This window comes from Electrona antarctica (assembly GCF_951216825.1).
Source record: "Electrona antarctica genome assembly, chromosome: 1".
In the NCBI taxonomy this organism is placed as follows: domain Eukaryota; kingdom Metazoa; phylum Chordata; class Actinopteri; order Myctophiformes; family Myctophidae; genus Electrona; species Electrona antarctica.
Genome location: NC_136806.1, coordinates 36,261,540 through 36,377,506, shown reverse-complemented (window position 1 = coordinate 36,377,506; position 115,967 = coordinate 36,261,540). Strand labels below are relative to the sequence as shown.

General features: G+C 42.0%; 9 protein-coding genes across 17 annotated transcripts; 4 read left to right on the top strand and 5 right to left on the bottom strand.

Annotated features, from left to right (window-relative positions):
- The first annotated feature begins 4,466 nt into the window (after positions 1-4,466).
- LOC306920963 (transmembrane protein 179) lies at positions 4,467-9,320 on the top strand. The gene is made up of 4 exons (XM_079497982.1): positions 4,467-4,946; positions 5,972-6,109; positions 7,380-7,458; positions 7,708-9,320. The coding sequence occupies exons 1-4, from the start codon at positions 4,624-4,626 to the stop codon at positions 7,900-7,902; spliced, it is 735 nt and encodes a 244-aa protein (XP_079354108.1). The 5' UTR covers positions 4,467-4,623; the 3' UTR covers positions 7,903-9,320.
- A 1,544-nt stretch (positions 9,321-10,864) lies between these two features.
- LOC306930005 (heterogeneous nuclear ribonucleoprotein U-like protein 2) lies at positions 10,865-16,149 on the top strand. The gene is made up of 11 exons (XM_079510742.1): positions 10,865-11,724; positions 12,168-12,238; positions 12,695-12,946; positions 13,064-13,176; positions 13,329-13,595; positions 13,750-13,872; positions 13,980-14,081; positions 14,305-14,473; positions 14,770-14,997; positions 15,858-15,907; positions 16,004-16,149. Exons 1-11 carry the CDS (start codon positions 11,033-11,035, stop codon positions 16,100-16,102), a joined length of 2,166 nt encoding a protein of 721 aa, XP_079366868.1. The 5' UTR covers positions 10,865-11,032; the 3' UTR covers positions 16,103-16,149.
- Positions 16,150-17,061: 912 nt separating this feature from the next.
- Positions 17,062-22,875, bottom strand: nudt22 (nudix (nucleoside diphosphate linked moiety X)-type motif 22). 3 transcript variants are annotated; one of them, XM_079510755.1, is made up of 8 exons: positions 22,634-22,875; positions 22,217-22,239; positions 21,996-22,121; positions 20,772-21,462; positions 20,380-20,505; positions 19,959-20,056; positions 17,902-17,995; positions 17,062-17,238 (listed from the first exon to the last, which is right to left on the bottom strand). In XM_079510755.1, the coding sequence occupies exons 3-8, from the start codon at positions 22,079-22,081 to the stop codon at positions 17,095-17,097; spliced, it is 1,239 nt and encodes a 412-aa protein (XP_079366881.1). In that variant the 5' UTR covers positions 22,082-22,121; positions 22,217-22,239; positions 22,634-22,875; the 3' UTR covers positions 17,062-17,094. The 3 variants fall into 3 exon arrangements, with proteins under 3 accessions (XP_079366881.1, XP_079366880.1, XP_079366879.1); XM_079510754.1 differs by lacking the exon at positions 22,217-22,239 and having other exon boundaries at positions 21,996-22,126; XM_079510753.1 differs by lacking the exon at positions 22,217-22,239 and having other exon boundaries at positions 21,996-22,087; positions 22,634-22,874.
- A 358-nt stretch (positions 22,876-23,233) lies between these two features.
- Positions 23,234-25,907, bottom strand: LOC306928930 (F-box/LRR-repeat protein 12). The gene is made up of 3 exons (XM_079509243.1): positions 25,487-25,907; positions 25,247-25,322; positions 23,234-24,961 (listed from the first exon to the last, which is right to left on the bottom strand). The coding sequence occupies exons 1-3, from the start codon at positions 25,585-25,587 to the stop codon at positions 23,930-23,932; spliced, it is 1,209 nt and encodes a 402-aa protein (XP_079365369.1). The 5' UTR covers positions 25,588-25,907; the 3' UTR covers positions 23,234-23,929.
- Positions 25,908-26,220: 313 nt separating this feature from the next.
- cops6 (COP9 signalosome subunit 6) lies at positions 26,221-32,241 on the top strand. The gene is made up of 10 exons (XM_079509257.1): positions 26,221-26,378; positions 27,189-27,314; positions 28,147-28,278; positions 29,237-29,325; positions 29,422-29,484; positions 29,602-29,649; positions 29,735-29,849; positions 30,439-30,531; positions 31,346-31,446; positions 31,811-32,241. Exons 1-10 carry the CDS (start codon positions 26,336-26,338, stop codon positions 31,949-31,951), a joined length of 951 nt encoding a protein of 316 aa, XP_079365383.1. The 5' UTR covers positions 26,221-26,335; the 3' UTR covers positions 31,952-32,241.
- A 1,420-nt stretch (positions 32,242-33,661) lies between these two features.
- and4 (actinodin4) lies at positions 33,662-35,147 on the bottom strand (the record flags this gene model as incomplete). Its single annotated transcript, XM_079496843.1, has 2 exons — positions 33,662-34,414; positions 34,989-35,147. 2 exons carry the CDS (start codon positions 35,145-35,147, stop codon positions 33,662-33,664), a joined length of 912 nt encoding a protein of 303 aa, XP_079352969.1.
- A 2,201-nt stretch (positions 35,148-37,348) lies between these two features.
- mcm7 (minichromosome maintenance complex component 7) lies at positions 37,349-50,697 on the bottom strand. Its single transcript, XM_079505649.1, has 15 exons — positions 50,494-50,697; positions 48,381-48,460; positions 46,677-46,841; positions 45,389-45,513; positions 44,921-45,101; positions 44,663-44,800; positions 44,208-44,357; positions 43,659-43,773; positions 43,351-43,482; positions 42,974-43,057; positions 42,311-42,522; positions 41,509-41,774; positions 40,898-41,066; positions 39,150-39,259; positions 37,349-38,098 (listed from the first exon to the last, which is right to left on the bottom strand). The coding sequence occupies exons 1-15, from the start codon at positions 50,522-50,524 to the stop codon at positions 37,876-37,878; spliced, it is 2,181 nt and encodes a 726-aa protein (XP_079361775.1). The 5' UTR covers positions 50,525-50,697; the 3' UTR covers positions 37,349-37,875.
- A 12,319-nt stretch (positions 50,698-63,016) lies between these two features.
- On the top strand, positions 63,017-78,497 carry gpc2 (glypican 2). Of its 7 annotated transcripts, none has more exons than XR_013790154.1 (13): positions 63,017-63,511; positions 66,048-66,206; positions 66,957-67,091; positions 68,288-68,463; positions 68,716-68,796; positions 69,885-70,050; positions 72,088-72,218; positions 73,010-73,156; positions 73,283-73,419; positions 74,090-74,262; positions 75,021-75,334; positions 76,796-76,870; positions 78,243-78,497. XR_013790154.1 is itself a non-coding variant. In XM_079502915.1 (12 exons), the coding sequence occupies exons 1-11, from the start codon at positions 63,340-63,342 to the stop codon at positions 75,296-75,298; spliced, it is 1,755 nt and encodes a 584-aa protein (XP_079359041.1). In that variant the 5' UTR covers positions 63,017-63,339; the 3' UTR covers positions 75,299-75,334; positions 78,229-78,497. The 7 variants fall into 7 exon arrangements, 3 of the variants coding, with proteins under 3 accessions (XP_079359041.1, XP_079359040.1, XP_079359039.1); XR_013790155.1 differs by having other exon boundaries at positions 78,229-78,497; XR_013790156.1 differs by having other exon boundaries at positions 75,021-76,870.
- A 24-nt stretch (positions 78,498-78,521) lies between these two features.
- On the bottom strand, positions 78,522-96,594 carry LOC306920170 (integrin alpha-6-like; the record flags this gene model as incomplete). Its single annotated transcript, XM_079496828.1, has 25 exons — positions 78,522-79,134; positions 79,366-79,491; positions 79,777-79,881; positions 80,073-80,183; positions 80,409-80,510; positions 80,635-80,811; positions 82,370-82,472; positions 84,138-84,212; positions 84,305-84,384; positions 84,482-84,565; positions 85,162-85,318; positions 85,926-86,047; positions 86,286-86,432; positions 86,941-87,086; positions 87,517-87,581; positions 89,994-90,077; positions 90,631-90,764; positions 91,834-91,922; positions 92,467-92,663; positions 93,536-93,749; positions 94,444-94,563; positions 95,004-95,274; positions 95,614-95,693; positions 95,831-95,952; positions 96,407-96,594. 25 exons carry the CDS (start codon positions 96,592-96,594, stop codon positions 79,066-79,068), a joined length of 3,168 nt encoding a protein of 1,055 aa, XP_079352954.1. The 3' UTR covers positions 78,522-79,065.
- Between the last annotated feature and the right edge of the window lie 19,373 nt (positions 96,595-115,967).

Sequence of the window (115,967 nt, the reverse complement as noted above, 5' to 3'; positions counted from 1 at the left end):
CACCAGCGTCTCTATTTTCTGCGGCAGCTTAAGAAGTTTAAAGTCAGCCAAACAGCCATGACTCACTTCTATAGGGCCACTATTGAAAGTGTTCTTACCTTCTCCATGCTTGTCTGGTTTGGTCACACAACCTCTCAAGACAAATCGAAGCTGGAAAGAGTAGTACGTCAAAAACCATTGGATGTAGCCTCCCTACACTTTCCTCACTCTATTCCACCAGAATAATTAGGAAGGCAAAACAAATCATTGCAGACAACTCTCACCCTGCACATTACCTCTTCAATCTCCTCCCATCAGGCAGGAGATATAGAAGCATCAAGAGCTCAACATCTCGCTTCAGAGATAGCACTTACCTCGTAGCCATTAGACATCTGAACTAGATGTATGTATATGTAGCAATATGCATAGTGCACTTTAAAAACAATGTAATTCCCTATGCTGCTGGTTTTTGTATTGTATTGTCTTTTTTGTTTTTGTATCTATGGTTGTCTGTATATGTTGAGTATGAACCAAGACAAATTCCTATCAACTTGTTGACATGGCAAATAAATTCTTGAATCTTGAATCATAAGAGGTGATGCTTGTTAATACCTAGCCATGCAGTTTGTCATGGAGGGAGCTCAAAGGACTGGATTTGTCGTACAAAATGACTGTCTGTCTTTCAAGCTCCTGGTCCGGAAGTGCTGGCAGTCAACATCTAGTTGCTGGAAGGGATGCTTTGCCAGATTGACAAATGTTTCTGTTGCAATGTGAAACATGGGCAGGACTCGAGATTTGGGCATTACTTTTCATGTAAAATTACTTAATTTCTGTGCAACAACTGTAAACATGCTTTCATGTTTAAACCTAGCTCGAGTTAACATTTGTTCTTTTCTTTGATGGCATCTTAGGATAGATGTAGACCTATTTGACAGTGCAGAAACATAATTCCCTTCCTTGATGTATTAATGAGCATCAATAACGACCATCACCTGTGTCACAGACACATACAGCTCCCCTCTGCAGGCCTCTACTACTACTGAAAGTGACTGCATGGAGTCTGTCTCATTTCTCTCCAAAAGCACGTGAATATGATGGAATATGATTACAGCTCACATTTCATATCACACACTAGCCCCCCTAAAAAAAACATTTGAAAATCGATATTAATTTTTAATAAATCGATACATATCGTCGGGATATAATATCGATATACGATATATCGTTACATGCCTATACAGTAGGCCTACTGTATCTACAGTACCGCACCCAAATAGTCTGACTGAGCAAGTGGGCACCCTGCACAAGTGGCCACCCGGACAACTGGCCACCTGGATGGCGTTCTAGTTCATTTGTATTCTTCATTGCAATAAAGGTGTTATTGATGATATTTCATGTTCTGTGACTTTAATAATGTCAAAATAAGTCAACTTTATCACATTTGGAAATCTGTCTTGCAATTTGATATAAATTTGATAAAAAAAAAAAAAAGATATAAATTGCAAGACTAGGCTAAAATTAAAACTAAGCCACCGGACTATAGGCTTTGTCCCATGTACCTTAGTTTCTATAATGATCTCTCTTTTTTCCCCTCTGTCTCTCTTCGACTGCTTTTCTAGGCATGTTGGAGAGGCTCGAGCCTCGAACCCAAGTCCATGGTCTATACACTATACTGTACTGAGTGTAGCCTACTTTGTCTATTCGTTGTCATGCGTAAAAAATACATGACAACCAGGGGTTCTGCACTCAAAGGCAGTGGTGGAAATACTATTGTAAGTACAATTCCTGCTATTAACTAAAGAGCAGAGTGGCGCAGCGGAAGCGTGCTGGGCCCATAACCCAGAGGTCGATGGATCGAAACCATCCTCTGCTATTTTAACATTTCCTCATCAACCTGCTGACTTGGCACTGTGTCGATTTGATGATGCAGCTCGACTACTGGCAAATCCCACCTAATGTATTTTTTTGCCGGGTGTTAAACCTGGCCTACAGTCACTAGAGTGGTCCTAGTTTGTAGTCTATAATGTGGTCCACAATCTAAAAGCCATGTAATTTCTGCTGAGTAGTCAGTTAAAACACTATCCTTTGTCAAACAGACATGACCATTAAAGGACACAAAAGAGGAATTTGTGGGTAGTGTGGCCGAGTGGTCTAAGGCGCTGGATTTAGGCTCCAGTCTCTATGGAGGCGTGGGTTCAAATCCCACCACTGCCATCAATTTCTTTTAATTCCATTCCTCCATCCTATTTAATGAGCAAATACAAACTTGTCAAGTGTCCATGGTAATCCACTGGCTGTCAAACAAAACATAAAAAGTCAGAAAATATACATTACATAGTCAACACTGAGACTGTTACAGTGTAGTTAGTTACACTGTGACTGTCACCCAAAATGTTTCTCAAAAACGGGCAAGGCTATATGAAAAATATTTACTGATATATTATGCCATTGGTGAGCACCTTTGCCGATGTAGCCTGGTCTACTTTCATTTATGAGGAAATACCAAAATAACAGAAGATGCATGCAGTCCATGTGTAGGCTATAAAATGTTCTGAATGCCTTAAGACAAATGGACACATGACATAGAAATATCCTATGTATTCAATTCAAATGAGAGAAAACATGTTTATTTATTTACATTGACAATGTTTTCTTTGGCAATGTAAACATGTCAAATTAATTAGGGAAAGTATTGTGTTGATATTAACAGATTGGAGAATTACAGTACATTTCAAGCACAACTCAATACAAAACTGTTAACTGTGGATGACACCATAAAGCATGCACTTGTTTACAATATGGTGTAAATTGTAAACAGAGCTTGGAAACTTTAGTTAATAATATCCATATCATCCAATACTAGCCTACTATCTATCATTCAAACATTCTTTAAATGCTGATGTAATGTAGATTGGCTAGTAGCCTAGTGGCTGTTTCTCCTCCCGTGGGGGTGGGGCGCCGGGGCGGCAACTGGCCCTTGAAACTACACGGCCAAGTCCAACCCCGCCCAGCATTCCTCCACTCAGCAGCAGTGATGTGCTGCGCTGATGTGCTTGCAGATAATTTGGGAAAGGGGCAAAGGGCAGTAGGGCACCCCACCATTCCCTTAAAGCGGCACTACACTACTATAATGTAACTTTTTCTTTTCATGAATAAAATATAAATGTATCCAGTCTGTATGGTAGAGTATTTTAATACAATATAACTTATACCGTTGGGGACTTGGGGTGGTTGTATTTTGTCTCCCTGGTGTTCAGACAGTCAGACAGGATTTGACACAAATTATTATAGGCCTATGTATCCCCCCCTGCCCCCTTTGACACGAATTATTATAGGCCTATGTATCCCCTGCCCAAGCAGGCCAGGCAGGTGTTATTATAGGCCTATGTATCCCCTGCCCAAGCAGGCCAGGCAGGTGTTATTATAGGCCTATGTATCCCCTGCCCAAGCAGGCCAGGCAGGTGTTATTATAGGCCTATGTATCCCCTGCCCAAGCAGGGGATTATTATAGGCCTATGTATCCCCTGCCCAAGCAGGCCAGGCAGGTGTTAAAAGTTCAGCACTTGCGCAGGAAACTGGTTTCAAATGGGTAGAAGAGGAGGTTACATAGTGCAGCTTTACAACTCACGATGGTGGTGGGCCTACTACATCTAGGGCTAGGAGTGAAAGGCTTTAAATTAAAACAACAAATTTGAACCATGGTTAAGGGTTGTTTATATAAATTAATCCCTAACCCAAACGAAAAAGAGCCCTACAAAATAGACCTAAATCATAGGCCAATGTGAAAAGGGTGCCATTTGTTTTTTGTTCCAAAAATGTGTTTTTGCAAAAATCCACCTGTTGGTGGCGCTATAACAGGCCAATGTGAAAAGGGTTGGATATATTCCTCAGCCTATAGTAGGAAAGTCTGTGAAAGATTTCACATAAATTGCACGCTGTGTTCATGATTTGAGGCTTTTTGTTTCAAAAGGGCCAATCCTGCAAACTTTGAAAGCCAATGTTAGCCAATTAGGATGGAATAGTGTGAATAGGGGAATAGGATGTGAATTAGCTGTTCACAGATGGACGGACGGACACACGGACGGACGGAGTGCAAAACATACTCTTCCCATGCCTTCGGCCTGGTGGAGACAATTACTGTGTTGGGAATGGGATACTTTTTCTTGTAAAAAAATATATCACTGAATTTGCTGCTGTTTTTTCCAAGAAGTCCAAATAGGCCAAAAATATTAAACTAAATTTTAGATGAAACATTAACATTAGGTATGTATATATAGCTGCTATTACACTTAAGTTATAAAACCCACATGGACAATAAGCATTCCCAGCTTGAAATAATTTGCACGCACTGTCTGCAACGAGCATAATGCACAGAATGGATCGTCTGTCTCACCAAGGCAAAACAGACATGCGTGTGGCGAGTGCGTCATCGCTGGCAAGTTTTGTAGTATATGAGGGGCGTTGTATAACAGAAACAGATCCATGCCTGCCTTGTGCTGTAAATAGACCGCTACCTAACCCCGCCCGGGTGCCGTTGGGTTGGCCTGGAAATAACAAGGGAATTTGATAATGCCAATTATTTTTTTAACAACCTAAACTGTATTCAGAGTCCAGTTTCTTGTTTAATGCTATTGAACTTCAGACATGGAGCTCGATCGACGACTGTTGCTGGCCCACTGCGCAGCCCACACCCTGTCGGTCCTGGCGGGGCTACTGGTGGTCGTTCCGCTGGCTCTCAACGGATCCGCGTTCAAGGGGCGATGTGCGCTCTTTTCCACGGGTTTCTGGAGGACTGAGAACCGCACGGAGCTGACGGGCCAGCCGGGGGACATCTCTCATCTGGTGGTCCAGCAGTGGGGTCCGCCAGCAGCGTGCCAGTTCGCTACGTTTGTCGGAATTTTCACAGTGCTGTATGGTGCCGCGCAAGGCTGGAGGAGTCTCTTCTATCTCCATGGACGACATGACGAGTAAATAAACACACAGCTAACAATTTGACACAACATAAGACAAACCCATGATGTGTTTTAGTGTACAAAGAGTAGTAGATTCAATTTAAATCATTCAAGACTGAGAACTTACAGTATCAGAAAGAATAATATTTGGGCTGGGGGCACTTCAGGAGGACATACATACTACCCAAATAAAACACTGGAGCACGTGACTCGACTGGTCTGCACTCTGCGCGTATTGCGTTTTGACTAGGAGTGGACGCGAGTCGCGAGTTGATACGTCATGCAGTCACCCCTGCAAAATAATAAATAGGAGTAGGAGTCGTAGGACCTACTGTACGTGCACTGCAGACTGAGACAGTGAATATAGTAGGCCTATTGTATGTCTCTGCTGAAGTGCCCACCCTGCCACAGGTAGTATTCTTTCCGATTTAGTGTGTAGGCCAGGCCTACATATTTCGCAAATGTTCAACAAATGAGGTTTAAGTACCGTACATGAATAAACAAAAGTAAAATGTGAATTTTAAAAAGCAAAGATGTAGCCTTAAACTAAACCAGCCATAATCTATCCATGTGAGTACTGTTGTTTAGATTTGAGCCAGCCATAATCTGAGTCCTCTATTAAAACATTGACATTGTAGGCCTACTCTAGTTTTCTCCAGGTGAGAGTTCCAGAATTTAGCCACCTTTACAGAAAAGACCAAATGAGGTATTTTAGCCTATATTGTTGGGACTATTATGTTGATACTTGATATCATCATAGTTAGTCTCCGTGAGTGCTATGGTCATAATAAAGAGCCAATAACGTCTATAAACATGGCCTGATAAAATAATCTCATCAGGTACACATGGGACAGTTAGCATCTGAGATGGAGTGTGGGCAATAATCACAGTAGGTGAAGTGCTTCTTAGCATTGGATAGAGTGAAAATATTCAAAGGCTTTCTGTAAGATAATGTCATTTATAAATACATTGCTTATTGTCTTATATATTGGGAGGTAATGTGTTTATCTAATTGTCTATCATGTGTGTTTGTTCATTAGCACCCTGTTCTCCTCCTTCCTGACGGTGTTACTGAGTCTGTGTGTGCTCTTCTTGTCTGGAGGAGCCAGCATGACATTGTCACTGGGCTTGGCCTCCTGGTGTGACACGGTCACCGATGACAACACACGCCCTTACAGGTAATAACATATAAATAATATATTATAAATAATACTAATTCTTTTTTTTAAATTATATTAGTTTTTATTAGGTTTTTTATGGACATGAGAAACAAGACATACATAACAATAACACATACACCAGACTATATAATGTATAATAAACGAGTGACAGGCCTATCATAATGACTAATGAGGTATATGAATACAACAGTTTTGAAACAATAACAACAGAGCATACACAGTAGCAGGGCATGCAGATCAGCAGTTATACAGTGGAGTCGAGGTGAGCCGTAATAGGGCCCCATATATATTCAAATGTTGCTAGACTGTCCTGGCCGTTGCAACGCAGCCTCTCAGTGATACAAATTCGTTAAGCCATTTAGTGATTGTGAAACAAGTTACAGTGGGTGTCTTCCACTCAGTTTAAATAATTATTTTGGCTACTAGTGTACCGAGGCGAGCATGAGTGTCTGCTGTATAGTATATGGCAGCGGCCGCAGCGCGAGGGAGGCGTCGGAGCAGCCGAACAGGGTAGCTAGAGCATCAGGAACAATATTAATAATACGGTATACTCTGCTGTACCATGCAAAAATATTTTGCCAAAGCGAAACAATCTTTGGGCCAATACTAAATCTTGTCTCGAATCGATGTAGATACAACATTAGTATACTGTACACACAGTATGCTGCTCACTGGCTACACCAGTGTTTTATGGGCTGCTGCAAATAAGCATCTGCTGAGGTTAGCATTACCGTGGCTCGCCTGTCTCTTGGGCAAAAAGTCAAACTTTTCATTGAATCTAACAAATTCAATAGCACTATGTCATCATTACTGCATGATTAAATTGTAATCAAGCGGTAATGACGACAGTGCTATTCTCCTTGTCATTTGTCACAATAAGTATAATTGTGTATGTTGTGTGTTGTACAGTGCACCTCGCTGTGTTTATAGCAGCTTAGACTCATACAAAATAAAGCCTGGGTATCGAGGCTACTCATGGAACAACATTCTTTATTTTTCACAAGCATCTATCATCATCAGAATGATAGATGCTTGTGACTAGGATGCAGGCACAGTAATGTTAAGCCTGATTTATACTTAGTTGCAACGCACGCCAGGTCACCGGAAATAGTTGATCTACAAGCTCAGGACTCATGTTGCATTGCGACACTTGTGAGATTGCTATTTTGCGTATTTGACACCAACGCAGAACTAATTATAAATCAGGCTTTATTCATCTTGGTGCTCAATTTGTAGTCTATTTCAGTTATGTTTTGTTTGTGTGCAGTTGTGCAGAGTCCGAGTCTGTCCCCCTTTACCTGGACGTGGACACTTCCTCCTTCTACACAGAGCTAAATCTTGCACAGGTAGGGGTGATTATTTGAAAGTCGGTCTATGCATATTACTGTATTTTCTGATTCTGATATATGAAATAGTTTGTCCAGGTTGCTTGAATCATAAAATATCAATATGGCTCATATTTTTTTCCCACCGTATGCACATAGCCTACCCTACACAGTATGTTTTCTAAGGGTAATTGATTAGTGTTCTTGACTGACTGTGTTTATGTGCATGCATTTGATCTGGTCTGCCTGTCTGTCTCCCTCTGTCCTCAGGCATCATTGTGGTTCGTCACAGCTCTGTGGCTCACCCAATCAATCATAGCCTTCCTGCGTCTCTACCACTCCCACAGCCAACACATGACTGGGCCGTGCATGCCCAGAGAGAAGGAAATGCTCTTAGGACACACTCCCTCCGATGGCTCCCCCTCCCCTCCCCTCCATCCCTCAACGCCCACCATTTTTGTCTAAATGTTGATATTTCTTAGCCGAATAACCACAGAATAATAAACTCAACCCAACAATCCTAGGCCTAAGTACATTTACACCAACCAATTGGATTGCCCCTAAACATTCAAAGTCTACCCATTGTTTACTACAGGCACATTCAAGTTAAATATTAATATAAATGAAAGCATTTAACGGATAGGGAATCAAGTCTGCCTGCATTCTGTGCTTGAAAGCACAGAATGCCCATGTAATAATCACCATTCCTATAGAATATGGACACATAAGCTATGGACCAGGCCATGATATCTTATTATATAATAGTTACATTAATATAACACAATTATGATGACACAAAATATGAATGGTGCCAAAACTCACAAAATGTGCATGGTACTGCTACCCTAGTTTTGCTTCAGTCTAAATCCTCTGGTACCCATACCTGGAGTCTTATACGGGTTAAAAGTAATGTAACAGAACATCAACAATAACAAAACAAAATCTAGAAAAAAAAATGCATTTAGTGATCTAGTCTAGTCACGACAGTGTTATTTCCACAAGCCAAAGCGTATCCTAGTCATTTTGATCGTTACAGTGACATTGATGTCTGTGCATCATATTCACAAAATTGATTGCAACCACAACAGTAACCTCCTGTTGCTGCACAGACGGTGACATCATTGTCAGTGTCAGCGTTATTTAATATGCATGGGTTATGTTGTTATGCTAGGTAGTTGTGGTGTTTTGCAAGTTTGTACACTGCAAGCCTGTCAGGGAAAATACACATACAGTATTGTTTACTCTTCCACTATGTTGAGATACTGCACTGAGGCGATGTGGCCGAGAGCCACTGTAATGTTGAAACAGGCTCACTGTGTGAGTATGATGTGAATTATCTATTCTCTATACTGTGTAACGGAAACCACTGTCCTCTCTTCACTCTTCTTATAAACTTTTATGAATGATGCCATATGTGTGGATGCAGCCTGAAGGGTGAAGGCACTACAATATGAAGCAGTCAGTCCTGCACATTAATTAATGACGGCTTGATCCAGTTCTTTAGGAGTTAACCCACACTCTGTGGGTAATTTTGGTGACAGAATTAATGAAAAAAGCTTTCATTGTGAGAAGGATTCCTGCTGAGCCAAAAAGGTCTATAGTAGGTTTTGGTGAAATCTAAAGAGCCTAATTTAGATATCCTACCCTGAGCAGCTGTAATGACACACAGATGGCGGAGCAGTAAAGTTAAAAAAAAATAAGTGAACCAAGATGAGACAGTAATGTCTTTGTTTTAATTGAACACGTTAACTGTTTTGTAATATGTTTGACATTGTTGTTTCTTTTTGTTACCATTTATGCCTGTTTGGTGAATATTTATATATCCCTGTGTTTTTGTTGTTTTTGCATTTGCTCGTTTGTCCAATAAAAACATTTGTGAATTCAAAATGGATTAGAAAATGTTTAGATTTTGTGTTTATTGTTGTACTTATTATTGGATCAATTGTCCTGTTTTATTGCAACAAACTTATATTATATTTAGGCTAGTAGACTATTGATCAGAAGAATGTTTCTGCAATTCTGAGTAAAGATATTCATTCAAATTGCAGTATAGCAGATCAGCATTAAACTATCGTCTTATGTATCTAATTAATAACGCAAAACTAGTTATTGGTGTCCAATAACTATTAGTATTTATTCAGAATGTACCCAGAATCAGTCTCTGCCTTAATGGCAGTGTGGGCTTATTGTTGGGGGATCAAGTACAAAGTGGTGTTGACGGTTACTGTACTAGTGGAAAGAAATATCTTAAATTGGTTGATAAGAATTTTGTTTTGACTTTCATGTTAAGTTTGAAACGAAAATAAGTAAATATAACCTACATCTTTTTCAAAATGCACGCCCACTAGTCCGAATGCTGATATGTACCAGTAGATGGCAGATGCGTGCTGTAGGCGTAATCTGCTCAAAACAATCGCAAAACTAGAAAAAGTGCCCTTCTGGGCACAGGTCTCCACCAGGAGGATAGGAGTTTGTGTGTGATGTTTGGCAAAATGTTTAGGAGCAATATAAACGTGTGTGTGTGTGTGTGTGTGTGTGTCAAACAAACCCGTCTTGATCACATGACTATGAAGAGCATGTGTACCGATTTGCGTGAAATTTGGATAAAATCTGAAGGAGTAATATTAGAAAATGTGTTTTACATATGTCGGCCTCCTGGTGGCGCTATAAAGAGCAGATGTGAAAAATTCCAGGCAAAGGTTTTTCCTTGGCCTCTAGGGAGTTGGCATACAAAGTTATCCACAGATCCGTGCAGTTAGAGGTAAAAACACTTTTCGGCCAGTTATAGCGCCACCATGAGGCTGAGTTGAAAATGTTCATTTGGCATTTCTTCCTCGGCCTAGTGGGAATGTGCGTGCACAATTTCACGGAAATCACACGATGTGTTCATGATTTGCAGCATTTTGTTTGAAACTGAGCACTCCTGCGAACTTTGGAAGCCAATCTTAGCCAATCAGGATGGAGTCTGAGAAATCTGAAAGACCCGTTTCGTTGAATGGCTCTAGAGAGACTGTGTACCAATTTACGTGATGTTTGGACAAAATCTGTAGGTGTACTGTCCAAAAACTTGTTTTGCACAAAGCGGCCTCCTGGTGGCGCTATAACAGGCCGTTCTGGACATTTTGGGGCAGAGGTTCATCGTTGGCATCCAGGGAGTGTGAGTGCAAAATTTGGCATCGACCGGGTTAACAGTGCCGGAGATTAGCTGTTCACAGACGGAAGGACGGAGTGCAAAATATACTCTCTCCCCATGCCTTCGGCCTGGTGGAGACAATGAAGACGACGAAAGATTAATGGGATGTAAGCAAGAGAGTTACTCTCAACCTGTGGAGGGCAGCAATGTGCCGATAAGGCACCCAGTCTGCCGGAAACCTACAAGAAGAAGAAGAAGACGACGAAAGAGAGTTTAACCTTAACCAATCACAAGACAAGGCACCATATTGAATTGTGTTTGTTGTTTTGGTGTTGTGGACTTGTGGTATTTCGCCCGTGTCTTCTTACCGTGTGTTTGACCGTCTTTTACCGGCGTTATCTACTCTAGACTGGTACGGTATATATTGCAATTAGGAACAACGATAGCGATAAGTTACGAAAAATGAAGTTAACGGAAATAAAAAAGCTCAAAGTATCGGAACTGCGAGTCAAACTTAAAGAATTCGGACTGGACACCAAGGGACTCAAAGCTGAACTCGTGGGTCGATTGTGGTCTGCGGTTGAAGCCGGGTTGCATACGCAATCGGGAGAATGCGACACCGACAGCGAAACTGTTGTTAACAGCAGTACAGATGGACAAAACAACTGCCCACCAACAACAACGGCGATGGACGTCGTCGCCACATCGCCCGATCTCCAGGAACCCTATGCCATTGTCTCATCGAAGTCGAACGTTACTTCTGATCCAGAACAAGATGAATGCAAACGTCTGTTTACAAGACATTTCACAGACACTGCCACTCAGACCAGTCCTCGGTCCGGGTCAAGGCAACTGCTTGGTGAGTCGACAATGACTTGTATGACACAAACGGAGCTGCCCGCCGCGTGTCAGACGGTCTCAATCCAACAAGTAGTTCGAGAACACACGGAACACCGGACAACCCTTGTGTCTAGCTCCGTAAGAGCTGATTCAAGCCACGACCCACTGTCCCAGCCGGAGGAGGGACGAGAGTTGGAGGAAGGAAGGATAAATCATCATGATACAGAAGAAGAGGGAGGCATACCTCTCTTTGTGGGGGAGGTCTGCAAAGGCAGGGCTTTCTATGAGTTCAAAGAGGAGATTCGGTATAAAAGGTAAGACAAAGAGGCCATTGACAGGCTTTGCGTTTGTGCTGGAATACCTTGAATATGTATGAATTTGACTGGAAAATGTTTACAATTTTAAATGCGTGTTACTTACAGTCGGTAATAAATGTAGTCACTCTGTGACAAGTTCTCACAAAACTTTGACATTTATAGCATGGCAACAATATCTGAAGGGTGGTGTGGTTTTGGAATTGAGTGGTTCTCAAAGTGGTTTCCGGGGACCCCCTTGGGTCCTCAAAAATAGCAGATAAGCTCACAGTGTTACACTTTGGGCCGAGCTGCAAACATCTGCTTTTGAAGGTTTCTATTTTAATAGGTTTAAATTTAATTTTGGATAACTTACTCCTGGACAAACTATTACTGGAAAACTTTTCTACTAGGATGAGCTAACTTCACCCTCATGCACCTGTTTCTTTCTCCACTACAACCAGGGCCAAATCACCACAGCCTCCACCAGAGAGAGAGGATGTGGACGTGGAAGAGAAAGTCAAACTGGATCGATGTGAGTCTCTCAAAATGACTACATAATGTACAGGCCATAATACAAGTATCTCAAAAGGTGTTATTTAAATTCGTTACATTAATTTAGTGCCATAAATTAAATTCTAGAGCAAATATACTGTAGGCTAGGTCTCAAAAATAATACAAATGGGACAAAGGCCTGGCTGTTGCTTAACGTTGAATTTCAGAGCTGTGTCACTACCGAAAATTGTCCTATATTCTGCACAAATAATGACCATAATATGGTCATTATTTGTGCAGAATATAGGAATTATCTGGAATTATAGTTATATTATAACTATAATTCCAGACCAACGTTATGCCAGGTGATTTCAGTAATAATTACATCCCCAGTTTCTGGTTAAAGGTGTTTGGAATTGAATGAAAATGTAATTGATTACACATTATTGGTCTGCATTGGACATTGATGGTATCATATATGTCGCTCTTCCCACAGATACTTGTGACCTTCACTTTGAAGTGGGTCCTGATGGTTCCTGTGGTCAGCCACGGTTCTGGGATCGTTTCCCACTACTGTGGTCAGGCTGCAGGCTGAGCCATGGAGCTTGGCGAGGCCAGGTGGGATTTGAGGTGAGGCTGGACAGGAAGCTCCTGGTTGCAGGTCCAGAAGAGCAGACGTCCTGTCGAGGCCCGCAGCCTTTCGGCCTGAGAGTGGGATGGTCAGTGGCTGAAAGCCCTCTACTGCTGGGTTAGTACCAGGAACTAGTAGAAAGGACAAGCATTCATTTTAGATTATTTGTTTTGTTTTTTGCATTAAACCTTTCAATCCCATTTTTTTCCCCCACTCTGGCCTTTCAACTCGCAGGTGAAGAGGACTTATCTTATGCTTACGATAGTCAGGGCAATAAAGTCTCTGATGGAAAGGAGGTGGTGTTTGGGGAACCCTTCTCGGAAGGTGATGTCATTGGATGTTACGCTGTGAGTAAAACTTTCACCTACTGTACATCACCTACTGTACATGTATGTCTATTTTGTACTGTGTGTGGACTTGTCATATGTAGAATAGTTAAGCATTAGAGAGATCATGACATCTGATGTGCGCATGTTGTTTTGTTTGTGTTCGCCTGTAGTTTTTCGACAAGGAGAGCTGCATTCAACTTTCCTACCATAAGAACGGACGTGCCATGGGGATTGCATTTCAACTGGAATCCAAGGTGCTCCTGGGGCGTGCCCTGTTCCCACATGTCCTCTGTAAGGGCTGCTCCGTCAGCTTTCACCTGGATTCCACAATGCCTCCCTGGTACCCCGGCCCTCCAGGCTGCACCTCACTTGCATCCCTGCCTACAGAAGACATGCTCTGTTCCCCACGGCCCCCTTCCCCCATAGGACAGTGTGAGGTGAGGTTTGGCTGTGGTATTTTGATGGCAAATATGTTGCCTTACATTGAGGCTCTATCTATATCTGGTTACTGGCTTTTGTAACATATCCTCCCAGAGAACATTTTCAGATCTCTCATCGTTTCTTAAAATCTCTTTCTCTGTCCCTCTCCAGGTGATAATGTTGGTGGGTCTCCCTGGTTCTGGGAAGACTCACTGGGCCAAAGATTACATTAAACAGCAGCCAGGGAAACACTTCAAACTGTTGGGTACCGAGGCGGTAGTCGCCTGTATGATTGTAAGTCTTACTTCTGACCTAGGCAAGCTGCAGTTTAAGCTCCCTAATACTTGACCATTTTGTTATATAAATCAAATGTGATTGATCATCTGTATGTTTGTGTACAGAGTGGAGGCAACAGGGAGAGCCAGCTACAGCAGGCCTCTCAGTGTGTGACTGAGTTGATCAAGATGGCTGCTCACACTCCAGGAAACTATATCCTTGACCAGGTAATTAAAATATCTAACACACAGACTACAGTGAACTCTAAAATGTGAATCATAGTCATATGCAGGTAAATACATTTCATGAGTTTTGGTTTAGTTGTATGATAGAATCACGGATATAAATATTAAAGTCCAATTTACAATGTCCTATATGTCTGTATTTTACTAAAGTGCTGTAAAACACTTGCATGTGAACTTAAATAACAACTATACACTATGTCCTCAGTCCAACGTGCTCTTCTCTGCACGGCGCCACAAGTTGCAGCTGTTCAGTGGCTACAGGCGAAGGGTGGTGGTGGTCTTCCCCACAGCAGAGGAGTGGCAGAGACGGTTGGAACAGCACCAGAGACGGGAAGGGGAGGAGATCCCAGACACTGCCCTTCTCAAACTACAAGGTCTGACACATTGTGATAGTATTTGATATTGATACAATCCTGGCCTGAGAAGTATTACAGATCAGTTTGCCCCGTAAAACAGCACAATGTAACCTAAACCATGTCCATGTTTCATGAACTGCTATTGGGGATAATGGTTGCAAGGAGTTGCATGACCAAACATTAGTGTGGTTTCGGCTTCAGATAATGTCACTGACACAGAAGGCAGTACACAAAGTATGATCAACATCAGACAGAGTATGAAAGATCTTGCTACTATTCCCCAATGACGTGTCATTGTCTCTCCTTCTCTCCAGCAAGTTGCAGTCTGCCAGAGCAGCAGGGGGAGCTCTTGGAGGAGTTGCAGTATGTTGAGCTGCCCAATGAACAGGCACAAGTCCTCCTTCAGAAATATAAAGAGGGGGCACGCGGCATGCTTCCCCCCATTGCCAGACGAGAAAAGAAGAAACCCCGCCTCAGACAGAACAGGCCAATCCCATATTGCCCTCCCCCGACTCATAAGAGCCAATGGAATGGGATGCATGGTCAGTATGCACTATACAGGATGATGACAATTCGGGGGTTGTGCCATTTATATCAGAACAACAGTGCGTCAAAAGTATTAAGCCAACAATGTTACGAGCAAGTGTGTACAGTGTAAAACATAACTATGGTAAAACACAGCGCGTTAAACACGTGCGATGGCAATGTTTACAACTTACTGGACGAGTGGAGTTGTGCACGCGGACATATCCTTAAGGGAGAGGGGAAATAAAGTAAGTAAATAAATAGCGCTTTACTGTTGCAGGCAGCAGGCTAGTTTGTTGTTAGCCACCTATAGGCGAGCTTAACTCTGCATTCGGTCGGAGATATTAAATAACCACGTGGTTGTCAGACAGATGGAGCAGCAGCAGCCAGGTAGGAAACAGGTCGCCCATCTACTGCAGTATGAATCGGCCTGTAAACGCGAACGTATAACAGCGTGTGTGAGATGAGAGAGAGAGAGGAGAGAGAGAAAAGTCACTCAGAGGCGGCAGTGAGAGGAATGCGGTGAAATGTTACGTTAGTCCATTATCTATTTTAACCCCTTTATTCTAAGTACTCAAGTAGGCTTAATAAATCCCATTTTGGCAAACTGAAAGAGCTCTAGCACTGCACTAAACACTACAAACACCAACTTTATATACTTGAAGCAGATCTTGGCGCCCGTAGGCATGGCAGCCTACCATGACGTCAGCCTTGCATGCCCTATTTAGCTCGGTCACTCCACGTAAACATCAGATGATGATCAGTGTTGCAAGAAGAGTGTGGTGCTGACAGACGGGTTTCCCGGCTAATTCAAGGAAAGTTGAGCACCTTTGTTTTCAAGCCCTTATTTGAAGTGTTATTATTCTGATTTTTGTAGGGTGGGATGCCACAAGGTTGAACCAGCAATCGGTACTGCAGCCAAGATATGTGAGTAGCATATTTTATGTGTGGAGTGCTTAATACATAGCAGCAGCATGAATATACAGCTTCTCATCCTCATGTTTCACAACATTTACATTGCAGAGTAACTTGGGTTATCCAGACCGGGGCTGCTACTACATCGGTGCGAACTACAACAGCAGCGGTGGAAACTTTGGCTACAACACTTACCAGGGTTACTAGTGAACATGTACAATTCTAAAAGATGAAACTGAAGAGATGAGCTCTCATTTTAAAAATGGATATCTATCATTTTTAACAAATTAGAGAATTTTTAGTATGAACATCAGGTTAAAGGACAACTTTGTTTTGTTTTTTCAACCAAGATTCATGTTTTAGGTTGTTAGAGAAAGTAAAAGATGATGCGACCAGTTACGACAGTCGACTCCAGGGTTGCCAAGTCTGCACGGCCGCGAAGCGTGATATTGTGACACACAAACATACATGTTACTACAATAATAATAATCATATACTAATCTGGTATGACAGGGGGCAGGGGCATTCGAACAAGTGGCTAATGTGTATTTTTTTTTAAACTTTTTTTGGAGCGATTTATTTATTATTATTTACTATAGTCCTACTAGACCCCAGGGAATTACATCTGGCCACAGTAGTTGTTTTCCATGTGTCCGAGCGAACTGACTACTAGGGGCCTGCCATACTATGTGTCATAGGCACTATGTCAGTTTGTCACCTCCCCCTTCACATTCAATAGATCCCATGATCAGATGTAATTTCCTGGGGTCTAGTAGGACTATAGTATAAATAATGACAAAGAAAACAGTGCAAAATTTGGTAAAAGACATATTTAGCCACTTCGAATGCCCCCGCCCCCCTGTCAAAAATAGCTAAAATCGTTAAAACTAAAGAAAGCAGCAAATGAAAAGAAATTAACTCATCTTTTACTTTCTGCAATAATAACCTAAAACATGAACCTTGGTTGGTCCTTTAAGAAAACTGCACCAACAAGGAACATTCTATGCTATAGGAATACTAACAGGACAAATCAGTGTTTTGTTATGGTACTGCGTTTGATGCTGAAAGTAATCAAAGTATTGAGCAAAAGGTGATCTATTTGCACTCACTGCTTTCAGCAATCAACTTTAATCTGCCTTGTAGTTTGTAAATATTAGACACACAAATATGTTTAATATAAATTTTATTATATTTTAAATTCACAATGTGATAGGAGTCTGAGATGGACTGCAGCTGTCTTGTTCTTCATCAGGCATCACAAGTTGATAGAGCAATACTGCCCCCTTGGCTGAAGGACACAGCTCTGACCATAGAGGGCGGTCTCTATCCAACTGTAAAATGTCCTTCAAAACCAAAACATACAAAATACAATTTGTAATTTAAAACATTTGATAATACACTAACAATGTTTTGAATCGATCTATTTTAAGAGTTGCATTTTTTATTACAGGCCATTTGGTTATTCTTTATAACTGCTGTCTTGCTATACCTACACACATCTATAGAGAAATCTTGTGTTTTAATGTTACTTTGCGCTATTACAGAACCTTTGCATAGAGCTTCACATGAAATTAAATAGGTGGTCTGGTTTACTGGATACCTGTATACTTTGAAAACAACTAGTAGCCTACTTTGGTTCTGCTTGGCATCTGTTAGCAACAATGTGACAGGTATTAAAAACCTTTTAAAATATTGACCAGTAACCTAAGTTTCTTTCAAGCACTAAATTGGTTTCTTTGCATTCACATTGTCCTGGGTTCATGCCATTTCACTTTTAAGTCACTGGGTGATAGGCTGCTAAATGCCTAAATTATAAATTGCATAGCTGATGTGTGACACAGCTCTGATTGAGTCTTCATTAGACCAATGTGTTAAACATACTGGCTGGCTGAATCACCATGCCTTTAGTAGTACCATAAAGTAATGCTACATTACAATGACGTGTGTGTGTGTCACAGAGGGATAGTTACTTGTGGGTAGTAATGAATAATGATGACATTACTCACCATTCTGCTGATGAATACAATATCTGTAGACTCATGGGCCTCCAGTCCTCCTCTCCAGTACAACTCCTTGACCTCATCTGATGTTAGTGAACAGCTGAGGAGACACACACACACCCCTTATGGAAGCTGCAGTATGTCATAATACATGGTATTGTTTGTCCTATTGTTTAAATGGCAAAATTAACTTGCAGTAACAGCTTTTGATTCAGGCTCAAATCTCTGACACCATTTCAGATACAGAACTGTGTTTGTTAAATTTTAATGCCACATCAATTTCATAGGGACAATAGTCCCTAACACTGGAAAGAAAACTATGCTTAAGTGGGGAAAAAACACCCACGATTAATTGCAACAACAAAAAAATACTCTGTGTACTAATTTGATTACAATTGCTAAATTAGTTGTACTAGCAGAGTGAATGAACAAATGATTCTATTTAATCATGATATTCATTTCTCATTCCACTTTTTTTCTTCATTCAGTCATTTTTTGGGTCCAGCACCGTATTCTGAAACTGGGATGTGCATATAGTTTTCCTGCTTTACATATTCATTTCTCAAAACATTATCTTGTTCGTTTGTATACATCTTGAAGCACCAAAATATTGGGGAAATACAGTTTATAATAGAGGTATTTTGTCAATATTGCCCAGTCCTGGGTAAATGTTAACGGAACTTGGGACATGACAAGAGACTATAGCACACACAGGACAATAGAATAGAAACGACAAATCAAAGACAATAAGCAAGATGGCAGCAGAGAGGAAAGCTTGTATCCTAAATGTGTACATGTCTATCAATAATTGCAGCTGACCTGTGAATGAATAGTACTGTTAAATATCAAATTCTCTGATGTACTGATGCCTTGAAACTTGAAAGAGAACACTTTCTTCTCCTTGCATTGTACCTCAGGGAAGATCTTTTATGCAAGATTTTATAAATGTATTTTTTCCCAATAAAATGTTCACAGAGACATTTCACACGAATCACCAGTACTATGAATGTGCAAATGAATGCAACTCTAGTTCTATGGGCAAGATGGCAGCGGTGGCCGAACGGATAGCGAAGCGACCGGAAGGTCGCCAGTTCGAATCAGCGGTCCGACACGTTAAAATTACCACCGCTGAAGTGCCCTTGAACAAGGCATTGAACCACTACGATGAAATGTGTTCTATGAGCAGGGCCTGGCTGGAAACAAGTTCTTGAGCTTAGCCCAGATACCCTGGGTAAATATAGTAATCATTTCATTTCATGGAAAAGTCATTAAAAAACTGGGTTAGTATGGATTTATTAGCATGTGATGTGACTAACATGCATCTTCATGCTCCGAAGGATGACTACTGACATTGCTGATCCGTTGGCCCCTCCTCTAGCTTCCTCCTGCACTAGCTGTGCACCTTCCTGCTTATAGTCCCAGACAGTGGCCAGTTTCTCTGTACTTGTCTTTAACCCATTAAGAAGACCTGAGGCCAATTCTACGAATGCCTTCTAAATCAGTATCACACTTTCAAGAACATTTCAAAAATAGCAGATGTGAAGTGACTCGCAAAAATCTAAAATGACAGATAATTCCAGGGCATACTTCTCAAAAATTTCTGAGAGATTTTATATTTTATTATTCAAAAGTCTGCATGCAAAAGGGCATGGGCCAGGGCAGCAAAGGTTTTAATATTGGAGATATTGTCCATAGCCTGAATACCGTATATTTCCTTCATGCCATCTACTGATATTCCAATCAGCTTGGTGAATGAAGGTAGTTCAATTTTGTATCATTGTTAAGACTAAATCTACAGGGTAACCCAATAAAAATAGTTTTTTTGCACCGTGACTACGAGCTGTGCGACCTGTCCTTATTTCAAGACTACATGTATATACATAGGCTTCCAGAGTACTACCACGGTATTACCTTCCTATTCAACCAGATAGGTAATTATTAATTAGTAATCCTCCAAAGTTTAACATTTTCCTTGATTAGACAGAATGGAAACCCCAGGACTGGAGTTGAGAACCACTGGTAGGTTTGGGGGAACTAGTCCAACTCCAAGCACATGCAAGTACCTGATATAGAACTCTGCACTTGGTCTGCCTGCACTGGTGTGGTTCAGAGCAATGCCCATCAAGACAGGCTCGCCCAGGGAACTCAGTGGAACATTCACCTTGAGATGGAAAAAGGGAGAGAGAAAGCGAGAAGGAAGAAAATGACAATGACAAGGCTTGGATCCACAGTTTGATCAATTCATGAACACCAGTGCTTTATTAATACACTAAATTGTTATTAGTTTATAGTTCACATCATCACATATTTTCATTAACACGTTCAGGCTCAACAAAGTGAGTCATCTCAGGCCTGAGTCTTGGCTCAGTCCTTTTAAGCTACCCCCAAATTGCATACTATCCTCCTGTCCAACACACTAAGATTTTTTTTCCACAAATATTTCAAATGCATTTTACTCCTTAGGTCATGCATAGAAAAGCACACCTCATCTCTGATCTCAGCACACACAGAAGAGAAAAGCTCGGAGGTCACTGCCCCCTGCCTCTGCTGTAGCATGGCAATGTTGATCTGGTCTTCAGACGCACCCTGGTCCAGACCCTCACACACTGCCTGAAGAAAGCAGAGAACACAGTGATGGTATGAATAAAAGCTCAGATGTGGTGAAAATGGTGAAACAGTCAGTTGGACTGTAACATGATGGTGTGACTTACTAAGAGGATTTTAAAATAAAGTTGAAAGAATATCAGAGATGCGTTGAAGGGAGAGATGCTACAAATATGAATCAATGATAGAAATACTTTAACAGTAAAAGAAGCATCTTCTAAAAGTCCTTAAAATGTCCAAATGAAATGAAACCACATGGCCCTTCTCTTCACCTTAGGTTCGGGGTGTCCCCCAGGGATGTCCAGCAGCCCCCCTGCCTCAGCCACCTTCTGGCTCCTCCTGATCAGCACCACCTGTCCATCGCGCGTACACAGAACCCCTCCTACACCAAGAGGCTGGGCCAACAGCGCCAGAGGATCCCCAAACTCTGCCTCCCCGCGACAACGTAGTCCCCCTGCTTGGCGGGACCAATTTGTCCCCAAGAAGTCTTTGTAGCATGTAAGGCCTAGTCTCAGAGTGAGGACAGAACCTGCATTTCTAAGGTCCATGTTTCTGTGAGGACATGGAGACGTGTTGGTCGTGACACCTTCAGATGCGCTGCAGTCGGAGGTGGGGTAAGGCTCGACAGGTGCTTTCTCTTTCTTCTCATTGCACCTTTGAAATACACCTACAGGTCCATGTCCTTTTTCTAAATTCTGTGTGGTTGACTTGGACAAAAACACATCCCGTCTTTGATCACAGTGTGGTCTCAGACAGTTGTCACCTGCATAGTCTAAAGATGGTGACTGGGCATCTTTGGGAGAAGAGAACAAAGACAGTGACGGAAGAGGTTCTGGCAGGGCCATACTGAAGGAGTGAAGTCTAAATTTGGCTCCATTGAAAAGCCACGGCTCCCTGGATACCCGCTGTATCCAAACTTCCTCTATATGCCGTTCTAGACCCTCATCTGTCTGTCTGTTAAACCTTGCAGAGGTTTGGAATAAAGACAAGAAAATAAATTAATGCGATTGGTAGAAGTAGTAGGTCTCTAAAGCAGCAATCTGGAATTTATTTCAATGAATATACTTCAACACAATATAACTTCCCTACTCTTCCACTGAGAAATGTATAGCTAAAATAATTGACAAAGTGGTATACTATAACTATAACTCTTGAGCCAAGAAATCTATTATTTGACAGAAACTTAAAAGTCAAGCCTTTTATGTTTGTACAATGTCTGATCATAGTTTAACTGTCCATTTGCAACATGCCACCATTCAATGCACATGTCATATAATAAATATAGTGTCAGTGGCACCTATGAACAAATTTGCACTAGAGAACTGAGTGCAAATTTGTTCATAGGTGTAGTCTATTTTTCAAAGCCAAATTCCTTGTGATTCTGTCTGTCTGTGTATGTTGCATGTGGTGTGGGAGAAACCACAGTAAACCCAGCAAATATGGTGTGCAGGAGAGTACACGAGAAGATGACAAATGTAACATTTTTTGTGTCTTACCTGTCAGAGAGTTCCACCTGCACTTGGGATTCCCTCAGCCCACGCCAGGCTGCACAGTGCAGTAGTAAAGAAATCTCGGGGTCCATCGGACACTGTAGATTAGGTTGATAGGTTCTTGCTCATCACTAGCCCTAGAATGGCTCTGTTGTTACATACATTGCAAAGTGACATTCTATGTGAAGTTAAATGAATGATCAGACATTCTAGGTCTAGCTCATCACAAACTCAGCGTGCTTAATATTTTCTGATAAATTGAAAATGCTGGACCCTGTTGTAAATAAGATAAGTGTATATGGATCGTCCACAACAGTTTTTGTATTGACTTGTGCTTTCGTTTGAAATGTACCCATTCGGCATACTGTGAAATAAAAACTTAAATCAATAATGTTTGTCATGACTTCAGTATCGTTAGTAGTTAGTGTGTCATTTTCACAGTATGATAAAAGTACTGAAACAGAGGTGTATAGTTTCCTTTAGAAAATCACTATGCAAACGTCTGTGACGGATATTTCTGATAACAAAAACTTAAACATTGTAGCGTATTACATAGATACCATATAGCCTACGGTATAATAATCATAAGTTAACTAAGTTACAACGTTAGAAATGTCAGACGACTGGGAAACGTAAACACTGACCTGCGGAGTATGACGGTGTTTCTGTTAGACCGAGAGCTCGTAAACTCGTTACCTACTTGTGCACATATTGGCCTTAGCCACAGCATACGTGTCATTTATATAAATCTAATCTGACATTTAAATCTGTGTCCGACTAGTTTGGTAGGATAATGGCACTTCCTGGTCTTGTGCTAGGTCTTGTGTTTTTGAGTTGTCCTTTAGCGCCACCGCGTGACTGGCCTGGATTGGTCCTGTTCCACACAGAAGAGCTTCATTGGTCCATTGGACTTCGCGTCAACAGTTTTTTACTATTCTGTGCTCACATCCGTTCTAGAGCTTGTATCCGGTAACACACGCACACGCGCCCATGCACGCGCCCATCTAATCTAGTATACAAAAAAAATATTCCTCATTCCTGGCTGTCTAATGTCTATGACTGGTGTTTTTCTTGGTCATGAATGTTTTACAAACCTGTTATAACTGGATTGAGAATCTGAAGACAGGGTCAGGGTTTATTAGATATTTGTTGGCTGGGCAGTGCAGATTCCAATATTTTATTCAGAATGATCTTAATTCTTCATCGAGATTTAGGCTAAGTATTCAAGAGATCTCAACAAGATGAACATGACAGGATACTTTAGCTTTATTTATTCAAAATAAAGTTAGAATGAAAGTCAGGTTAAAATGAAACAGTTCAATTCATGAATACAGATCTCATAAACATAATTTCTTTCACGCTAATTGGCCACAGATGGTTGGCCATATTATTTCAGTTAAAATAGACTAATACAGATCTCACATACATAATTTCATTTGAGTAAAATAACCACCGATGGCCATATAATTTCAGTTAAAATATAGACAACCAAAAGAAACTTCAACAGTTTGACAGCTTACATTGGTCTCTTATCTAAAATGAATTTAGGCACAAAGAGTTAATAAGGTGAGGTTACTTAAAAGGGTTGGCCTACAATGCAGGTTAACCTACATGACATCATCATATGCTGTGCTTCTTTAAAACCAATAAGAACAATCAAACACCTGCTTATAACAGATTATTTTGTGAGCGTGGAGAGGGAATCAGGAAACAGCAGAATCATTGTAAGATTCAGTGGTGTCACTGGTGTGCAGTTCAGACTCACACCTGCTTCTGTGATGATAGTAATGGTGAAAGTATTTACTCTTTAGTTTTATGCAACAACTGAGTTCAAGTGGGTATTCTCATGGAAAAGAGTATTATTGTGTGCATGAATTATGGCTAAAGAAACATTGGAACTTTAACAAACAGTGTGATTTGAAGCTGTGCCTTAAATTAATCTATTCTGAATTAAACTGAAGAACAGAGCAATTGGTGAACGCTAGTGTGCAGCGAGGCAGCACAGCAGCCAGTGAACGACGGAGACTTGGAATGGGATCGTTCTCATCCAGCTTCTTGTTGTCATCACCTTCATCAGATCCACCTGCAGCTTCTCCACTGTTCCGCTCCTCCTCACCTTCACCCTCACCCACTGACGGACACTGACGAGGCTGGAAGAAGACACCAGAAAACTCCAGTGCACACAGGCCGCGCAGCATCCTGCAACTCCGTACTACTTGCATTTCACTTAGTGTGCAGTCCCAGAGGCACAGGCGACGGAGGTCTTTCAGGCGGCTAGCACATAGCAGGCCTGGCCCTACCTCCTTCCCACCCAGGCTCAGCTCCGCCAGCCCAAGCCATCCTGTGCCTAGGCCCAGGGATGCCATCTGTAACTGGTAACCCACCTGTCCAGTGATGCCTAATTCCAGGAACTTGAGGCTGGTCAGCCCTTCTACACCGGAGTTATTCTCCTTGGCAGCACAGTTCCTAAGGCCATTAGCAGTCACACGAAAGGTGTCACGCAGCTCCAACCGTTCGAGTCTCTCCCATGAGGTCAGACTCTGCAGGTGTTGGTCCGTGAATGAGGGAACACCGTGAAGCATTAGTCTCTCAATGCCAATCCCTGATGGGGAGACATGCTTTTTTCCTGCCTGGCTCCGTCCTTGTTGCTGAGGACCAGCACTTGGTTTAGATCCCTCAGTAGTTCCACTTGGGAGGCTCTGGGCAAAAAAGCCAGGTGGAAGCTCACAGCCACGCAACTCCAGCACCTTCAAAGTGGGAGGCAAGAGCTGACAATTGGGCAGGCCTCTCAAGTCTGCATACAGCAGATATACTTTGCTCAGACGTGGACACTTGGTGGACAAGGCTTTGAGCCATGGCTCTGATAACAAGATGCCCTTTCGAGCAGAGAGCAGTAACCCTCGCAACCGCAGACATCTTAGTCCACAGCCCAAATACTGCCGCAGGAGGACCCAAAGTATGCGAGATGTCACCTGACCCACAATGATCACCAGGGCAGGGAAGTCCAGTTGAAGAATGAACACAGCAGTGGAGGAAGCAGAGGACAAATACAATAATACAATCAGTGTTTCATCTGAATTTATCAGCATAGATTTAAACATAGATGAGTTGTGATTGCACATGGCATGATGTAGTTATTAAATTACAGATTCAAGTCTACGGGATTTTTTTTAAAGTAAAAACTAATGGTCAGTTTGAGGTTCTTTACTTGGTATGAAAAGGCTTTAATAGAATCAAAACATTGAAAAATACGTTACCCCTTTCCATGCTGTGAGATCAACAAGTCTCCAAAGTCTTTGGTCTTTTACAAGACGTCTCCATCTCTTACACACCCTAACATAACATAATAAGGCAAAAGCATAATGACATGTGTTACAGTCTCGACCATGAAGGATTGGCCCCGAGTCTCTCGACACGCGACCCTATGCACGCGACAAAGGATTCTGGCTTTAATGTCTAAAGGAAAAATGAAAAGGCAAGCTTAAACTCTTCATTACCTTCCAGCTCGGACCAGCTCTCGTACACTAAGGTGTGATAAGATATCAATCAAAATGTTCTCAGGGAAGTAGTCCAGGGTGCAGATTTTGAAATCATCCATTTTGTAAACAAAATTCTTGTACACGGACTAAATTTCCAGACGCACAGCACGTTGCATTTGAATCAGGAATCCCTAAGAAACGATCGCTAATGGGAAAACAGTACCTAGATAACAGATTCAGGGAAAAAAAACGTAGCCCCGTCGCGTATGCTCAGTAAAAGTACATGTTTGTCGATATCCAGTGCTGGTGTGTATTCCACTGTTGCTAAATTTAACATTTAGCATTACTAGGTAGGCCTACTTGTTGTAAACACACACAGAAATGCACCAGCATTGCCACCTTGCGTTCGCGCTGTGAAAAAGATCACCCTTTCTTCCCCATAGCCCGGAGGGATGCGCTGTGATTCGTTAGTTAGTTGTCATGTCAACGGAGTTCTTATGCGTGAGTGGGGGGAATACGATACGATAATAAAGCAAACGGCAGATGGAACGAAAATAATTTAAATGATGTTAACGAAATGAACGAATACGACTTCGAGGTGACAGACAGCATTGTCTAAATTTGAAACAAACTGTGGACAAACTGGACACCCGACATTCAGCAACTACAATGACGTGACGTAACGTAAAATTAAGAGTTCTAGTTCTATTTATATTAAATCATGTTACGTTATAAGTGCAACCAGACTCCAGAGTGCAACCAACTGAATAACCAATCACAGGGCGGCCGGTCGTCCCTCCCAGCCCTGCGATCTGAACTCTACCATTTTCATTGAACACTTGCGCTTGCGTGTTTACTTGTGTCAAGATGGCGACGAGCAACGGTGGAGGGATGGAGGTGGATGGGGCAGGTGAGTTTCTCCCAAACAACTACGTTTTCGACCGATAGTAGGTTGAACCTGAATGGAAACGGCCCCGTATGCGTGATCCTTGGGCATCCGTTCGTGTAGGTGCACGTTCTGTGATCTTTGACAGGAGTGGCGGGTGTGCTAATACCCTGCTAAGAGCAATGCTGGCTAACGCAAGCTAACTAAAAACTGTCAACAAATGTATGGCTCTACTAACCGAGCGCCTCCTCTGCATGGAAACGCCCGCATGGACAGCTGTGCTTGTCATGATGGCAGATGTGTTTTTCTAGACTCACTGTCTTTAACGTTAACACTAGTCCTGTTGGCGTGATTTGCCCAACACACTACTTCTGCTAATGATGTGGTTCTCAGTGGGGTCCGTCCGGGTACCCCTAAAGGTCCTTGAGGGGGTTCCCATTCCCAACCAAATGTGTTAATATAGGCCTACCGGTAGCATAAAATCTGTTTGACCACTTTAACCCTATATATTAATATCCATCGGTTATTGAAAATGTAAATAACAACACATCTTTCAAAGGGGTCCCTGGCTCAGACAAGAGGGTCCGTGTGGTCAAATACATTTTGATTTTGGGGTCTTTGACATCATGTAATCTGAGGAGTTTGCAAACCACTGTACTAAACCAATAAATGCATGGCTATTAAGAAATAGCAGACGTACACGCTCACAGCACAGCTCACAGTTTTTTTGTTTTGTTTTAAGTGTGTCTTGAAAGTGTGAGAACTACTGATTTAGAAGGCATTGTAGACTCTTATCTGCCTCAGGTCTTAATGGATTTAATGTGTGTCTTACAGCCAGCCCCAGTGTTATGGCCTCAGGGGTCACCGGGAGTGTTTCTGTGGCCCTGCACCCTCTCGTCATCCTCAACATATCAGACCACTGGATACGCATCCGCTCCCAGGAGGGTCGGCCGATGCAGGGTACAATGTTTACCCGTGTGAAAATACCAGTGCATAGAGAGAAACAGCATTATTATATACATTAGCCCTGGTCCAGTGCGTCAGCGAGTCTCTCACTGACGCCCTGTGGGGCATGCCTCCGATGCTCTCTAGCAAAATTTCCCACTGTCGTGGAGGGTTAGAATTCCCCGAAAATGAACACAACCAGGTAGCTACTCACTGAAACAAAGCTTGCTAGACCCTAGGAAAAAGTCTATTCGCCAAGCTGGGAAGCGTCTCAGTTCCCCAGCTTCTCTCTAAAAATGCACTATTTCTGTCGTGAAATATAATGCGGTGAAGTGGATAGGCACGGGAACAACCGGAAATGCCGTAGTGGAAGAAGTTACTCTGTCTGGTACATTGCTTTATTAAAATGGCACAAAGTGCATTTTAGAGAAGCTGGGGACCTGAGGCGCTTCCCAGCTTTGAGAATAGACTTTGACCAAGTCTAGCAGGCTTTGTTTCGGTGAGTAGTTACGTTGTTTTGTTTATTTTTGGGGAATTCTAAACCCTCGCACGGCAGTGGGAAAATTGCTAGAGAGGTGTGGAGGCGTGCCCCACAGGGCGTCGGTGAGAGACTCGCTGACGCACTTGACCAGGGCTATATATACATCTGAATATACAATCTGAAGAACGGTTTACTATTATGTTTGCATGTTCCTGATGCTTTCCTTCAAGACCTCCAATACTGATCTCATGACACTGGAGTATTGCTGTGCTAGGGTGTGTGTACAGCCTGGATCTAGTGCACCTTAAGTTCAGGAAACTGACAAAACTATTTGCCACACTTAACAGTGTTTCTCTTTGTGCCCAGTGATTGGAGCCCTTATTGGTAAGCAGGAGGGGAGAAACATTGAGGTGATGAACTCCTTTGAGTTACTGTCCCACATTGTGGATGACCGAGCACATATTGACAAAGAGTATTACTACACCAAGGAAGAACAATGTAAGTGTTTTGGATGTGGTGTGAACATGTGTGTTGTTTAAAAAAAAAAAAAAAAAGAAAAACGTCAAACTTTACTTATGCTTTAAGTAGCATGTGACATGTCAAACTAGGGGGTTTTCATTAATCTGAATCCATTCCAAGCATTAGTTTTGCACAAACAACACTCCTTGGGCTAAAAACAGCAATAGCCACTTGCACAAATGTGTCCAAAATGTGCTGACCTCATCACATTTGTGCTGACGACCTCACATTTGTCATGTGGCTATGGCCGTTTTTAGCCCAAGGAGTGTTTAGTGTACAGTCTGTACACTCAAGACACTGCCCCTGCTGCCACTCTTAGATCTCCTTATATGGAGCTGACCCATTCTGACATTCCATATGTTGAACTGACCATCAAACCCTGTACACTCAAGACACGCTCCATATATGGCCAGTACAGAATTCATTCCATATGTTGATCTGACCCCCCCATGCCAAAGCGCCAGAGTTCGCCCAGCAGTCTGCCGTCACCCAGGCGGATGCGTGCGCACGACCTCGCCCTTTAGGCAGCTCGGCATCAGGGACTCTTTACTGGTAATGATAATATAGAACTAATTACATCAACTCCTGTACATGATATTAGCTGAAAAACGATGTGTCCTTGGGTGGTATATTTCAAATTTCAATGCTAAGAAAGTAAGGTCGGTGAGGCTTATTTGTTCATATCAGGGAGTCTATCCCTGATATGATTGAACCATGGGAGTCTATCCCTGTTTCAATGCCCTAGAGTCCTAGACCCATGGGAGATGGATTGCTACAGTGGAGGCCCTCCACATCAGTTCCCACTTCCCAGTACTTGCAGAACCCAAGCCGTACTATTCCTACGCTGTGTCTTCGGTGCCTGGGATCGAACCCTTGACCTTGTGGTCCATAGGCGAGTGCTTGCTAATATTTGCTAATATTTCTGCTTGCATCTCAGTCAAACAGGTCTTTAAAGAAATGGAGTTCCTGGGCTGGTATACCACTGGAGGGCCCCCAGACCAGTCAGACATACACATTCACAAGCAGGTATGGAATTTAATTCAAGTCAAGTTAACATTGTGGTTTTCTGTGTCCGTGAGCTGGTCAATTTGAATCCATTTGCATATGTTTCTTCTGCTGCAGGTGTGTGAGATCATTGAGAGCCCTCTATTTCTCAAGCTCAACCCAATGACCAAACACACAGATGTGAGTCCCTCAGCTTTTTCTATTGCAAAGATGCACATGTAGCGAATAGCGATGCTGTATATTTGCTGAATTTGCCCACACTTGATTCAAACTAAAATTCCCCTTCTCTGCTTTCAGCTTCCCGTTAGTGTATTTGAGTCTGTGATCGACATAATCAATGGCGAGGTACAGTTTTTATTGAACAGGCACACATATCGGTGAACTTCTTCATGCTCAGTCCTTCCTCTGACACTTTGTCTTTTGATGGCAGGCCACCATGTTGTTTGCTGAGCTCACCTACACTCTCGCCACAGAGGAGGCAGAAAGAATTGGTGTCGACCATGTTGCTCGCATGACAGCCACTGGCACAGGGGAAAACTCAACAGGTAAGTTCTGCTTAGCCTGCTATGCTCATGGCATCTACATGCCTCCCAGTGTCCCAGAATCAGCTACATTCATTGCCATAGAATACCGAAGCCAGTACTCTCGCAATATCTAGCAACTGTAATCATATAGCCTTTTAAAATCATATAATATAAGAACTGTTCCAAAATTATGCAACCGTACCCAGAAGTAGCGTTGGAAAACTACATTGGAGATCATGTGATTCACTCCATCAGAAACATTTCCAAGATTCCTTAGATTTCATGACATTTCCCTGTCCAATGTTTAACTATAAATATTAAGTTAAAATCTGTGTAGTTAGTGAATGAAGCTACACAAATCACATTAGTGGTGAATCTAGTAATCTACACTGTACAGGCTGGGCTATGTGTGTGTGTGTGTGTGTGCTTGTCCTAGTCTGGTGACAGTCTGCGGCTCCTTTAGCCAATTAGACATTTCTATTTTTATAAACATTTAACCAATAAGAACAAAATATCTTCACAAGAACAATTACTAACTTGCCGTAATAGTTAAATGATTTCAGATGGACTTGGTATGTGATGCCTTCCTCCCCCTTTCCATATCTGTTAGTGGCTGAACACCTCATAGCCCAACATAGTGCAATCAAGATGCTTCACAGCAGGGTGAGGATCATTCTGGAATACGTCAAAGCAGTGGAAGCAGGTGAGATATGGTGTGATGACATGAACTTCAGGGAAGTATGTTGAAATATTCCTGAAAAACGGGTGTTCTGGCAAAAGGAGTTGTCCTCACTTTGATGCCATTATTAACACCCTCCGCGCCATTGCCAGATTTAATACTACGCTTAACGCCATTGCCGTAGATCAATGGCAATTGCGCTTTTATAGCACTTTCGATCGATCAAGCCATAATGCTACTTGTGTTAGCATCTGGTAGCTACCTATTGTTGTCATGACAATGGATCGCTAATCTTAGATCGTTCTCGCCATAATAATCCGTTCTGTTTCTTTCAATCGCCTTTATCTCCTATTCCTTGTCCCAGATGGCATTTTTGGTCAAAACAAAGTTTCTTTGATGGCACAGAGCCGGTGATGAGGAGCCCTCCAGTGCCCCGGCATAGACCCATCTTGTAAACAGTTGAACGAGACCCATTAAACTTACTAGGATATGTCTACTTCCGGAAGTCTGGAAATGTGGCTTTTCAAAATGAGAGCTCAACTGGGAAAAATGCTGGCTAAGTGTTGATTCTACAAATGCCTTCTAAATCTGTAGTTCTCAAACCTTTTTCGTGCCATGGACCCCCAAATTGATATGCATTTGGCCGCGGACCCCCCATCTGAAATGTTTTGTGACGGATAATGTGGCCATGAGTGTTGACTCGGCCAACCAAAGTATTTTATTGCACCTTTTCCTGACTGGATTCTACGATTGTTAACTGGAAATGAAATTGCCATGTCATATTTGTTCATGACTTATTTAGTCATTTTGCTTTCTCATCCCGCTCTGTGCAAAACAGGTGAGGTGCCATATAATCATGAGATCCTGCGAGAAGCCAATGCCCTGTGCCATAGACTGCCTGTTCTCAGCACTCTCAAATTCAAGACTGACTTCTATGATGTAAGTTCTCTCCATCTTACACACACACACACACACACACACACACAAGAAAATCCACACTGAATAGATCATAGCGCTAAATCACAATGCATTTTACAGTCTGACCATATTTCAGGCCAGTTTATTCAGATCAGAGTAATATAGTAAGAGAGTGGCGACACTAGCGTTGACTCCCATTGTAACAATGGAATGTGGAAGTGCTCATTTTATCTCAATGGGATAGTTCCAGCCATATGAGCAATGTTTGGAACTATAGCCCATAGGGACCCGCTTTGTGGCGAGATCAAAGCGTGTCGCTACTCTCCTACTCTACACTCTGAGACAGAGAGGTTGCTGTGTAACATTTGCATCCTCTCCCCCATAGCAATGCAATGACGTGGGCCTCATGGCCTACCTGGGCACCATCACCAAGACCTGCAACAGTATGAACCAGTTCATCAACAAGTTCAACGTCCTGTACGACAGACAGGGCATTGGTCGAAGGATGAGAGGACTTTTCTTTTGAGTTAAAGGGGAATTAAAGGGGGGATGAGATAGAAGAAGACAAAAAGAGGTCACAAACACTGCAAATGTTTTATTTGCTTAGGATATTCTTTTCTCTCTGTTTTGTTTTTTGTTTTTTTGGGGATGGGGGGGTATTTTTTTATTGACTCAAAAAATCTTTGGAGTTTCTCGGAGAGCACTTGATTTATACCCCTCAGTCAGGAAGGATACAATGTACATGAACCAGAATGTTATTTTATCCCCTTTGCTTTATTTCATGTTTACTATGTAATAAATGATCTGCTGATTTTTTTTCCTTTGTTCTTGTGGCACTTGAGATCTCCGATTTCTCACTTTTATAAATGAATGTCGAGTTGATAAAGTTCAAACATTCAACTGGACACCACAAGATGAAGACTATACTTTAAAGCAAATCTTTCTTTTGAATGTAATTTTGCACACACACAAAAGCTGGTTACTAGATTTTGTTTTTGAAGGGAAAGAATTCTTCCTCTACAAAGCAAAAACAATAAAAATGCACTCCCACGCCTCTCAGTGAGCATAATAGGAACACCTGCCGTGTGGACGGAACAGAGCTGCAGGTTTATTGGCCAAGGCTGTGTTTACAGTTCGCTTACCTTTTGAAGTTGTGGTCCTGCTGTTCATTGCCTTTGGAGGTATAGGTAGGCATACTGTAGGTGGCTGTGTGTGAGACAAAGTTACAGCTTTGGAGTCTCAAGTCTTACAGGACTCAGCATTTTTAATACAGCTTTAAAGTATACAGCGGAAGTAGACATAATGAACCCCTAGTCTGTACATTGGCACTTTTTTTTTTGCTTTTACTTGCCATGTGGCGCTGGGCAGAGATGCCCTTTCCCTTGCATTGGCTTATAGCTCTTGGTAAAATATTTGAAACTTGAATGGTTTCCCTTACAAGAAGAGAACATTTTTTATTGTCCCATCAGTCCCAACTGTAGTGTTACACGTGTTGCAGAATACAGCTTTTTTTCATATGCAGATTGAACATAATGCACTGTGGATAGACGATTTAATGAAAAGCTATATAAAACCCTCTCAGACAATGTAATGAAAAACAATGGCAGCAGATAAAATCTTTAGTGCAGCACACAACATGTCATACCTGCTGTCACAATATTAAGGGCACGTTTTGTTCTACAAAGATACATATTAAAATCCTAAAGGTACAGCTTAGACAGTTTTCGATCTGTAGTTCAGAAATGCCAGGCTTTCACTCCTACCAGTCCACTGACACTAGGTTATTTCACTATTAACTACTTATGCCCTATATACTTTATTGTACAATGAATAGCGGCGGTACGGTGTGGGCTTGTAGATCGGCTATTTTCACCTATGACATGGCCAAAGTATTATAGGGACACCAGGTCTAAAGATGTTAACAAACCTTTAACTAAGGCGACAGACCACAGAGTGAAATCAACTAGTGTCAGTAGTGGGAATGAAAGCCTGCATGCACTCTCAGTCCTCCACGGTTCATGTTGGAGCTTGTTGCTTTAGCGATGCAAATAACCGTTAGTTCTGGTTGCCCAGGTGATGCAGGAAAGGCACATCCAAACCGCACCAATGACTCACAATGCACTACTTGCAACCATTATCCCCAATGGCAGTTGCAAGGAGTTGCTTTGGTGCGTTTGACCTTAAAAGTGTTTTGTTGCAAGCACTGGCGACTAGTTGCATTGGTGCGGTTTGGGCTTTACTCGCTGCTTTCAGCCGGTTCATCAGCAGCGTCCGCCAGCTGGGGGTACTTGAAGCGGGCTTGGTCATAAAGCTCATCCCTGGGGTCATATGGGTAAGGGTGGTAGTAATAACCGTAGGGGTAGAGACCCACTTTCTTCACAAAGGGAGCGGGTGGCGCCGGCTCATCCACGGAGGCTTCTTTCTCCTCCTCTACCTCCTCCACGGGCGGAGGTGGTGGCGGGGGCACAATAATCTTGCCCTTGATTGGCCTGGGTGGGTTGTCGACCAGGCAGTCGGGGTCCCAGTAAGGGTCACAGTCATACTCCATGCCCTTGAAGCTACGGATGGCGACTGGGGGTGGGGGGGATTTTTTCATGACAAGCATTGGCGGTGGAAGTGGAATATACTTCTTGGGTGGAGGTGGTGGGGGCTGGGGCACAACGATCGGCACAGGGACTTTATGGAGCTTGCAGTGTGGATGGTGGCGAGGGTCACACAACACGGGCACAGCACCGCTGGGGAGATAGACAATGTGGGGCTTACAGAGTGGGTCCTTGGGGTTACACAAGTAGAGCACATCAGCCTGAGCGAGGGCTGGAGAGGAAATAGCCGGGGGTGGGGGCTCTGTTGGCTTCGGGGCCCCTTTCATCGGTGCCGGCGGCAGTGGCACTCCCAGTTTGTTCTGGAAATAGGGGGCATCAGGGCCATAGGTGTGCTCCAATGCTCTCATCTGTTGGTACTGCATTCTCAGCTTGTCGATCTCATACAGCTGTGAGTTAGAATGAACAAAATCACAATCACATTTTCTTTTTTGAGTATACAGCTTTTTGTCCTGAACTCTTGTCACATTTGTCATTGACAATGAAAGGAGAATTTATGTCATGTTTCTGAACAAATCGGCATTTTTTTTTTAAATAGTTTTTATTAGGCTTTTTGTATTATGACAACTTCAGAATATCATTGACAGATAATGAGTAATTAAGTGACATACAATACATAATAAAAAAGGTACATAAATGTGATAAACAAATCGGCATTTTGAGGAAACACAAATTCAGTTGTCATCTTACATGATGGTGAAAAGATTAGTTTTTTTTAATGTATGACAGTTAAAGGTTATAATAACATAAGTTGACAAATTAATTACAAATTAACTATATTCATTTTTTATTGGATGATGTACGACAGCAAGAGCGCCCCTCACTTCACACGGGTGTGATTAAAAAAAAATCAAAGTAGGTTTGCACATACAAGGAGTAGAACTCAGGTAATTTAATCACATCCACATGTGGATGTGGTGTCTTGTTATAACATGAACAATATGTCTATTTTTCTTCACTCACCCCTTCGGTGTGTCCTATGCTGCTGTAGTAGCGGTAGTAGGATTGGAAGTCTGGGTTTCCCATGTACCACCGGGGTTCCACATTGCGCTTTGGTCTGGAGTGACTCAGAAAGTAATTTGCTTTCATGGAGTTAATGTTCACACTGCCGGCAGGAACCATCTCTGTTAAAATAAGGCTTAAGATGGTAAGAAAAACGACTTCAAAACAAAACAAAAAATAACATTCAAATAGAATTAATATATTTATCAAATACAAATAGCACACCTACATCTATCCACCTTACAAATTGCAACAGAGAAAAGGATGCAATACCTACAGTAAGAGTAGTCAGTGTCACTTAACATCTATAATAAATACGTATGCGTAAAACGTCTTGATCCTTACCTTCCATCTTGATAGCATTCAGCAAAGATTTCGCTTCAGGCAGACCTGCAGGATTCAAATCATTTGATCGATTTATTCTTCTCATCATCAACTTTTTCTCTTTTCTATATTTTATCACAAAGAATACACTTAGGCCTAATTGTCAACTTTTAAGCATATGAAGCACTTTGGAACTTTTCCGAAAAGTTAACAAATTAAATGTATAAATTAGAACTAACCTGGGAGCCACACCATGCAGCACAGAGCCCCTGCCAGCCACAATTGAGACATGTTGATCACCACCTGAAATCCAGATAGTACCATTTGTATTGCAAGTTATCCATCAGTTATTCAAGTTATCCATCAGCCATCAGAAACAGTTTAGTAGCATTTTACATGCATATATGCTCATCTACATTAAATAAAGTTAAATTGAATCTACTCTAAAGTAATATAAATATATATATTTTTTAATATATTTGCAGGTCTCAAAGTCTATAGGCCCAATCCAACTAATGCTAATGGAAAAATGGCCTGGTTTATTTAATCTAGTAACATGATTTGCCTGAGTACCGGTAACACATCTCTCACCTGGTCATAGGATGCTGTCCTCAGCAGCAGCAGCAGCAGGAGGTGCTTTAAATACAGGCCCCAGTTGGGGTCAACGTGACTCACACCCTCCTATCCAATAGCACTGCTCAATCTCCTAAAACTGTAACATCTGCCCCGCCTCGCTTTTTAATACCATTTAATATGAGGCTTCTGGCGCCAATTAAGAATAAAACGTCCTGGATATGAGCAGCAAGACCATAAAGAGACCAGACTTCAAATGGAAACTCCCCATTAAGTCTGAGAAGGAAAGCATCACCTGCTGGGGGGAGGAAAAGAATTGCATCCCAGGGGAAAATGCTGCAGACGCAGGCAGGATCTATGCCAGAAAAAAAGAGGGGGGGAGAGGACTCTCAAATAACCTCAACGGCCTAAACTTCCATGTCTTGTGTGTATTATATGTACTGTATACACATTTATTTTTGAGTGGTGTAAACCACTCCTACGACTGGCTTTGTTAGTTTACGTGTCTGTCTGTCTGTTCGTAAAAAATGAGCATGGTTACTATGGTCACCCAGTTCACACGGGTGTGATTTCATTAAGTCAGACATTACGTCAGACCTATCTGATCAGTCTATATAAGACCTTACACCACTCAGTTCACACGGGTGTGATTCTTGTATTACATAGTAATTTCTTTACGCACTGAACACCTGCTTTATTGCTCATTCTCGTCTACGCAGGGCAGCCTTATAAATATTATACAGCAACCCACAGGAATAGCATATATGCCATGGCATGTTTGCTATAAAATTCTGGAACGCAAAAAATGAGTATATAATACTATCCATTCACCTGGACAAGGTTCTCATTTTATATCCATATTAAATGGACTTTCATGACCCAGCTTTTTAAAGGTGTGTAATTTTGTTGAAGTGTCAAAGGATAAGTACAAGGCTTCACGGCGTTGTGTTCAATACTGTCAATTGTCAAAGTATTAAAAGTTTCATTCTACCATGTTTGAGGTCTTGAAAACTACAATTTATCCACTAGTTTTGCCCAAACGTCAGCATGGTTTACGAGGAAGACATAAAGATGCTACTTAAAGCAGCAATTACTGTCTGCACAGCCAGGCCGTTAACAAACCAGGTGTTAACGTGATAGCATCCAGCTTCCTATACAAGACACCAACACCAGTCTGAACTAGAGTTATGGGATTACATTTTTATACAGAACTTTCTACATGTAGTGGTGTAGCAGAAGTAGTTTATATACCACATTTCTCATTAACAACCATTAAATCAACAGCAAATTCAGCTAGATGCATGTCACATTATCAACCATTAAATCAACAGCAAATACAGCTAGATGCATGTCATTGACAGGTTTACCTATTGGCAAATATTGTTGAGAGACACATCACTACACAGGAAATGCATTTTGGGAAGTAAGGTTTAGGTTTTTTTATTGGAATTTTGTCATAACATGTTTCCATGGCAGTATGGGGATACATCAATTTGACAATTTCTGACAAATTAAGTCATCCCAATACCAATCTCCATACATACAAAATATAGTGATAAGCCATACATTAGACTAAAAGAGTACATACAGAAACACTCGATTTCAACTCGGTAATGCAGATGGATCCCCATACATATGCCGAATCGCCAAATACTGCTTTATAAAAATACATATTTACAATAGTCATTTGTGTGAACTTGGCCTAAAACACATAATTAGGCATCCTCCAAATTGGGCAACATTGCAAAAATGGGCAAAAAGAGAAAAAAAAACACAGAGCCCATATTCTGCTGACAAGTTCTACTTGCATTTCTGTCCCAACTGAACTGGATGATGAAAAACATCACAACAGTTCCATTCATTTCTGTGAAAACAATGTGGCAGTTAGCCGCTACATAGCATTCGTAAGGGAGAGTTTTGCTGGATGTGCAGTGCACGGTGTCGCCAGTCTTCAGACAAAGGTGATGCGGGATCGGCCCTGGTTGATCTGCCACACATTGAGCTCCTCATATTCCTCCAGCGCCTCCTGGAACTGGGCGGGGGTGAAGCCACGGGTCACACACCTCTGTTCTGCATCAGCCATGCGCACGATTCCTCCGGCCTTGGCACCGCCACGGCCCTCGGAGGCCAGTTCTCGCAGCAGAGAGAAGATCACGTCAGCTGGGCGTTGAGCTCTGGGGTGGGGTGTAGAGAGCAAGGTAATTATAGTTTTGCATTGCATGCTTTTTTATTTTAAATATTTTTACAGAATTTGGGTTTGGTTGTGATTTGTTCTTAATGTGGATTTTCTACTTTAGTTTATTCATTTTAGTGTTAATTATTGTAATATGGATCAACAATGTCAGAAAAATTGCAGGTCTACAAGGTTGTCCATTTAGACATTTTGTACATTTTAAGTGGCATTTAGAAATAGTTGAAGCGTTAGTGTGGTTGACATGCCATATAACACGGCAATAACACGGTCCCTGACTCCCTGGCGCCTGTTTCAATGAGCACGCTACTGCCGTGTGAAAATGGCACCATTAAAACAGAGGACCTTTATAGCTTCCTCCAAGGAATGCACACACACACACACACTTCTATTACGGAGCCCTGAGACACTCATAAAAAAGGACCCTGAATCAGACCCTCACACCTCTTCATAGTATAAACCCCTAATATACACATGGATCCGGTCAACAATGTTATTTAGAGTCTGACAACAACATAACACATTAACTTCGGATCACGCTATTCCCGACTTTAGTTTTATCGATTGTTTGAGATAACTTTTAAGACATACAGGGTTTCCGTCGGATATCCGTGACACGTCAGGATCACGTGAAAACTCGATGCTCGATTCCTAGGGCTTTGGGGAAATTGAGGCACAATGCATTGCTTACGGTGCGTAATTGCTGCATCCATCTCGCTCCATTCTGTGTTGTTTCGGATCGCCGCGGTGGTGGACTTTTCAACTATTTTCAGGCGGATTTTCATGAAATGGAGGTACAATTGCGACGCCGTGATTCTTCAAAATGTTAGTGAAAACACCGGCAGGGAACGGGAGTTAGAGATTTATAACGCAGTCAATGTGTTAATAAAGACATTAAATGGTGGTACGCTTGTCGGCTGTAACAGAATCTCCTCCCCATGTCCCCACTGGGACGGACATGTCAACTTCACGGCACAAGGGTGCCTTGTAGCTGCAAATAAGTGTCCATTTTGAGTGCTACCGTCTGCACTGACCTGGTGTTGTTTGACTTGTCTGCTTGTAGCGAATCCTTGGACATCTCCATCAGTCTCATGGCCTCGTTCACATCTTCCTTCTCCACGGTCTCCTGCATGCGAAGACGAGCCTGCAGAGGGGATAAAGAGGTTGGATGTAGAGGAAATGGAAGGTTAAGGTCCACCTCAGATCAGATGAAGATTTAAAAAAAAAAAAGTAGTCATTCACTCAAACACATCTACGGCTGTGTAGGCCAACACTGTAGGCTGCGTTGTGCCGGCACTGTCAGACCGAGACAAGTGCAATGCCTTCTGGGAAGGTCGGCAATTGCCCAGGTCTCCGCCTCCCAACACCAGCTAGTCTCTCCATTACTCGATAAAAAGAAATTACACCTGGACATGTAAACATGGACTACTTGCAGACATGTAATACTAAACATTTCAGCAGAAATGGGCACGCTGGCACAGGGTGGACAGTTTTGTTCTACGTTCCCACACAGAACATGGTGATTGATCCAGACATGGTCAGTTTTGCATGGGTTTGCACAGCTGCTCCTACGCACACAGGCTGACTGCCAACCCTGCAAAGCTGGCCAGGACCAGAAAAGGCCTTCGCAGATATAACATTAGGATACATAGTCTCCATAACATTAGGATACATATATTGTACATAGTCTCCCAGTTATTGTGGAAAAGCAGAGTAGTGACCAGTTTCAAGTTGAAAACACAATTGGGCAGGCTTTGACCATTCTAATATTATTGACAGTTTAAATAGCAGAGATTTGTTACAATTTCAGAACATCTTGCTATCCACATTTGGCAGGCCCACTGCCAACTCACTGGTCAAGAAATACCACACATCGCATTTCAAAACTTAAGAAGAATTCTCTAAATGTCTAGAGAATTTTCAAAGATAGTGAGAAATAATTCAAAAGTTGTGACCTACAGATCTTCCATTTTTTAATTTGCGGCTTAAATGTGATTAAAATACATAACATAATGTGTAAACCAAGTCTCTTTTGGGCCTTGAGGCGATTTATTTGCGAACCCCTCATCAGGATCAATTATTAGACTCCAATAGCTCTCAGGCAACAGTTTAAATTCAAACAACCTTGATCTAGCTTCATGTGGCACTAAAAACAATACAGACATAACAGTCTTCCATCCCCTAGTGGTCGATTCTTGTAGCACACCGCCTGCCTGTGTGGCTCAAGTGCTGGCTTTGCAGTAGGTCTTATGACTGCTACCTGCACAAACAGCACTTTTAGCACCCAGGGGCTAGGAAGAGGGGGTCCTGACCACTCACATGAGAAATTATGGCTCACCATGTAATTCAGAATTTTTACCAAAAGTTTAAGCACATAAACCATACTTCATTGATTGGATATAGTAGGCCCCTTACTCGTTTCCTCTTAGCTGAAAACTGCCATCTACATGAGCTTGTAGATGCCATTTCCACCCCCCAGAATAGGTATGCTGTGATAGTTTAGATCATGGATACATTTCATGAAAACTGGCAATCACACTAAGGTGTACCGAGGGCTTGTGTCAGGCGTGTGAGAGAAGTGCTCACACTGCGGGTAGGCTAGGCATTGTCACTACCTGCACTGTAAGCACTTTAACACACACTCGACAACTGTAGACACAGGCGCACACAAAACGCATAACCAAGATGTTGGTCTAAGAATTAGATTTTGATGGCTGAATACCAATATAAGACCATTATTCTCATCCCCAGGAGGAGCATATAGTCTTGATGCAACTCTCACCAGGGCTGTGGAGAGGCGCAGAATGGAGAGCAGGGTTCGGGCCGAGGTGAAGGTGGTGTCCTTGCTGACACGCGCTTCCTTCCTCATCTCTACGTAGGCAGCTGTGATATAGTCCGCCAGCTCCTCCGGTACCGCTGGGTGCTTCTTCTTACACAGGCCGATGTAACGCCTGCAGGGCCACGGGGTTACAATTACATTAGATAATGTAAGACAAATAAGAGGCCGATTCGTAAATCACGAGTTTTTTGAAGAAAAAGAAAACTACGTCTCCATATCAGTGGCTCAAACTATTTCATGTCAAGGAGCCCCAGAATGATATTTGTATTTGGCCGCCGACCCCCATCTGAAAATATGTTGTTCCAGGGACCCCCCAGAAGCAAAGATTTGAGTTAAAAACATTCGCTCTGAAAGTATATTCAAAGATTTGTGCCACATTTTCACGATTTTTCTAAAAACAATAGCAGATCTACAAGCTCATAGCACGGCACTCGGTGCCGCACTACGAGCTTGTAGATCTATTTTTCAACAGCTAAAGTATAACCAAAAAAGGGGTTCCCGTTCAGAATGGGATAACAAAAAAAACACGAATACCCTACAAATGCCCTACTGACCTCATCACTTTCATGTCTATGGGGGTGAAGTGCATGGGCGGCTGACGGCAGTGCTGGTGGACGTAGGTGATGTGCTGCGCCAACCGAAGGTCTGCCTCGGCGTCTGGCTTGTCCTGGATCAGCCACAGCAGGTCGAAACGGGACAGCAGGGCCGCCGGCAGCTGGATGTTCTGCTCCAGACTCTTGCGGGGGTTGTAGCGGCCGTAGGCGGGGTTGGCTGCCGCCAGGATGGAGCAGCGGGCGTTGAGGGACGTCATGATGCCAGCCTGGGGAGGAGAGACATGGGGGTGGTGGATGTTAAGACCCGAGGACGATTCTACAAAATCCTGACAGTTTTCTGAAAAACCTATGTTTCTATGTCAGTATTTTCATGTCAAGGACCGCCAAAATGATATGCAATTGGCTGCCAACCCCCATCTCAAAATATGTTGTTCCAGGGAGCACGAAGCAAAGTTTTGAGTAAAAAATATTCGCTCAGAAAAAAAAAAATATATATATATATATATATATATATATATATATATATATATATATATATATATTCCAAATTTGCACCACATTTTCAAAAATAGCAGATCTACAAGCTCGTAGCGCGGCACTCTGTGCATAATGCTTAACCTATAACATGCCATGCCGGTTTGGGGTCAGGACATGTTGAGAAGCTATGTAAAAAAAGAAAAGTAGGCATTGGCATGTGAGACCAACGTCTATATATTGGGTTAGACCAGTGGTTCTCAAAGTGGGGTCCAAATGCACCCTTACAGGTTCACAAGTCAGTGCTCCCATTTCTGCAGCCCCAAACCTTGGCAATGGAGATAGTCTGCTGCTCCATGACTTCATGGATGGCTGTGCGGTCGGTGTCCGCCATCTTGTCAAACTCATCAATGCAGCACACCCCCAGGTCGGCCAGCACCAGGGCGCCACCCTCCAGGGTCATCTCTCCGGTCACAGGGTCGCGCATCACCGCTGCCGTCAGACCGACACCGGAAGAGCCACGGCCCGTTGTGTACTGGCCTGAGGGAAACACAGGACATGAACATTTGGAATGGAGAGCTTACGTGTTGAAATAAAATAAAAAGTCATTTGCCAAATTGTGATTATGACTTTATTGAAACATGCATTACACTGAGGAGATGATGAAAGTAGGTACTATGAGGGCCTCAAAAGCAAAAGTGGGCTCTTCTTACATCAGTGCGAAGCTAGTCAGTGCACAGATCCACCTTTTTCCATGAACTCTCAGGAATTAATAAGGGGAGCCGCTACAGGATATCTTACAATTTGCTTTAGAGCCATTACATCTGTCTGAAACATTTACATCTGTCTGAAACATTTACAATTCATTAACCACTTAAGATTGATTCGCTGTGCGACACCATCATATGGCAATGTACACGCTCAACAACACTGCTTGTAGGTCTGCCATTTGAAAGAGTATTATTTATTTTTTTCACAGCATGTCACTTACTTCGGGGAGCCAGGCGGTCAATGTAGGACAGCAGCTGAGACTTTGCTACTCCTGGATCACCCATCAGACAGATGTTGATGGTTCCTAAAGAGAGAACACAACATTTTGTCAACCACTAACACATTGCGGTGTACATACAACCTGTGGATTACATACTATATGGAATAGAATCACTGACAGCTCTGTTGGTATGCTTCCAATAAATACAGTGTAGATTTACGCACACAAAAAAAGTACACTCTGCCCCACATTTTGAGAGGGTAAAGGTATGGGGGAAGCACAAGAATGAGGATGGTGGAGGGATATTATGAACCAAGGGTGGCAGGGGTGCATAACCACTACACCCTGGATAGTTGGAAGGGGTATTTAGCACCCACCTCTAATCTTCATTCCTTTAGGGGTCTGCTTTACTCCTCCCACCAACAGCAACAGTAGTGCCTTCTTCACATCCTCATGGCCAAAGATCTCTGGAGCAATGGACCCCGCAAGCTTATCATAAAAGTTATCCTCTGTGTTGAGAGGGGACATAAAGACAAACGTGGTTAGAAGCAGATAAGTTGTGCAGCCTTAGTTTCAAAATGTTGGCGCTTTTGCGGCAATAGTCGAGTCCCCCCCCCCCCCCCAAAGGTCGGTGCCCTGCTGCTAAGCCAGCTCTGCGCACGCCTCAGCATCAGCAGACACTTGCCTTTGATCTCACTCAGCTCTTCCTCTGTGAGGTCTTCGGTTCCCAATTCGTCATCCTCAGTCTTGTTCATGAGGGTTATGCTGTGGGCCTCCAGGTATGTCTCTGAAAGAAGACCCTGGAGAGGATACAAACGGACACCATTAGAACCTCATGCAGTGTGCTTTTGTATGTCATGACTGTTACGAATTGAAAATAGTTCTCCTTCGCTCCCAAATTGACATCTGAATACATACTGTGAGCAGCTAAGGACTGAATCAGCATCTCAAGCTATGGCTCCATCATTAAACATGACCATACATCATCTTTTGCTAGTCATCACAATTGTTAAATCTAAATTATATCTAAATTATACCAACAATAAAAAGCAAAGCAATTATTTTCTTAACTCCATAAGATACATGTGCTTCCTGGGATTCAAACACAGGCCTCCCACTACGAATTGTCTACCACTGAGCTAAGACCACTTGGTATGGGCCGGGGAGATGCTGAGCTTTTAGCTACACAATACCAGACCACCTCCAACCACTGCAGGTGCGTTACATATTTTACCTGGGTGGCCTGCTTGAAGCCTGTACGTAGCAGAGGGAGGAAAACTCCTGCGATGCCGACATGGTCACCTGGTTGGGTATGCCTTGTGTTCTCACCCCGCACGTATATCGTCATGCTCCTTGGAATGTTCCCAACGGGCACCTGGTCACTCTGCACACAGAAATAGGGTGTGGGGGGGGGGGGGGGGGGGGGGGGGGGTGTTTGGGATGTAAGCAAACGGTGTTCCAACTGTGACATGACTCAATTTCATTTTTTGTCAATGGTTTTGGGGCAATGGCATTACAAGATCTCCTCTTGTCATCACTCCAACATGGTGCATAATTATTGATAAATCACATTCCTGAATGACAGGACTGCTATAAATGTTTTCACCACAAGAATGTGATTTACCAATAGTTATGCACCATGTTAAAAGCAGATATGTGCCCTACATAAAGCCCCCTTAATTTCCTTACATGCTCTTGTATGCGAACTTCCTGGAACTTGACGAACTTTGAGCCGCGGGTCTGGATGTAGAGGCGACCTCCTGACTTGTTGGTGGTACACTCCTGGCTGGGACACATGATCAGCGGCATGAAGGTAGGAGACTGGATCTGGGACAGGAGGGTATTATTAACCAGTGGTCAAGCAGTGAGGACAGTGGTTCTCAAACTGTTATGAAAATGTACGACTTGTATGACAGTGAAGAAAATAAGTAAATTAACCAAACTTACTGGCTGGTAAGTCTCTGCACCACACTGATCACAGGTGTATGTTGCAACGGCCATCATGGGTTTGACATCGGAGGCTCTGGTCACAATTCCCCTCACCGTCACCAGATGACCGATGCTGTCAGCACGAACGTCACGCACCACCTTGGGCTTGGCCGTGCTGGGGGGTTTGAAGTACAGCTCGCTGTGGAGGTTGGAGACAGTCTCCATATGAAAACCATTCTGGATTTGGATAGGTGAGCCATTCCATCAGTAAAGACCACAGTGGCCAAAAAGTACAATTTTAAACAATAGCATGGTTTTTATATTGCCGGTTGTGATCACTACTGTGTCCTTGCTGGAGTGTGACAGACTAGTGTTCAGATACAATGGCGTCCCATTTTGACTTGAATTCTGCCCCATTTGGACTTGCAATTTAATTTGCATCTTCAGGCAATGTCTCAACACTGAAATGATTCTGATCCAACTTACAATCTCCTCATGAGCTCAGGTGGGTACTGGTTGCGAGGATCGCGCGTGTCTGCAGGGTCACGACCTCTCTGCTCCATCATGAGCCGATGTTCAATGTACACATCCAGCGAATCCTTTGCCACCACCTGGAGCAGAGGATAGAAGTGTTCATCTCAGACAACAAATATATTTCAGAAAGGACCCTTTGTCTCATATAATGATCACAAAGTAAGAAAATAAGGATCACACTGCAGTGCCAAATGTCCTCGAGTAAGACACCCAAACCGCTACCTGCTCACTCCGTGTTAAGTGCAGTATTGTTTGTCGACTATGACAAACAATGTTTGTCGACTAACTTTTTACTGACTAAAACTAAGCTACGATGACTAAATATACTGACAATAATTGTCAACAAATAAAAACTAGACTAAAATGTCATGGAGGGACTAGGGGAGAAGAGATCCAGTAGAACTAAAAGACAAGTCATTTATTACGTTTCTAAATTACTTCTAAATGATCTAAAAGCTCAACGCATCATACTGCAACACGTTATGCAATTATGCAATTTTGTACGCACAGTGTTTAGTAATGTTAGGCTGTACTGGGTTCAGTGTGGTTGAACTGGATATGGTTATATAACCAGCTGTTGTCTTGTTAGGGTGTAGGCTACTAGCCTGGTAAACCAACCCCCCTGGAAGTAGGCTACTGTACTGGGATCCGTTGGTTGAACTGGATATTGGTTCTATAACCTTGTTAGGCTTTACTGGGTTCAGTTGTTTCAACTGGTTCAATCATTTGATGTTGTCTTGTTGTACTGTACTGGCTTCAGTTTGTTGAATAGTTTTATTTTTATGCAAGCATCGATGTGTGCAGATTCAATCAAAACATGTTCCATTCCTGGATGTATTCCTTACTTATTAACTAATTGTTCAATTTTCATCAAAAGGATGAGAAAATGATATGTGAAATATGTTTTAGATTAGATGGAAACATATCGGCTGACAAAAAAGTAAATGGCTAAAATAATTGTCAGACTAAAATGTCAACAGTTTTCGTTGACTAAAAGTAGACAAATGTACGGTTTCTTGGACTAAGATAAAGACTAAAATGCTCGACTTTTAGTCGACTAAAACGACAAAAAAAAGGATGAGTTCCACGAAATGATAAAAACTAACGGTGATTGAAAGTTGAAACTGGACTAAGACTAAATTGAAAAATAACCATTGTTTTTGTTATTGCTGTGTACTGGAGAAGAGCTCAAGCCATGGTTAAAATGTACTCAAAATGCAAGATGTATACCATGGCTTACATCTTTTTCACGGTATTCAGGCAGCAGTTCGTGGATGGCGTCTGCGAAAATGCCCACATAGCGCGTGGCATTCTCACAGATGCTCATCACCAGCTCTGGGTCCTCCACATCCACATCATCAAGGTCCACCTGCACAGACACTTGCTCCCTGTGGGCCAAAGCCACCTGCACACAGATAAACACATGGGACAATAGACCATTACGTACTTACACGTTGTAAACCCTCGAGCATGATGCCTTTGCATAGCACACAAAAAAAGCTTGTGCATAGAATTAACTTAAACATATTTGTTCAAATAAATGTTTACAGCTGAAGCATCACCGCTAAAGGACACTTTGTTCTGATGCCACAGAAGAATCCATGGTGTTAATTATTCTATCCTACCATCCACTTTCCTCAATGAGGACTTCTGGCCAAAGTGGCCATCTAGTTCCAGTACACGAGTGAGTGTGCGCACACACACACACACACACACACACACTAGCAGTCACACAGGTGTTCTCAACGTGGTGAAAGACGATCACTTCAGAATGGATTGGAAACAGTTACAGCGACAAAGCAGTGTATGCAGCGGCTGGGCCATCATCGGGTTCATGTACAGTTCTAGGTACTCAAATTTCTCTTCTGATACATGCCAGTGCCACCGATTGCCTCTTTATGTTACTAAAAATAGTGTTGTTCTGATTGTACCAGTAATATGGAGGGGGGGGGGGGGGGGAATGGCATCTCAACATATCTTAACAGCTTCCCTGCGTAACCCACTATACACACGTTTTATTCCATCGTCTTTCCCTGCGTAACACAAAGCAACCAAAGGTATGGCACAAACCCTCCCGTGTGCTCAGATCAGCAAACGTAGGGAAGCTGGAAGTACATTCACTAAAAAAAACCCGGGGACATTGGGGACAACGCTCCACACATCCAAAGCACTTCTCCCTTCTGGCTCCAAAACTATGGAATGCACTGACCATTGCAATCAGAACAGCAGACTCACACAATCATCCGTCCTAGTCTGAAAACCCACCTCTTCAGACTCCATCTTAAGCCCGTAGCACTAGCGACCTTATAGGCGTATGCAAACGCTCAACTTAATATGTAATTTAAATAGCATTTTATGTAGACCTAGAACTCTTAACCCTATAGTGTATACGCATAGTTTCATTATAGATATTCCACCGTTAGACAGATGTTAGGTTCTTAGCTTACGTATGATTCTTGATGACTTTTTATGCATTACCTTGTGTTGTTCTTGCTTACTGTAACGCTCTGAATTAAGAGCGTCTGCTAAATGCCTAAATTGTAACATTAGCCTACCAACAGCCACATTAAATACACTACAGCCACACAGCTCACCCCAGTAAACTCAACCAAGATCTGTATAAATAAGTACAGGCCAGAGTCAGACTCTTATGTTACATTTAAAATATAAATTTAATTTCACAGTTGGCAGCAGAAAGCAAAGATTCCAGACAGAGCATTCCAAATATAGGTATGTGCTTTTGAATCCTAGACATTTATAATGTATCTAGGCTAACATTGTACCAAGTACATAAAGTAGACTACACAGTATGTAAAAGTGAAACTAGAAACTTTCCAGTTCCATTCTGCTACCCGTACAGTGGCTGTATCAGCAGGTGTATTTCATAATTAATCTTAATTTAGTGTTTATATAGTCCTAGATAAAGTCCCACAATTATACCCACCAGCTGAGCTCCATATTTGAACACTTTCTTCCCATTGTCATCCTCGGAATAAAACTCCTGCAGGAACTGCTTGCACTTTTCTGAAAGAAAGAAAAGAGGGGAAGTCAGCATTACAGGAGCAAAAAAGTGCCCAGATAGTGGATACAGACTTTCTGGACTGATAATTACAAAGATTAATATTTGTTTATCCATTGCACATTCCATGTTCTGAACTATAAATCGATAGTCAGTGTATTATAATTATTAATTAAGTTTTTCACCAGCCACCATACCCGGTTGTAGCCCATTTATTATTATTTCTGACTATCATTTAATATTTTAGATGGCAACGTCAAAACGCCCCCCTCAGTTTGAAAGTATTCAAGTCAACAGATTCAAGAAAAACAACCACCGCTCGAGTCGTGGGCCTACACACTGGGAGCTCATTTGTTGTCCTACGACGACCCCCTTTGTTAAGTAACATGGCATCCTGTAATCTCGATGAGTCACTATTCCGTACGCAGTAAAACTACATGCAAGCGGACACATTGGGCGCACCAAGATTTTATCTGTGCACATATTTGATTTACTACCGAAAATATGGAAAATATGGACAAATGCTAATCAACAGATGTGTGGTTTGTAGCCATAGGGCAACACAAATGTAAACATCACAACAGGCGCGCTCAGTGTCCATTTTTAGGGGAAAAAAATATCCCCCCCACTTCTCGGAAGAACCACCACCAAACTACCACTAATAATTAATTCAAACGTACCAGAAACTAAGCGAACCATGCGTACAACGAGGAACGCACGCAACTTACTTGGAAACGACGGTAAAAAACGTCCATCTGCGGTAGATTATTTCTATGATCTAGGATGTTTTTGTAAACAAAGCAGCACATGGCTTTTGTGCCTCGTCACTCCGTGAAACCCTCCGCGATGGCTGCGCTCGTAAAAATAGTCCCGATTGTTATCTCCACACACCACGAACCAGACAGATGCAGTTAAACCAAACACACATTACAATGCAACCCCGCGGCAACTAAATACGTATATAGTGCTACCGAATACCCAGAGTGTATGCATGTAACATTTGCAAGGATTCACAAAGTAACAATATTGTGTTGTTCAGCGAGTTCATGCTATAAACAAAAATAAATAAAATAATGATGGAATGCCTGGGCAACACCCTGCAGGTGGTACATGTTTAGTGGTAGTTTTAGGGTAATATGTTACTTGGAATAGTTGTATGAACCCTTCCTTAATTCTGTTGCCCATTTTTCGTAGATGGCAGATTATGTTAACACCCGTTCTTGTCATTTTGATTAGTTTTCCTCGATTAAAATATGCTAATAATGTCAGTGTTTAGACCGATGTTTCCCTGGTTTCTTACATCGAAGTTGTATTTGCACTTTATTATGGTCATTTACCCCGTCGTTTGTGTCTAGGGACTAGGTAGTAATGTCGCTCACGCCATTCTGTCGCCCTCTCGCCCTGGATACGAGCATCTGCTTAATGCCCAACTTGTAATGCAATGCGACTCCCAGGCCAGAGTGAAGCTAACACTGCAGCTAACATAACGAGCAGTGCGTGTATATCTAGGGGCCATGTGCACACTGGCGCCTTCTCCTTTGTTTGACGAGTTCCATCCGGGTCACTCCGTCAGTCACAGAGACAGAGGAGAGCCCGCAATCCGCATGCATTGCATGGCGACTAGTTTCACATAATAAAGTGAGCCACAGCCACTTCCCCCTTCAAACTATAAAACAACGTTTATTTACGGGTGCTGTGCATCTATTAGCGTGTAGCCTACTATGTAGTTTTGAGTAAACGTCTACATAACTTAAAGGGAAGAGAGGGACAGCATCGATGCATAATGTTTAGATCACACACACGGCTATTGTTTCTTTACGGTCATGTTACATGTAAAATCCCCCTCCCTTTGAACGTTATCGCGTTTAAACTTTAACAAACGCCATTTATTCATACGTTGGTCTAAAAGGCTCGGTTAAAGTTAGTGGCATTCATTCTAAGCTACTAGTCCAGCTCCAGGCTTCTCCAGCCTGTTGCTTCTTGCCATGCAGCAGCAGCGGCTAGTCATGGAATTTAAAGTAGACTCACTCGACATTACCTTTTTCTGCGAGATAATCCTTGGGAGCCATGCTGCGTGCAGAATGATGTTGAGGTTGACACAACAACGGTTCAGAATCCCGACTGAATCTTTTCTAGATCTAAAATACACGTCTTTTTTTCCTTTCACAAACACTGCCGAATAGTATTATTCTTCTCTCGCTCACTCCAAACTTTAAGGTCTCCCGGACGTTGTGCAAAAACTGGCGCGAGTCTGACGTTCTGCTCCGCCAATCAAAGCGAGTCTTTCCGCTCCTGGGGGCGTGGCTTTGGTATGGCGCGAAGGTTGCGTCAAAAGCATAGTCACGTGACTTAACAAACTTCTGCCTTGTTTATGAGGAGTGGCGCGAAAAGGAGTAGTCTGACACAGACAGAACCAACCTATAGTCACTTAGGCACTAGTAGGCAGTATTGAGTATATACACCAGTGTTTTTTCATGTCATGGAAGGACCCCCCAAAATAATAATGTATTTGATTGTACTGTAGACCCCATCTGAAAATATTTTGTTCTATATGGTCTATGGACCTCTCCATACAAGATGTGGGGTGTTAAAATATGAAAACAAAAATATTCCAGATCTATTTCAAGATCTAAGCGACACCACTTTAAGAACCACTGTTCTACGCATTAACTTGAGCACATCAAAGTTGAATATTGTATTTAGTTTATAAGACCATGGCTGTGTTTTGTGAAAGTTATAATAAGGCATAAATGATGATTCCTTCAATGATTGGAGTCAGAGTGTCTTTTGCAAGAGAAGTCAAACGAATGCTGCAATGCAAGTTACACCTGGACAATTAAGTGAGTGGTCACTGTCTTAAAACAAGGCTCCAGTCAGACTTCCCAAAACAAACTGGTCAGGCTACTACTTGGCCTCACTCCCTGAACCCACCTCACCCCTGCCCACTTTGACAGGCTGGAATGGCTTAGGGTTGATGACAGAGTACAGCATCTTGCAATGGGTCTGGTCCACAAGATTCGCTACACCACCAAGATACCCATGTATGTACCTGTCTAAATACTTCCGTAATAAAGTGCAACATCAACACCAGAGGGAGTGCAACAAACCATGTGCAACTCAGATTCGGCACAAACAAGCGACTAAATTCATTTCGCTCCTATGCCACCAAAATGTGGAACGCCCTACCAACAGTCATTAAGACTTGACTCCTTCAAAACCACTCTCAAAGGGCACCTACGGACGGCTGCAATTCGAAATTGGCCCCCGTAAAATCTGAATCCCCATGTTTTTTTCCCCTTTTCCCCTCCTTTTACAATGATTTCCTGTTTTTGGCTATATAGAAGTGTATATCTCTAAATGTTCTGATGAATTGAAAATGGTGGACCCTATTGTAAACAAGTGTAATGCTTTATAGTGTCGTCCACAGTTGTGCTTGAAATGTACTGTAAGTCTGCAAAATGATAATAAATACTTCAATCAATAAATCAATCACTATTTAAGGAGGAAATCCTTACCTCAACCAGTGGCCCTCCTGTGTTTTGATTGATTGATTGATTGAAATATGTATTAACAGTTTACAGAATTACAGTACATTTCAAGCACAAACTCAATACAAAGACTGTTAACTGTGAGTGGACGACCCAATTAAGCATTACACTTGTTTACAAGAGGGTCCACCTTGTTCAATTCATCATTTAGGCTCCATAGGGCCAAGTATCCCTGGATGTGGAGGCTTTATGTTTATGTTTATTTATTTGATATGGAATTTTCACCACCTGCCCACAGGAGACTTTTCTAAAAATACAGTAACACTTTAAAAAACCCAATCAAGTACAAAAAAGGAATACATAGGCCTACTAATAATATTTACCTTTCATATTAGGAGCTATGCTACATTCTGACAGATGGCCAGGAGAGGGCAGCCTTGGAGCATGCAGCTGCATTAAGACTTGCTATGGCAAGACAAAGCAGGGGGGAAAAGAAAAAAAGGGGAAAACTTTTGGTTTAACAATGTCCATCTGCTAAAAGTAGTTACCATGCACTTTGCAATAAGTGGAATTAAGAAAGGGGGAATTGAGCATTATGTATAATTGTGCATTTTTCAGAGTGGACTTTAATTTATAATCCTCCATAATAATCTATTATGCAAGTACACAGTGGAATGAAATAGCATTCCTCCAGGACCATAGTGCCATAAGGACGATGGCAACTTGTCTATGACCTTTTCAAAACCATTCAGGCCTGGGACAACACAAATTCAGTCACTTCTGGATTTGTCAAAAAGGAAAGCTAGCACACTTGGATAACTTGTCAACTAGATGCCCACATTTACAAGTACAATTTACAATTTACAATTTACAATTTACAATTTAGGCATTTAGCAGACGCTCTTAATCCAGAGCGACTTACATTAAGCAAGAACAAAAAGCATGGGAATACATCACATAAAAAAGCATTTATCATGAAACATGCGTACCATAAGCTAAGAATGTAACAGTGGAATATCTATATAATGAAACTATACATATAAACTATACATATATGCTATACTATGCTATACATATGTACTATGATGTGCTATGACTACATACAATGCAATTATAGTGCTGTCTACATAACATGCTATAAGTCTGTATCAAATTATATCTAAGTCTACAGAAATGCTATCTAAGGGGGTAGGGTAAGTGCTATGGGCCATGATACAAGTAGGTCTACCGGTATTATTAATAATTTCTACTTCTGTTTATTTCACCCACTGTTCTTCTGACTCATTTGTTAGTGCCTGGTTCTCAATCTCCTCCTCTTCTTACCATTCATTCTCTCACTGCCCAGTACCCACACACCCTTTGAACTTTTTGTGTTAGCTTTTGTTTGGCATCTGTTTATTTCCCCACTGAGTACAGAAGGCTGGTTTCCATTTTCAAGGGTCAAATACAGTGTAGCCTATAGTCTATACAGTACAGCTCAAATATCATTATTTGAGGCTGGTTGCGGCCTGAAAAGTTTGAGAACGAGGACCGCTCACTCATATAGCACAGAACATATGGAGTTTCTCTTTCGTACTATCTCCACCTTGTCATAATGTTTGAAGACGTCTAACGGTGCTGAGGCCCAGCACGCCAGAGTATCAGTTTGCAGTAGCCGAGCAGCTACTATTCTATACATTTCCATTGGACAGCTGCTAGCTTCACGTCCTCCACCTCATGGAGAGGATAGAAAGACTGCGAGTGAATCATTGGAGAACTGCAGATTGGACTGTAGTTTTCCTGACAGAGAGAAATTGTAGACTTTGTTTAAATATTGTATGAGTCAACACTGGTCAATACATTTGGTGATGAACAGTAGCCCTACTGCGGATGTAAGCAAATAGTCACCTGAAGGGGGAAAAGATGGAGAGTGAGAGAGATGTTTTAAGCAACAGACGAGCTATAGAGGAAACTAGAAAAAGTGCACCTCGGGGCACAGGTCTCCACCAGGCCAGGTCAGGTTGTGGCCTCCTGGTGGCGCTATAATAGGCCAATGTGAAAAGGGTGCCATTTGTTCTCACGGTACACCATTGATGGCAATTGGATGACTTGAGGCATTTTGTTCCAAAAATGTGTTTTGCAAAAATCCACCTGTTGGTGGCGCTATAACAGGCCAATGTGAAAAGGGTGGAATATATTCCTCAGCCTAGTAGGAAAGTCTGTGAAAGATTTCACGTAAATTGCACGCTGCGTTCATGATTTGAGGCTTTTTGTTTCAAAAGGGCCAATCCTGCAACTTTGAAAGCCAATGTTAGCCAATTAGGATGGAATATGAAATATCGGACAGATCCATCTTGAACACATGACTATAGAGATAGTGTGTAACGAGCAGAATCTGGAGGAGTAATATCAAAACATGTGTTTTTCAAAAGTCGGCCTCCTGGTGGCGCTATAACAGGCCATTCTGGAAACGGACGGACACACGGACGGACTGACAGAGTTGAAAAACATACTCTCCATTCATACCTACACTGTGTCAAGCACGAAGACGAAGTAATTCATCCATGGGGCCTTCTATGATTATTTTGTTCGTGTTCGATATGAATATGCAAAACAGTAAGCCACTAAGTCAGTGGGTCTCCCAGCTAAATACGATAGAGCTAATGAAGTACCTTCGCTTTACATACACATATGGCTTCAGCTATCAAGTTAAAACGAAATTTAAAGATGGAGTGCCGTGATTTTTGTATTTTTTCCAGTTTTTCATGTGTAACGAACCGAATCCCCACTGTAGAGCATCAACATGTCACACAGCAGCTCAAAGGGCTGGAGAGGACAGGGCACGTGCACATACGTACGGTGCAGACACAGGCATGCACCGCAGCACCGTGCATGTGCACAAATACTGTACATGTCAGGCTCTTACAGCCTACCGCTATTAATTACTTATGTTTATTTATTCATTTTCTCAGACTGTAATGTTGTTTTTTTGCGCTCCAACATGTGACTTTGAATGTTTGGGTTTCTATTGGTCATCATGGTTACTGTGGTTACCGTTATGTGATATCATGTCTATATATCATCATACATCATCATCATGATACAAGGCACCGCTCACTTCACATGGGTGTGATCTTTTAATTCTGAATCGCCCGACATCTGCCCCATACAATAAAAGTAACTAAACCTAATTAAATTTAAAACTAAACTAAAACTAAGCCTTTTCAAAAGATAAGTAACATTAAACGAAACCAGCAAATGTACTGTAGTTGAAAATAATTCAAACATAACTCAAATTGAAAACAAAAGGTCATGAAATAAAAATAAAAACAAATAGAAATTTCTAAACTACCGTATAATAACCTTGCTTGGTTGACTGTACACACGACCTTGCTCACTGCTTCAGCTATATTTGACATATCCATACTGAAAATACTGTTGAGATATATGCACACCATAATAACCTGCTTTGGACAGACAGACAGACAGACAGACAGACAGACAGACAGACAGACAGACAGACAGACAGACAGACAGACAGACAGACAGACAGACAGACAGACAGACAGACAGACAGACAGACAGACAGACAGACAGACAGACAGACAGACAGACACACACACACACACACACACACACACACACACACACACACACACACACACACACACACACACACACACACACACACACACACACACCTCAGTGGCCCTCTTGTCAGCATGGTGCTGCCAGACCTGTGTGATTAATCCTCTGGAGGTGTCCATCTCCCAGCGTGTTGGCATCCCTCTTACGCATTTCCGCAGCCCTATCTATACGTGTCTTATTTACCAACTCACCAGCTGCACAGACAGCAGGCAATTAACATAGCAATCTGCTTGAGTGGCTCCCAAACCCACGGTCACACAGACTCACACACACGCTCAAGCTCTCTCTCTCTCTCCAAACTTATGCCATGTCTTTCTCATCTCGCTCCATTTTTGTGTCTCAGTCTTGTCACTGCATCACGCCCGCCCGCACACGCACACACATTCACATGCATAAACACCAGTAAGTATTACTCATACAGCCATTTGTGTGTTTACTAAAGACCAAGACAACCACAAGCAAATTGGCGTGTCTAATGCTTGGTCATTTCTGTCTTGTCTGTTCTCATCAGCTGAGGGCCTCCTCCACAGCAGGGATTATGTAATTTATAAAAGGTCAAATGTTTCAGATAGTGTCTTAAAGCATTGTGGTGCTGTCTGGAAATGATATATGGTGTGTGTGTGTGTGTACTGTATATATATATATATATATATATATTTATTATAATTTTTTCGACCATAGGTCGCATTTACTATGAAAACCTGAATCTCCCGTCCGTCCGTCAGTTAGTCAGCCCACGCCTCCATATATGGTCACGCCTTGTGACATCACACCTCCATATATGGTCATGCCTCGTGACATCACCGTGACATCACGCCTCCATATATGGTCACGCCTCGTGACACCACGCCTCCATATATGGTCACACTTCGTGACATCAAGCCTTTGGACACGTCACGCCAACATATATGGACATCTCCATATATGAAGATCACGACACTGACCACATCTAACCCTGGATAACCATACAAGATCACCTAGATCTGCATACCTGTATATGGAGCCGGCCAGCAACTCCACATCTGACCTCAAACCTCAAACCCTTAGATCTCAATATATGGAGGTGACCTGTTCTGTGACTAATGTTCCTAAAATGAAATAAAGAACTAAAGGCGATAGAGCGTTTGCGTCCGTAGCCCCTGCCTACCTTATGGAATTAACTACCCCTTTCCCTAAGGAGGGCAGAATCTGTCGATACCTTCAAAAAGCTGCTAAAAACCCATTTGTTTTGTAAGCACTTTGGTTTGTAATACTGTCTATATCTATGTACTGTACTGCACACGTATTTACTACTCTACTGTATTGCATTGTGTTGTCGTTTTATTGTTGATCTATGTGATGCTCTTGTTTTATTTCATTTTATTTATTGTACAGCACCTAACATTTGTTTTGAAAGGCGCTTTATAAATAAAATGTACCTTACCTTACCTTACCTTCTGACATTCCATATGTTGATCCTCTCCGCACCCGTCCTTCCATATGTTGATCTGACCTCATCAAACCCTGTACACTCAAGACATGCTCCATATATGGCCAGTACAGAACTCATTCCATATGCTGATCTGACCCCCCATGCCAAAGCGCCAGCGCTCGCCCAGCAGTATTCCGTCTCACTGGTTCGCTTCTCGCCCCCCAGGGTGTCTTACTGGTTGCGAAAATCGCAGTTTACTGTGAAGACAGTTGGTCGGTCATGCCTCATATGGTCACGCCTTGTGACATCACGACTACATATATATGGTTACGTCTCGTGACATCACGCCTCCATATATGGTCACGCCTCATGACACACCACAATATATGGCGGTCTCCATATATGAAGATCACAACACTGACCTCACCTAGATCTGCATCCGGCCAGCAACTCTACATCTCAACCTCAAACTTCAAACCCTTAGATCTCCATATATGGAGCTAACCTGTTCTGACATTCCACATGTTGATCCTGCCCCACCCGTCCTTCCTCTTCGATGTCTCCCTTTTGACTGATACCTGTCCATTCAAACTCTAGACAGGCCCGTCCCAAAGTTATTAGTGCAGTCGGCGAAAACTAGTTCTCAACAGGTCCGAAAATTAAGGCCCGGCCCTACCTGGGCCCTCATCAAACCCTGTACACTCAAGACACTGCCCTCATTGCCACCCTTAGACATCCATATATGGAGGTGACCTGTTCTGACTCTGATTCCATATGTTGATCTGACCTCATCAAACCCTGTACACTCAAGACACTGCCCCCACTGCCACCCTTATGTAAGGGATAATATCTGGCTAGGTGGTCATTGTCGGTTGATAATTCACCGACAGGGAGTTCAACCATCGAGGCGAAGCCGAGGTAGTTAAACTCCCTAAACTCCCATAAATGTGTCCCATAAATATCGGATCGGGAAAAATCGGTATCGGCAGATGCTCAAAATCAAATGATAGGAATCGGATCAGGAGCAAAAAACGTATATTAAACAATATATAACTATGTTGGATTCCCCATCGATGATGTCACTGGAAGATGGGTTTCTGAACTGCCCACAGCCCTCCTATGAGACACAGACCGAGTAGAATTTGTTTTTTCTATTTTATCATGAACATTAGTGAGGAGCAACTATATGAAGATAGGTTGAAAAGTAGTGAAGTTGTCCTTTAAGGTTAGGGCTCTGTTCAGCCAGGCAAGATCTTCGTCACTGATCTTAACTAACAACTTTTGTATGGGGAAGTGTGTGGGGCCACTGGGGGCAAAATGTTGTATGGGGAAGTGTGTGGGGCCACTGGGGGCACAGGGGGATTGTCATTCTGACACATTAAATACCCTTCTGCAAACTGTTGCCAAAAACATGGACATGCACACAATTGTCTAGAATGCGGCATTCTCTGGAACAATGTGCACTAATTAGAAAGAGTCCAGTGACTTTTGGTCATATAGTGTACATACAGTAGGCATGCAGAAATAAATACCCAAGCAGACATAACCACAATGGGGCACACACAAAAGCCGACCAAGACAGACGGATGAGAGGAAGCTAAGCTGTGACTATTAACACGTTTATCTGCTGCAGCACATGGGGCTTAGCAGAGGTTTTCATTTGCTTGACAAGAGATTATTAGCCATCAGCCACCGGCCGATAAACACACACACACACACACACACACACACACACACACACACACACACACACACACACACACACACACACACACACACACACACACACACACACACACACACACACACACACACACACACACACACACACACACACACACACGTATATTCACATATAGTGATGTACACAAATAACAGATAGATAGGCACAGACAAAAAGAAAGACAGAGTGACTATAGAGTATAGACTATAGGCAGTCAGAGAGAGAGAGAGAGAGAGAAAGAGAGAGAGAGTGAGAGAGAGAGAGAGAGAGAGTCAGAGAGAACCAGGACAAAAGAGGAAGGAAAAGGTTGCAGAATTAAATATACAGAGAATAGGCAAAAGAGAATGATAGTGTGTGTGTGTGTGTATGTGTGTGTGTGCGTGCGTGCGTGCGTGCGTGCGTGCGTGTGTGTGTGTGTGTGTTGCGTGTGAGTGAGGTATAGAAATCCAGTCCAGCGAGGATTGCAGACTTTGAATCTGCTGGTGAAGAGCTTCAGGCGTCCAATGAAATCCTTCTCCTGGTATACGAAACCTGCAGGACACGCACACACTGCAGACCCACTGAAACTTGCTGGAGGGACAAACACACACACACACACACACACACACACACACACACACACACACACACACACACACACACACACACACACACACACACACACACACACACACACACACACACACAGTGTGATCCACGTGTTGGGAAGGCTACGATTGTGTTTGTGTGCTTGTTAAGGTAATTGACAAAAAAATAAAGAATGATACAGTAAGTAAATAAAGTAAACAATGATAGAAAGAAGTAAAGTAAAAGTATGTATGGTCTGTCTGTATGTTTGTGTGCATACGTGTGTGTGTGTGTGTGTGTGTGTGTGTGTGTGTGTGTGTGTGTGTGTGTGTGTGTGCGTGCGTGCGTGCGTGCGCGTGTGTGTGTGTGTGTGTGTGTGTGTGTGTGTGTGTACTGTGTATGTGTGTATTTCACCTTGTCATACAGGGTCCACCCGAGGTGTCAGTGAGTCAGTGAGATATTACTCAGGGATATGTGTCAGCTAGACATCCTGAATGCAGACTGTCCTGACATAGAGCAGAACACCAACCCGCCACCGCCCACCAATGAGGGAGGGGGGCTCGTGTTCGCTCAAGGGTGCTATTTCGTGCTTTGAATTTCTCATGGGTGCCTGAGTAAGCTGAGCTTGAAGTTTACCCATAGTCGACGTTGTTGGTCATGTCCTGGGTGACGAGTACCACGAAGAGTGTGGTGACATCTGGAGAGACAGAGGACGGCCGAAGAGACACCGACCTGCCTGATGTGGAGAGGGTTGGCAGCCCAAACCACTTCTTCTTAGAGGAAGAACCCAAAAGCTACTGACTGTGGTAAAACCTGTAAAGAGGGTTCCTCGACCCTGATCGAGGCTGAGATGTTGCTGTTCAGCGGCAACGACGGCACAACGTGCAGAAGGAATTCCATTCTTCTGGTCAGAGGAGGAAAAAGGCCTGGAGGCAAGTTAGGCAACCCACAGAGCCTCAGTGTCGCCAACACCTGAAATATTCCCCACTGACTGTATCTAAGCCCCCAAGAGACAATAGGGATAGTAGCATGCCACTTGGACACAGTCTGATCAGCCTCGGTCAGGTCGCCTGGAGGAACATCCAACATCCAATGATTCCAGATAACAACACTGATGCACCAGTAGACTGGTTGACAAACATACTGAAAGTGCCGTTTGTTATGGACATCAGCTCCCCGCAGTTCTCTTTCAACGGCACACGCGACACACGCACACGCGCGCACGTGTGCACACACACACACACACACACACACACACACACACACACACACACACACACACACACACACACACACACACACACACACACAAACACACACGTGCAGACGTTAAAGGTGTGGATTGTAAGAATTGCAAGATAAAAAAATAAAAATCAGTCCACAGACTGATTTTTGTAGATATTTCCAGATAAGACGTCCCAGGACAGAAACTATAACGCGACAGATGAGCAGTTCTTATTGTAAATTGAGTATTTAAACCCCTAACTACTGACGTGGCACCACTGCAAGTAGTGCACACACAGGCAAGCTATATTTATTGACTATGTCAGCGCGAAAATTTGTGTTTTGTTCTAACAATAAATACTATTTATTTTTTAGAACAAAGTAAAACATCTTGGGTGGTTGACAGATATCTTCAGAGAGCCATATACAGCAGATATGGAGGGCTCAAATTATGTATTTCAAAGGAATCCCTGCTTGCTTTGTGCTGTTACTGTAGCCTATAAAGCTATTCTCCTTTCTATTACTAACGGATCCCATTATCCTCCACTCTTAACAGCTTATATCTTAAAAAAACAATACCACATAACTGGGGTAAAGTCAATCATCAACTGTTTGACCCAATGGAAGTGTCCCCATCCTTTCCACGCAAATCCACTGGGTCACATCAGTCAGCTACTGACAGCGCATGATAAACACACTCATTGTCACCTCTAAGGGCCATGTTTACACTCTCATTACTCAACCCAAAGCTATAGAATAGCTATGGCTCTGACTCAACCATGCCTTCCTCTCTCCTTAACTCCTCCCTTCCCCCAACTTCACTTCTATAACGTCTGTAAAATGTGTGTGTGTGTGTGTGTGTGTGTGTGTGTGTGTGTATGTGTGTGTGTGTTGTATGTGTGTGTGTGTGTGTGTGTGTGTGTGTGTGTGTGTGTGTGCGTGTGTGCGTGCGTGCGTGCGTGCGTGTGTGTTCGTGTGTGCGTGGGTGCGTGCGCGTATTACAAAACAATTACAAATCATGATTGTAGGATGCGTGAGGCTGTCTTATTTGCAGATCAGTCATAACCAGCCAAAGCCATATTATGCTCATACCCGATAACATTGCATTGCCCCTCATCTCTTACTGTACCTCAACAAAAACATGCAAAGAGGAGGCAATGGACAGCTATTTCTCCTAAAACATTATGTCTATAGCACAACTCACAATATTCCTTACCCCCTTCTGCCTTACGCACCACTATGGAACAGAGAGAATGGCTGCAACATGTCCTCTCTCTGGTGTGATGCCGTTTCTCCTGGTTGTCGCTGCTCCCCAGGACAGGGGATCCATGCCCGGACGCTCCTAGGGTATCTTGTTACAACTTGGACGAGCTGTCTAGAAGAGCGGGTCTTGTGTGTGGCTTCAATGATGAAAGAGAAATCAGAGGGCAACTCCATGGGTTGTTGAGAAATGTTTTAAATGCTTAATTTGAACATTGTTGTTACATTGTTGTTGTTACATGCATTTGGCTGTATAGCTATAGCTCCAAATCTCACTAATTATAACTCCAATACAGGCTTGTATAGCCTACAGTCATGTGATGAGTAAAGATTACACCGAGTACGTACTACCAACAAAACATTATTTCAACACCATAGTCCTTCAACTTGGGAAAAAGGAGTACTTTATTTTGTTCTGACAACACTGTGGCCTGGTGGCCATTTCATTAACAGTCACTATAAAGAGAAGAAACTATATGCACTAGCCTGAGAGGCCAGAAAATTATTTACAAGGATGTAACCAAGAACATAAAGGAAAAGAAAAATCTGCAAATAATCTGGGCATAATGAAAAAAAGGGGAAGCTGCACACTGCAGGACAAATATTGCATTTTGCATTGACTATGCTTATTTCAGTCAACCATCTTTGGTAGTTGGTACTTGGTAGTCTATTTTGGTAGCTATGCACCTGCAGCCAATGAACAAATAGGCCCAATAGGCTTATATGCCTACAAGGATAAGTGTTTCCAGACTATAGTAGACTATAGTATAGGGACTTGGATGTCACATTTCTCAAAATATATAAACTTTCTGAAAATACTGTTGCTGTTCATTGGACATTAGCTATGGACATTAATCCACCTCATGGTTTTGCAGTGCATATTTAGTTTTCTTTAGTGTTCTTGTGAAAAATATATCTGGCTTCAAGCTATTTAATTGGTACTATATAGAATTAGATTATATTTTCAATTGTGTCCATCCTGATTTTTTTTCCTTAAATGGTGGTTGCTTGGCAACCAATTCTAGCAAGTCGTGGCGTGACCCAACACTTGTCTTGGCTATGGGATAGATTCTCTCAGTCGCCACCAACCAACCCATGCTGCCCCATGATGCTGCCCCCTCCTCCCCTCCACCGCAGGCAGGCAGGCAGCTCATCCTCCCTCCCTGTTGGTCCATTGTTCTGCCGCGACTGATAGGCTGCAAAATACAGAGAGATGCTGCGAGGACCCATTCATGCTCCCGTCTAAACCTGTATGTACAGCAGCCTCGTAGAGGGAAGGACTGAAATAGGCACAAAAAAGAAAAGAAAAAAAAAAGAAAACATATGTCAGTCCTCAAGCCGGACGTGGATTTATCTGAAAATTATTTACTAAGGAGATATAGAGGAGATGATTAGAGGCGTATTTTAGATTTAACAGACGAGAACTAGACGAGTTGGCATACTAGAACTACAGTGTATAGTAGGCTACAAGTGACGCTAATTGTGTCTACTTTTCCTTTTTGACTAGACTCATAGACTGCACTATTTCGCGAACGTCTCATTTAGCCTGATAAAGCAGCTGCTGGATTTAAAGTGTTGACAAAGATGGAGCCCCGGCTTTCCTTTCGCCGGTACCCGCTGTTCCTGCCCTGCATGCTGGCTGCCCTGTCACACACTTTGGGCCCCGCGACAGCGGGGAGAAGCTGCACCGACACCCGGCAGGTGTACTCGGAGAAAGGCTACAGCACGAACACCGCTCCGCTGACTCAAATCTCCGGTAAGGCGGCTTAAATTCCGAAATGATCATCATCCTGTTTCGCACGGGGAACTCCGTCCCAAAGGCTATTATTCTGTGGGCTTTATTTAAATGAAAACAAGGCATGTTCCCCCTGCTTCAGTTGTTTGAACTGGACCCTAAGAGGATGAGCAAATTGTCAACACCGGCGCAACAAAGAACCTCGCCCCTAATTAGTATTTGGCTGGTATTATGTATTCAGTCATGCCTGCCTGGCTTTAGTGGATAATAATCAGAATTAGGAACATGGGGATTAACAATATATGGACTAACCATTTCATATTTGTGTGCTTGTATGCTAACTTGAACTTTTGTGTGTGTGTGTGTGTGTGTGTGTGTGTGTGTGTGTGTGTGCGTGCGTGCGTGCGCGCGCATGTGAGGGGTGGGGAGATGGAGAGAGCTGATGCCCTAAAGCCCCAAAGGGTAAGGCAGCAGTATAAAGGTTTAAAGGGCTTGGCACTATAATGAGTCAGTGAGATAATTGCATTATTGATTGCATGTGTCATGCATGTGTCAAGAGAGACATAAGCCTTTATTGCAGGTGGTATTTCTGAGCAATTTTAAGTCTTCAGTGAAAGTCTGACCAATGCAGTGTTGCGTATGTGATGATGATTATATTGTCGAAGGATTTGGGTCTGTATGTTACTGAGAGCATGAAATATTGATTGTGCGTGTGCGTATGTGTGTGTGTGTGTGTGTGTGTGTGTGTGTGTGTGTGTGTGTGTGTGTGTGTGTGCGCGCGCGTGCATGCGTGTGTGTGTGTGTGTGTGTGTGTGTGTGTGTGTGTGTGTGTGTGTGTGTGTTGGGCTATCTCTAAGTCTTGGCTGACTGTCCCGTGGGCGAGGGGAGCAGATGGCCAGGAGAACGAGGGATGAGGAGAGGGAGTTTTAGAAATGGAAATGGAGGGATGAGAGAGAGAGGGCTAATAGCTTGACACACAGAGAACAAAAGAGGCAGAGAAAGGGGAAAAAGCAGAGGGTGGAGTAGTTACAATTACAATTCAGACAATGTTTTAAATACAAACATCATGTCTATTTAGGTTTACGTTGAAGATGAATTTTACCCTAGCAATACCTTCTCCTAAAGCCAGATTGTTGTCTTTATTGGTTGACATTTACTTGGTTGTCATTTACATATCATTACCTCAAACATATCAAAGGCCCAACCTGAGTTGACAAAGAAAGACAGATTGCGTCTGAATTATTCATGCAGGGAAATTACAAATTTCTATTACTTCCTTATCTTTGATAAGATTTTCTGGCAGTAATGGCACACGTTGATGAACAAGAGAATGATAGAGCCCACTTTCGCTGTAATACGTCTGTTTTGAGCTGATAGTCGTAATGATAGTCTTTAATTATGAATTAGTCCATCAGTAATAGAATAAAGACAAGACTTCTGGTATAGGCTATAGTCTATCTAATTGTGTAAAACTGCAATAGAAGTGTGTGTGTGTGTGTGTGTGTGTGTGTGCGTGCGTGCGTGTGTGTGTGTGTGTGTGTGTGTGTGTGTGTGTGTGTGTGTGTGTGTGTGTGTGTGTGTGTGTGTGTGTGTGTGTGTGTGTGTGTGTGTGTGTGTGTGTGTGTGTGTGTGTGTGTGTGTGTGTGTGTGTGTGTGTGTGTGTGTGTGTGTGTGTGTGTGTGTGTGTGTGTGTGTGTGTGTTTCCAAATGGTCAAATCAAGAATCAGTGGAATGTCCTTTGTTGAACTATGGAAGGGAGTGAAAGCAGTGCTATACGACTGTGTGGAAAGTGACATGCTCATGTTTAAATGAGTATCAAAGTGTTGAATCCTATATTAAAATTGGCTTAAGGGCCGGCGGACCTCTGACGTCACAAACCTGATATGCCCATACTGTATAGGCCTAGGCATGATGTCACTCTGACTCAGACATATTGGCTGGATTGGTGCTGCAGGTTCTAGTATAAATAAATAAATCACACCTGTGTGAAGTGAGGGGGTTTGCCAATTTGCTCGTCTGTCATATGACGTACATTTTCCCTTCATTGTCAATGGCGTTTAATGTTTGTGTTGCCATACATGTACGTCATATTGTCAATGGCAAATATGAGACGTGTGGGGACAAAATCTGTATATCGGAAAAATCACACTTGTGTGATCATGACGTCTCACGTCGTGAATGTTTGTTTTTACTGCTGCCCTAAACAAACCATCGACTTGGCTGCCATTCAATGTATGTCAGTGTGCTCTAAATGCTGCCATATGACGTTATCTTCAAAAGCCATGCATGCATTGGAGGGTCTAGCTAGTGCCCCTCAAAAATAGTCTACACAACTATACAAACACAATAAGATCAGCTACCTTAGAATTCAGTGCCATTATCTACGTTGCGTTTCTTGTCCTATATTGGCTGTAGAAGTTGGGGCTGTTGTCTAATGGTTTCCCATTGTACCAGGTGAGCACTGTAGAAGTTGGGGCTGTGGTCTAATGGTTTCCATTGTACCAGGTGAGCACTGTAGAATTTGGGGCTGTGGTCTAATGGTTTCCCATTGTACCAGGTGAGCACCTGCGGCTGTGTCCCCAGGACTACACCTGCTGCTCCAGCCAGATGGAGGAAACGCTGGCCCTGCAGAGTGAGAGAGATTTCCACAAAGCCATGGAGGATACCAGCCAGTTCCTTCTGACCACTTTCACCCAGAGACACCGCAAGTTTGATGGTGAGGGCCCCGACTGTGTTATGCAGCATAACTTCAAATTAAAACTGTGAAAGTGGCCGTTGAGGCAATTGAGGCAACACTTTTGCCAGTTGAAGATATGTTGCTTTGTCTAGTCACTAGTGAGTAGCGACACTTCACTTGACGGTTTGTCACTGAAGCATAAATCAGCCCTGTGGTTGAGAAAATGTGCAGAATCCCTGAAATATTAATTTAATGTGAGCTATTAGCTATCTTGTGTTCACAGCTAGTTTTCACATTGTAAACTTGTGAGTGCATGAGAAGTTTGTAGCATTCACTCAGACATTAATCCGTGACTGCAAATAAAGCTAATTTCATTCAAAGTACTAACAAGAAACTACAGTGGAATTTTATTTTCAACTATTTGTTCATACCATAAATGCAGTGTTGGAAAAAGACTACAGTGTGACTACATGTTTATTAATATCACAATTCTACTTCCTTTCTAATACGTTTGTGTATTGATCTTATCTTATTTTCCTCCCTCCCCCATCTGCTTATGTAACGGAACTGTTGATGATTCATTAAAATACCAAAGTACCAAATATAACACTGAGCGAGTGTGGGAGAGCTGATTTACAAATCCACCCCTTATCACGTAACCATCCCCTGTGCTGTTGAGCTAGGGTCAACACAACAGAAATGCAGAAACTTGGCATGGATGTTAGTGAGGAAAGTGAGCGGAGTGGGTGGGAGATAGACTCATAGTTCTGCCTGTCCTCTCTCTCTTAGAGTTCTTCAGGGAGCTCATTGACTTGTCAGAGAAGTCGATGAACCAGATGTTTACCAAGACCTACGGACGCCTCTTCACACAGAACGCTCACGTCTTCCAGGAGCTGTTTGTGGAACTGCGTCGTTACTATTCCGGTTAGTTAATCAGTTGACATATTGACATCTTAATGTTTGTGACTTTGTGTCCAGCACTCCTGATGCCGTAGTAGTCAACACATGTTTACAAGACACCTCCATCATACACTACATTACATTGTGTATCACAATCTCAATCAGAAGTGCTGTGTGAGATTCACTCATACAGGGTGCAACGTGGAAGGCAATTACAAGGTAAGGAGTTTGGTGAGGGTGAGTGTTGGGACCCCTAACATTACCAAATATAGGTAATCATAGGCCGATCTACAAATGATGTGGCATTTGCAAACATTCTGGAACAGTAGCATTATGTTTCCATATTAATTTTAATTTAGCCAAGATGGGTGAGATTCCCACTTTCCAACTTTGGACACAAGATTGAGTGACAGTAGAAGTTCTTTATAATTTATATTCATTTAGCTGAGAGCAAATTAATTACCATGACAGCGAAAAAACGTCTTTGGTGCTCTATTCTATTTAAAACATTTAGCAAAGACTGTTAGTTCCAGGTATGGTCATAGCTAGATTCTCTAGGGTTGCCTAGCCTTGCTCCAAATCCCTATTGAGGTAGTGGGAATGACCAATGTTGTCAAAGTAGCAGCAGTGTCTTTCAAGTAGAATTCCATGGAGAATTGGAACACCATGGAAAGATAGAGATTTGGAAAGCCATGGATGCCAGGTTGTTTCTATTTCAGTTCTGGGTTGCGTTGTTTTGGCATGATAGCTTGCTGGCGAGCCTAGTCACAGGCTGTTACTGCTAGTCAACCTGTTACTGTCTGCCAAACAGCATGTGTAGGCTTAATTGTGGAGCCCACACTGTAAACTTCATAATGGATAGGTACCAATTGAGGATCTGGCTACCAGTTGAATTGTCATCCCCAACATAATTGAACAGCCCAACATAATTGAACAGCCCCTCTGCCTTTATTTGAAACATAATTGAATTGGCTCATAATTAAATGATCACAATGAATATAAAATGAAAACACCTTTTAATGTCTGCTGTATTGAAAAGAACATGTCTTGCATCTCAGACATGATTTTGTGTTGGGGAGCTATATATGCCACATGTCATGAACACAGTCTTTTTTGTGTCAGTAATGGACCTTTTCCATTATTTATTTATATATGCTAAGAATTGTGACCCTAGAAGAAAGAGTTTAATTCTGTTAATTTGCACGCCGTCTATCCACTAGGGGGCAGTGTAAGTCTGGCCGAGGTTCTGTCCGAGTTCTGGTCCAGACTAGTGGAGCGGGTCTTCTCTCTAGTCAACCCTCAGTACCAGTTCAGCGAGGACTACCTTGAGTGTGTCAACAAACATGCTGAACAGCTGCTGCCTTTTGGAGATGTGCCGCGGAAACTACGTGTACAGGTGTGTGTGCGCATGTGTGTGTGTGTGACGTGTGTGTGTGTGTGTGTGTGTGTGTGTGTGTGTGTGTGTGTGTGTGTGTGTGTGTGTGTGAGAATGTCTGATGTTGTGTGAACTACTGAAAACTGTTTCTGTTTGGCAGTTCATCGCTCACAATTCTACCTGTGATTGATTTGCCCGTTATGCTCTTTTCCCTCAGAAGATTGTTGTCATGTTTGAATGTCTTTGTTCTTGTCTTTGTTTATTTGTGTCCAGGTGTCCAGGGCCTTTATTGCAGCCAGAGCATTGTCTCAAGCCTTAGCCACTGGTCGAGACATTGTGAACAAAGCAACAAAGGTACGTTGCTCCACGAGTGGTGTCTGGTGATCTGTAATGGATGTTTGGCTGAGTTGGTTATAGATGATTGTGAACAAAGGTACGTTGCTCCACGAGTGGTGTCTGGTGATCTGTAATGGATGTTTGGCTGAGTTGGTTATAGATGATTGTGAACAAAGGTACGTTGCTCCACGAGTGGTGTCTGGTGATCTGTAATGGATGTTTGGCTGAGTTGGTTATAGGGGAATGCCACCATGGTGGGCGAGTGACAACCAAAGGCGAGATTGTTAATCTCATTGCCTCTTCCAAGTTCCTCCCTGACAATACAGATAAATCCATCTTCCTGTGCGTGCGTACGTGCGTGCGTGCGTGCGTGTGTGCGTGCGTGCGTGCGTGCAGGGGATATCTCACAAGCCGCGACAATGATCATAACCAAACTTTGTATAGGCACACTTCCAGTATGCCAAAGAAGTGCACTTCCACGGTTTTATACTTTCTGAATTTTGATCGTCACAACCTGGCCACATTGGAGCCAAGCTGTTCCCTTGTGGATGCCGAGATCTATCATCCATATGATTTTCCTATACCACTGCTGCCAAGTGCTTGCTCATGGGGGAATGTTGGTGGTTTTCAAACCTTTTAATGTCAAGCATTAAACGGTTTGGGGATCCCATTTTGAGAACCACTGTCCTGCTCTTTTCTCGAGACAAATTGTCATGTGATTTGGCACCATTTAAATAATGTATTGATTGATTGATTGCTGTTTACTGGCTCTTCAAAACACGATAGGCCATTCTTTGCCAGAACCATTGTTATTGACAACATATTGTGTAAATTACAATTAAACACATATACATTTTCACTTGTATATTTTGAATGTCTGCCCCCTGACATTTGCTTCCAAAATAACCTCAGCGGTATAGGGCCCTGCAGCATTCGTTTTGAAGCAGTTCGTCCCTGTTTTTGTTTCAAACGGAATTATTGGATTCGCCGTCCTAACAGCGAACGTAGATACCAGAGGTCACGGTGTCACCAAATGTCTTTAATTGCAGTTTAGTCACCTGTTCATTATTTCACACATTTCTCCGTTCACCCTCCTGTTCTTCCAGTTGACTGCAGGCTCAGAGTGTGTGCGTGCACTGATGCGACAGTGGTACTGTCCGCTGTGCCGGGGCATGCCCACCCTGCGCCCATGTCACGGCCTCTGCCTCAACGTCATGAAGGGCTGCCTGGCCAATCAGGCTGACCTTGACACTGAATGGAATAACTTCATTGGTAAGTGATCAGGCCGGAGATTAAGGCCGTATCTTGGCACACTGTTGCTAGAGTTGTTTATAAATGTTGTGTTATGAATTTTCCTAAAACAAAACTGTCCTTGAGAAATATCAATCATAATGTCCTTTTGGCAAGCTTATAGGATTTGGGTTTTAAGAGTACAGCTTTAAGGTCTGCGTTTATTTTGTGTGATTAATTCGCATTAATTTAAACTGCTGTTTGTGTTATGAGTACGAGGCAATCAAGCTGCGTAACAATTTTTAGAGGCAAGTTACATTTTATTGCGCAAATAAAATCATAAACCTGAATGAATGGAGGCATCATCAAAATAAAAGTTTGATGTGAAATAATTGCAAGTCAGTCATCCATGTAGGCATTGATTTCACAGAGGTCTGACTGCCCTGACTCCCCCTTTAAAAGACGACAGACAGACAGACAGACAGAGGTATTGACTCTAATAATGGTGTTACAGTAAAGTCTCTCGATAACATGCAGCCACAAGCATGTCGCTTTAAAGTACTTCAAGAAAATAAAGGTACTGGGTTGACTAAAAAAGTTAAAATTCACTCTTGCTACTGTGTGACGCAGTACCTTTATTCTCTTGATGTTGATCTAAGTGGATAGCGCACCAGAAGTCAGAGCGCGGTGGTTACAAGAAAAGTAATTTATCATTTTAAAGGACTTCCAAGCATATTTCACCAGAAATAACAAATAATAATGATAATTAATGAATAACTTAAATCATTTGGGGACGGATTACATTCACTTTTGGACAGTGGTGAAAAAAAGTTAGTCTGGAGCCCTGCTACACATGAAACTAGCATCCCCTTTGGTGCTGTCTCTTTCATTCTCGGTGTGCTCCGTTTGGTGTCTGTCCTCCTTCCCCTAATGATTTGGCCGTTCATTAAACATTCATGCCTCCCTCCTCCTTTACAATTGATCCGTCTTCCTGCGTTTGCTCCGCGCTTTCATCAAACAGCTCAGCCTTCCTCCATGTCCTCTCTGCCTCCACAATGCTCCCTCCTCCTCCTCATACACCACTGGCTCCATTTCCAATGAGCCCCCCTCCCTCCCGCCCTTCCTCCCTCCAGCACTCATCCTGCTCTCCATTGCTTTCATTCTCTCTGTTTTAGACCTCTTTCTTTCTCTCTCTCACTCTCGTTCTCTCTCTCTCTATCTCTCTGTTCATTCCAGTAAGATATTTTCATAAATTGTCTTTCACTGCATTATTTAGCATCATTCTGTTTATGGTAGGTCCCTTATTGGCCAAGGGTGGCCACCGACATACCCAGCCGATTTGCTCAGACACATATGACGTAAATTCTCCATACATTGTCAATGGCATTTTATGTTTGTGTTCAGACACTACACACTATAGCTGTTTATAAAATGTGGACGATACACAGAAAAAAGTGTTATTTTATTTAAGTGTGTGTGGTGTGTGTGTGTGTGTGTGTGTGTGTGTGTGTGTGTGTGTGTGTGTGTGTGTGTGTGTGTGTGTGTGTGTGTGTGTGTGTGTGTGTGTGTGTGTGTGTGTGTGTGTGTGTGTGTGTGACCAATTGACCCTGGCTTGTAATTACCCCTCCTTCCTTGTGTGTGGGTCATGGTACAAACAGACAATCAGTGCTTGCTCAGACAGACCAGACCTACACACACTGTGGTGGTTAGAGGTTGTCTCCCTGCTCTTACATTGAGAAATTGTGGTTATTTGGTCACGTATGGACCACAACATTGTGGTTATTTGGTCACGTATGGACCACTACTCATTGACAAAAGGTATTGCATGAAGCTCAAAGCGTAATACATATCCTGCACTGCCCAAACAGGCTTTCTGGCTTAGCTCGGCAGTAGACATTTATTTAGCTTTTTGAATCCTGGGTAAGACATAAATCTTATGTATTTTAAATGTATGGATTTAACTGTATACTTTGTCTCTCTGTGCTTTATTACTGCACTGCAAACAAACTAGAGAGACGTCTCTCTTTCTACCTCTTCTCTGCCTCCTCTTCTCCTCACCCCTCAACATCTCTCCCTCAGATGCATTATACCAGGTGTCAGAGAAGCTGGAGGGGCCCTTCAACATTGAGCTGGCTGCAGACTCCATCTCTGTCAAGGTGTCCGAAGCTATCATGCACATGCAGGAGAACAGCGTCACCATCTCTACAAAGGCAAGGATGAATAGATGAATGGTTGGAGTGAGAGAGAGAAAAAGGGAGGGGGATGATGGGGTGTCATGGGAGGGTGGCTGGCGAAACAGAGAAATGGACGGATGAGGAAACAGACAAAATGGATGCTTGTAGATGTCAACATTTAATTTAACTGTAATAAATATAGATATTGTATCAGTATTTTAATTTTACTGCACTCAGCTACAGTATAAGACTTTAGGTTGGAATAATGTCTTTAATTTAGGGATGCACGATTAACCGTTAGCATATCGGAATTGGCCATATCGGCCATAAAAATGCCTCATTCAGTTGTGAAAACAGACACTTGGAAAAAAAGTATAGGCTATTTATTGATTGATTGAATACTTTATTAACAGGCTTTGGGCCAAGCCCCTAGGGCCTAGACTTGTTTCCATTGTTGTCCTCTGTATAATATCAGAATCGTTCAGAATCGGTATCAGCAGATATGACCCTGCAAATAATCGGATATCGGTCATAATTTCATAATCGTGCACCCCTACTTTAATTAGCGATTGAAATTCATGTGGAATACCGTACATAACAAAATCCATGACGAAAATAATCACTGTCCATGTTCCAATCAACCAAAATCGCCAAAATATCCCAAACATTGTATTATAGGAAGGAACATACTGTCCTTACCCAGCCAATTCTGTTTTGTTTGTTTGAATGCATGCCGGATTCACCGTGGAGGATTCGAGCCAGTTTTCACGGTGGTGAACCACCCCGATGCCCATTATATATGTTTCCACTATTGTTGTTCCCTCCAGGTGTTCCAAGGCTGTGGAAGCCCCCGGCCAGCTCCGGGGCGCTCAAAGCGGTCCCCCAAAGAGCCTGGCACCAACAGGAGGCCCTTCCACACCTACAGCCCTGAGGAAAAACCCACCACGGCCGCTGGAACTAACCTGGATCGACTGGTGCGTGGAGTCATTTCTTTCTACATTCTTGGCACCAACGCATACATACTCTCGCAAACACAGCAAGAAAGTGATTTAATAAGCCTCTGTGAGTCATCCTTCCTTCATCCCGCCTCCATTCTCCAGGTCACAGAGCTGAAGGAGCGACTGCGGCCTATGCGAGGCTTCTGGGTGTCCCTCCCACACACCATCTGTAATGATGACAAGATGGCCGCCGATATCACCAACGAGGAGCGCTGCTGGAATGGCCAGACGCGTGGGAGGTTTGTGTGCACGCATGTGTGTGAATGCGCGTGTGAGAGAATATTAGGAGGAGAGGCAATAAGGGTCGGGGTGGGGACAAGTAAAGGTGCGAGGATATAAACGGGTGGAGAGAAATGCGGTTTATTTGACATTCACCCATGAGTGCTTAGGAGAGAGGGAGCGAGAGAGCTCTTGGGTAACAGCATTGCACATGGAGGTGTTTGAGTGGGTGTGTGAGTAAACACCAGGACCGCATGAATAATTCAGTTTGTACATTTTGCATTAATTTGCGTGTGCCTTTATCTTACCAAACCTTGTAATGAACTGTACTTTTGTCTGCTTTTTTGCAAACTGCTAATGCTAGTATTTCAGTCAATCAATCAATCTGAGTGAGATGGAGCATAATTCAATAATGTTGCATTATCTGTACATCATGCATGCTACTGTTTTTCAAAGTTGGGTCCAGGGACCACCAGAGTCAAAATGGACCCATAATGGTTCTGTAACTCATCTTAAATGAACACTTGTGATTTTGCAGTGTAGATTGGGGTCCCAGAGATTTAAAAACAAAATGGTATCGAATCAAATCAAAGTCTGTGCGCTAATACTTATGCAAACTGGGGGTCCTTGAAAAGAAAAATGTTGAGAATCACTCATGTATGCATTTAATAAGGCTATGTGTGTCTCCAGGTACCTCCCTGACGTGACGGGCGACGGGCTGGTGAGTCAGATCAACAACCCGGAGGTGGAGGTGGACATCGCCCGGCCGGACGTCAGGACCAGGCAACTCATCATGGAGCTGAGGGTGGTCACCAACAAACTGAGACATGCACAGGCCGGCCAGGACACCGACTTCATAGACAGTTAGTTGCTCTCTACCTGACTCTTGTGCACATACACCCAACTACAACAATTGAAATTTGTTTTGTATGTGACATGTACATTTGGCAGCAGGAGATATGTCATGCATTACACAGTCATCAACTGTTTCTGATCTGGCTGACAAGTCTCGTCACTGATTCAAGATTCAAGAGGGTTTTATATGTCACTCAATCATAGGTACAACTTAACAGCAATACAATATAACAAAGATAATACTGGAGGTAATTTAAAATAGAAAATACAGTTGGCAATAGTACAGGTAAAGGGTGAAAACACTGAGAAGCCATTGATAACGAGCAGACAGCATATATAATAATATAATATTTATATATATATTTGGATTATCACTGCCCCCTGTGGAAAAAGTACAATAAAGTTGGGTACTCAAGTTATTGATTAAATTACAAAATTGTTTATTTTGTAATCTTGCATGCACATTATGTGTACTGAATGGTGCAGGGAGGTAGGTCACTCATTTGGACCTTCTAATGTTTAAAGGAACTTTTATGATGGAGGGAGTTTCCTTTCCTTGGCCTGTCTCTCTTCTTGGTCGCTCTCATATCTCACTGTGTTCATATATTCTATTTCTTACTCCAACCCCCATTTATTGAATTACCACAAAGAGAAACTACCACTATTGTTGACCCTCAATGTAGATTCTTGTTGGCAGTGACGAGTAACATTTGTGTCTAACTTGTGTACACAACGCAGTCTTAGGCCTCTTTTCTTCTCATTCCAGGTGAGGAAGGGAGCGGCTCAGGGGGCCTAGACCAAGGTGAGCGGTACAACGATGATTGGCCAGGCTACGGGCCCTACTCCCCGCCTTACAACAAACCCCCAAGAACACCAGCCGCCAATCCTGGCAAGCCCCCTCGTGTTAGAGAAAGAAACAGCTCCAAGTGGAACAGGAACAATGGCCATGGAGCTAAATCGTCCAGCAGCCGCCTAGCATTGTCTGTGCTTTCCATGCTGTTGCCTTCGTCTGTCATGGTCATTGCTGCCCCTGTGTGGAGATAGCTGCTTACTGCAACTTGGAGTTGAGAAGAGTTGAAGGTGAAGAGGTGGAGGGGGATTTGGGTCTTGTTTGGTATAAGCACATGATTTCTAAAAATAAGTCGATTTGGTCACACCAGCAGATGAAAGTCAAAATATTGACAAGCTAATTAAAGACACATCTATGGGTTAGCAATAACTGAACACAACCAGCTCACTCACTGGATAGTTTATTTTCCCCTCCTTTACAAGCCACAGGGGATAATACTGCCATCCATTAAATTAAATGATTATTAAGAAAATATATAATAATGAATTGATATGTAATATTAATGCTCAGGAGGAGGAATAATTAAGCGATATTACACTCAAGGGTGTTCTTTATCGTCATTAATGCATGCCTGCGGTTCCGAAAGGTATCGCAGAAGTTCATTAATGACAAAGAACCCCCTCGAATGTAATATTGCAATTATACAACCCTTAAAACTAAGATAATCGCAGAAAATCCCTTTTTTTTAATGACAGATGTAGTCACTATACGACCACAAATGTCCCAAGAAACTAGCTAGCCTAGCCACCGAGTCTGCTGCGCTCTGGGAGAAAAGCACAGCTGAAATCTTTGTTTTAAATGGTGTTCCTACTTCTTTTGTGCTGGTTTAAGGAACGGCTAGAAGCTGTTTCAACCAATTCAGATTGCTTCCTCGAAACGACCTGTTGTATAATTGGAGAATCATTTCACACTTTCAAAGTGTGGGAACAGGAGTTCATGAGGCTCCAAGGAGACCCCAAAGACAGAGTCAAGGATGTGTCCTTTGTCATTAGTAAGTAAAATGCAGCCCCGCCCCCAACCCAAGCAACAGGCTGCACCACATTGATCAAATTCACATTGCATTGCTTTTCTACATATAGTGATTGGAATGTGAAATGCAATGCATGCGAGCATAGTTTCTTATGAACAAATTTCATTTGATTTAAAATGACTCAAGTAACAGCATGGGGAGGGCCCCATGCACAAATGATATTATGTAGACAAAAACATGCATTGCAACCTTATATTTCAATCACAATATTCATGGAACATTGCTGTACATCTCAAACAGGTCGCCAACAGTGAGACCTCTGAAACCACGTGGAAGCCTTATGGGCTGTCCCCACTAAGCACGATAATGAAACAATAACCATAAATATATTGTTTAAAAACCGAAACATCACTATTCTGTCTCTGACTGTGTCCACAAAATTTGCATCGGCAGCTACGAGTGTGCGGCTATACTCTTATTATTTATTGTTTCATCCGTTGGCTGGCACCTTTTGATAAGAGTGAGAGTCAACACCGGACAACATAATTATTATAATTGAGTTATCGTGCTTGGTGCGGACGGCCCTTTATTTGGAATGTACATATAGGATGCCCTCTCTTGGACTGTCCATGTATGACATCTGACTGATCCATGTAATATATTGACAAAGCCTTTAATTTATTTATATTTCTGTAATATTTGATTGTATTTATTTTTAAAGGCAAGGTTCGATGAAAGTGTTCTTATCCTCTGAATGGAGTACGTGACCAAACACAGCCCTGAAGTGTTTCTGCTGGTTAGTCTTTAAATCATTTTCTGTTAAAGAAAAAACAATTTGAAGAATATTATTTTATTTGTTCATGCCATTTGAATGTTATTGACTCAATCACATGAAAACTAGTTATCGGGCCACATAACCAGCTATATTTTTTATTCCACTGGTATTTTGAATAATTGTATACCATGGATTGTTAGTTGTGTGTGTGTGTGTGTGTGTGTGTGTGTGTGTGTGTGTGTGCGCGTGCGGTCGCACACGTGTGTGCACTGTGCGCATGTTTGCGTGCATATGTGTAGGGGGAGTGTGCAAGTGTTTGATGGTTTTGTATTATTCGTCTATGTTGTGTAAACTGCGACTGTGTTGGGGTCTTTTTTTGTAACTGTTCACAACTTTTGTACTTATTTAATCTATATGTTGTTGGCTGCGCTCATGCAGGGACGGCACAGGGGGGTGTTAGGTGGGGGTGGTGGAAGGGTGATTTTAGCCCCCTCTGGTGGAGGCTTAGCCCCACTCTAAGCCCCCTCCCCATAGCCCCCACAGTCACAATTTTCTGGAGCCGTCGCTGCGTTCATGGAGTGTGGTGGAAGGATGGGTTGAATCAAATGATTGTGAATATAGCAATGTGAGGTGGCTATCAAGGAGGAAGAAAATGAGGAGCTGTGTAGGCTCTTAATTTTCCATTTGTGTTGTAATGACATGTCTGGAGAAAAAAGAAGGCAAGAACACACCTGAAGTTGTTGGAAAAGTGACTGACAAGGAGTGCATGAGCAAGAAACAAACCAATGGAGAATCCAATGAAAATGTATAAATGTGATGCAAGGACATTTGTTGTTGAATGAGCATTCTTAGGTCTGTAACACGTCTACATGTTTGTCCGAAGTAGAATAGCTGGTGGAAAGTTTCATTCTAAATCACTAGCCTTTCCGTTTCCATGATGGGAAATATGAAAGATGGCATCCACTGATACTAGTTGTTTCATATGTAAAAGCTACAAAACATATTGTCTGCAATTGAATTTTGTATTTTAATCGCTTATGATGGCTGAGCCAGAACCAATCAGAAGTAGTCAATGCCAAATATTTGTAAATGATGAATGGTAAAATTTCGAATGAAACTTTTTAAGTCACATGAATGTATGAGATGGCAATTCTAATGTCACTCTTCCACAAAAGACGGCAAAAAACTACACTACACTTAGTCATACAATGGTGACATGCACTGAAAATAGATGATCTACAAGCTCACAACTCATTCCATCCGCAGTGTGTAGATGGGGTATTTTTGGCCGATGCCAGACATCGTCGTATGCCGGGGCATAAATTAACTGAGCATTAATGATCCTGCTGTTTCTCCACCACTGGGTGAGAATCCAACAGCAGGCTGCCAAAAGATCTGATCCAGGATCCACCACTGGGTGAGAATACAACAGCAGGCTGCCAACAGATCTGATCCAGGATAAAGAGAAACTTTGAAGGACTACATGTCCTACTAAGAAGAGCGGCAGAGAATCAACGCTTCAGTACAACCACTTTGATCTCTTCCAATCCCACTATAAGCACATAATTGTATCATGGTAATGAAAAGCACAATTCTTTTTTTGAAATTGTAACAGTTTTTTGGTATTAAATCATCATGAGACTTTCTTCTACATTAAAAACAAAGGTTGTGGTTCAGCAAATTATTTTCTTTCCACTAGGATTTAATGAGATGGTTAAAATATGCACCATGCCCGCTGTCAAACATCAACATTGCAAAGGTATATTTCAACTGAGTAAACAACACAGGAGCAACTGAGGATTACCACACAACTCTAAATGTTTGTAAGACCTAAATCATGAAAGACACACACACACACCACAATTTAATAATTTAAAAAGTACTTGTTTACCCAATAACCTGCAACCCCACCCCAACACCACAGAGCAAACTATGAAAAAGTATAAATCACACAAAACAAAACTCACGGGGTCAAGCAAAGGCAAATGTTCAACACAGTTCAATAGTTGCATTCAAACCAATGGTATGACATTACCCGTGCATGGCATTGGCCACATGCAGCCCACTGTGTCACCAGATATGTCCAATGACATTTCTTGAAGCACTGGGGAAACTGCTGCACCTTTCTTCATCCTTTGTTCAAGCTTGGCTACAGGAGCGGTGCAGGTCTCAAAAACATTCCGTCAGCTTTCCTCAATGACATTTCCTGTCAGGCCTTATGGTGCCTGTGTGTTTACATTTTCATCATGCTTCTTGGCATGTTCTGGGCAGTTGATGCAGCCACACTGGGAAGAACATGGGCAGAAAACAGACGTCATCACAGTTGGAGATTCGAATGTATGTGTTGAGATAGTTTACATGGTGTCATAATAGTCCAGACCATTTCAAACCAAATCAAATACTGCACTTAATTTGCACCCCTGCTACATTCATGTGACAGCGGGCAGGCAGCAGATTTCAGTAAAACATGATGATGGTTGATTGATTGATTTAAGTTTTGTGCCATGATTGGATACCTTCCAAAGCAGGAAGCCAAGTGCGACCAATAGCAGGAGTGATGTGATGACCGTGAGGAAAATGATCCACCAGGCCACCTTGGTGAAGTATACATGCTTCTTTTCAGGGAACACAGTCAGCCTCACCTAGAAATATATTATCAGTAATAATGTGGGATGGAGCTGTAAAGTCACCTCAACTGCTACATGTGTATAATGTTCCATAATCTTGTGTTAGTTTATTACATATAACTCTATATTTATTATCAGTAAATGGATATACATACATACATACATATTATGTGTAATTAAATGATCAATAATTAAATAAAAATCTTTAGAAGTAGAAAGACATTGAATGGTATGTACAGTATATGCATGTACAGGTTCTCTGTGATTGGCCAAAAGTATAAACGAAGCCTTGTGCCTTACCTGGGTTACTGGTTTCTGTGGTTTCAGTCCAATATTGGGTGGGGAGTCAGTGAGGCTAAGGCTGGCATCCACTACAATGTCTAGATAGTTCAGCGAACTGTAGTCCTGTCCAGAAAGGGGAACTCAAGAGTTAACTTGACTGAAATATAGATGTTCAGTGAGCCTCAAGGTCAAAGTATAGACATGATATTTCAGTTCAATTACAGGGCCATGTAGAAAATGGGGTCACTGTTGAATGGTGATACAAAGCAAAAGCTATGGAGATTGGGATTACAGTGTTTAAAAAAAAGAAGTACCTCTGCCAGTGTGCTGTTCCAGAGGCGAGAGCGGAGATATACAACTGCAGTACTGTCCAAGCCTTGCAGAGGGCAACGTATCTCCACACATTTCACCTCATCTGAGCATGTCTGAGAGAGAATCATAAATGTGTGTGTGTGTGTGTGTGTGTGTGTGTGTGTGTGTGTGTGTGTGTGTGTGTGTGTGTGTGTGTGTGTGTGTGTGTGTGTGAGTGTGTGTGTGTGTGTGTGTGTGTGTGTGTGTGTGTGTGTGTGTGTGTGTGTGTGTGTGTGTGTGTGTGTGTGTGCGTGCGTGTTGTAAACTTGCCGGTTATAATAGTAACAAATAGCACTCACCAATATTTTGTATGTCCTTTTTTTGTTAAGGAATGGGATGCCATCAGAGAATAAATCTTCGAGTTCCGCTTCACGCTTTCTCCTCAATGTCTCATGCCATCCCTTGATAGAAACAATAACATTAAAAAAAAGTTAATTTTACAATTACACAATTTTACACAGCTTTCATGTTCCACTCAAAGTTATAGGAGAAATTAGATTTTGAAGTAAAATGAGAGCTTAGCACCTTTATGTCTTTTAATGGATTGATTTCTTTCACAGGTGAGCAGGAGACGGGCTGAATTCCCTTACTGCTGATCTGAACCAGGTAGAGCAGCCACTTGCCTGTGGAGGTCTCTTTGGGCCAGAGGATGTTAAGTGACGCATTGGCAAAAGATTTCAACGGCCGGCCCAAATTTGTTATCTGGTAGGAAAGTGAAGAAGATCAAGGCAGCATTGCTTTACATCTCTATGTGTACTAAAACAAGTGGTTCTCAAACCTTTTAATATCAAGAACCCCCATAAGTGTGACAGTGTACAAATGCAGGTCCATTTGTACACTCTCAGAGCAGAGGCTGCAAGGGTCCATTTGTACACTCTCAGAGCAGAGGCTGCAAGGGTCCATTTGGATCCCCCTAAGGAACCCTGAAGGTCCCTGGTGGACCCCACTTTGAGAAAAATGTGGTCTGTTGGTTTGCGTGAAAAAGTGATGTGATTCAATTTGCGATCTCCTCTTTAGTATGTTTTTAACAACCTACATAGAAAACATCTGGAGTTGTGATTTGATTCTGATTTAAATAAACCCTTAGCTGTGTACCCACAACAGCACAGAAATGTCATGGCCACTGTTTTTGCTATTGAGGAGGACAAAGTGATAACATTATAATATTACTCTTGTGACTCATCCAACATGCATGGTTGATAATCTTATTTCATTTACATTTATGTCATATTATGGTACGAAAAATACGTAAAACTTCCCTACTGAGATACAGTATGTCACATAGAATATCCATTTCCATTATAGCAGTGGTTCCCAAAGTGGGGTCCAGGGACCCCTAGGAGTCCTTGAGAGAGTTCCAGGGGGTCCCCAGCTAAATGATAATTAGGAACCAAATGGACTCTTATCTTCTGTAAACTCAGAGAGTGTACACATGGAACCAAATTGGGTCCATTTGGTTCCATTTGTACACTCTCAGAGTTAAATTAACTTTGATTTTACAATATACATTGGGGTACCAGAGATAGAAATGCCATTTAATGGGGAACCATAGCCTAAATTCAGGTCAAACCTGGGGCCCTTGAAATTAAACTGGTTAAGAATCACTGCTAGAGCCATAAAACATCTTCTCTTATGGGGGGTCCTTGGCATATATTTTCAAATGGGGGGTCCGCAGGCTAATGAGTATAATTTTGGGGGTCCTTGACATGAAAAAGTTTGGGAACCACTGCATTATAGGACAGGTTGAAAATACGTTTATAATTGACTTTACTACTTGAACCCCATCCTATTCTTGGGGGGAAATAAGACAAAAATAGCTGCTCTATACAAGCTTATAGATCAGCTACTTTTGGCAAAGAGATTTAGGGCTCTATTTTCGTCCATGCTTTCTAGATTGGCTATTTTAACTATTCAAAAATGTTTTTTGGGCACAGTGGCACAGTCGGTAGTGCTGTCGCCTCACAGCTAGAAGGTCCTGGGGTCGATTCCTGCTCGGGACGCTGTGGGCGCTGGCGGCGTGTCCTCTCCCCCCTCCCCACGGCACCCACTTTGAGGAACCCAGTTCTAAACTATTGGAATATACTGACGTGGATCCTCCAGATGCCGTCTCACGGTCTCACCCTGAATTCATACTGCACCAGGGTTCCAATCTCACCCTGAATTCATACTGCACCAGGGTTCCAATCTCACCCTGAATTCATACTGCACCAGGGTTCCAATCTCACCCTGAATTCATACTGCACCAGGGTTCCAATCTCACCCTGAATTCATACTGCACTAGGGTTCCAATCTCATCATCTGTCTTTATGGCACTCTCACCCATGATGTCCTCCCCAAAAGACACCTGAGAGGGGGAAGCAAGCCTGAGACACACGCACGCACGCACGCACGCACGCACGCACGCACGCACGCTCACACGCACACACACACACACACACACACACACACACACACACACACACACACACACACACACACACACACACACACACACACACACACACACACACACACACACACACACAGGTGAACATCACACTAATACATACATATACTGTACTGATGGCCTACAAACTATTGTGCTCACATTGTTATTGTGTACAACCTACTTTTCCTCTGGATAATGAATTGAGTGCAAAGGACCCAATGGAAACAACCAATAGTGCTTTCTTGGGTGTTAAATCCTTTATTGAACTGCACTTTCCTGTGCTCTTTGCAAACTGTATTCAATCAATTCAATAAATCAAACAGAGGAGTAGTATAGGCCTATAGTTGTAATGGTAAAGCTACACTCCATTAGTGTTTTCACTTTCCTGAGGTCCGAACTACAGTAAAGCTGTCATATAGTTTCCAATCCGGTGCGCAGTCTATTTATAATAGTCAATCAAGTTGACAAAGCAGATTGCGCGTCGGCCAGATTCCTGTTAAAGCTTGCCCCAGCGGCAATCTGCCGCGTGGGTGGAGCTGCATTTCCATCCACCAGCTGTCTAAAAACCCGGAAATGACGCAAAAGACAGCTTCCTTTGGCCGCGCATGGAAGTTCAAGTGTGCCCAGGCTGTTAGTAAACCTGGCTGTTACTCGGTGCTGCAGAATATTGCTGGTTTCAATCTTGCCAGAGACATGAAATAACATTCTAGTACTAGTATCTTTGTAAACTCCTATCACCATTTTTTTATTTTAAATATTTATATTATAGCTTTTCCGTAATGTACTACTTATTCTATTGATTATTTATTTGCTATTGATTATAATCTATTTTCTGTGCAGGCATTAGCCTCGGTCCCAGGCTCACTTAACTGCGAAAAAGAAGAGCCTGGTCACAACCTAAGGCAGAGAAGCTATCGAAAGGCGGGACTTCCGCCGTGTAACCCCCCCCCCCCCCCCCCCCCGGAAGTTAACGTTTTTTGACCAATCGCAGCGTTGTGTTCCCGAAAATGTATTCCCGCTGAAATGATCATTGGGTGGGGACTAGTAAACACCGCGTGACGTAGTTATCTTACACGCAACACTTCCGCCACTTCCGCTGATAGTAGGTCTTGGCCAGGGTGTGCAGGCATTGGAGAGACAGCTTGAACTCCCCTGTGATTGGATTATCAGCTATAGGTTGCTTTTCTTCTGATTTACAGCACAGGTGCTATATATTGTCATTAGCCATTGGCTAATGACAATATATAGCACCTGTGCTGTAAAAAAAAAAAAAAATGTCTTTCAGTAAAAACACTTGCCTGATGAAGACCCACATGGTTGATTGTTGCACCCTTGATACAATTGTTTGAGAGCTTTAACCCAGTGTGTGGATGTTTTTTTTTGCTTGATTCCTGCCTTGATCCAACACCTGGCCTAAATACAGGTATTATATGTGCACACAATCTCCTAATTAAACAGTTATATTGGATCAACAAACTATACCATGGCATACAGATTGGTTACAGTAACATTTGATTCATTGAATTAAGCCCCAGATTGTAGCTTTAAAGCTAAATGTTGCCAGACTTACAAGCCATGGATGGTGTTTATAGATACTTACCCAAATACTTGAAGTTGTAGCTCGAATACAACTTTAGCAAATGCCTCAATTGGTTTTATACTCTGTACACTTGTCCTGCATCACATGAAAATAAGACTATTAGAATTACAAACCCCCAGGTCATTAATATGTTTAGGTTTCAAGTCAGTTATACAGTACCTACTTACGTTTCAAGTTTTAGGGTAACATTAATGTGTGTTGTACTCAGTGAGATGCGGGTTGTTGATAGCATCACATAAAACGTGACCTAAATGGAAGCAAATATCAATAATGCATTGCATATAGTGACTGGCACGCACGTTTGCAAGCACGCGCGCACGTACACGTTAAAATGCAATACTCACTTCAGCATTCCTTTTGAATGGGTTTCCCAGTTCACAGTCTACTAATGTTCCCTTTTCATTAGCTGTACATCTAATTTCTGTTTCCTGTTGGCACAACACACACACACACACACACACACACACACACACACACACACACACACACACACACACACACACACACACACACACACACAATGGTGTTGTCAACACACTGAAAGTAGCCGATCTACAAGCTCATGCAACATGTGTGCGCTTGTAGATTGGCTATTAAATTACTGTACAGTGCCAATGCTGCACAACAAAGTATATATAAAATCAGGCTTCAGGGTGGTTTGATCCCAGGCCAGCAGGGTAGCTAGCTGGCTCCAGAGTGAAACCACCATGACATTGAAAAGGTCAATCTGTATTCTGTTATAGATGAGATCCTCTACACAGTGGGCTTTCTCAGTATGCCCAAGGGCACCCAGGAGAAAATGGTGAGTGCTGCTTTTATATAAATGATGCTCATAAAATATGGACCACCCTGCCTAAAGACATTAGAGAGGCACATACCTACACATAGTAGTAGGTATATGTTTTTAAACTTTGTCGTTGAAAACGTCTCACTTAGCCGTATTGTATTTTTTTTTTATTATATTTGTTCTGTTGTCCCACATAAATCAGCTGTTATTATAATATATAAAGGGCTGATTACTTACGGATGCCTTATTGTAGATAAAGGAAGAATATAGCAGTGAATCGGGCAGTGAGATGATGAGGTGACTCTGGTGAGCATCATCTCCCTCTCTGTTGGTCACAGTGATCTCCAAGGCAATGTCCTCATCAGAGGGAGTTATGACAGCCATGCCATCCTCACTACACACAGTGACATCCCCAGTGTAAGTGTGTGTAGTTTGACCCACAAGGGTAGGCCCATACATACATTTTCAAAAGTTAACTACAATGTAGTTAACTCTTAAAAATGTATGTACATACATTTTTAAAAGTTAACTACAATGTAGTTAACTCTTAAAAATGTATGTATGGCATGTATGTATGGGATTCATGTAGTTACTACATGAATCGTATTATAACAATTTAGGGCATGTCATAATTTGGCAGAAATAGCACATCTATTGGGACAAAGAGATTTGGTTAAGAGGGGGAAATAAGGAGGGACCAAGTACAGACCCCTTGGGGATGCCGATCAACTGAAGTAAAAACATTGAAATGGTTAAATAAAACAGAGGATGAGGATTTTATATCAAATCTTTACTTTGGCAATAGACAGTGTATTGTTTAAATGCTACAGTATCTATACCGTATTTAAAAAAACCCAAATACAAATAAACAGCAATTCTTGATGTTGTTGGGAAAAGTACCATACCAATACCACCACTGCAAATAATACAAATAAATAACACATTAAATCCAAAATGTAGACGTTTATATGCGTCCATTCAGTGAGTTTTTTTCGTCTGACCTGTGCAACGACTTGAAAACATCTTGCTTGTGTTGTGTTTGTCTAGAGCAGAACTTGTGCTGCAGCTCTAAGTTGCTCTGGCAGATGTCATCGCTGCCACAGCCTTTGTTTATGAACACTATCTGAGAATGAAACCAGTACAGTAAATATAGTATTTGTATGCATGCATGCGCACGCTACGCACACGCACACACGCACACGCACACACACCTCAAACATAACTTATCCATGTGTCCCAAACTGAAAACATACACACGCATGAACACAGACACACACACACACACACACACACACCTAAAACATAACTTATCCATGTGTCCCAAACTGAAAACATACACATGCATGAACACAGACACACACCTCAGATATATTCTTATTCAGCTGGAAGTGGTTGAGGACAGGGGTGATGTGGGGTAGGTCACTAGTCTGCCCGGTGGTGTGGCTGGAACTCAACAAGGACACAGAGACGGAGACAGGAATACTGTGTAGTCTGTCCTGGATCTCTCTCTACAGCAGAGTCAAGTACGTAGTACAGAAAGTATTCAAAATGAATGTAATACACAATACACTGATTGTCATTCATGTCAAGACTTCATGTTCTATTAGATTTGCTCATTTTGTGTACGTGTTGGGAAGCCAGTGTATGTATAAAATGTGTATGCAGTTCCTGATATGATTTGTGGTGATATATATTATATATATATATATTTTTAGATGTTTCCATACTATATACTAAAGAGCATTGGTTCCAAAAATGTGCCATGCCTATTGCGAAACTTTTATCTACAATGAAAATAGTGAAAATAGTCAATCTACGTCTCAATACTCACAATCTATGAGACAGTTGTGAGCTTGTACATCTGCCATTTTTGCAAATTTCCAAATGTTTTGAAAAACTAATAATGACAGTAATGAAAATGTTGATTGAAATTCATTTTCGGATACCCTGGCACCCCCTAGTGGCCCCCACGTTCAAAACCACACAACATGGTATGAAGGGACCATAACACAGTACCTGGAGCCTGAGATTGATCTCTGTACAGTTTCCTTTGCCCTGCCCTGATAGATCTACAAGTCCTCTGGATGGGCTGGTGATCTCCAGCCTAGGAGGAAGTCTCTGTTTCCTCCTCTCAGCGTCCGACTCAAAGGAAAAGTTGAGAGCTAGAGAGGAAACATATATGTCATTACTGCTACTGCTAGTAATATATCTGAGTTAACGTAATGAAGCTCTGGACTTATATTTGATTAAATAGAGCATTTATTACTAGATTTGTTTCATTCTAAATTTGACGTGCATCGAATAAGGCCTAGGCTATACTTTTGTGAGCATTTTGTGAACATTTGAAAATGTTCACCTATAATGACATGCCCAAAAATAAGGGCAGCAAGTTTAAATTGGCTAAAACTTCCCCTTTATTTGTTTGAGAAGGTTCCACAAGGCTCCTGTAGACTGGGGAACTGAACAATCTTGATTTTAATTGACAAGGTTATAAAACGTATAGCAAAATCAATGGTTCAGAGGCAGAGCCAACCTGGAATCGAGATGAAAGGGGTTCTGAACCAAGAAAAAAAGGATAGTGTGAGAACTTACTCAGTTTAGGATTGAAGGATGCTGGATGTGTGGTGTAGGCAAAGCATGCCCGCGCTGTGAAATGGCTGTACGAATGCACACCAAAACATGCAGGATTAATAAACAAGTTCAGGAAGTTAATGACTTTCACCTGACGTTTGTCTCATTCTAGGAGCCCTATTAAGCAAGACGAAAAACCCATGCGGTAATACAGATTTCGCCCTCGCTCTGCGCCTTTTCGTATTATGGAAGCCGTGGTGAGCGCTCACTCATATGGAATACCACGTTCCTGCATAATTTAGCATTGGGGGAGTGTCCATATGTTAATTATTTTCGCTTTGCGCTAATTTGCTATTAAGCCCCTTGACCTAAAAACACTCAGCGCATACCGATTCCGCCTGGGTCTGACCACGTCTTAAAAGCAAAAAGCACTGTTTGATTTTACACTTGAACGGCTCTGGAGTGCTGCTGGAGTGTTGCCATGTCTGCTGTTTATTATAAGCGGCTTCTTTTTCTGCAAAGTTGCTTGTAAATATTGGTAGTTGTGGTTGCTTTTCTTGTTTCTAAAGTGCTTATTTGGGCTTTTCTCCTAATGTTGTTTAAACCAGTGATCCTCACACAGCGACATTCCCATGTCAAGGACCCCCAGATGAATGCATTTGCCCAACTAAACCAGTGACCCCCATGACAGATTTGTGTTTTTAAATGTTTCAATAACATTTTTCACAAATATTCTTATTGTCACTTTTTTCAAAGATTACTTTTGAAAATAGCAGATCTACCAGCTCACAATGCATCACATTCATTCATTAAAACAATGAACTCTGACTGCAGGGGGATATATATTTATAATGATCATTCTAACAATGTGCAAGAAAATATGTAAAAAGAAGGAAGAACTTTATATTTGTGGACAATCAAAATATGCTGGAAATTTTAATGTGGTGTCATTAAAAGGAATCTTGATATGGCAGACTCACTATCTAGAAAATAAAAACATGGCACTTCATTTAAAATAGGTTGTAGACCCCTGTTATATGCGATTCTTTTGGGAGTATGTTTATAGACCTATTTACTTGTTTCTATGACACATGGCAACAGCGAGTTTTCTGGCTTTCTCGTTGAGATTATAAAGGGTCATATATCGCTCATTTCTCAACCTTTTTTAGAAATTAAAACATCTCCATACTCATTGGGAGGTTTGCTTTCATACGCTGTATCACACCCGACTCAATTCTTCTTCAATAATATGCTACGAGCGAAGACCATAACATTGGGGCCGCAGCAATACGCATGGCGCACGTATGGCATTTCAACTCATTCCTTCGTCGTGACTCGAATGAAATAAAATAAAATAAACGTTATTTTACTGGTGTTTTTCAATAGAAACAAATAAAGAGCGTGTGTGCAACAGTCAGTGCATATACGTGCATGCACTATAGGCTATATTTCCTCCTTGTCGGGATGGTGAGCTGAGCTCTTCACAGCCCGTTTGTCTTTCATATTATTCTTATAATATTTGATATTATAAACACTCATGGTTCTCTCATTTCTCAACCGTTTTTTAAAATGTAAAAATCCCCATATTCCTTAGGAATCTTGCTTTCATTCGCTGTATGGTACATGGTTCTATTTTTATCGAATTAAACAATATCAAACGAACTTGTATGTTCGGGGGTTAGACGATTCTGGGAACATTACGCATGGATTGCCAATTTGCCAGCCAATGCTGCGTATCTACTCGCAGTTCCATTCCGATCTGAAAGGTATAGGTAGGTGCCATTTCAAAGTCTTAGTTATTCATTTATGAATCAAATGAACTAGAATAAAGATTTTTACAGCTGTTTTTCATGCTTAGAACAGAAACAAATTAAGTGACGATGTGCGTATATCTCCCTCCCTTAGCATATGGCTGCGCCGCTGTAATGACTTTCCAATGAAAACTGCAAGTTACTTAACAAAATAGAGACATAGGCCTACAAGCGATGCACATCATGGCTGTGAGTGACAGCTTGTGGATCTGTTCTTTGGAGCCATAAAGGTGACAGCATGCAGTGCAATATGAATAATTAACCCAAATGTGACAAAGTCATGTCATGTCTATGGTGCCAGTCTGCAGAAATGTAATACCACTTGCCGAAAAGGGCGCATCATCAGCTGGTGTCGTAAAGAGAATAGTACGGACATGTTCATTGGGTAAGCCTCAAAACTCCCTTAAACACTCCCATGACTAATTCAAGGCCGTTTTGCTCACACCACGGGGTGTCGAAAGCGCTTCTTACCTGGCCCATAATTGTAATATGACATTGCACCCGCCCCCACGTCTTAAAAACTGTAAAATTATATGTAATTAGATTCCACTTGCTTAATAGGGCCCAAGGTGTCTAAACCTGGACGGGGAAAACTAGATGAATGTGGATGTGAATGGATTACTTTTCGTGACAAACAAAAGTCTAAACGATGCACATTGCTGATTTGTTATGTTAAGCACATCTCACCATCTGTGTTTATCACAGTGATCCATGTCAACTTGACTTGGAGTTAGCGTCAGGTCAGTGGTGACACTGACCACTGGCCGTGCCCTGCAGGAGAGAAAGACGAGTTATATTGTAGGACAGGTGGCGTTGGCTCAAGTGACAGCCGTTCTGAAAGGAATGTATGTTTTGGACCATTATTTTGTCATCCATGTTCCCCTTTTGAGGAGCTCCATGAGCTTGCTACAGACATAATTCACTACTTTTTCATATTAAAGCTGGTAGGGTATGAAAAGAAAGGCCTTTGCAACATCATCATTGCTGACCGTGAAGTGAAATTGGCATGCATGGATGACCAATGCTTTGGGGAAATGTAGATTTTAATTAGATTTGTAAGATTTGTAATTGATACATTCAATACCAAAATGCAGTAAACCTTAATGGTTAAAACAGGATTTATAATCTCTATTCTCTCAAATGATCTCTAATGTAGAATGATTGTTCAGTGCATGACACAAAGTGATTAAGTAAAACGAGAAATAAATAAATTATGAGTAAGTGCCTCATAAGATGCCTTCCTTCCACCCCAAAACTGGAACTGGTCCTAATAATACTATATCAACAACTCGACAGTGAGATAATTCAACCAGGGTAAAATTACCTGTAAACAAAGACGGAATCTGAGAGTGACCCAACAGCCAGATCTGGGTAGTGATTGTCATCCACGTCCAGGTTTCCAGACAGAGAATATCCAAATAGAGTTACTCCATTAGAACCTTGGCCTGGGGAGAGGACCTACAGTACAGCACACGCATACATACAACAAAGAAGACTTCAATGGAGTTCTGTAGCTGAATGTTTAGACAAAGACCATATTCACGCTGCTTTTCATTTTGGTCATCCTCAGTTATCACACACATCTTATTTATGAAACCAACTTTATGTTCCTCACTTTATTCACTGTAATTACTATTTTGGAAAATAAATACTTATTTCATTTGAATGTTGTGTTTGGGTGCATGGCTATTTCGGAGTGGGGGAAGGCGGTAAAATGTTTGTGTTGTGTCTCAGACACCCCTAGACTGGGACATGACATGAATTGGCATAATGTATTGTAATAACATAATATTAATATTGTAATATTTAGACACCATTTTAGCTTTTTCAAATTCACACTCACAACTGGGGAAGTGCCTGGTGGGTGTTATTGATAGATTTGAGGGCATCACCATCTCACCTTCCCTTAACACACCAAACGCCTGGGGTTATGTAATCCATTAAATCAGAGCGCCCAGCGATTTATATATCCCGGATGTAGCTGAAGTAGCTTGATGTAGCCAAAACACTCCCGAGGCGATCGACAACAACGGGAGGTATGATTAATTCTAACGCGACTAGCGACGGGACTGCGATGGGCCGTCTAACACATAATCTTTGCTTAGAATTGGACGGAATGATTTAGATCAAGAGTTATTCACGTTTTAAGATTTTCGGTCTCATCGGCTAAAATGGGGGGGAACATTACCGATGATGTCCCACCGGGAAATAACATTGAATATTGCATAGTCTCACGTAGCCAGACAACTATTCCACAATCTCCGAAGCATTTGGAAATTGCGAGAGTCAACAGTCTGGTAACGCGAGACTAAATGTTGCGCAACAGACCCTCCTAGCCTGTGGAGCGATGCGATCGGTTTTGATATCAATAAATCTCCGTCCTTTTATCAATCTCCGTCCTGACCGATGGGCGTTACTAATTGATTGAACGGAGAACTCCGTCCTTGCCGCTCGATTTTCTGATCCAGGTTGGAGATTGAAAGTGGTCAACCTTCCTCACCTGGGCATTCTGACACATCATCCTCACCTGTGCTGGCTTTTTATTGATGCCACCTGAAGAGCCATAATAGAGGTATACTCGACCAGAACCCTCATACGGTGCTCCCACTGCAATATCTGTTAAGAGATATTATTAATATCCAAGCTCACATGACACAAACACGCACGCACACACACAGACCTATACAAGACAGAGTTACAGAAATATGTAATAGAGGGTATATGCACGTGACATCATCACCATACCCGGAAGTTATGCGTGAACGCCTATACTGAGTGGCAAAAAATTACTTTCTGGCCTTGACAGCCCATAACATCCAAACAGAAAAGTCCTATCTGATTGCATTAAACAACGTTAAACTCACTTTGACACTGGATTTACCACTCACTTTATGCATGTGCATACCCTCTATTGGCCGCAGACCACTATCAGATAATTGTCTATGCAGGTTCAGTGTTGTATGGGGGTGGGGGAACACGTGTTGTTAATGTTTCAATGTTTTTCTTTAATATATAGCATATCTACAAGCTCTCAACAGGCTATTTTCAAATAGCCAATGTACTGTGTAAATACTGCATACAGTCTGGAACCCACTTTGAGAACCACTGATTTAACTAAGTTGTGAATGCACATATAGCAATAATATAGAAATGTAACAACCTTGGTAACCATCTTGGTTGGCATCTCCTATGTTTTCCACTGCATGGCCAAACATGGAGTCTTTCTGTCCAGTGAGCTGTATGGGATGGAGCTGGTCCCAGTCTTTCCCTTTGTTGTTGATATAGACGTAGACGGCCCCTCCAACCTCACCATCTTTGACAAAGAACTCAGGCGCTCCCACAGCCAGGTCCTCCCACCTGCAGAGGGAAGCACAGAGGAACAACAGTAACATTCACAGGGATGTAGCATGTAGGTAATATTATTATCCACTCACATGGCAAAAATGTAATTTGGACAAAAATGTCCACCACACAAGTCAGCATGGCAATGACCCCTGGATAACATAAGTCTCACTGTGACTAAACATTGACCATTTGACCACATGTTACACAGTAGTGGATAACATAAGTCTCACTGTGACTAAACATTGACCATTTGACCACATGTTACACAGTAGTGGATAACATAAGTCTCACTGTGACTAAACATTGACCATTTGACCACATGTTACACAGTAGTGGATAACATAAGTCTCACTGTGACTAAACATTGACCATTTGACCACATGTTACACAGTAGTGGATAACATAAGTCTCATTGTGACTAAACTTTGACCACATGTTACACAGTAGTGCTAAAGAAGATTTATTGCTACCGCAGCAACGAAATACGATGCCACAAGGGGTGACAATTCTGTCTGGAGTGACCTTGCCAGGCAAAGATGTTTTAAAAAGTAAATATTCTCAACATATTCACCATTAAAGTGACAATCAAAACCTGTATAAATTTGCAAACCCATAATGTTTCAGGAACAAATCATATTTTTATTTATTGAAAACATGTCTTTACATACATCAACATCATAGTGAGAAGAAGCTCCTACCCATCTCTGTTGAGATCCACCACTGCTATGTCATACATCAACATCATAGTGAGAAGAAGCTCCTACCCGTCTCCGTTGAGATCCACCACTGCTATGTCATACATCATAGTGAGAAGAAGCTCCTACCCATCTCTGTTGAGATCCACCACTGCTATGTCATACATCCTAGTGAGAAGAAGCTCCTACCCATCTCTGTTGAGATCCACCACTGCTATGTCATATCCAAAGGAGGAGGCTAGACCTGGACCAGACAGAACCAGCTCCACTGACAGACTTCTCTCAGCCAGAGGGTCCGTCTTCAGAAAGGTCACCTGGCCACTGTATCCTCCACGCGGAGCTCCTGATACTATGGTGAGCTCCCCCTGCCTAATGAGAGCCATCCCAGAGTCTGTGGAGAATCCTGGGTAAAGGGATGCAAATACAACCTGAGTTATATTCAGTTGGGCATAGATGTTGCGTACCAAAGATTGCTGATCTACAAGTTCACAACATGCCACAGCATGATGCATTGTGAGCTTGTTGATCAACTATTTTCGGTGCACAGTATCACATGCAACTATGTAAAACAGGCATAAAGCAATTTAAAACGTTTTTAAGTTGTAAACCTGACAACGATTGGCTTGTGTTTTTTTTAATAATAATAATAATAATAATATAATAAACTTTTTTTATATAGCACCTTTTTAGGCAATGTCACAGTGCTTAACAATATAAAAACAACAGTGAATCATGATATATAGCAATCAATTACAACAACAACAACAAGGCAGAATAGAATTACAGTGTCAGTGGAAATAAAAAAAACATACATTATTCTGAGTTTTTATGAGCTTTCCTATAAAAGTGGATCTTTAATTTAGTTTTAAAAATAGTTAAGGAGCTAACAAATCTAAGGTCCGATGGCAGGCTTTTCCAAAGCCTGGGAGACCTACTTGCAAAGGCCCAACCCCCTTTGTCACCAGGTTTGTTTTCGGAACCTCTAGTAGGGCTAAATTGGAAGACCTTAATTGGCGAACAGGCACATGGGGTTCAAGTAGTTCATGGGGTTTTAAGTCTCATTGCAAACCAATGAAACCAAACAGAATGAAACTGACCCAGATAGCTGTTGTTCTGCAGAGGGATGAGTCTGGGCTCAAATCGGTCCATATCACCAGTCTCTCGAGGTTCTTCATTGGAGACCGCCAGGTTGTCCAGAAGTTCCATTCTTACAATTCCTGTTTTGAGGGCAAAACGATATAACTGGTGATACCTCATCTTTATTATTCTAACTTTCAAAGCCTCTAGAATATGCCTGGTCTCTAGGGAGATTTGTATTTTAAACTATTGGTTTACAATCTAAATCTTGGATCTTTGGATCCTCATAGAAAGAAAAGGTCAAGAAAATCAAATAAAATGCACTGGGGGCATGTAGTGTAGAGTGTAAACAACCCCATGCCTCCTCTCGGGTGCTCCTCTCCTTTCCATTTGACAGCGGGGAGCATTACGTGGAAAGTGTAACACATGTGAAGGTTCACGCTATATTCCCCACCAAATATATAGACACCTGGGGGACTCAGAAGAGTATATAGTATATGGTCCAAGACCAAGTGGACATCATCATGCAAAATAATAACCAAAAACCTGGACGCTCCTATTAAGCTTCCCACTACTGTACCTTTCCACTGGTAAGCCCCTGGTGCGCCAAACAACACCGTTCTATTGTCCTTGGCAAAAGATGCCCCATGACCCTGCTGGCAGAATGCAAACCACTCGTGGTCCTTCTGACGCCTGTTGAGGTGTTCAGCATCACACACCACCCTCCTCCATGTTCGCTTTGCCTGTCCTACGCGGAGGTCCTCTCCTAAGATGTAGCACTGGCCAGTCACCAGACGGGGAATGTAAAGGGTTGGGCTGGGACTCCACTGCTGGTATCGATGTCCACAGGTCTGTGGGGGGAGAACAGGCAACATTGTTGGGAAAAAGGGATAACTTGTTTGTTCAATCAACCTAAAGCCTGAGTTATACTTACTGAAAATATCCAATCAGCAAGTTCAGGTAGATCTGATATTTTCGGTACAAGACTCCTGTTTACGACCAGGCATAAATCAGGCTTAATATCTAGGTAGAGTATCTATCTAATCAATGCTCTTATCTAGATCGATATCCAAATGCAACTCAGTCAAGAGTACGGATTACAAGGCTCGAAACCATGGGGACCGTACAATTGTCCTGTGATATATGAATGAATTCATGAATAATAATGAATCCATGAAGGTGCTACTTACCATTACACTTTTCCCAGGACCTTGGCTGGTCACCCTAACTCCCATCCACTGATTATTTATGTATTTACTCTCCAGAAACTCTTGAGGGAGAAACATACATACATTATATATCCACGTCGACAATGCCTGATCACAGTTACACAGTAGTACGTGCCACAGTAGCACCACAGTGAGTTAAAAAAGAAACATGTGCATTTGATAATATATGCAAACAGACCATCATTTTCAAACTCAATGGGTTGACAGCGTTCGGTTTTGGCGTTCAGTCCACACTGGTAGACAACACCAGTGACATTTCCTTGGTTTTGATGCCTTGCCTGTGGGGCCCCAACCAGCAACCTGCAGAGAAGTCAAATGTGCATTTTTATAGCGCTTTTCTATGCACTACATGCTTACTCAAAGCAATGGTCCATTCATTCATACATTGGGAGGTGAAGCGACGAACAGTCGATGCCAGCGTCCTCACTTCCCACATTCACACACCAATGGTGGTAACCACTGGAAGCAAGGTGGGGTTCAGTGTCTTGCCCAAGGACTCTTCGACATGTGGACAGGAGGAGCCGGGATTGGAACCGCTGACCCATGTATCATTGGACGACCTGCTCTACCTCCTGAGCCACAGCCGCCCCCGGATTAACAGCCCTTTTCTTTTTGAAGAGAATTTCCTGTCAGCCCCCCATTCAATTACTACTGCAATGACATCGGCAATAGCAGAGCGAGCAGAGAAGAGGGCAGATACGTTTAGCGTTCTTTCTTTTTTTTTTTTTATTCACTTCGAAGCAGTACAACTCACAGTTTCTTGTTGACTGGGTTCAGTTGCTGATGCAGGGCGAGAGAAAACCCAAACAGGCTGCCTGGATCCCCATTCCTCTTCAGCACATTCTGGGTGACTGTGTCCATGTTGAAAGCTCCAACATGACGCCTCTGGATCTCGCAAACACACCACAGACACACAAGGACTTTCTGCCAGTGTATTTCCATGTTGTTAGAACTTAAAATAGGCACTTTTTGATTTGATTCAGTGGCGTATGGTGGTGCTTGTTCTCTAAGAAGCACAGAGGGAGTGTCCAGAGCAGGTGCCTACTATAATAGAAGCACACAAACAGGGTGTGGTGGTGAAGAAATGTATCTCTGGGTGACTAGTTGACTACAAGCAGCACAGTTCAACTTTATGATTTGATATCCCTAGTTAATATTTACCTCCCTTCCCTTTCATGAGATGGAGGCCTGACTGAGACACACCCATCTGGCCCTAACAGACGTTTGATTGGAGTGCGCAGAATCATGGTTATCCAAAGCAATCGGTTCCTCTGGCAAAGTAGGTGGCTGTGAACACGGAAATTGGGCGTTTATGAGCTCTGTACATTTGTAAACATTTGAGATTGAAAAGAGAAGTAAGAACAATATAATAATATATATTATACAATGATGTGGTATGTAATTGTTTCACTAGATGGCACCAAAGTATTGATCTGATAGAATTAGCACACTGACATAACAGATGCTAGGACATATATATGGCATTTGTATAGGCCATATATATGGGGCTTGTAAAACAATCGTGTGTGTGTGTGTGTGTGTGTGTGTGTGTGTGTGTGTGTGTGTGTGTGTGTGTGTGTGTGTGTGTGTGCATTTCATATTACTGTGAGTTAATCATACTGCATATGGTGTCTGGTTATGCCTTCATTTGAAACCCTCCTCAAAAATGTTTGGATCTGTTATGCTACTGTTTGTTGTAGATCCAAATAAAAGTATTCAAGTGTGTGTGTGTGTGTGTGTGTGTGTGCGCGTGTGCGTGTGTGCGTGCGTGCGTGCGTGCGTGCGTGCGTGCGTGCGTGCATGTGCGTGTGTGTGCAATATTTTGTGTTTATTGAATGTTTGGTCAGTTTTAGACCAAATTTAGAAGGAGACTGTTATGCACACAACCATGTGCACACATGCATGCATGCATGCCTGCACACAGCAAATACAATATTTTGTATGAATACTGCACAGGTACTTGCTTAGAGCCCACTGTCTGTGAGGAACAAACAGTTACGTTTCCTGACCTGCCCTGGAAACCGAAACTAACGCAGTCAGACCACCAGTATAACCACTCCTGACTAAAATATACCCATTCTGGGCCTCTGCAAGCGAGCTACACATCACAACTATTCAGTGTATGCATGGTTGTTAACTGCCTCTGTGGCTTAGTTGTCAAAGGCCAACCGTATGTCCAACCGCAGCCTACGTCTCTGATCTACTACAGTACATGGCTTTTCTTCCTTTCTTGACATGCAAACTATACCGCGTACTGCAAGAATACAAGAGAACACAATACACATACTGTAGGGACCTCTGAGAAAAAAGGTCATATTATATCGAGTTGTAGAAGAAACCTCTTACAGTATCTCCATATTTTAACCTTTTGTGTTTGTTCATAATGCCCTACTTGATCATACTACAACGTCACACAAAAGTATAAAAAATAGGAGATCTGCAATCTCAAAACACAGCGTGAAGTGACTCGTTTTTACCTTGTAGATCTACTTATTTTGCTATTTTGCTATTTTTGGATGTGATTCCTGTAGGCGTAGGGAGGGTCATGATAGTTTCAGACAAATTGAAGGTCTGCTTTAAAGTGGTAAATTCTGCCTGCGTTCCCCCAGAGTATGGTGGGTTTTTACTGTCAAGCTGATGCCCTGGTACATGTGAAGAGGAATATCTATAGGGCCCATAAGTAGAATTACAATCTAAATATGGGGACATATTTTGTCCAGTGTTACTCTCTTTATCTAGATCTCTCCCAGAACAAGTCAAGTAGAATATTACTAGAAGCAGGTCGGGAGTGGCTTATTGTCTGTATCAGCTGGTACCACGTGAGAGCTGTCCCCCGTTACAATAGGCCAATGTTTGCCTGTTATCTCTCCACCACATACAAGTGGATTCACGAATGTATTTATATAGACAATATTTTAGGCCAATAAAAAAGACTATATACTAAATTTCCAACTTTAAACAAAAGAAGCCAGTCGGCTGCCGGACTACTTCAGAATGATTTTGTCAAATTACAGCATTTGTCCCTTGATCAATATAAATAGGAGCGGGACATGGCGCACACACGCACACGCACACACACACACACACACACACACACACACACACACACACACACACACACACACACACACACACACACACACATACACACATACTTTCATGTTCCAAACACAATGTCTTCCCGTCTAAACACAATGACTGAAACATTATTTGTTCTCCTTCTTCTTAGAACAGTGTGTAAGTATACATCTGCTATTCTACTCTGCTGTCAAATTTAGATAACGTAACATATGTACCTGTACACTCCACTACATTGTATGTATATTATTAAAAACGTAGAAGAAAGATTTTCTACAAAGAGTTATTGACACAAGACAACAGTTTAATTTAATTATTATTTATCTGTTTGTTTGGTGTTTGCTTTACCTGGCAATTCGATAAAAAAATACTACTACTAATAATGTTTATTTTCTCCAATCTTTTTTTTTTTACTTTGCTTGGAACTATAATTGCCCTCTGTTTTTCAGACATGATACCAGTTCCCCAGGATATCCCTTTGAGAATTGTCAAAATCAGTGAAACCATCACTTTACGATGCCCACGAAATACAGAAACAGATTTTCTTTACTGGTATAAGCAACGTCCTGGACGTATGCTCCAACTGGTTTCTGAAGCCCATTTACAAACGGAACTACAGGGAGAGTTTAACAACTCACGTTTCACCTCGGACTTCAGCAATGCTGAATTCAGTTTAACCATCAGAGATATCAACCGAGACGATGAAGCAACATATTTCTGTGCAGTAGGAACATTATTTAGAATGACATTTAAAGAAGGCAGATATCTGGTTGTAAACGGTACGTACAGTATGTCACATTCAGTCTGTCTTCTTCTGATATCTTTACCACTTTATGTCTCATCAATTCTACTGTTGTATTTCCACACAATTTAAACATATGAACTGGAGTGTATTTGTATTTAGTATTTAGGCATGTTGTATATTGTCAGACATAGACACATTTCCACTCTAATAGCCTATTTATATTGTATATTTGTATTATTTTTTATATCCACAGACTATGACCATGAGAGGACGGTCCACCAGACTTTGGTACCAGTGTCAGTCCCTCTGGGAGACCCGGTGACACTGCAGTGCTGGCTTCTCCCCGGGAGAGAAGACGGTTCGCTGTGTTCTGCTGGACTCAAGGTGTTCTGGTTCCGATCTAATGGTTCCCATCCTGGCATGGTTTTTCCAGCCAGCAGGAGATGTGAAAATAGAACCGTGGCAGGTTCGGCTCCACAGAGCTGCGTCTACAGCCTCCACAAGGATAGTGTCCACCACTCTGATGCTGGGATGTACTATTGTGCCGTGGCTGCATGTGGGACGATGCTCTTTGGCAACGGAACTAAGCTGGATATAAGTAGGCCATGCATTTGTTATCAACAAAATGATGTATTTATTTATTCTTTAATTATATAAGTGATTAAATAGCCTAGTGTAACATTATGATTTCTTTCCTCTCTTCCTTCCTACCGACTACTGATACTAGTGATAGGTAGAACTCGCTTTTCAATGTGACATTTATTATTGTTATTGTTATCTATGTTATTTTTTTTGTCAAAACAACTAGGGGCTTTCCAATTCACTGAACTGCAATTTTGTAGTTTTGATGATTACATTTTACATTGATTGAAAAAATAAATGAAATACATACACTTTTTAGAACTTGTCCAATAAATGTTTATGCAAATAATAAGCCTATACAAATTATACACAATGAAAGCCATGTAATTGACCTCATATTGGAGTGTCCAATGATTATCTAGTATGATATCATTTATATGATATATATTGTATCATATTGTGTAGTATAGTAGTAGTCATTAACTGTATTGATTTTCTTTTCTGTCTCTAATTCCAGGACATAAGACGGATCCACTTGTCATTGTACTGGGGTTACTATTGGCTTGCTCTGGGATCGTGATTGTTGTTCTTATTTGCACCAGAAATGGTAAAATAGACAATCGTACACATCAACGTCGTAAATATCGTTGTTGGTGGGCAGAAACCTACTTTACAGAAAACAAAAACAAAAAACAACTGTTTCAATGCATCCAATATAGTCAAAAGCTAATAGTTTTCATTGTTTTTTATAAAATGTAAAATGTTTTAAAAAATAGCTGATTATATTCTATATTGAAACTTATGAGGAGGGAAGCTGAGTTGGAGACAGCATATTTGAGTCACAGCAGAGATGGTTCTGGCTAGTTTCTGTCTGAAGCCCAATTTATACTTTTAGTTTAAATTATAAAGTTTCGGCTAGCCCCCACCCGACCAAATTTGGCTTAAGGAAATGATGGCCAAAGTATAGCTCCAAAAACATATGAATGTAACTACTGAATGCTGTATTATGTATTTAATTTGGTCTTTTATCCTTTATTTATACAGGAGATTAAAAAAAAATCTCTTTTGCAAAAGAAATGTGCATATTTATTATTACATGTTCTCCTGCCCTACATCACCATCTTTGCATATTGCAGCATATTATCTCCATACTTTGAAGAATTTTAGTTGACTATAAGCTAGTTACCTTTTTGAACACTTTTCACGTTAGAAAGGCTATAGTTTTACTTGATGTTCAATTTTAATTCCATGCTTCTTTTACTTGTAGTAAAACCGAACAGTTCATCTCATCTTGAACATGACCAGTCAGCTGTCCGTCAGTCAAATCTGGTAATTATTAATTATTCCAGCAACCACTTCCACTATACACACACAAGTGTCTAATGTTTGGCAATTTGAGTTTAACTGATATCTCCACATTTATGGATCATACATTTATATTCATCCTCTCTAAGCCGTCAATATTTTTGGTATCAGACTGTCATTTGTTGTGTTTTAAAGAGGAATCAATGGAGACATTTCTCTTTACATCCTTGAAAGTAAGAATGTCTCGCAACAGTGGAATGCAATTATCCAAGTAAGTTTAAAGAATATATATAGTTATTCTTTAAACTTTGTTACATCAGGATTACACTTATCCTGTGACAGTTCCTCCATTTACAGTAGGTTTACACACTTGATCTAGCTACCACCCAGTGATCCTATAACCTCATCAGTATACACTGATGGAACGGTTGCCATACATCGGCCCACCCAGAAGTTCAGAAACCCACCTGTATAACAGTCAAAAGCTTGTTTGCCATCACACACGACATCGTAGGCTTGTGGTAGTCTTGAGATGAGAGCTGTGTTCTTTGTTGTTTCAATAATGTTTTACTTTTCTTTTTTGTTCTTCCTCTTGTCCAGTGTGTTTTTGTTATCTCCAAATGTAACTGCACGATTCATTTCTACTAATGAGCCCCTCCTATATTCAGTTATTAGTTATTAAATTCCCATTGACAATGAATGGAGAATTTACATCATGTGTCTGAGCAAATCGGCTATTTTCGTCCTACACAAACATTAAATTCCCATTGACAATGAATGGAGAATTTTACATCAGTGTCTGAGCAAATAGACATGTTACGATTGTTACGTCATGATGTACGATGATAAGAGCGACCCTCACTTCACACAGGTGTGATTTTTATGATATATATTTACCCTTTTTTCTTCTTGATTTAAAAGGGAAGTTTATAAAATCTCAGAAGGGGAGGTACAGGAAGGCTCAGGGGTTGAGGATAGGCCTGAACCACAACCTTCATGGCCTTACTATTTATTATAGCCTTCTTCTTGAAAGCCACTTTTGAAATAGACTGGGAACCTTGGCCGATGCCTACATAGATCTGTGGTGGAAACACATAAACAGGGGAGTACCGGTACACTAGATAGACACAGACAACACAGACCCTGCAAGAGGCCAAAGGGGATGTGACACCCAAGCCAGGCCAAAGGGGATGTGACACCCAAGCCAGGTCGAAGGGGATGTGACACCCAGACTGGGTTCATGGTCACGTCCCTGATCTCTGGTACGATAATTTCTTTTCTCCAGGATGGTAACGATGTCGATGAAGAATTGAACTATGCAGCGCTGGATTTCCCTGCGAGGAAAGCTGAAGCTAAGAAAAGGATGATGAGAGAGTTGCACTCTGAGAGTATATACTCTGCTGTGCGATTAGAATGCCAGTGAACTGCTTCAACAGGGTCAGAACATCTCTTAGATTAGATTAGATTGAACATTCGTCTGAAAATAAAAATAGATTATATTAATAATGGTGAAAGAGAGTAGATCCCAATATAAATGTAATGATATGGGCTTAATTGTGTACTATGTCGACATTATTGTAATATGTAGAATTGATCATAAAATACCTTCATACAGTAGATGCCCTCAGTTCAATTTAGGATTTTTGAGCGGCGCTAGCCCATCCTATGCAGCTTTGAGTGTTTGTATGAGCACAGAATGTGCTCAGCTGATTGGCTGAGCACGGAATGTGACGCACTGACATATGATGATAAGAGCACCCCTCACTTCACACGAGTGTGATTTTTCATTTGCTAAGATATGTTAAAGGTACGTTGTATGTTGATTTATATGTAAATTGAGGTGGGCCTATATAGGCTATCAGCTAGCTCTGATCCATAGCTCTAATGCCGTTGCATTTAGAGCTATGTTACAGATGACTTCCGGGGCTCGCATAAATGCAGACCAGCCTCTCGTCTTTAGCGTAAATAAAAATAAAGTTTTTTCTACTCACCAATACAAAGGCGGGTTGTGTCATTAGAAAGCCTACTTTCCTTAGTGGAAGCACTCTTAGGGCTACGGACCAGAGCTAGGCTATTAGCTATATATCTCATCATTTCTGACCCCTGCTTTCTTGTTAAAAATATATGTAAATAAAGGCTTTTTAATCAGTACAGTATGTCACATACTTAACTGTACACTCACTTAACTGTTTTGTGCCAATTAAGGCCTCCCAAATTGATATATATATTTGGTCACGGACCCCCATCTGAAAATCTTGTGTGCTAGGGACCCCAGAAGAGAAGATTTGTAATTGTATCTCTTGTAATTGTAATTCCAAATATTTTCAAGATTTTTCAAACATTTTCCAAAATAGCAGATGTACAACCTAGCAGCGTGGCACGAAGTGACGTGCTGTGAATTTGTACATCTGCAATTTTTTAATAGATAGTGGTTACAATTCGGGATGTCCCTGACGTTTTTTTGCTCCCGATCCGATTCCGATCATTTGATTTTGAGCATCTGCCGATACCGATTTTTCCCGATCCGATATTTATATTTTATAGAACACATTTATGCCATATCACAATAGTACAATATCCCAAATCACAGACAATTTCCAGTCTAATATCATGATATGGATATAATATTGATACTCATGGATACTGCATGGATTTGACAACTTCCACTTGCATACCTTTTGTCCACATGAGGGCGACAATGTCTGTTAAAAAACAAATCAACAGAGTCAGAGCTTTACATGCTGTAAACATGAACACACATGTAGGCCTACACATTTTATGACACTATATTAGTTTGATTTAGATGAATGTTGTAATGTTTGTATAGACCAATTATTTGTTTACAAACATTGGGACTGGGCGCACAGGTGACTGTTTCATGTAATCAATTCCCAACAGATCTCCAAAGCTGTTGTTTTGGGGAGCGCTGGTTTCAATTCATTCAACCTCCTCTCTTGTGTGTTGGCTAGTGAGATGCACCCTAGGAGACATTTATACTTCAAAGCGTAACAGTATTGTGCACAGAGAACAGCTGATATACAAGTTCACATCGCATCGCGGATGCCACTGTTGTGAGCGTAGAGGTCTGCGTGCGTGACACGATCGTTGGTAAAAAGTTTGCTAATTGAATTTTGATCGATCACAAGATGTCTGACTGACAGACACGTTTTTTTGCTGGGTCGTGAAGTCATGTGGGAATAGTTAGACAGAGCAGGGACCTCATGTGGGTCAATACATCATCATCGAGTAGGGAGCTATCGAGCCCTCACTCTTCAGGAACAAGGGGCAGTATTATGCGTGTCTTAAGTACCAGGTCTTATGACTTAACTTAAGACCTGGAGGCGTGATCAATGCCATTTGGCTATTCTGAGTGGCCAAACAGCATTGACCACGCCTCCAGGTCTTAAGTTAAGTCATAAGACCTGGTACTTAAGACACGCATAATACTGCCCTATATAGTGTCTAGTTACTTGCACGAGCAGAGTGGCGCAAGTACTGTTTTCGGCTGCGTATGTCGGTGACTGCCTCGGCCAATCAGGGATTGTGAACTTTTGGCGGTCCCTTCGGCCAATCAGGGATTGTGAATTTTTGGTGGTCCCCTCCTCGACCAATCAGACAGGGATTGTGTATTTTGTTGGCGTCGCTGATCGGCCAATCAAGTTGGCAATCAAGTTGGCAGCTTGCTGCGTATGTCGTGCCCCCCTCGACCGATTGGATTGGCTCCGTATGTTGGTGGCATCGCTCGGCCAATCAGGGATTGGCTGATGATGTAACTATGTATGTTTGTAGAGATCTCCATGTGGGACACAGACAGACAGTAAAAATGGGTGCTATGACAACAGGTATTGCATACTACAGATATCTCCATATACAGTATGGGCACAAAAGGGACACAGACAGATAGTTAAAACGGGTGCTATGGCAAGTTGACAACGGGTATTATTAGGTTCCCAAGTTGCATTGTTCCCAAGTAGGCCAGTGACCGACGGGCACGTACAAGTCTAGTAGACATAATTCAGATGTTTCAATAACTTGATTGGAGTCTGCTTATGGGAAATTAAATTGATTTGACATAGGTTAAAAAGTCCATGGATGCTGATACTGTCTGTTTCTATTTACCCATTTTGCCAATTAAATCCCGCACCCAAGTTTAGTATAAGGAACAGAGACAGCTGGGAAGGAAGGGGACTCGGAGGGGAGCTACAGTAGTAGAAGTGCATTGAACTTGAATACTCCCACAGCAAAGCCACTTGCATCTCCTGAAAGGGGAGTATGCACAGAAGTTTGTGAAATTTATGAGCTAACTTCTATATAGACAGTTATATTATATTGAAGCCTTGTGTACATAGGCCTGCTTGATTTGCCTGACTGACATGCTAGCATTGTAGTATCTTTTTGTATAGATATTTATATGCAACACATGTTGTGGAAAGTATATATTAAGTGCAAGAACCTATTCATTCTCTAAAGTATTTAATTTAAACAGTAAATTCTTTTCTCCAGTATTTTAAAGAGGGGCGGACAGTAAGGTTGCGCGCTCTGCTCGCGCACAATGTGTGCAAAGCGCAAGTTGGCAGCTCAGCAGAGTGAATTTCTATATACTCGCTCGGGGATATATAGTGCTGCCACACTATCTAAAGAGCCGCGGACGTTCTCGGCTGTCTGCAGCTTCTTTTTCCGGGTTTTTAGACAGCTGGTGGATGGAAATTAAGCTCCACCTCCGCGGACGACTTGCGCGACGGTTAGATTCCCGGAAACGCTCTCCTCCGCGGCAGTCGTCCGCGGAGGTGGAGCTTCTTTTCCATCCACCAGCTGTCTAAAAACCCGGAAAAAGAAGCTGCGGACAGCTTCTTCTGTCCGCGGCTGTCGGCCGTTTAGGTGTGGAAACACTGTATCAGTGTTTCCACACCGGAAAAAGAAGCTGCGGACAGCCGAGAACGTCTGCGGCTCTTTTATAAGTGTGGCAGCACCTAACCTCTCTCCCCCACTCTATCTGCCACTTATACGTATGTAATGGGTGTCCCTTTTCCCATAGGGCCTATGGCACACCCGTTATGCGATGCTCAGCCAATCACAGCGTAGAATGGCAAACCTTCCAGGCAATCACAGTGGCCAATCACAGCACCAATTTCGTCACCAAACACCAAAGCATTTTTCTGCGCCAATTCCGTCCTAAAATTATTTGTTAGATTAATAAAGTGTCATAGTGTCATAATAAATCAGCGCAGAAAACTTGCAGACTGACATTCAGTATAGGTCTTATATATGATCAAAACATGATGATGTTATGTAAAAACTAAATCTTTAATTTGCCACAGACAAGGCCAAGTCTTGTAACTGACAAATGTCCATGTAGGACATAGGACATTTTCTACACACAAGTTGTCACCTTTCTCACTGCCTCTATTATCTCCACGTGCCACTCTCCTCTGGCCTGAAGAAGCCTTGATGAGCCTGAGTGTCATCACCTGAGAGGACCAGATTAACTGGTTGGCTAACGAGCTCAAGACACTATAAAAACTCTGGATTGCATCTTGCTTGTGAACTTGTGTCTTTCCTTGAGTTGATGTAGCAGGTTCTCTGTCAGGTTCATGCTGTTGTTGTGGTTTGCAAAGTGTGGGTTAGTGGACTTCAAAAAATAGCAGACATACAAGCTCATAGTGTGTTATGAGGTTACGTAGATCTGCTATTTTTAAAGATCTCAAACTAAAACTAGAAATGTACTCTGTCGAGAATCTCGAGATGCCAACTCACGCCTTGCACGCACAAGTAAATACCTTTTAGTTTATATTGGCTACAAAAACAATTCCGATCTACAAGTTCACAATGTGTCACATTACTTAGACACTTTGATGAAAAGAAAATTAACACAAATCTTCCTTCATAGACCTTATGCAGACCGTGGCCATCTTGCCATTAAGTTAATGGCAGGGTGCCAATGTGCCATTGCAATTTGTCATTGACAGCCCATACATCCAAACAGAAAAGTCCTGATCTGATTGTATTACGGTTGCGATGTGACCCATTGTGCCTTGTGAGCTTGTAGATAGGCTTTTTTCAAATGGCTGAAATGTATAGGCTATAGGGCTGAAGTGGTTAATGGATGTTTTGTAATAATTCAAATCTAAGTTTGAAATTTGACATGTATTGGAATAGAAGTAAAAGTTTTGAAAATTGGAAATACTCCAGGAAAGTAAAAGTAGTAAAAGTAGGCCTATGTCAAAAATGTACTTAAAGGACCACTTCACCACTTTTCAACCTATCTTCATATAATAGGTCCTCAATAATAATCATGATAAAATGGCACCATTTTTTTCCTACTCGATCTGTGTCTCATAGGAGGGCTGTGGGCAGTTCAGAAACCGTCCTCCAGTGACATCATCGATGGGGAATCCAAGCTAATAGAAACTGCAGGCTTTCTAGTCCTGAAAAGTTGCAATGCGAAAATGGAAGCCATCGTTCTCACGATAATAACAATCTAAACATTTTTGTAAAAAAATCTTGTTTAAAAAGGAAATCTGCCAACGATGACGTCACTGGTGGACGGGTTTCTGAACTTCCCACAGCCCTCCTATGAGACAAAGAATTGTGCCATTTTATCATGATTATTAGCGAGGACCTATTATATGAAGATAGGTTGAAAAGTGGTGAAGTGGTCCTTTAGGCACAGCACTTAGTAATTGTACTTATACTTTCCACCACTGGTTTGGGGGTGTGTGTGTGTGTGTGCACGTTGATTTAATTTGCATTGTTAACTCTTTGAGAGTTTCAAGGATTTCTATATAGTTTTTAGACTTCTCTATGGCAGAATGGCGTTTTTGAATGATTTATTGAAAATTCTCTGCTGTGAATGTGTGACAACGAAAGACCTTCAGAGAAAGCTTGGCTTGTCTGCTTCCAGGAAAAAAATGAACTGAGTTGATAAAATGTTTAGTTGTGGTGTTGGAAGCCATTTAAAAGAGCCTGCATTTACACTGGGTAGTGTTTCTAGGACAACAAAAAAAGTTATGACCGGTTGAAGTTTTATTTTCTAAATAACCTTTTTTCTGCTGGGCGTACATAGCCATGCAATATCTCATTTTAAAGGGTGAGTTGTCTAGTTCAATTAAAATAAAATAAAAAGTTTCTCACATGTACCACTGTAGATATTTTGCCATCTATAAATAGCATGGTCAGTCATGATCAATCTGACCTATCCAGCTAAAAGTCCCCCTAGCTCTGAAATGGAACATCATATAAACTCAATTCTTTTTGGGGGTAAAATTAGACATTCTAACGCACATTTTGATATATACCATGTTTACATAGTCTTACCAGTACCGTGTCTATTCATGCATGTATCTCAAAAACCTGTTGTGAAGAAACAGTTTTGATAAAAAACTCATCCAAGGACATTGTTTTGATATGACTTTGTGCCCATTATATGTATCAAAATATAGACTTGAATGTATACTGTATTATAACAAAAAAATTGGGTTCTTACCATCTACCGTTACAGAGTAAATCACAGTTGAAACTCGCTTAGTCAAACCATAAACCTCAGACTAGTGAACAAAATAGCCATGACAGGTCTAACTCATTGTAAAAGCTTGTCTTTTATTTTTTATGACTACTAACATAATACAATTATAATAAATATTACAGAAAATAAATAGGCCTACATACAAAACAGTTGTCCCCAAACTCCCCAGTGTCCCCAAACCACTGCATTCCAGTTGTTCTTGACGGTGTGTGTGTGTGTAGGCTAAATTTAAAAAAAACAACAACTGAAATGAATGAATGCATCCGGTTCAGTGTCGGAGAACTCCATCGCAGTCTTGACTCTTCGTCTTCATCATCATCATCATCATCATCATCATCCTCCTCCTCCGATGCCAGTTCTAAATATATAAAAATAAACATTTAGCTGTAGTCAGCCCGGCCAATAGCCAGTTGGGGGGGGGGGGGGGGGGGGGACGTAGGCTATCTGACATCATCGTCATCATCATCATCACACGGAGACACACTAAACAATGTACAATCATGATTGTATACAATATACAATGAATGCAATTATCATGCAAGCTCAGACGTCAATGAAACGTCATACAGATCTTATATAATACGCTACTGTTAGCTTCACTCCCCGTCCCCCCTCCGATCCTTGTAGCAACGTCATCATAACCACGCGTTGCTTCAGTAAACGATGCATGTTTGTTCTCCGTCTTTGTAGACAGTAAATAAAAGGAGCGAACATTACTCTAAAGATCAGATCGCCTATAAGGCACGCTACAATATAAAATACTTGTACTGCCATGCGTGCATGCCTGCTACGATACATTTGTACTGCACCAACCAACCGATCGACACCAACCCCCCCCTCCAGCCCTTAGCCAGCACCAATGCACCGACCAACACCATTAGCCAGCACCTTCGGTGCTGGCTAATGGCTGGGGGCCATCGTGGTGAGTCATTCTGGCGTCATGATCTGACTAGTAGTAGTAATTATCCAAGCATCTATTTGTAGCGATCATCTTATGATTTCTGATCACTATAGAAGGGCATTTTCTACAATAAGATTACCTCAAAACATTCCGGGTTGATCGTCTTCTTCAATGGTTTCCCGGTATAGCTCATCGGACGACGATGGGGAGACAATGAAAAAAGGAGGGAGGGAGCAGCGAGTCTCGCTGTAAGCACTGGACCAGGGCTACTCCGCCTGGAGAAGGCGACTGGGACGCGTATGGATCAATACTACTACCACAAAACTCGCTCAAATAAATAGTACTGCTTTCAACTTTTTCTGCTAGAAAATCGCTCGGGCGAGACGGCAAACAGGCAAAACAATGAAAACTATGAAGACTCCCTCTGCCCCCACTGTTTACAGGGGGTGGGACCAGCTTCCAATGGCAACACGTACACGTGTGTCACGTGACACGGGTTTTCTGGGTAATGTAGTTGGAATATAAGCTCAGGAATTTAAACAGCGCTTCGGAGCATATTAATATGTTTAGATTCATCAAAAACTGTGAAGACGCCAATTGGCGTCATTGATCATTTACGGAATTCTGATGAAGACGCCAATTGGCGTCTTTCACCTTCTAAGGGTTAAGCAGCAGTGATGGCTTCTTCTTTCGTGTATTGTCGGCATTAGTCCAGCTCAGTGTCACAAAGCCACGCCATTGTCTCTGGTCCCACGTGGAAGACGCCAGCCTCTGAAGGAGGAAGAAGCTGGCCGTCACTATTTGACGCTGATATTTGACATCCACATTCCACACTGAAGGAACTAACGATCCTTATTGCCAACACACCTGAGGGTGAACTCAGCCCTCAGGTTGTTACATGCAGAGGAATGTTAAAAGGCTGTTAACAAAGCCACCGCTGTGTAGATCCAAACATCATCATGTTAGAATACCCTGCGGCCTTCACAATGTATATGAACTGACACTTCAAAGAGACGAGGGGTTGTTGTCATCGCCGAGCGCTGGACTGAGGAACTGCATCTAGATCAGCATCTATCTACGGTGGACGATGCTCATTAGCTCATTTTAATTAGATCACATGTCATTGAAGATTTTTAATTAAAAATATGGTCAGAGCTCGGCGTAAATAAAAACGATTCACTGTTTGCCGTATGCATGCAGACTCCACGAGGTTGTATCCAATTTGACTGAATTAATGAGCTCATCATTCATGGACTGGATGCTAATTTAGGTATCGTGTCGGCAGTGCGGCTGTCGATTTTTTGCATTACTCTGTTTTATGTGTCTGTATATCACTATGGGAAAGTAGTTGTTTATCTCGAAGCCAGTCAAAACAGTGCCTGAGTAGGGTACTTCAAGAAACCAAAGCTATTTAAATATGGCACAAGAGGCAGGATGATTCTTTGTCACAGAAACTACTTCCTGTGCTCTGTTTAAGTACTTTCCAGCATAAAAGTCTGGACAGCCACCCTGCTCCCTGCTGCAAAGTAAAGATAATGAAATGGCAATTGACCACGGTGGTTACAAAGAAATTCAAATAAACATCCCAGTGCTAAACTCTGTTGGCTTTCACCACCTGTCTGAAATCAATTATAAACCTTACCAACAACCCCAAAAAAAAAGAAAATTAACCCATTAAAACCGGAAAGTATCTGTCATTTCATACGTTGGTAGGCCCGACACCTATACATTATTGTATAACTTTCTCCCTTTCTCCCTGATAATTGTGCTGAGCAGGGAGAAAAATGTATCAGAGCCATATTCTATAATAATATACAGTATTGGTCCAATCTCTTCGTGAGTTATCTAACTGAACTAAGTATAGGTAGATTAGGTACTCAAGTGCTGTTTTCTACTAAAAAGAACATCTTATCGTACATCATCATACATCATCTCATTCCGGCCAATCACAATTTGCGTCCTCACCTTCGTCATCAATGTTACGCAAAGTTACATTGTCCATTCATCAATGGCATTTTAATGTTTGTGTAGGACAAAGTTGGTGCACACACACCAACAGCTGGGCATAGGAGCGCCCCTCAAAAAAACCCCACTATCAAGTAAACAGAGACAACATATGATGGTAGTATAGGATTCAGGATAAGGATTATAATTACATCTGTAGGCTATACTGTGAATTGATGTCCAACCAGCTAAGAACATATATCTTCTCTGCTGCAGGCTATTGAAAAATGTAGACCTATTTTCACTTTCCTTTTATGACACAAACAAAATGCTGCTTGGGCGATATCTGTGAAATCTGCATTAATCTTGGAAAAGAAAAATCCAAAGATGGCACTCTCTCCACAAGCCTTTGGCTTATCATGGAGGGGGTCTGAAACAAAAGAACATTTTTCAGATTAATACAAAATAAACGCTGCAGAAAAATGACCCTCTTTCAGCTTGGATTTTTTCCAATGGCAGCTATGGTCCTCGGGCAGATGCATGAAGAGAGAAACATCTCATAACTAATTATTCATCTTCCTTCCAGAGCATGTTGTGTCTGCAGGGTGAAAATAACTCACAGGCCTCCACTCTCTGGCCAAGTAGTAAATGATGGAGTTGAACGAGCCAGCCTTCTCTCTACTTTGGAACCTCCACAAAGTTTGTAGAGTCGGATGATTTTGGTCACCTTTGTGACAATATCATTAAATCAGAAAGGAGCAGTTCATATATTTCAACCGTATCTTGTCTCTGTCAGGTGTAAACCTCATATGTCCAAATTCAAAAACAGCAATAGTAGCTTGTGCACCTTTGTGGCACGGAAAACGGGGTGCCCTCACTCTCCTTTCCCTGTAGCCTTGATGAGCCTGAGTGTCATCACCTGTGAGGACCAGATGAACTGGCTCATATAATAGAAGAGTTGCGTTATTGAGGGGGCACAGAACAGCCCGGTCACGTGATCCCGGAAGCGCTCGGGCGCACAGCTGCGCTCTCATGGAGAGCCTGATTAGGGACAGCCTGGGGGGCTCCGTCTTTTTAGCAAATCTAGAACTTCCTGTGTGAGAGCTAGCAAATTTAAGACATCCGGTTGCTTTCAGAATAAAAGCGTCGTAAATTCAATAATTATTACATTACATTATTAGTATTATTATTACATTACAGTTATGGTGAAGACACACATTATGTTTCTGTGTAAAAATAAGTAATTCAATAACGTAAAAAAGTTGTAAACTGTATGCCTTTTTCTTTCCATTGAAAGTGTACACTGTTATATTAGCAATGATTAATTAAAAGGTATTTAAATTTGCTAGCTCTCAAACAGGAAGTTCTAGATTTGCCAAAAAGACGGAGCCATTCGGATCCATGCAGTCTGTCAACATCCGGCGCAGGAACTGTCCCTAATCGGCGTCCCCAGTAGCGCTAGATGCCGCCATTACGCAGGCCCCATGAAGTCAACGGAGTTTGCAGAACTCTGTCTTTTCTAAGGCTCTGGGTTGGCTAAGGGTTGGCTCAAGACACGAACTGGTCGTGTGTGAACGCCATATGTCTTTCATTGAGTTTGAGTTGATGTGGAAGTTCTCTGTCAGGTGTGTGTTTTAGTTTCTAGAGCAGTGCTTCTCGAAGTGGGAGTTATTGGACTTCAAACAATAGCAGATATACAAGCTCATAGCGCATTATTGTTATGTGACATGCTATAAGGTCGTAGATCTGTTATTTTTGAAGATCTCAAACTATAAAATGCCTTTAGTTTATATCAGCTACTAAAAATGGCCAATCTACAAGCTGTGTCACACTAGACACTTTGATGAAAAGAAAATTAACACAAATCTTCCTAAATGGGGGTCACTGGTACATCTTTTAAACTATGCAATATACATCAATGTGTCGTCAATCTGGGGGGTCCTAGTCAATGTCCATGTTTGAGGGTTGTGTGCAGTATGCGTCGGTGTGTCTCTGTTAAAAGACCTAATGAAAAAGGAAAAGCCCTTATAAATAAATTATGGGGAAATACATAATGATTACCGTGTGTTTTATTAAGCGCCTCCATTTTTACCAGGCCAAAGTCACGACTACACAGTACTCTGCATTGTCTTTCATGCACATCAACTGCATGACAGAAAGCCAATGGAACATTTTCTTATTGTGCAATATATATTAAGTGACAACTTTGTTAATTATCCATTATTTGTTATTAGAGTGTGTGTGTGTGTGTGTGTGTGTGTGTGTGTGTGTGTGTGTGTGTGTGTGTGTGTGTGTGTGTGTGTGTGTGTGTGCGTGTGCGCGTGCGTGCATGCATGCATGCATGTACGTGTGTATGTGCCAGTAGATACATTTCACAAGGGCGTGTGTGCAGAATCTGCAGATGTCCTATACGTGTACAATAAGGTGTCAGGTGTAATGAGATGAATGTATCCATTATGCTTCCTTAACGAAGCTACATCCACATGTCTGCTAATGAAGTTGGTGCTCCATCAAGAGTATCCAGAGAGCATGAAGGACCTGATCTGACTGAGACTGGAGACAAACCACCAACCAACAGACACACAACATCAGGACCTCTGATGTAGATCCGCTATTTTCACTAGTTTGGGTCACATTTCTATCTTGGGTCTTGAGCTAAAAGGCTTGGCAATCGCTGTTCTACTGATGTCATTTTGTTGTCTGTGCTTCATGGAGTATATAGCTTATCTTCGCTCAGTTGGAAAAATCCAACGTTCGCTTCCCCCCCACTACACCCAATGCATCCTGACAGCCAATCAGCGTTGATTAGGATATGTTAGCCTGGTTTGATTCATCCAGCTCGAACCGACTGAACCAGCAACACGGGGAAAAGACTACATACAGTACATGTAGCTTCTTCTCTCACAGCTCAGGGGTCCTTAATTGACCTGAAACTTGTTGAAGGAAGACCCCTGCGCTATAGAGTTGTATCGTTCATGCTACCGCATGACTACTGATGTGCAAAGCAGGCAACATTCTTATTCATTTCACAATGAGTGTAGAGGTTGATCAACAAACACCAATGAGAACAATCCAGTCTCAGTTTGTAGATCTTTTAAGATCTGTCCTTTTAATCGTAGATTAAACAGATCCCTTGTCTCCCTGCCCCGAGCATCCAGAGATAGAGAGTATGCTGGTTCTAATACTCTGCCCCCAGATCTGTAAGCATACGATCTGTTGTGGAAAAACACTTTTATTTTGTTACATTACATCACAATACATCACATCATCACATCCCTCAAAACAGAATCATGAGGAAAGAACATTCTCAAGACAACAGGGAGATCATTTCTACCAGATCATAAGTAGGCCAAAGTAAAGCCATCTGCTCTACACTATGCCAGCCCAGTAATACTTGCGTGTATATTCATAATTCATAGGAGGTGATTGGAATTGACTATCTCTGTCTCTATTGATCGTGTATACTATACCACAAGGCAATGGGAAAACACTTAGTGTCAAACTGGGACAAACAATTCAAATGTCTGTCTTTCACAAGCTGTTTGATGGTAAAAAAAAATAATAAAAAAAACATGGGTGCTGCATGTTTTTTCTTTTTTTGAATCTCATTAAATCCTATATTCTTTATTGTGGGGCGAATGAACAAAATAACCGATCAACATGCTCACAACGCATCTCAGTGTTATCGCTAATATATATTTTTAAAGAATAAAAATTAGAAATGTTTTTAAAATCTCAAACGATTTCTACCAATAATAATATGCCCAAAAAGGGATGCCAGGCTTAAAGTGTGGGATACTAGAATGATGATACTCTCTTGTGTTAGTATTCAGGTTCAATTAGGGCACAGAGTTTGAGGAAATGTTTATATCTCTGCTGTCGGGAGGAAACCACCTAACTCCAAAATGTTCATTTTTCAGGAAATGAAAAATATAAAATTTTCAGGAAATTAAGAAAACTTTATATTTTTAAAACAAAGCAATACTGCCTCATCAAAGTTGGTGTTGTGACTTTACATATTGTCAATTACTTCCATGAGGGGGAGAGAGGTGGTGGAGTTAGCTGTTTTAGCAGACAGTTTGAGGGTCCAATGGAGTTAAGAGGTTTTGTCCAAAGCACTTTTTACTACTTTCTATTGGTTCAATAATTTCGACGTTTAAAGGGTGTTCAATAGCACTGATTTATGAAAAAAAATGGAGTTATGAGGTTTCCTCCCGACAGCAACGATATGATAAATG

Coding starts and splice junctions, on each gene's coding strand:
- LOC306920963 (XM_079497982.1), top strand. CDS start 4,624: ATGGAGCTCGATCGACGACTGTTGCTGGCCCACTGCGCAGCCCACACC. Junction 6,110..7,379: donor GACAACACACGCCCTTACAG/GTAATAACATAT, acceptor GTTTGTGTGCAG/TTGTGCAGAGTCCGAGTCTG. Junction 7,459..7,707: donor CAGAGCTAAATCTTGCACAG/GTAGGGGTGATT, acceptor CTCTGTCCTCAG/GCATCATTGTGGTTCGTCAC.
- LOC306930005 (XM_079510742.1), top strand. CDS start 11,033: ATGAAGTTAACGGAAATAAAAAAGCTCAAAGTATCGGAACTGCGAGTC. Junction 13,177..13,328: donor ATGTCATTGGATGTTACGCT/GTGAGTAAAACT, acceptor GTTCGCCTGTAG/TTTTTCGACAAGGAGAGCTG. Junction 14,082..14,304: donor GAAACTATATCCTTGACCAG/GTAATTAAAATA, acceptor CTATGTCCTCAG/TCCAACGTGCTCTTCTCTGC.
- nudt22 (XM_079510755.1), bottom strand. CDS start 22,081: ATGGACCCCGAGATTTCTTTACTACTGCACTGTGCAGCCTGGCGTGGG. Junction 20,506..20,771: donor GGGGACACCCCGAACCTAAG/GTGAAGAGAAGG, acceptor TGCTTTCTTCAG/GCAGTGTGTGAGGGTCTGGA. Junction 17,239..17,901: donor TTGTATTCATCAGCAGAATG/GTGAGTAATGTC, acceptor TTGGTTTTGAAG/GACATTTTACAGTTGGATAG.
- LOC306928930 (XM_079509243.1), bottom strand. CDS start 25,587: ATGGATGATTTCAAAATCTGCACCCTGGACTACTTCCCTGAGAACATT. Junction 25,323..25,486: donor GAGCTGGTCCGAGCTGGAAG/GTAATGAAGAGT, acceptor ATGTTATGTTAG/GGTGTGTAAGAGATGGAGAC. Junction 24,962..25,246: donor ATCTCACAGCATGGAAAGGG/GTAACGTATTTT, acceptor ATTGTGGGTCAG/GTGACATCTCGCATACTTTG.
- cops6 (XM_079509257.1), top strand. CDS start 26,336: ATGGCGACGAGCAACGGTGGAGGGATGGAGGTGGATGGGGCAG. Junction 26,379..27,188: donor GATGGAGGTGGATGGGGCAG/GTGAGTTTCTCC, acceptor TGTGTCTTACAG/CCAGCCCCAGTGTTATGGCC. Junction 30,532..31,345: donor CGTCAAAGCAGTGGAAGCAG/GTGAGATATGGT, acceptor TGTGCAAAACAG/GTGAGGTGCCATATAATCAT.
- mcm7 (XM_079505649.1), bottom strand. CDS start 50,524: ATGGCTCCCAAGGATTATCTCGCAGAAAAAG. Junction 46,842..48,380: donor TCAAATATGGAGCTCAGCTG/GTGGGTATAATT, acceptor ATCTGTGTGCAG/GTGGCTTTGGCCCACAGGGA. Junction 41,067..41,508: donor ATAGACATGAAAGTGATGAG/GTCAGTAGGGCA, acceptor GTGGCCCTGCAG/GCGTTACATCGGCCTGTGTA.
- gpc2 (XM_079502915.1), top strand. CDS start 63,340: ATGGAGCCCCGGCTTTCCTTTCGCCGGTACCCGCTGTTCCTGCCCTGC. Junction 68,464..68,715: donor CGCGGAAACTACGTGTACAG/GTGTGTGTGCGC, acceptor ATTTGTGTCCAG/GTGTCCAGGGCCTTTATTGC. Junction 72,219..73,009: donor GCGTCACCATCTCTACAAAG/GCAAGGATGAAT, acceptor TGTTCCCTCCAG/GTGTTCCAAGGCTGTGGAAG.